The 142,821-nt window shown below is 40.9% G+C and overlaps 1 protein-coding gene across 1 annotated transcript; it reads right to left on the minus strand.

The window, feature by feature from the left end:
* Positions 1-4,475: 4,475 nt before the first annotated feature.
* COL9A1 (collagen type IX alpha 1 chain) lies at positions 4,476-106,945 on the minus strand. Its single transcript, XM_067543605.1, has 38 exons — positions 106,810-106,945; positions 106,395-106,468; positions 104,959-105,036; positions 104,697-104,829; positions 96,733-97,129; positions 78,892-78,975; positions 78,133-78,153; positions 76,624-76,698; positions 76,129-76,164; positions 75,939-76,001; positions 70,303-70,356; positions 69,652-69,687; positions 61,639-61,662; positions 61,299-61,352; positions 58,906-58,959; positions 55,039-55,071; positions 54,880-54,936; positions 54,273-54,326; positions 52,724-52,777; positions 50,074-50,127; positions 48,317-48,370; positions 43,208-43,261; positions 42,963-43,016; positions 42,782-42,835; positions 42,462-42,515; positions 40,135-40,179; positions 39,235-39,288; positions 39,074-39,127; positions 30,010-30,063; positions 29,136-29,207; positions 25,067-25,102; positions 24,895-24,939; positions 22,828-22,860; positions 18,633-18,779; positions 17,406-17,460; positions 12,152-12,340; positions 6,944-7,021; positions 4,476-5,700 (listed from the first exon to the last, which is right to left on the minus strand). The coding sequence occupies exons 1-38, from the start codon at positions 106,821-106,823 to the stop codon at positions 5,516-5,518; spliced, it is 2,766 nt and encodes a 921-aa protein (XP_067399706.1). The 5' UTR covers positions 106,824-106,945; the 3' UTR covers positions 4,476-5,515.
* Positions 106,946-142,821: the final 35,876 nt, after the last annotated feature.

Here is a 142,821-nt window from a genome sequence, read left to right on the forward strand (position 1 = left end):
AATTGTTCTCGTTAATCTCTGAGCACAGGACAAGAAGCAATGGGCTTAAATTACAGCAAGGATGGTTTAGGTTGGACATTAGGAGAAACTTCCTAAGTGTCAGGGTAGTGAAGTACTGGATCAAATTGCGTAGGGAAGTTGTGGAATCTCCGTCACTGGAGGTTTTTAAGAACAGGTTAGACCAGTGGTTCCCAACCTTTTTGGCTCGAGGGCCACAAATATCGTTTTTACAACCCTGGAGGGTCACCAGTCTATCAGCTCATAAAAAATGTATTGACGTACACACCATTAAGGACTATATATCACTATATATTTAAAAGAAACATTTTGATGCTACTGTGCTCATTTTTACATTCACTATTTTACACCTACAAGTTACTCACAGTATGTCACACGCTCACAGCCAAAGCACTAGTGTAGATGAGTGACTGTCACTACACACTGAAGCACATGGCCTGACAGCTAAGTCACGGGAGGTGGCCTGCTAAGTGCAGGCCAAACTGTAAGGCACTGATTTTTAGAGTCCTGCCCCTCGTCAAGCATGGTAGGTTCTGGCTGCTCCACCAGCCGTGTAACCCCCCCACTGCAGCCAGTTCACCACAGAGGCTGCCTCCTTGCTGATCTCCTGTCCCCCTGGCTGCAGCAGAAAAAGTGCATGTGTCCTGTAGCCCCGTGCATTCCACCTGGGTACCTAGGCAGTGGCTCCCTTCTGCAGCCAGGAGGATGGGAAATCAGTGCTCCCCTCCCTCTGGTTCCAGCAGGGACCCCAGCACCTATGGACCCAGGAGGAGCAATTTGCCGTGCTCCCTGCAACAGCGAGAGGGAGGGGTGCTTTGATTTCTCATCCCTTTGGCTGTAGCAAGGAGCCTGCACCGGTCTTGTAGCCCTGCAGCAACATGCTCCACCTGAGTCCTTAGATGGCGGCTCCCTTCTGCAGCCAGCGGGAGGGGAGTGGTGGGCCATTTTGAAAGACCCCCCGGGCCACTTTTGGTCTCCGGGCCACAGGTTGGGAACCACTGGGTTAGACAGACACCTGTCAGGAAAAATCTCCTTTGTGTGCAGGGAACTGGACTAGATGACTTACTGAGGTCCCTTCTAGTCCTACATATCTGTGATTGTATGATGCTGTGTACGCTTACCAGGAGTACAGTAGAGCTAATTGTGCTATTTATTGTGATGCAATTAGATTACAGGTATGAATGTAGGCTTAAACATATTCCTGATAAGTGATTCCCATTAGTCTTAACTCTCACTATTCTGCCAGATTTGGACTGAAAATCAAAAGTAGGTGATGCCAGCACTTCTTTAGATCTTTTCCTGTTAAGAATCCATGAACTCCCATTGGTTTGGGGTGGTTATAGATTCTAGTTAGCAGTGACTCATATCACTACTTCTTTTCTTTGTTTCCTCTTTCTTCCTTGATATTTCCACTTGATTCATATCATTTTGATTTTATTGTCTATTTTTTGTTTTAGATGCGTCTTTCTTTGAAATTATTTATAAATCCCTTTGATTAATTTGCCAGATCTTTGACAGACTATTACTGCTAAAATCAATTACATACATGCCTCCTTAAAAACGTTTGGTGTATTTACCCATCTTATTAAATGAATGCAACGTTTTTGTTCCTGACTAAGAAAGTATACACATAGATTACATATGGTTGTCATCCATATATGTTATGACCAGTGAGACCTCGATCTGTGTTTCATTTACTTGACTATTCATAGGACTGAGGATTTACTGGTCAGTTTTATTATGCTTTTTGAACTAGAAATTATTTTCCAGGTCAGCTCCAAAATAGAAATTTGGCTGCAAAATCATAAACTAGCCACTTAACTAAAGTTTGCATTGAATTGAACCCAGAATGTCAAATGTGTTAATTGTAATAGTTCCATTTTATTTATTTTTTTAATATATATGTGGTTAAGTTTTCTATCTTGCACTGTTCAGTTCTATTGTGGAATTTTTAGCATTTTAAAACTGTAATAATTATTTAAAAGCAGTTGGATGGTTTTGTCTTTAAAATGTTTCTTTTTCTTTTATTCGTTCTTAATGTTTCTATATTACATTTGGAGAAACAGTTTTCAGTCTATCAGGTTTTTCTTTCCTCATAATAGTTTTACATATTTTATTACATTGATATAGTCCAAATAAAAGAGTGTTGGTGAAACTATAACTTTGTATTCATGTTCTGTTGAATTCACTATGGTCCCTGTTCTTTGAGAAGCCAAGCAATAACAGAAAATTGAAAGTACTCAGCACCCCGCACAGGATTGTACCTTATTTTTAAATTTTTGAATTTTTCAATAAAAGTTGACCTATCTTCGGAAAACACAAGCCAACTGCTGCTTACTAAATAACCCTGCTTTTTGGGTAAACAAAACTAATCACCTTACATTAAAGTGCTGAATTGTATTTCCAAAGACTCAAACTCCCTGGAGCTGATCCTGCACTGTTGACATAGGGGTATTAGAGGAGAGGACTTTAGCTGAGAGGCAGAGTGGTAAAGTGGACAGAGCACTTGGCTGTGATGCAGGAAACTTGGCTTCTATCCTCAGCTCTGTCACTGACCTGCTGTGTGACCTTGGGCAATTCACTTTGTCTAGCTTGTCCATTTAGACTGTAAGCATTTGGAGCAGGGACTCTTTTTGACTGTCAGTGTGTATACAGTGCTTCACCCATGACCTTGGTTGGGTCCTCTAGGTCATACCATAATACTAATAATAAATAATAATTACAGAGGCACCTTAATTATAGTGGAGTGGTTGGTTTTTTTTAAAGCTTGGTTATATATGATGAATACGATGTATTCATCCAAAATTGCAACATTTTACTGAGTACTGAATGAATTTTCTGAACCGTGTACAATTAAATCTGTTAGAATAATTTTCTTAAACGGGTCCTTTAAGAAACTCAGCATTCAATGTCAGACCTTTTTGCTCCGAAAACTAAAACAAATTAGGATTAATTGACTTTTTTCCCAATATTCTTCATTACTGGACGTTTCTCCTTCAGCAGAGGCTGAATGATTCTCTGGCAGAGAATCTCAAAGCATCTGCTCTCTCTCTCTCCTATTGTTCTCAGTGGGACTAAGGCCACTGGCTGCCCTTATCAAAGATGGGTGCTGCAGGAGACTGGATGGGGATGCAAGAGGCAGGTGCAGTTTGGGGAATAGTATGAAGAGAATATGGAAGACAAGAGGGAGGGGGAAAACGGGAGTGTACATTGGCTACTTGATAGTATTATGGTAATTTCACAGTTAACTCCTCCTTTAAGGTCTTAACATCTTTTAAAAGGTAAGATATTGCATCATGTATTTCAAAATCTGCGAGAGGAAGGACAGCTGAACCTTCCATTGTTTTGTTTTGTTTTTTACATCCTTACAGATTCCCATTCCTGGCCCCATGTAACTGTTGGAATTTATAGGAATAGGTGAGCCACCACAGATATGTTCATAAGTACCACCACACACACAGAGAATACAGGCTGTGGACCTACTTGGAGACATGAACCAATTTTGTGTACTTTTTTCTCTTGTCCTCATTTTCTTCCTATAGGTACATCCTGTAACTGCCATATCACCATTGTAACATCATGATCTAGTGCAACAGCCACGAAAACAACAGAGTCCTGTAGCACCTTAAAGACTAACAAATTTCAGCGGGCATAAGCTTTCATGGGCTGCAACCCACTTCATCAGATGAGGTGCTACAGGACTCCCGTTATTTTTGCTGTATACAGACTAACACGGCTACCACCCTGGAATAAAACTAGAGAGTTCCTCTCCTGTTCGGATCTGCTTCAACCACTGCAGAGGGTAATATTTTCATAGTTAGTCAATACGTTTCAAGTTAAGCACATGCTTCAGAGCTCTACTGGATTTGGCATCACATCCTCTTGGTATGTGCCTGAATCAAGACGTAACTGACTTTCCTGGAGGAGGAAAGGAGTTCTGGTTATCATACTTCTGGTAGATGTTAATTTCATTACTGCCCCTTAGAGGAATTACTCAGAAATATGTTGAGATTTAAAGTACAGTCTCATGAAGTGAAAGTGTTTCAAGTACATGTTATTTCAGGATTTCTCTACTCTTTCTCTTCACCCCCTGCCCCACACCACACACACTGATCTCGAATGTATTTTCTGGGCAAAACTTATAGCTTAGTTGACAGATTTTCCTTCCTCCCACCCTCCCCTCATTTTTATTTCCTGTCATAAAAATATGAAGAATTTTGAGCAGAAGCAAAAAAGTGAATGACTGGAAGACATTAAGATTTGTGGTAACTGTACCCAAGTTTAAATTTTAAAATTATTTGGAAACCAATGGCAACGGGAAAATAAATATTAAATCAGGACAGTTTTATTTCTATCTCGAGAAAGAACGCTTTAGAGAAGTTATATACTCCAAAACACACAAATTTTAATTTACACAGTAGAGAGAAACAAAAATATCCACATTGCATATTTTTCTCTAGCAATGAAGTTGTGATAGAAAAGGGAAACAGGGATGTCTCAATGGGATAGACTCTAACTGAACTATTTCTTTTAACTGTAGCATATAAGACCATTCATACAAAAACATGCAAGGGGTTAAGAAATATCATTTATTTCTTCCTTTTGTACAACCAGAGATGTCACTTTAGACCTTTAAAATAAATAATTTCAGCTATAAAACTCATTTATTTCTGGATATTAAAATTCCCTTCACAGTGGCTTCTTGCCTTCTTAGTTTGATTTCACATAGAGGGACCTGAGATGAAGCAGACTTCATACAAAATAGTGACTCAACACAGATTGGAGAGGAAAAGGAAAACCAGCACTGTATAGAGATTATTCCACATGACATACTCATGATAACCCAGTGATCACACATTTACAGAGATTTACTGTATACAAAGTATTCAGTGTGGCATGTTTTTACAGGAAAGGTCTGGCAGCCAAGTTTGTACAATTGAAATCACAGAGATTGGAGACACACTTAGTATACATTGCACAACACATACATGTGGTGAAATGAATGTAGGTGAGGTGATCTGATCAGTTCAATTCAGCTCCATGGAATTTATTTTACAAATGTATCCCCAAAAAAAAAAAAAAAGTAACAGCTACAACTGAGGTAAACCAACCATTCCATCTTTTGTATTTAGTTGATGCCCTAAGACACAGTACATCACTGTACATCACATGGGAGGGAAAAGAAGAGGGGGAAGATGTGACTCGGAGACGTCTTTTATATTAAAAATAAATTGTTTAAGACCACTACCTTGTATCTCCGAGAGGAAAAGAAAGCCAAAGAGCCTTGCCTGCGTAGTTTTGTAAGCACCATCATTCTAAATTCGATTGCCTTTTTTGTAAGAATGTACAAACAGTGTGTTAAAGTTTGTCCTTTTGAAGCCTTGCATGATAGGTTTCTCCTCCTTGTTTGGTATGTTTGTCCTCCTTTTTTTTATTGTCAGCTGTATGTGCAGAGAGTAAACTGATACTAATATTTCACAGCACTTGCATTGCACCTTCATGGCCCTTTCACGTTCTTACCAGCTCTCTGTCCAGCTTGCACTGTGCAAGATGATGGTTCACAATACCCCGGAGGACCAGCAGGACCTGGAGGACCAGGAACTCCAGGCTGACCAGCCACTCCTGGTGGGCCTCGTTCACCATCACGTCCTTCCCTTCCATAGCTTGATTTGCCTGGTTCACCTGGAAGAGTGGACATATATGTAAACAGCAGCACTACATGGCAGGTACAAAATATACATAAACATAGGGATTGTTGTTTTATTTAAAGTTTGGTTCTATTCTTAAAAGTAACTGAGAAAATGTAGGGATCCATGTTTACTGTCTGTGAGTTCCATATAAAATGTGCTTTATTTACAAGTTAAAAGATGTTTCTCTATCAGCCATCCCTGCAATCTCAACCTGGGTTTGGCTGGGTTCTCACATATTACCAGCAATAACGTTTCTGTAGGACAAATTCTCCCCACAGTTACCTATGTGCAGCTCCACTGCCATCAACAGGGTTGCACAATGTAAATGATTGGAACCTAGTGCACAAGAAGAATAGAATCCAAGCTGTTAGCTCTCTAAATCTAACAGGAATAAAAAGTACTAACATTTTATTTTTGTCCTAAAGTCAAATGTGACTCTCAATACACACAGGAGCAGATCTGTTGCACAGTAAGGTATATTTTTAAGTATTTCTCCATAAATTGTCAATGAATTGATGAAATAATAAGCAATTTCTGTAAGTTTCTTCCAGTGGTACACTTCTATTATATAAATTGAGGGTTTCAGACGTCCCAAACATCTATGTTTGCTAATAAGTGGAACTATTGTCCTTGCTGCACAGAAAAGGACATTCAGTAGCTTATTTCCAAACATATACACAGAAGTGTGCTGGAGAGAGAACTTGTTATACTGAAAAAGAATGTACATCTTCATTTAACCACTAGAGGGAAGTTGTGTTACATTTATGAGCACGAATCTGGGGTCTGGAATTCTATGACACAACATGGTAATTAATTACTACAAAAGTAAAGGAGAACTGAACTAAAATTGCAAACAGAGACGATGAGAACTCCACTGTTGCTGATGTTTTTTGGGGTTGTCATTATGAGCTCTGCATAGTTGACATTTTTTTGATTTACACACACTAGTCCCAATCCCGACCCCATTGAAATCAATGAGAGTTTTGTCATTGACTTTAATGGTAACAGGATCGGGCCTGCTTCTCTTATATGATGCTTATAATTCTTCTTCATGACAGTATAACTGTTTATATACAATATAAACATACAGACATACACCTGATCCCTAAACAAATGTCTGCCTTTGAATTTTTTCAAAATAATGTCAGTTCCTCCCCTCATCTTCCCCCATATATATATATATATATATATATATATATTCCCCTTATCACCTCTGTACACCCCTGAATAGTTACCTGGAAGACCTGTTGTTCCAGGTAAGCCTTTGGGTCCTCTGCCTGGAAATCCTCTCTCCCCCTTTTCACCAGCTTCACCTGAGGTAAATTAGTGAAATATTATTCACAGTCTGTGCAGAGCAGAGTTTTCTACCTCAAAGAGTTTAACCATCAGGGCAAATTGACTCTTTGGGAAGAGGAGTTTAGCAGAGAACTCAGTTGGTGAGGGACATAGCAAGTATGAATGATGGCCTGACTTACATTCTTTGTAGAGAAACAAGATGGATGAGATAATATCTTTATTTGACTAGCTTCTGCTGGTGAAAGAGACAAGCTTCCGAACTACACAGAACTCTTCTTCAAGTCTGTGTATCTCAAAAGCTTGTCTCTTTCACCCAGAGTTGCTGGTCCAATAAAAAATATTATCTCACCCACATTGCCTCTTTAATATCTGGGACCAACTCGGCTACAGCAACACTGTATACAACAGTGAAGTACATTTTTGTAAAAATTCAATGTGGATTCAGGATACTTCTGTCCATGGGTTACACTGAAGAGCACCCATGTTAAAAAAACATTTCCCCTAAGCTAGCAATTGGTTATCTTATACTTCATACAGTGCCACCCAGTATAACTTGTGAGAACCTAGTCCAAAACAAAACATGAAACACAAAACAGGCAAGCCATTTTGGGGGGAGAGGAGGCTGAAGTAGCTGGTGAAGGGGTCTTGTTAGGCTACATGAACTGGTCTACAACGTGCAATAGTTCTCAGGTGCTGGAACCTGAGTTGGTTAGAAGTGCATGGCTGCTTTGAATGCCATAACTCCACATTCTAGGGCAGGGGAAAATGAAGCCCTGTTGCACTTATTAGAATGTTCTATGACATCCAAATTGGGTTTTATTACACTGAAAAAATAAGGCATGCAGAAAAGGAGTTTCTTCTCTTGATATCTAGAAATTGCAATCATGGTACATTAGGATTATATACTGTAGAAAAGATGGAAGCTCAGTTAGATTTTCCTTTTGTAGAGTCACGGTGTTTCTTCAAAATCTATTTTATACACTGCTCCGAACAAACAAGAGGGAGCTTTAAAATTTGTGCTACTTTGGCCATCTGGATTAAATGCTCTTCATCTCATATAAAGTGTCTGTAGATTCCTTCATTCTCTTTTGAAGAGACCTATGCAATCCCTTGGCATTCTACAATAGATAGAAAGTTAACAGTTTAACCCTGGAATATAAATCTAATATTGTCTGCGAAAGTTTAGAATAAAACTAGAGTGGTTGCTTTTCTTGAATTGCATGATCTTAAACAGCCAGTACGGTGAGTTTCACTGAATAGCCAATTATCATTTAGTTAGAAATGGCACAGAAGAAATTTCTTGGGAATTCATTTGAGCTGACACTGTTGAGATGGCACAGATGTTAAAGTAACTATTGAGGAAGCTGAAAGTGTGCTGCTATCTCTAAATTTCAGAGAAGACTATAGCTGCCTGGTCAACTTGGAGATTAACCTTGTCCTCGTAATTACAGAAGCAGCGATGTCAAGTTACCCATATATTTTTTAGTACTCCTAAGTACTGCAATCTTTGAAATAATGTCTACTGCCTCTCCTCTTTTCACTAAACTCCTTAACAGCCACCCCCTCGAACAGCCACCCATTCTAATTATTTTCCTCCAGTTTTCTTTCTGACTTTCTACGTAGCTTTCTATTGAATTTCCATTTTTGGCCTCCTTCACTCCATCAAGGTTGCTCTCACTAGCAACCTCCTCCCTCAGACCCAATCTTCTCAACCCTGCTGCCCTTTACACAGCTGATCACTTCCCCTCAAACACTCTCCTTCTAGATTTCCACTGTACTGTGCTCTCACCTATTCTTTTAGCATGCTCTTCCATGGCTCCATAGTACTTGGTGACCTAATTTCTTTTCTCTTTTAACTTTCTTTCTGGGTGACCTCCTTCAATCCCATGGGTTCACCTCTCTGCAAATAGCTCCCAAATATACCTTCATGCTCCTCATTTTCCCCCCTGCATTCAGGACCACATCTTTGTATGTCTCTATAACCTCTCTGTCAGCACTGTGCATTCAGATGGTAACACTGATTTTCAGAGCAGGGACCTGTTATTTGTTTGGCACACCATGTAGAACACCATGTACCGTTTTGGCACTTTATTAATAATAATAAAATAATTACTATCACTATCACATTCAGAGTTGTGCTGTGTATTTAGTTCAAATCAGTAGCATGTAATTTTTCCTCAAAACAGTTTTTTTCCTTGACAGCAGTTAAAAATGGTTTCCATCTTTCAAATCCAACTAGCAAGATCAGAAGCACTTAGTATCTATCTAAGGTGTTTCTTATCATCTTCGTGTCTAGGTCCCAATGTTGATACAGACTGAAATGTCTCATATAATTCCCCTGAACAAATAAAACATCAAAATGTTTCTGCAATTCCAGTTGTTTAGGTTGAAATGAAGCCTCTGCAGCAGCTTTCCCTGCATTTATGTCACTTTCCTACCCTAATTCTCATGCATTTAAGAGTGGGGAAAAATTACCTGACTGTTACATGCAAAGAAACCTTTCTATAAGAGTTGATCCTAGTACAATTACTGACAAATGTTCATAATTTCAGGTGATGGCTGTTTTACAGCCTAAAAACACTCTTTACCACAAAAACTCTTGCATGGCGTAAGGCATGTAGTAACACAAAGGTATTTAGAAATGCACCAACAAATTTACCAGAGGGTAACATGGAAGCATGGCATTATGGGAAGTTTCTTTTTCTAGTTTCTGTTTTTTATTTATTGTTTGTGCTTAAACTTTTCTTTCTTGTATTTTATAAGTATATTTTTAGCCAGGTAAAGAGTTTTCAGTATGTGAACCTTTGTGCCTCTATTTTTTTTTCTGCTTTCTAAGAAGAAAATGTTGGTGAGACTATGTTATAGATTCATAGATTTCTAGGCCAGAAGAGACCACTGTGATCATCTTGTCTGACCTCCTGCATAACACAGACCATAGAATTTCCTGAAAATAATTCCTAGAGCAATTCCTACATTAATGTAACAACAGATCTCTAGCACCACTGTAATTACAGTTTGTGTTTTCCTTGTATACTGTACCTCTCATCACGGTTTGTGATTTAGCTTTTGACAAAACTAACCATCTAATCCTGTTATCCAGCAGGTTTTGCAAGGGAACAGAATTTTTAAAAGGAAACTTTTGCTATTCTCATTCAAGAAAGAGCAAGAAAACCACTGCTGGCTGGAAACAGAAATAAATACTTCACTTTTGCAGAAAATTCTCCCAACTCATCCTTTGAAGGCAAAAACCCTGTCAGTCAGGAACAAAAAAATATTAATTTAGATTAAATAAAGTTTTTAATACATTGGATAAACGAATTCTTTAACCCAGATTTCACATTTTCAAAGGATGAGTAGATTTTGCAATGTACAATGCAATGGTGCAGAATGTAGAATTTGATTATTATAGCAAAATAATAAGATTTGTCTGTCAGTGGTAAACAGAGATCTGATAGGTTTAATGAGAGGCTGATAAAACTGTAAAGTTTAATGAATAAGTGATGTTTGTTGATGAAACATGGCTGGTTTTACATTCAGAGGGAGTATTAGCAACGAAAGAGCACCATCTGTGTGAGCTGCAGGATGAACATATTGGAAGCATGGTAAAAAATAAGCAGATGTAAAGTAACTAGGTAAATAAGAGAGAGAAGACTGTAAGGCCTTGCTTTCGCTAGGAAAGGAAGATGTATTTTCCTGCTAGGTCTCCCTTCCAGTGTTTATCTCAACTTGCTAACGTGTGAAAACTCCAAGTTGCCTTGTCCACTCTGGGATTTTACCATGTACTAGCTACCACTGGTGTGGACACACCCTGAGTGGGGAGGAAGAGAGTAAAGGGGTGGGAGAAGGGGTCTTGTGAAATGTTCTAGGAGGCAGGACTCTGCCATTTATTCATTATGTCCCCAATTCAGAAGTCCATCCCTAATCAGCTCAGCAGTTAAGCATGTGGTTAATTGAAAGTACATTGTTTGGTGATTGGCTGACTATGGTTGGATTTAAGACTGAATGCTTTGCTGAACTGAGGTCAGGTCTACACTTACCTGGAAATTCAGTGGCAGTCGACAGGAGTTACGCAAGCTACTCAAAGTAGCTTGTGTAACTCCCGCCAACTTCATAACTCCTCTTCTATGCGTCGTCGTCACTGTGCTGTGCCAACGGGAAATGTGTTCCCGTCAACGCAGTGCTATGCCACTTGGGGGGGGGGGAGGGGGGGGGTTTAATGCATCAATTTCTGGATCTATTGAGTGGGTCTTCACTGACCACTCAGTCGATTCGGGGAGATCGATCTGACGGCATCGAATTTGCCACCATCAGTGAAGACATACCCTGAGGCTTATGTGACCTTAGGTGAGTCATTTAGGGCCAGAGTTTTAAAGGTATTCAGGTGCATAGTGACTCCAGAACCACCTAGGCACCGGGTGTCAGGTGCCTTGATGCTTTGGAAAATCCCATTAGGCACCTAAATACCTTTTAAAATTTGGCCCTCAGTCTCTCAGCTCTTCATCTTTTTATGCCTCAGAAGGCACATCCACATTGCAAAAAAAAAACCAACAACAACAAACAATACCAGCAGCAGCCCGGGTCTACAGCCTGGGAGTCGCATTACAGCACTAAAAATAGTAGTGAGATGTTCCACTGAGGCTCTGAAATGCAGCGAGGAGAGTGGATCTTACAGCCTGAGCTCTAGCCCAAGCGGGAACATCTTCACTGCCACCTCCTGAACCCCATGAGCCAGAGTCTGTAGACCTTGGCTCGGAGACTTGCTACCACAGGGGGGCTTTTTTGCAGTATAGACGTACCCTGAGATACTAGAACTAAAGGCTTGGCAGGTTAGTCAGGAGGAACAGTCTGGCCTTGTTGTTATATATGTTGAAGTAAATAATAAGAAAAGAAAAATTAGATTTAAATTCAGACGTTTTGCTGGCAGAGAAAGAAGGTTACAGCATAAATCCTAAAATCAAAGTACTCAAAGCTCTGCGACCTGGACAACTCGTGAGGCCGTTCTCAGTATTGATTAAATTAGTTCCTTGTAATGCTCAACCTCACTTCAGTGACTTGATTTGATTCCATATAATAAGTAATCCACTTTACTGAAAAGCAGGCAGCATTTATGCTCTACAAATTAAAAAAAGGATTACAGTTTCTCTTACCTTTTGGACCTTTAAAACCAATTTCACCAGGAGGACCTTTAAGGCCTGGCAGGCCACGGGGGCCAATCTGTCCTGGAAAGCCATTTTCTCCAGGAGTTCCAGGAGCACCTGGTGGTCCAGGTCGACCTGGGAGACCTGTAGCACCAGATTCAGGCCTCCTAAGGCTAGCTGCTAGCTGAGCTAGTTGTTCTGTAATAGAGAAACAGGAAGGGAGAAATTAACAGACAAGACCCTAAATTAGTTGAGAAATAAGTGGCTTTCCCAAGAGTGTAAAGAGTATTTTGTATTTGCTTGTCATTAAAGGATAGCTGGCACACAGCAAATAATGCACATGGCAGCTGTTGGAGAAGGCTCACATGACATCACATGTTTCTATGGGACATTTTCCATAAGCCGTGATACACTTGAGTCAGTGCTTCAATAGCAAGCTGCTTACTATATACACACCCTACAAAGTAGTAAATTGTTCTTTTTGAATCCCACATCCAATACATTTTATGGCTGTGAGAATCTAAAATGATCTAAATAAATTATATACACATCATAAAATGTCTATATGTAAATTTAATAAAATAGAAAATAATAGTCTTCATCCAATGTGGTGTGCATTTTGTGCCTCCTTAAAGAGTGTGTGTGTTTGTGTCTCAATTTTACTATAGTTAATATTAGGCTCTGGCCTGAAAAGGAGGGTCATATAAAGAATATCAAAATAAAGATGAAATATATCAGCCTATAGATAACTCTAAATCAAGACATGGCACATCAGGTCCTAAACTCACATTTTCAGGGAAAATATATTCAAATTTGCATTTAACTTGCCATGACCATGTGCACACATTTGATATGTCATTGTGCATGAATTTTTCTGCATGTTTCAAACTCTTTCTTGTCTCATTAAAGTCAATGGCAACCCTCCTATTGATTGTTATAGCAGTAGGATCAACTCCTCAATGTTCATAAGAACAGCCATACTGGATCAGACCAATGGTCCATCTAGCCCAGTATCCCGTCTTCCCTCTGAAGCACCAATGCCAGGTGGCTCAGAGGGAATGAACAGAACAGGTAATCATCAAGTGATCCATCCCGACACCCATTCCTTAGAATGGCCTCCACAGACCACACACTCTTCCTCCTTTTCTTTCAAGCCACTGCCCTGTCCATTCTAGTGGCAGTGATCCCCTTTTCAGACTTCAGCTCTCTTCTTCCTACCCAATGCTGTTCCATCCAGAGATCCTCACCTACATTTAACACAGCCATTCCCCTAGGCATAGTCAGGCCCAATTTTGTGCCAGACCATCTGCTTCTTGGCTAAACACACTCTTCTCAACAGGAAAGGAACAGAGAGCTCCTGGAGTGTGTAAGCACACGATTCCAATGGTGACAGGAAGGTACTACCATTGGGGGAACCTGGGCACAGCTGCATAGAAGGTAGGATATTATATGTAGATGAGAGAAACATTTGGATGGGGAAAGAGGGAGCGTGAAGAGTTGGGCTCCAGGTAGTTGTCTTTAAGCAAGGGGGGCTTCAGGAGCAAGGGAGTTTGGATATTTTTATATGAACATTTGTAAGGTTTGGGTGTTGTTTGGAGGGGTCTGAATGGACACAATGAGACAATAAAGATTTTTTCCAAACCGTTTTATTCATCTGTAGCTGTGATGCCTGCAAATATATTCTTCAAGTTATATAGCTGATTTCATTATAAGCCTCTTCCACAGCCCTGTATTTCCTACCTTTCAAGAGAACATCTTTTTATAAAAGGCCCTTTAACACTAGTAATAGACAGATCAAAATCTTTTTTTCCTGGAGCAGTCAAATTTGAAGTGAAATAATGTTCGCCCTGTTAGGCAGTTTCAAAAAAAGCGACTCTTGAGAATTTTCAAATGAAATAACAAAGAACAATGTCATCCTAGTAAACTCTAGTATTACAATAGCCTAGTATCCCAAAGGGCATCTTCAATGGCAGACATTTAAAAATCTCAATTGTGCTTCAAGGACAATATAAATGTTTAATCTCAAACCCCATACAACACCACAATATTGAAAAGGTTCCCTGCATATGTTTATGAAAAGCATCAAATAAATACAGTTAGAGGCCCATGATTTTCACTTTGACATGTCACTTAATCCTACCAAGGCCCCTCACATCTCTCTACCTACCTACCCCCCCCACACACACACACGAGTTACCATCAGATTTTTAGGCATAGTGGCTGACGTGATTTAAGATCAAGCATAGTTTACTTTTTTTTATAAAAATACTTTCCACTCCCCAGTTACTATAGTAATAGCACGGACCTGCAGGTAACTCTTTGTGCACAAAAGCACTGGCAATTCTATGGGCTGCAAAGGACTGTTCGATAGGTAAGAGCTGTTAATTTGTTCTGTAATATTGGGTGGGATTCTCTCTCTCAGGTTCTCAAGAAGAAAGGGCTCTCTCTGGATCCATCTCCCTATTCTGTACAAAAGTAGGAAGACCCAGACACCCCCTTGGTACACTGTGGATCCTGAAACCATGACAGGGAAGGCTGGGGCATAGGCAGGAGTTAGTATGAGGGGATGAACATTGTCCCCTCACCAGATGTTAGGAGGGTATGCAAAAAATACAGTCTTTGGGGCAGCGGTAGCAGATGGTCTATGCAGTTGGCTACAGTGATCCTCTCCTACGATCTGGCTGCTTAAATAGCTATCTGGGGATTCCCATTGTGTAAGTTGGATCTGCAGGACCTGTAGAGCCAGCATAGTATTAGCCACCCCTCTTCACCACCTCTAGTATGGGTGGGAGTTGGGGTGGGGAAATGGCATGTCTGAAGGGAGAGTGTCTGAAGCACTGCCTTGCTCTGGCTATCCTTGGCTGATGGAACAGTTCCATGGGGCTGTGGGAAACCAGGAGCAAGTCAGAGCAGCTCTGAGGCTGCTCTTACGCTGGGAGCTGGGCCAGCTTCTAGCCAGACCCAGAATCAATGGAGTGTAAAGGTGGCTTAAAGCTGCCTTTCGTCCCCACCCCCACATTTTGTTCATGCACTGTTAAATCTAGTCCACAATGATGTTTTTTCAGACCACAGTTTAATCCAGTCTCCAATTTAATGGCTACTCTATAATTACCAAATAGATAGAGATGCAAATTCCTGACATATAAATACGCTTGGCAGAATTTGGTTTTTTTTTAATAAACTTTCATGGATAATATCACAGTGTATTTTAAAGCATTTTTTCTATTTTTATCAATTTAAATGTTCACAATTCTGCAAATTATGGGTTATAAGAACTTTTTTATCTATTTAAATTTTCACATTTCCAGGAAATTGTGGAGGGGTCCGTTGCACTAATGTCGATGGAATATATAGGCCAAAGATGTTAACATAATTTAGTTACTGTCTAACATTAAACAACGTAAACAAGGTTCGAGGTTTGGAACACGGAAACTTTAGCTTGCTTAGTATTGTGGAAAACATGCCATTTTTAACCTTTTTTAAAAAAAAAAAGATACAAAGAAGAAGAAAAAACAGTTAAAGCGTTTAAAATGTAAAAGTATTAAGTAAGGCTTTTATTTTCCCTTTAGCTGGAAGGAGTTTTTAGAAGGAAAACCCCCCTTGTTTGACAGTCTCTTAGATGGTATCCAAGATGCCAATAACTAGTTTTTTGGGTCAAAGAGAAGAAATTTGTTGAGATGAGCTGGAGCTGTTGCTGCTGCTGCTGTTAAAATGTGATTTTCTTTTATTCTAGGTGATGTTTGGGATTTAGCTGGAGCCTGTAGAGGTGGTGATGTTATTTGGGTTCCTTTTTTTGGCTCAGTTTGGGTAGGACATTTTTCAGGATTAGGATGACAAAGGCCTAGGGTCCTAGGAAATGGGAGGGTGGCAGCCATGATGATGAAGCTTGCTTCAGTAGCCTCCATCTGTTTTTCCATATTTTCACCCGAAAATCTCTTTTTTTAAGGCCCCGAAAAGGCAGTGATGGGTAGAACAGCCTATCCCCTCATTTTGTCTGCAAATTAGGCCTAATATATAACCCACCGGTTTCTTAAATTTCTGGTTTTATATTTTTTGTTATTACCATGTATGATTTTAACATAGTCTTTGAACCATATTAGCAGGCCCTTTTATTTAAACTAATTTACTCTGTCTTCTTTTCATACCTTTTTTTCTTTAACATTTGTTGTTATAGCATATTGTTATTGTAACATTTTATGAACTTTTACAGTTGAGCTTACAATTAGGGTAAATTTTTAGGTCCAATTATTACAGCAGGTCAGATAATTATTTAATAATAGATGGTGAGATTCAAAAAGTTTTATAACCATTAAAAAGCACACTGTCAGCATCACATTCAAATATACCGAGTTAATATCCTTAAATCAAACTCCAAAAAGTTCTCAAGCAGCATTTTTCTAACTTTGCCTATCTGTAAATTGTGATTATTAGCAGTAGAAATATTTTTTGGTGGTTTGTGGGTCTACAGTGAAATTGACACTTACTGATAAACATATAATCCTTCCAAGTCTACCTATAAATGCAAACTCTCCTATCAGTGGAGGCAGCAATCAGCTTGATGTAAATGCCTAGACAGGCAGAGTTATACCAGAGAACTCCACAGGGCTGGATGTGTCTGAGTGAGGGGGCTCTACAAATATATTTTTAAATTATTTTGGACACACTGAGCCTATCTGGCATTTGTTTTGTTTTTAAATGAACAAGTGGCCCAATACAGCTCTGTGCCCGGCTGGATTTAGCCCAAAATTATTTGCATGAAAACAGTCTCTTGATAAAGCCCAAATTCTTCCTTCATCTACTCCCTGCATAGGTCAATGTCACCTCTTTTCTTCCCTTTGCATTTTCTTCCTGGCAGTAATTCCCAATTCCTGCCTTCTTATGGGCTTTACTCCCACTCCTCTCTTATTCTTTCTGCTAAAATGATCAGCAATCAAATGCGGACATTTAAAATGTCACCATCAGGTTTTGATGGCACACTCCCTTAAAACGAATTAAATAGAAGCTATTGTTCAAGGTTCTCTGTGGACTCAGGACAGCAACACTATGAGTTAAACTTGCTTCACTTTGGAAAGTTATCTTTGCAACCAGAAGGCCCAGAAACTTACCTTTTTTTAAAAAAAGCCATAGCCTAGATTCTGCAGAATCTCAATATGTCAAATGGATCACACTAATATATCAAGGAGGCTGGATCCAACCAGCAGACTAGGTGTTTGACACCCCTGCTTTAAGTGCACAAGAAAGATTAAACATTGCAATTATTTACCTTGCATGACTCTCATGCAGACCTGTTTAATGTGCTGATCCGTTGGCTCTCTACCCTGCGTTAAAAATATTTAATAGTAGTTAATATACAGTAGTTATTTATAAAATGAGAATGATGCAGTTAGGATTCTGGCTGGCTGATGATAAAAGTTCCAGTCCTTCAACCTTACACATGTGACTAGTTCCACTGAAGTCAATGAGAGTATCAGTGTAAGGACTACTTTTGTGATCTTGATGCACGCGCTCACCACAGGGAAGTATGCAGTATAGGAATATGAATAGCACAAGTCAGGCTGCAGACTGAGGACCATAGATTCCAAATATTCAGTTATGTGACATTACTACATTGTAGCTAACTGTCACACAAATCATAGAATCATAGAAATATAGTGCTGGAAGGGACCTTGAGAAGTCATAAAGTCCATTCCCTGCACTGAGGCAGAACCAGATAAACCTAGACCATCCCTGACTGGTGTCTGTCCAATTTAAAAACCTCCAATGATGGGAGTGCCATAATCTCCCTGAGAAGCCTGTTCCAGAAATTAACTATCCTTATGTTTAGAAAGTTTTCCTAATATCTAACCTAAATCTACATTGCTTCAGATTAAGCCCATTACTTCTTGTTTTACCATCAGTGGACATGGAGAACAACTGACCACAGTCCTCTTTATAATAACCCTTCACATATTTGAAGACTTATCAGATCCTCCCACCCTCAGTCCTCTTTTCTCAAAATGAAACATGCCCAGTTTGTTTTAACCTTTTTTCACGGGTCAGGTTTTCTAAATCTTATAGTTTTTGTTGCTTTCTTTTGGCCTCTCTCCAATTTGTCCACATCTTTCTTAAATGTGGCACCCAGAATTGGACACGACGCTCCAGCTGACACAGCCTTACCAGTGCCAAGTAGATCAAAACAATTATCTTCCCCATCTTACATATGACACTCCTGTTAATACACCTCAGAATGGTGTTAGTCTTTTCCACACTGCATCACACTGTTGACTCACATTCAATTTGTGATCCACTACAATCCCCAGATCCTTTTCAGCAGCACTACCACCTACAACAGGATAATGTATTTCAGAACGTGCGGTGGTGATGGTCACCTGGGCTCCAGCTCATGGACCCAACCCACCAGCAGCAAACACACCTCTGCTATAACTACATACCTTGTTGTCTGGAGTTGTTGAGAGACAGAAAAATCTATACAAGAAAAAATAGCACTTACAGCTGGACCCTGGCTGCCAGGCAGACCCGGAGCACCTTGTTCACCCTGCATACCACGAGGTCCAGGTGAGCCTCGTAGCCCTTCTATGCCAGGCAGTCCACGACTTCCTTCAGGTCCACGGAGGCCAGGCTCACCAGGGTTACCAACCTAAAAATGAGAGACAGTGATGTCGAATGATGGCATTTTTGCAATACAAGCCAGGCACTATGTTTCTGCAGTAACAGATATGCTGTGTGCAGTGCATACATTTTCACATTGTTTACTATGAAAGATGATAAAGTGAATTCGGTAGGCTATTGTTTGATGCTTTGCTTTTGTTGAAGAAAAATATACTTTCTGTTATCACGGGAATAATGTGAGGGAAGGGTTGCATTAAAATCCAGAGTAAAGGAAGACTTGGTTTCTGGATTATAAACCGTATATTACCCATATCAGCCCACATTGCTTTAAGAGCCTGCACAGGCAAGTGGAAACTCTCCGGGTGAAATCCTGGCCCCACTGAAGTCAATGGTAAAACTCGTTTTGACCCCAATAGGATTGGGATTTTACCTCAGGTGTTTAAACTCTCATATAATTATTTTCTGATTCTTCCTTCACAGATCTTGGGTGGATCTTCAGAGACAAGGGGCTTATGCATGGAGACATTAGACCACATTGTCACTTGTTTCCCCCAACGTCCTGCCTCCAATGGACCCTTTCACCTGCCCCTGTCCCTAGAATGGCAGAAAGGAGGTAAGCATTGTAACTTACTGCAGGCTTTCTCTGCGGTAAGTGGCACCACATTCCCCCATAGGAAGGAAAATCCTACAGAGAGCTCTCGTCCCTTCCTACTCTGTGGACCCCCAAGGAGTTTCTGCAGTATCAGGGAAGGAAGGGGAGTGTACCATGGTATTGGCATTGCCCCTTCTGTGGCAGCCAAGCTCATATCTGTGAGTACAGGCTACTCTGTTATGGTCCTGGGAAATCCACATGTAAGGACAAAAGATTCCAACCGCACAGAAAGACAAGTAATGAATGGGCTTTTTAGAAGGGGAGAGTCCAGACATCCAGGAAGTCGTTCTCTTTGTGCCAGGGCAGAGCCTACTGAAGTAAGCCTACACAGTGTTCTGAGGACCTCAGCATTTTCATCTGGGGGAGCTAACATTTCCCACGACAATGCAGCCCACAAATTGATTGGAAAGAGATACTTGTACGAAAAGCCCTTTAACGCCACTTGACAGGCCACAGCTATGTCACCTCCACAATATTATATAAACAATCTGAGTCCCTGAAGCAGAACTAATTTTTTTATTAAGCCTTTGCACAAATCCCATAATATTAAATATTTAAAAGTAGCCAAAGAACCAAAAAGGCTAGAAACTAAGACAGCTTTAAGCATCCCATTTTGTGTTCTATAAATACAAATACTAGATATGCTGAAGAAAGGTAATAAAAGTGCATTTGAACTGCAGCCTCATGACCATAAGGAAGAAGCTTTACTGCAATAATTTTGCTTTTCAAAGAAACAGAAATTAAGCAGTCGGTGTTAATGGCCACAGCTCTTTTCACTCACTGAATGAAAGTTGCAAGGATCTTTGCTGTCAAATAAAAACTGCATTTGTTTAATAATAAAGTCTGGTTTCGCAAGGCTGTCAGGAATCTCGTATTCTTCCATCTCAGCCACCCGAGCTGCAGCAAGGCCGCAGGCATGTGCCTGAAATTTTGTCTTCTGCTCACATGGGGCTGCTGTGGTGTCTGCTGGTCAAGCAGCCAAGTGCTTCCTGACTTGTTGCTCCCCTTGCTGTTCAGAGCCAGAAGAGGAGGTAGTGGCAGCACAGGGACAAGGTGAGGGACCCAACACTGGCTCCTGCATCCTCCTGCAGCTGCAACAGCCTCCCCATCACATTGCTCCAGCTAACCCCGCCTAAGCACCCACCAACCCAGCTACCCCAGACAACCTCTCTGCGTGTGTGGTCTCAGAGATTAGTCAGCATCCATTATGTATACATATAAGACATTTCTTGACACACAACTTTTAAAAGTATATTCATATTCAAATTTCAGGCCAAGTTCTGTCCTAATTTGTCCATGTGCAATCCCACTGGAAGAGGGGCCCCAGAAGCTATCCCTAGTAACAAGGCCACTGACTTCCCCAACATTGCCTGACTCCCTCTCTCTTCCAGATGCCTAATATTCCTCTAGAGACAAACATGTCCTGACCGTCTTCCACCCATCAACCCCTGCAGACCCATTGCCTCGTAACTGCAACAGTGTAAGTATGTACTGTCAGTTAATATGAAATTCTGCATAAATGTGATATTCTGTGACAACATGAAACTGGTGAAAAGTTTTGATCGATTTTTCTCTAGTGAAGTAAATATGAATATGCAGGCTCAAGTTTTGCAAACACTTACACATTTGCTAAACGGAACACACCTGAACCAATGGGACTGCTCATATGCTCAGAGGTAAGCATGTGTGTTTGCAGTATCAGGGCCTCCAACCCTGATCGTAAAATTTGCTGTGCATAGTCATCCCATTGAGTCCACCCAGAGCACCACGCAGATCAGGCCGAGGAGTTCAAGATGACTGATTTTTTGTTTTGTTGACCTCACATGGGTTCAGCTTGGGCACAGAGCTCTGCCTTGCATACACGTTGCAGGAGCAGGGCCTTAGGTTTGGTCTATATTTTGAAGTTTTACTGACATAGCTATGTTCGTTTGGAGTGGGGAAAATCACTCCCTTAGCAAGGCCAGCTAAAGCCCTAGTGTAGATGCACCAGCAAAAAAGTCTTTAGTGTGGGGAACTGGAATAAGCTACACCAGGAAAAGCACTCTTTTGTCAGAATAAGTTGTGTCTCCACCAGGGGCATTGCCGGTATATCTGTACTGCAGTATGGAATAGCTATATAGTCAAACCCTTTCTAGTGGAGTGCAGGCCTTCGACTATACACGCTTCAGGTCAAGGACTGTCTCTTACTCATGTGAGAGTAAGCAATCAGCACAGTGGGGCCCTGACCTGATTGGGGCCTCTGGGTGCTACTGCAAACAAACAATCAATCAATAAATTAAATAAATAACCAAGAACTTTAGGCATCTACAAATCTATCAAAAGCAGGGAACTTCCCAACTCAAGGGGATGCCCACATTTTGCAACTTAATCATGTGTGATCTCTGTTAAGCCCACAAGATGGAGCTATCTTAAAGGCTACTGGACTCACACAAAGGAAAAACAGGATGTCTGTTTTAACGTTTATTACACAAACGACCCCCTAACCATCCTGAAGATTCTGCATCGCCCCAATCTCTCTTTCTCCCCACATCTGACCAATTGCCAAGTTTATCTGTCCACTGTGGTACCACTCACTAGGATGATCAGTCTAGGGCCACAGTAAGGGAAGATAGTGATTTTAGGCAGCAGCCCTTAGAAGATTTACGTTTCATTTATTCCATGAAAGCCCCGGCTTAGTGATGTACAAATTCAAGCACTTGCTCAAAGGCTTTTTCAGGCTCACGATTCCACCTTCCATTAAGGATGCTGGCAAAGCTTTTCTTTACCGCATTCATCCTCAGCTCTTCATAGTAAAAACAGTTATTGTCACAGACCAATCCCTCAGCTACAGTAATACTCCCAACCTTTGATAATCCAGAAATAAAGAATCAAGATGAAACCTCCAATTATTTTTCCTCCATGGTACATAAGGTGCTCCTGCTAGGCTTTCACATCAGCTCGCCATCTTTATTTCAGAATAAGGTAGTACATGGGATTGGTATGAGAAATAATTCTGCTTTCGGAGACATTATCACCCTATAGTCAGAACTTTCATAGAAGAAAGACTATCCACTGTCTGCATGACAACACATTGTCAGTCCATTTATACAGTATCTCTACAGAATATGCACTCCTGTTCTGTCAAACTTCAGCAGGAAAAGGCAATTCACTCTCCAAACTGACATAGCCACAAGTCGTATCCTAATTGCAAATAAAACTACCATGTTATTTTATGGGTTTTAATTTGCAAGATCAGAATTCCTGTTCAAAAGGAGTTAGTTTGCATATTAGAGTCATCCAGAATTTAAAAATAAAAAATGAGTGTGGAATCTCATTTCCTTAAACTGCGGTTCTTGAAGAGCTCTGTTTCTTAACAATCAGAAAACAGCCCACGTGATTTATGATACCTTTGATTTTCTATAACAGTGTAGTTCATCATACTTACTGATCCCTTTGGGCCTAGCAATCCCATATCACCCTAAACAAAAAGTAAGACAAATTATGTCAGAATAGGATATTCATATTCGATTACAAATGCAGTATACTTGATATGTTTTCCTCAATATTTAAAAAATAATTGTTCTGTTAACAGCTAAGGAATTTGCTTAGATACACAAAATGACACATATAAACCAAGCAAAAGAATTGAAAGTAATTTGTATTAATACATTTATTTGTGAAGAAAACAGATTTCAGTTTTTCCATTAGTATTGCCATTTCAAAAAGACATTTTGCACCATATTATCAAATATGTTTACATTCTTTATTCATAATACATATTTCAAAATGACAAGGCAAAGTCCCCTAATGTCCCAATGTTGAGTAATAGTCTATAGTAATTAGAGTTGGACAGAAAAATTGATGAAACTTTCTTTTCTAATCAGAATTTGCTGATGTGCTAAAACCAGAATGTTCTGCAGGACCACACCAGTTTCAGCAAAATTCCCCCAGAAGCCAGGCAGGTTTCAAAACCTGCCTGTTTTTCCTGCCACCTTGCCACCAACCTGACAAGCAGATGGGGAGACAAAAGCCTGGAAACCCTGTTGCAACTTCCCAGGTCCTCAGCAGCCCAGGTTTCCCAGCTTTGGAGCAGTCTGCCTGAAGGTATCTATACTGGAACTGGAGGTGTCATTTCCAGATTGGGTAGACATATCTGTGCTAGGTTTGACTGAGCTAGCATGCTAAAAATAGCAATGTAGCTGCAGCTGAATGGGCAGAGGGATAAGCTAGCCTCCCTGAATGTGTACCTAGGGTTTCAGAAGGGACTGTATTTGGGACAGCGAGTCCACTCTGCCACACAGGCAGCTGTGGCTATACTGATATTTTTAGTGCTCTAACTTGATCAAAGCTATCTAGGTATGTTTATCCAAGCTGGAAATTACACCTCCAGTTCCAATGTAAATATATACTAAGAATCAGAGCTTCCAGGGCTTCCAGCATCCTCAGCTCCGGAGCAGCCCACCAGGACGAATGCTCCAAAACCAGGGCTCTCAGTCGAGTTGGGCAGAGAACGGTAATTCTATTTCATGAGGAATTTTGAAATTTATGGGCTCTGTTTCAAATCATAACAAAACCAAATTTTGAAATCTCAAAATCCTCTGTGAAACAGAATTACTGTCTTCCACTCTGCTCACATAACTATATTGATGCATAGATTTATTTTATCATAGCACCATGGAGATATTTCTCTAAAAGCAGTTGCTCTCCCAGTCCTTGAGTAGCAGGTTTCCAAGGGCTGGGAATGGACATTTATTATCGCTACTATAGTTATAATTATAGTTGCAATACATACTCTCTCTATATATATGCAATATATACTATAATTATAGTTGCAATTATAACAATGTAGTAACTATTTTTACAAATAAATGTCCCTACTGTCATATTTTTGTGTTTGGTATAGAACACGCCATGTCATCACTTTAGAAACCGACTCTCAAAATTTTGCTTCATAGGAACCACTCTTGCGGAAGAGCAAACCCCCTGGAGCCACATTTTAACTTTTAAAACTTTTAATTGCTGACATAAGAGTAATCAAATGTCATACTTTAGGATGGAAGTTGACCTTCGGAGGAGTTAGGAATGAATTTTCCTTTCCAATATATAGCATTGCACAATTGGTTAGTATATTGTTTTACAAGTAGAAGGGTTTATCTTCTTTGAAGCATCAAGAATTGGCCATTGCCAGAAGCAGCATATTGAACCTGATGGACCAGTGTGCTGATGTTTCATGTATACATATATTATTAAAACCAAAAGCAAGGCTTTTCATGTTTCAGAGGAACCAGAGGATTTCAAAACAGACATAGTGGTGCAGCAGGTCTCACAAGATACTGCAAAACTCTGCAGAGTAACCAATGCATCCAATCTACTTTTGCAGTGATGACATTACATGATAACACTGAGATTTGGTTTCCAATGACAAAAACAGTTTCTACAACCATTAAAACAAAAACGTTAGTATTCATATAAAGAACATCTTAAAATAGATTAAATGAAAATAATATCTTACAAGATCACCCCTTTCTCCTGGTTCTCCTTCTCCTCCAGCAGGACCCTGTATCAAAACAAAACACCTGCTGTAAGAGTCTTATACTCCTTAAAATTTAAATGATTCTAGTGAGGACAGTGATTGATATCATGAATGGAAATGCACCATTTGTGATTAGTATTAGAAGACTTACTTGTTCACCTTTAGGCCCTGGCTCACCAACCAAACCCTAAATGTAAAATAAAAAACAAAATATTTTAGAACCTAAAAATCACTGAATGTAAAGAGGGATTTTATACTTCACTCTGACCAGAACTAAGAGGTTGTTTTCTTGAACCAGCATTTCTGGAACTTAAAACAGTTGTTTTTCCCCTTTCTTCATTTTTTAATTTCTTTCATTAAAAGTATTCCTAAATATATTTGGATTTAGATTCTTGTTGCATTGTTGCAACACCACTGTAGAACAACTCAGGAGCTTTTTTGGTGTACTTATAAGTCAGATTCACTCAGACGTAAAGATTAGATGCGAGTCCTGTTCTTCTGATGGCTCCTACAGGGAAGGATAGTGATAAGGACAGGGAGAGGAAGGTCGGCACTAGTAAATCATTGCATTCAATTAGATCAAATGTCACAGAGGGCTAGTTCTGAAATTTTCCAAACTCCTTTGTCGATCTCTAGATACACTTGTTCGGAATATTTATACTTGTGGAACTGGAAAGATCAAGCACTTGGCCACAGGAAACAGAGCATTTCACTCTAGTTCAGATTCAGCGCAGGATGGGAGAGACCAAAAACTACAATGATGTAATGGCTGTTTATTGAGGCTCTGTAAAATCGTTAGAGATATTTCTATGAGCTTCAATGAGCTTTGGATCAGGCCCCATATTGGTTATCTATGTCCAATTCTAAGTGGAAAGGTGTTCATAAAACCAACACCATCATCACAAAGGACTTTACCTGCCACTCTTGATGTCAGTCGCAGCAGAAAGCCCAAGGCATGAATGGACATGGAGAGTGAAATACTCTCACACTCAGAAGTGGTCCCTTCATGTAAAGGCTGCGGCACACTGATAAGCCATGATAGGAGAAATTTGCATAATTGCTGCTTCCCATGCTGTGCATGTTCTATGGATACAGAGAGGATTTAATTGCTGCTGCTGCCAATCTGGCACAAGACATTCATTTTAAAGAAATTAAAGGAAGTGAGAGTTGTTTCAATAAAACAGAATCTTTCTATTTTGTTTAGTGAACACAAATGTAGACATGATAAAAAACTATTTACTGTATCCTATTTCCCATCATGGGACATTTTGCAGAGCTGCATCCCTGCCGAGAGGAATTGTGAGGCAAAAAAGAAAGAAGGTTATAAAGTTCCAGAATTAGACTAAATTATATTCAGTGCTTCCTACCACCTAATGTTGATGCACAGGAACCATGTGCTGCATTTTTATAAAACCATAGTGAAAATGCTTTTATACTATGTAGTTAAGACAATAGAGCACATGTGAGCATTGACATGGAAAACATAACACACTGTCACATGATGTAGGCCAGATGTGGCTTTCAAGCCAGAGCCTTGCGAACAACTTCCCCACACAGGAGCAGCACTGGCTTCTCTGCCTTTGTGCCTTGACACCAATCTATTAGGGCAGAGTAGATTGCGCTCCCACAGTGCACTGGCCTCACTTTGCAAACTGGTGACCAGATGGATGCGAAAAAAAAAAAAAAAAAGCTATTAGATACATACTTTCTTTAGCCCTTATAAATATATGTTTGGTGCTACTGATATCATAAGCATTTCCTGTTTCTACATTCAAGAAGAGCTACAGTTGCACAATGAAGTTAAGTGGAGAAAACAGGAGTTAAAAAAAATAGAGAGTATAATATTTTCCTCTCTTTAACATCAGAGGGCCATTGTAACTCCTCTGGGATGTGGACACAGGAGCAGCTTGTGATTTCTGCAGCATCATGGACTCAAACTTTTCTGTAAGTTTGTAAAATGAAAATCCCAGATCCTATAATATACATCATTGAACCTCTGTTGAAAGGCACAGAAAAAACGTGGTTATGAAATGCTCCCCAAAGCTTGCCCCGTTAATTTTCCCATTTACTCTCATAAAAAGGTATCACAACTGGCAGCCGAACATTTTATATTGTTTTTATTTCGATTTTCATTTACTGTTCAGCTGAACAATGGAATTTTCAACAGAGATGGATAAAATGGGAAGTGATTTTCATTTTGCAGAACTTTATCTGTCAGATTTTGGACTGGCAAAAAATAAATTGTAATTAAGGTAATCTGAGTCTGTTTTATTTGGGCCACAGTGGTTTCAATTTGGAGAGCATGGTAGAGGGCACTTTAAATATTGTAAAGGGTTCTTGTTTTGACCCATTTCCAATTACCCGCTTATACGTTTTTGTAAAAAAATCTGTTGTGTTGGCTAGAACTTAAATTTGGAAATAAAGTAACAACTAAATAACAATGCCCCATTCAAAGATGGGCAACAGAAGAGCCATAGAAAACCAGACCAAAAGATGGTGAATCAGAAATAGTGTGAGACATGAGAGCTGGGACTGCTAAATATGAGAGATCCACCAAAGTGCTACCACACTATTATAGGAGTGCTCTATATTTACATAAATATATATATAAATAGAATAGGTGCCAGTAGATGGTGATCAAAATATGTGGTTTAATTCCTGGATTTGGAAGAATTGTTAAAATGCATTGTCATGCATTGCAAATGGCCTTGTCTGGTCTGTACATCAGCTCTTAACACACGTACCATTGGGGTTTTGATTCAAGTAAGGTTGGGTACATTGTATGCAAAGCACATCCAGTCCCTAGGAAATCAGAAAGGGAGGTGGGGGACACAGATGATTTTGCATCAATCTGGAGTGACCCCACTGGCTAAGCCTGAGACTGGTGTTGATAGGCTCCAGAGGTAGCTATTTCCAAATCTTCTAGAACTGCAGGGTGGGATAGATCAGTGGAAGTGGCCTCTATGGGGTGAAAAGGGAAATAAACCATATTTTTAGTTTATATTATAGGAGTCTCACAAAATAGGGAAACTAAAAAGAAACAATGGGCTGAATTAATTCCTAGTATAACTCGATTTATTTTAAGGGAGTTACACTAGGAATGAGTTTGGCCGTATGCTTAAAAAAAAGCAAATGTAGAACTATTATCAGAAATCACTTATATAAATTGAAGTCTCCGGGATATATGCTCAGAAATTATAAAAGACACTTTGATCTCCTAAAAAGAGGAACTTGCAGATTGCTGTCTGGTGACATTGACAAGAGTGTGCATACCTGAAGTCAACATTCTGAAAACCACACAGAAATATACTAGCTTTATAGTAATACAGAGAGGACAGATGTTTAATGGTGGCCCTTAATAATTTGTCAATTTTCCTAGATAACTAACTTAAAAACTTACCACTAAGCAGTGCTTAATTTGTGTGAAGGCTTGCCAGGACTGAGCCCCGGCACCTCTAGGCTGGGCAGTTCATAGCCCTAGCACCTCTGGGCTTGCTGGATCAGTTATGAAAAGAAAAAAAAAGGGCCTGAGCCCCAGCACCAAACTGAGCACTGCCACTAAGGTTTCTGGGGGCAAGCACAGGGAGCATAAACCACAACCCCTACATAGCCTCTGTCCATCACAAATCTTGGCTCTCTATGTCCTTCCCTGAATGACTGGAGAAAAAGAGTATAGGAATCCATTGTTATTCAGTGACATTCATCCAGCAGGGCAGGAAATTTCCTGCAGATGAGGAGGAATTCTGAGGCTTCAGGGGACCAATTTTTCCCTACAAAATACTGTCTGAGATACTTGTATCTTGTAAATGTCTGTGTGTAGATAGCCTCAGAAGTTGCAGCAGTCACTATATTTTATAGTATGTACAGAATACATAGAAACACTGCGGATCGTAGGTTAACATTTTCAGTGACTTCCCATTTTCAAGAGTGCTTAAGTCAGTGATTTTCCAAGGGACTTAGGTTTCTAAGGGACCTAAGCACTTTTGAAAATTTTATTTGTAACCTTATTTATTTACAGGTTGGTAGATTCTTATATGCCTCAGTTAACTATAGGACACTTATAGCACCACCACTTCTAAGCAGCTTTAATTGAACTTGGTTTGAAACAAGAAATTATGAGAAGTTTATCATAATAATGAATGAGTGATGTTAGAAAAAAATGTATTCTTTCCTGCTATCATGTTGCCATTCTTTACGGTGCATTCATGCACACATCTTACCCTGTCACCTTTGCCGCCAGGCAGGCCTGGAGGACCTGGCAATCCTGGAAGTCCTAGGTCCCCTTCAGGGCCCTGTGAAAACAAACCAAGGATAGAAACTCCCAGTGTTGTTTCTAGAGTGAACCCAATGGATAACTGTAACCAAGGGGCAGATTCTGGCCCCCTTACACACATTGAGCAGGATCTTATTCCCAGAGTAGTCCCAGCTCATGCAGTAGGGGAATACCCAATGTGAATAAAGGTGGAAGAATCTAAACAGTACTTTTGAGGATCTTATTATTGACAAACAGAAATAGCAGCACTTATTGGACTTTCCCCTCCAGCCCCTGTGCTAAATTGCTTAGTTTTTAAAAAAATAATTCCTGTGATTTATCACCCCTATGGCTTATACATTCCTCTTTAACAGCAGGCTCTTTCAGTTCATACCTCTCCAACTGTGCTTCTAACTATTACTGTGTAAATATTGTTTGAGTGGTAGTAAAAGAGGGCATTCATGATCTGTCCCATTCATTAGTTCTAGGTGGCTGCTAGCAGAAAGGTGGTCTTTCACTACTCCTGCTTCTTGAATATGCATAGCGTGCACACAAGCTTACAGCATTAGCTTCTCACAAAACAAAGAACCTTTACGCTTTTTCTTTCTTGCCACTTCTTACAAATACAATATACTCTCAACACATTTTCATATGCTTTAAAAATTGCATCTTGTGATTTTACTACAGACACAAAATACTGAAAAGGAAACTTATCAAGCATCCTTTCCATCATACATCTTCAACTCCCTGTGTAAATGAATAGGTAAGTGAAGATTCTTTTGGATGCCATAAATTCCTGGAAAATAAATATAATATGATGAGAATCGAAATATGCTGCTTACCAGTTTCCCTGGTGGACCTGGAGGCCCGGCAGGACCCGGCTCACCTCTGCTACCCTTTTAGGAAACAGAAGGGCATTATTACCATCTTGAATATTTATTTTCTAATGAATTGTAAATGAATGACCTTTTTTCCCCCTCAGTCTTGATTCAATTACTGTTTATCAGTAGGCTCTAATTAAGGCTCATGTATGTTAATGCAAACAAATGCAAGATTCATACAATTAAAAAGCTTTTAAAAGTAGTTTAAAAATCACTATATGTCTGTGTCATGGCATACACTATGTTAATTAACATTACATTCCTGGACATTTCTCAGAATTTCCCAATACAGACAAAAATATACTTTATTTTACAATTACAATTTTTCCAACTATTTAATAATATTTCGGGACAGTCTGTGAATCATTAACTCACACCAGTAAGTCATTCTTCACAGGAGTGATCCCCTCTGTAGGACTACTTCAGTGAATAACAGCTCACCACTAGCCCCACTTCAGAAATGATCACTTCATCACATCCAAGATAGCCCTTAAGATCGTGCTTAACTTTAGGCATGTGACTTTTTAATCTCATCAATGGAACTTATGTGCATGCAAAAATGTGGTCATGAGGCCCATTGTAAGTTTGCCTATCAGAATCTGACTTTTAACTATTAGCCTAAAAGTACTTTAAAATCTCACCCGCCCTTACAGTGGACACCTCCAGAGCCAAATGTGAAAATTTCATGGGAGAGTCCTGGTCAATAGCAGATTCAATGAGGTAACAAAGACCATGAATTTTATGGGGAAAAAAACCCTGAAAATTGTGGGGTTTGTCATGGAAGTCATGACATACACATATCTTTAATTATGCTTAAATCTCACATCTTTACTTTAGGACATGTATACATATTATATTTTTTAGACATCACACACATGTTGAGGGTTTCACACCAGTACTCTCTCTTTAAAAGATATGCTATGGGTGAATTTCAAAATTTGAGGAAATTTCCAAAGTGCCTAAATCCCATTTTCAAAAGGGATTTAGGGCCAGATTTTAAAAGATATTTCAATGGGAGTTGGGTACTTAGGTGCTTCTGAAAATCCCACTTAGGTGCTTAGCTTCATCATTAGGCACTTAATTATCTTTACAAATCTGGCCCTTAGGAGTCTGTCTCATTGAAAGTCAAGGGAACTTAGGCTCCTAAATCACCCAGGCCCAGACTTTTAAACGTATTTAGGCATTGCAGTGCTCAGTGTTGCAACGCTTAACTGATTTAGGAGCCTAATCTCACTTTCTAAAAGCATTTAGACACTTGGGAGCCTAAATCCCAGTGACTGTCCTAAGTGCCTAAATCCCTTTAGGTGAGAATTAGGATCCTAAATCAGTTAGGCATTGCAATGCTGAGCACCATAACACCTAAAAACCTTTTAAAATCTGGGCTTTAGGGACTTTTGAAATTTGTACCATATACAATTTAAGGAGAATATTTGCTATAAAATCATGATGCAGCATTTAACAAGACTATAAATGTATTTACTTATTTACTAATGAAAAGTTATCAGTTGTAAAGACAGGTTATTTTAATCTGTTGTGTGTGGCTCTAAAAGACCTGGCTGAGGGTGGATCTAATTACTCCAATATGGCATACAGTAGATAATTTCAACTCTAGTTACTATTTCAGAATGAAAAGGCAATTGTGACATAAGTGGATAAAAATGGAATGAAAAGAGACATGAAAAACTCATTTTACACAATATGTCATAAACGGATGGATTGGCTTCTCAGACAAGGTTAGAAAGACTGAACTCTCATATTTTCAAGAAATAATGAGGTATCCTGGAGAGATCAGAGAATTTAGAAAGATTTTTTTCCAGTCAGTTCCTCGACAAAGTTCCTATGGTATTAAAACCATTATTTTTTTAAAAAAGCATTGCTGCATAATTTGTGAAAGAATTTTCATAGTAACAGTCTGACCCTCATCCTATGACCCAGAAAACTCAGTAATCTTCTGTAAATCCTACATTTAACTACACTAATTCTGTATTACACTTCTAATCAGGATTGTCAAACACTTGTTCTAGATTTCAAGTTCAAGAAAGAAGATTTAATTTTAACTAAGATCCATTTTAAAACCATTTATATTTGGATATGTGATAAAGACCATTTCAGAATGACATGCAAGTAAAAGAAGTGTCCTTTCAACAGTTATTTGACAAAAAATAACTATTTGTGAATTGAATCATGCAGGTTCTGGTTGTGTGGTACTAAATTTGCAACTTTTCCTCAACTGCCAGTATTTTTTCAATGTTTCCCTAGTATGTTTCAATGTTTCCTGAGTGATCAGTGAAGACACGCTCAGTCGATCCAGCAGTTGATGCTGTTAATCCACCCCTGCAAGTGGCATAGTGCTGTGTCAATAGGAACGCGGTTCCCGTCGGCACACTGCAGTGATGATAGTGCGCAGAAGAGAAGCACAGCAGTCGACGGGAGTTACGCAAGTTTTCTGCATAGTTTGCATAACTCCCGTCGACTGCCGCCCAATCGCCGGGGTAAGTGTAGACCAAGCCTCAGGCAAAATTCTTCTATTTCAGTGGTTTACTGGGCTTCCATAGATTTTATAGTCATGCTCTTGTTAGTCTGTTTGCTAAGCTAAGCTACACAAAAACTGGCAGCCTCTCCCCATCTACCAGCAAAGATTTTATAGCAAAGCTTAATGATATCTCACATTGATAAGTATTTATTTTTACAACATTTATTATGCTGCATTTTTTAGTATGCTAAGAAGCAATGTAATAAATAATGAAAACTACAATTGAAAAAAATAAGTGAACAACGTATTCTTGTGAATCAGTCATTTTCAAACCCAGTCATCACCATGATTAGCAACTGCTTTTTGTAACTGCAAAGTAACTGACATTATGGCTACATCTATTTCTGGAGATGTGGGTGTGATTCCCAGCTCATGTAGACAAACTTGCGATAGATCTCCTCATGCTAGTGCACTAAAAATAGTAGTGTAGCCATGATAACATGGGCAGTGGAGAGCATGGCACAGCTAGCTTCCCAGAGTATTGACTCATGGACTCAGATGGGTTTGTATATGGGGCAGCAAGCCCGTGCTACGTCTCCCCATGCTATTGCAGCTATACTACTATTTTTAGTGTGTTAGCTCAATGAGGGCTCGCACAGGTATCTCCATGTGAGCTGGGAATCATGCCCCTCCCTCCAAGTGCAGATGTAGCCTTAATTTATTATATATATCAATATTTTTCATCCTAACTCTCAGAGGGGTAAATTTTAATGTGTGATCAGAGCTTTAGCTATGTTAAACTCAGTGGGACTCCTGGCCAAATCTTTAAGCACTGCACTAAAAATGTACTGCCAAATGGATGCTGTTACCTGCTGGAATAAGCACTTACAGTACACAGTGCCTTTTATGTGATGTTCTAAAAGTAACTTCCACACATTAATGGCCAAATTGGGTTGACCCTCTTGGGTGCCCAAAAGTGTGAGAAAGAGAATGGAGTGGGCAAGGTGCCTCCCTCACCTGTGCCCTGCTTTAGGCACAGCCACAATGTGGTTGGGAAGCACAGTCTGTGCTGCTTCCCAGCACCACTGTGGTGTTAGTTATCTAGAAAGGAGTCAGGAAGGGTACACTCTCCCAGGGCAATGCAGCTGCCATGCTAGTGTGCAGAGATCTAGCCCCAGTGTACTTTCAGATCCTCCGATAAAAGCCACCATTCATTGTGGGCTGGATCCTCAGATGCACCTGAGCAGAGAAGGACATTTGGTGGCTATGCAAGGGGCAAGTCATCTGTCCCAGTAATGCAAAACGGCTGGTAGGGTAGGCAAGGACCCAGCCCTGTTAGTATTTACTACTCCAGCACATAATAAACACACGTTGGGGTAAATTTTAGTGCAATGCAAATATTTTTGCCATGAGCCAGACAGAGTTCCTCCTGAGGACAGTCTGTAGCATGGCTCCTCCACCATTCCTCCAGCCCACATGCCACCATCTAGCCTGAATTAAGTGAGACCACCAGCAAAACTTTAAAAACTTAAAAACCTTTAAAAAAAAAAAAATCTAACTTTTTCAAATGGCTTAATATCAGTTTCAGACTGTCAGACAGGATGATTATACCTGAATATGTCACATTCTCTACCAGTGCCACACTAAAAATTATTTACAGAATGTATGGGGTCAAGAATGCAAATAGCTATGAAAATAGTCTTTGCGGTAAATCAAAGATAAAGAAAATTATTGAGCTAAAAAATACTGTATACACTAAACATTTTTTTAAAACAGCCAATATACAAAAGCTAATAAGCATACACATATCAAGGGTATTTACTGAACTTACTATTAAATCTTTGGAACTGTACATTAAATTCTTAAAACCCCAAAGCTATTTAACAAATTGAGAACTATACAAATTGTTTACCTACTAGAAAAGCTGAGAAGAAAGCAAAAGGAACAAGTATCTGGTATAAATTCACCATGAAAAATTAAATGCTGTTAAATCTTAATAAATGTGTGGGGAAGAAAAATAGCAGATAATTAATTGAGGGAGCACAGTCAACCGCGCTGATTAGGCTTGACACTTTGAAGTTTAATAATTATTTCTTTTGGGCTACTTGCCACAATGATCAGTTCAAAAAAGGATTTAAACCACAAATGAGTTCTGTCATTATTTAGAATGATGATGCAAATATACTGTTAACTGACAAAACAATTACAATGGAAAGGAAGATATGTTTGATTTGGAAGTTAGAAGATGCAAGTTCCACGGTACTCTTGTTACCAATGTAAGCATATCATTTTCCTGTTTTATTAAATGAAGGTTGAATATTTCATTAAAAAATACATAAATTAAATCAGGCTTTTTCTCAGCTGCCCAGTTCAATTTTCTAATTAAAATTAGATAGATGATTATATTTTCTCAAGTGTTTATTTTCCTAGACAGAAAATCTTCAGTAGTCAAACCAGATAAGATTGTTTGATCTATTCTAACAAACAGATAGAAGTATTTTGTCTGTTGTTGGAATAGAATATGTAATCTAATTATCTTCATTTTGAATAATTAAAACCTTCTCTGGAAAAGTAGCGTAAATGTTTTAAGTTATTGGATATGACAGTTTTGGTTTCTGAGCACTGGGTAACAATATTCTTCCATGGATTTTAATAACAAAAATATCCTATATATATATAGCATCTGACATCCCAAAGGATCCCAAACTGATATGCTAACCATACACGGGTGTTATTTCTCCACCACTGAAATGCACTTGCCAGTGACAGAAATGCAGCTATTATTTAATAGTGCCCAGAAGCAGCAATAGGGCTTGAAAACTCACTTGCCAGCAGAAATGGGAATTTTCCGTTGGTAAGTGCCTCCTGCAGGCTACTTGGGTAAAAGAGGCAGGCTGAGAATATTGTTAATAATATAGAAAAAAATCACATGCTTAAATTTGTCTCACTCCCCCTCTCCATATCAAGTTACACTACAGAGGAGCACAAGAGGAGCGCTAGCCTTCTTGGCTCTGTCATTCCAACCTTGCCCTTCATTGATTACTAGCCTTGTCGTCGCTCCACACACTGAAGCAGAGGACAGAGGTAACACAACCCTTTTGCTCCCCTTCCTTTCAACCCATGAGAAGATAAAGTCAGTGGCTTCCTAGATCTCTCGCTTCCTTGGACCTATTAAGAAAAAGATCTTGATAGCAATGACTCCTTGGTGGCTCCTCCTCTTCTCAATCAGGAGGAAAAGGGAAGAACTCCAGGCCCCTCCTGACTCTTGCCACTGAACCCTCCATAGGAAGATGGGGCTAGGGGTTGGAAAGAGTGGTGCATGGAACAAGGACTTAATATGCGTAGAGGGCCTTTGACAGTTGAAGGAAACTGGAGAGGACAGAAAGGGAGGGAATGATCAGTGGGAGGATGGAAAGTGTAGTCTTGAGGGAGGGAAAAGTTAGAAGAGAGTAAGGAAGAGATTGAAGTAAGTGGTAAAGAGAGGGAAACCAAAGACAAGGAAAAAATAATTCATTGAAGAGCAACCATGGGATCTTTGATGAATGTATGTGGTTGGTCATGAACAGAGCTGGTCAAAATTTTTCAATTTTTCCAAAACTGATTACATTTTAAAATATGAAAATTTTGTAAAGAGTTTTCCTTTAAATGGTCCCCTATTTTTGACCAATTATAGAAACAAGTCAAAATATTGCAAATTTCTAATTCTGAAATTTTGATTTAAAAATCAAACTATATACTGAAAAACATTGTGAAATGTTCCTGGTTTTTGTCAAGATGTTCTAATCAAACGATGGCCTCTCCAAAAGCACACTGTTCCATAACACCACAGCCAGGCAATGGCTCATAGATAGGGGTCAACTTAAATCATGAAGAAATCGCACGTTTTTTGTGGGTTGGTCACAGCATAAATAGCAAAGTTCATGGTTGGGTTCACACAGTATATATTCCATGCCACCCTTACTTCTGTGCTGCTGCTGGCAGCGCTGCCTTTAGAGCTGGGCACTTAACCAGCAGTCACCACTCTCCAGCCAGCCAGCTCTGAAGACAGCACAGAAGTAAGGATGACAATACTGTGACTCTCCCCCGCAATACAATAGACTGTTTCACCACCCAGAAACATTTTCCTAACTACTCAGTGGGTACTTGCTATTATGGTTTAGGGAAGATTGAACTGGAACATGAAGCAACTCTGTGATAAAGTGACAGTTTTATTTTGTCGGTAAAATGTGGATTAAATGTGATGCCTGGCCCAGCTCTCTGCCTGCTCTTGCTCTTTGGACATGTGGTCACAAATCAGGGATTTTGGACAACTCCTGGAGAGAGAGGTTCCAAAGTAGACATATGAGAGTGCACAAAACCCTTGATTTACCCACCAGTGGTAAATGCACACATAAAAATAGTTCAAACACTATGGAAATCAGACCTTATTACAGCAAGTAGAGTACTCCTTACAGGGCATGTTTTATTTAGGGGCCAGCTTCTAGGTTCATGTCCAGCTGTTCTGAATGCTGCCACCATATGATGCAATGACTAAGAATATCACTTAACATGGGACTTTTATAAGACTTTAGGCTAAGGCTAGTCTTTCTCTTTGTACTCCCCTTCCCACTAGAGGATCAATTCTGTTGGAGAACAGATATCTCTAAACCTTCAGCAGGACTAGTCCTACTTCCATCATATGCAGAAGCCACACAGCAGCTATTTCTTCCTGCCACAGGCTGCAGATGTGTCAGTTATTTAAGGAATAACTCCACCTGTTACACACAGAGTAAGAGAGTACAGACAGCTCAAGGGTACTACACCTATGGGGCACCTTCTACTCCCCTTGCATGCCAGTGCAGAGGTGGAAGTATGAGGCAAGCTGTCCTTGAGGAGCAGGGGCAGAGCAGTCCCCGCATTCCTGAGAGCAGGGACTATATGCCCGGCATGAGTGCTGGCTACACAGGGAGTACAGGGAATGCTATTTGCTCCTGCCCCACAACTGCACACACAAGTAAGGATCAGGCAGAATCCTGCCCAAAACAAAGGGAGTCTCAACTATCTGCCCTAGACTGAACATAGATTCCTCTCTTCTCTAGCTATCATTGAAACCTGTCTGTGAAAAAGACTTGGACTTCCTGCCCTGATTTCCCACCCTGGTTTTTCAGTCAGCCAGCAGGAAGCTGTGGCAGCCATTCACAGAATGTCTTCCTCAGTAGAATTATACCAAATATTTTTAGTAGTTTCATCAGAAGGAGGTTTATAAATTTGGGGGAATAAAAGACTATGGCTAAAAAACAGATTATGATTACTTAAATCTGTGTGAGGTCCTGTGTATATTTCTATTACCCTATTAATGATCACACTTACAATCTGTCACTCCATTTTTGTGGACTTGAAGTCACCCTTTTCTAGATTTTTTTGGCCATACTGCTCACATGTTTACAGAAACTGTTGCATTACTGGATAATGAAACAAAATGAGGGGAACAGGTTCCAAATATCTTGCTGATCTCTGCAGTGGCAAACAGAAAAATCATTGTATTTAATCTGCATCGATTGTTTCCGTCTGACTTCAGGGTTGCTAATAATTAACCCAGCATGTCAACTCCTGTTTCTCTGGACTGCTGATTTCATAAACTCATACTTGCATTTTATAGGATTAACAGCATAGTTCAGCAGATTATCTTGCATTATCAATGTAGAGAGAGGTACTTTGTTCTGATCTAATTATAAACTTTATGTATCTTACAAGTATTCTGGAGGTCAATGTCAGGAGAATGGTTCAGAAAAAAAAAATTCCATTCCATCCAAACTAATGCTTCCAACGAACCCAAGCTTTTGTGAGTATGGCTATGGCAAGTTTAATGTTAAGGTTTTGTGTCACAACCTGTCCCGCCCCCTCCACTCGTGAGTAATATATGTAGTAAAAGCATTAGAAATGGACCCAAGCCACAAAATTCACATTTTTACCACTCCAAAGTTCAGAGGTGTATGCAAGGCATTGGCTTTTTGTGCATGTGATTATCTCTTTTTCTAATAGCTGGTCCTGTAAAGAATATGAGTATGCTCTTTACTGATAGCTAATGCAGTTACTTCTTTAGCTTAAGTGGTGAAGATTGTGTTGCTGGTGTTGAAGGTCTTGGGTTTGGTTCCCACTCTTGACCATGGGAGTCTGTACATGTGTGTCCATGGGTCCTTCTATTTGGATCTGGGGATTCTGCTCAGCACATTAGGAAAACAGGGACTAGCTGCAAAAGGAGGATCCATATTTTGATTTCAAACTCGCCGCCCCCACCATCACCCCACAAAAAATAAATTGGGGAATGTTTGTGTCTATGGTTTTGTTTTTGGTCCAGCTGAAATCTGTGTATACTGTAAGCATGAGCACAGGTGGTTTCTTTCTGTAAATTGATGCGCATCCACTTGACTAAGGAGTTAGAGCTCTTAGTGTTTTTCTTAAGTAACGGACACGTGATAAATAGTATTTACACCACATGGCTGGGTTCATCTCCCAAGACCTGAGACATTACAGTTCCAAATATATACAGTAGGAAACAAGTCAAGTACTTACAGGTGGACCCCTTGATCCTATTGGTCCCTCTACCCCCTGTGGTCCTTGTTCGCCCTGTTTTCATGACAATAAGAACAGAGCAAGTTTGAAAATCAACTCTTGGCATAAAATAGGAATATTCTAGTGAAAGACTCAGGGAAAAAAAAGAAAAGTGTTCTTACAGGTTTACCAGAATTTCCCATCAAACCTGGTCTTCCAGGGGCACCTGCATTACCCTATTAGACAGAACAGTGAAAAAGTTAGCCAGGCCAGGCTACCATACCAGTTCAAGAGAATTAAAAAAATTAACAAGCAACGAAATCAAACCACCTGTTTTTGCTCTTCCTCTTTATTCCCCACCTAATTCCCCTCCATCCAGTTCCTCTAAGTTCTTCCCTTATTTTTGTACAGCAATCAAACACACTGATGGGACTCCAATTGCAGTGGATGCATGGAAGCCCACCATATATTTACATTGAACCCAATCCAAACTTCCCATCTCATCTCTCTTTTGAGTTCCTCAAACAAATATCTGTTGGTCTGAAATTTTCCATGCTTTGGTTCAGACCATATGTGAATATTTGTGGAAAGTTTGAGCAGAATTGGAACAGCCATTTTCAGTTATTTGAATTATTAGAATTGAAAGCTCTTGTCATTTTGTCCATTTAATGGAGCTGCATATAACTATTCTTATTAATGTATCTAATCCTTTTTTGAAGTGTACCATGCTATTTGTATCAATTATATCCTCTAGCGGTGAATTCCACAGAATTACTATACGCTGCATTTAAAAAAAAACAACCACCCAAACATTTTCTTTTAAGCGTTTGGAATCAACAAAACCTTCTTTCATCTTTTATGCAAGATCAATACTATTGTCACAGTGAAAGAATGACCAACCACTAATTAAGTTTTTGTTCACTTATCTGCCACGTATCTTTTTTTTATGTCAACGGCTATCCTTCATTTAACCACAACGGCAAGTGAACAAAATTTCACTGGCTCGTTTAGAATTTGATAAGCACAAAATCCAGTGTTAGAGGAAAGGAAGTATTCAAAATAGATTATTTAAAATATTTTACCTTTGGGCCAGAAACACCTTGTGCACCTGGGGAGCCAGGAAAACCCTAAAAGAAACAACATTTTAAACATCATTTATGTGCTGTTACGGAGTCTGGAAAGCACCTTTCTAGTGCCTTTCACCTAAAGATCTTGATGCACTTTCCAAACAGCAATGGATAAAGCCTGATTCCCCTCTGAAGTAGGTTAGTATTATCATCCCCACTCTTATCTTATGCTCAGACTTCAAGATCTCCACTCTTGTTTACACTCCACATTCCCTTGTATACAAGTGTTCACAGCAAATGTTCTCTTTTGCTACATTTTTTCCTAACTATAAGCAGGACCAACTTTAGAATGTAAGTTTACATCAAACAATATTTTAACTCAGTTCCTTCAATATCTTCTCTGAGTATCTGCTCCTGCAGCAGAATGTTTTGAAAAAGTTTGTGTTGGGCTTTTAACACTGGACACTGGTTTCACACAAACAATCAATCACTGTGGGAGGAGTAACTGTAACCAGTCAGGAAGTAGTCTTTACCCTGGCATTGCAAAAGTAAAGGAAACAAGGTTTTTTAATTTGGGAACATTATGCACTATCCATATTCAACATAGTCAAAAATTTAAATCTATAAACTACAAGATTAAATATAAAAATGTAAATACCAGTGTGGCATATATCTCAGTCACTGTGACCGATCCACATGAATTAAGAACAGCATTATGTATTTTAACAGCAGAGTAGTGCTATGCCTTTTATGTCTGTAATTTATGATAGGTTACATTTGTTCTTAATCACTTATATTGTTTGAATGAAATGAAACCCTCATAGACTCGGAAAGGACCAATATGATAATCTAGTCTGACCTCCTGCACAATGCAGGCCACAGAACTTCACCCACCCACTCCTGTAATAAACCTCTAACCTATGACTGAGTTATTAAAGTCCTCAAATCATGGTTTAAAGACTTTAAGGTACAGAGATTCCACCAGCAAGTGAGCCGTGCCCCATACTACAGAGGAAGGCAAAAAACATAATACCCAAGTGTGGAGAGCTCCATAATGGGATATCTGGAAATTGTCCCATCACACTCGTTTTATGACAGTGAGGGATTTGTATCCGATCCCCCACATCCCTTCCAGTTGGGACATTTTGGGACAGGAGAAAACATGGAGCACTCCAGCAATCACAGACTGGGAGAATAGCCGCAGGGGATTGTTCCATCTCGGGTACATTTGTCCAGCCTTAGGCTGCTCTAACTTGCATTGTGGACCACTGTGGCCTCCAGCCAGTCCCAAGATTAGAAGAGGTAGAAAGCCATCTTTCACTACCCCACCTCCTCAGCTGCCCCAAACACAAGCAGCACAGCTGAGGACTCAGTGTTGATAAAGATAAAATCACATCCTGATACATAGCTATCAGGATCTATACACAGTGCTGTAACTCAAACAATTCTCCCCTCAAAGAACTACAGCAATGCCTCCTACACATCAGAATGACCACAAACCTCACCTCCTACAGCATGAAATGTAAAACCCACACTCAAATAAATAAATACAAGAAATCCTGGGTGCTTATATTCAAATTTATAAGGCACTCAAGATGGGATTCAGAAAGATATTTAGGCATCTAACTCTCTTGATTTCAGTCTGTGATGAGCAAGTATATAAACCTAGATAGATAGTTGGATAGAATTATAGAGAGATAATTAGCAAAAAGAATTGAATAAAGAATAAATATTGATAGGAAAAATTAAGAAAGCATTCTACTGATTTGTAAACTAATTACTTTATACTTCAAGCTAAACCACACTCATAACTTCAAGCTAAACCACTACTATTAGACAAGGTCTAGTAAACTTCTAGAAACTTCTGCAAAATTAAAAATTTCTTGGGCCACAGCCTCAGATCTTCCCGCAGTGTGCAAAGCGAAAGGTGATGTGTAAAACTCATTCTGCTCTGGTCCTGGTGTCTATGTCTTCTACTATGTGCTCTGTTAGAGTAGCCTGAGGGCTGTTATTTATGCCTGCCTGCAACTTCCACAAGGCATTGAACCCCTAGCCCAGAAGTCCCAGTAACTGTTGCATGCTGGCCACACCCTTTTTTAGTAACCTATTTCCCCATTATGCTGACAGCTAGGAGGCTGTTTTGCATGCAAGCCCCTATTTTGGCTATACACTTTAGGATCACCCTTGCACTGGAGTTATCCTCCTTAGGCCATTCACTCAGCTCTTCCACCCAAAGTATGCCAGCAATGAAGCACAAAGCAGGCACAAGGGCATCTGAGGAACTGGTCACCTCTTCGTTTTATAGCTAAATGACTTTCACACTTAAAGCACCAGATACCTACTGGCAGTCCTTGAAGTCCTGCATCACCTGGAGCACCAAGTTTTCCTGGTTCACCCTGAAAAAAAATGGATATACGTAAATTATACAAAATCGTTAATTAAATAAGTGAAAAACCTTTATTTCTAGAAGGCAGAAACAGCGTGTTTTTAGACATTTAGGCTGAGGAAGCTTACTACGTATTGCCATAGTTCACAAACCAAAAGCAGTAGCACAAATGAAAAACATACAAAATATACAGGTGAATGGAGCTACCACAATTAGAACAATGTGTATCAAGTGACATGTAAACTGAGATAGCCAGACAGGATAAAATTAGCCTACCTTAGCTCCGGGCATTCCAGGGATCCCTTCCCGGCCATCAACCCCTGGTAAGCCCTTGAAACAAAGATAGCATATTGTTATAAAGAATGCTCTTTGCTTGTCTTAATGCTGTTCCCCAGCACTTGCAGTGTAAAGGATTATGATAGCGAGCAAATTTTTAAAATAAATGAGATATACATACAGCCTCTCCTTTGGGCCCAGGAAGACCAGTTATTCCTCTAATACCTTGAGGACCCTAAAATATATAAATATACATACATACAAAATATATAAATATACATATTGAACTGACAGATGCAAGAAGCATCAATACATGCTTATTCATGGATGTGTTAGGTAAGTTACCTTCAGCACACATAACGTGATATATAATATTATTGCTAAATGTTTACGTGCAAATATGACTGGAAACTCATTTGAACTCACCCTGTCTCCCTTCGGACCTGTCTCTCCCCGTAGACCTCTTTGTCCCTGGTCTCCCTGCAGGAAATATTTTCATTTAGCAACAAAGTCAGAATACAATTGGCCATATTGATTAAATGAAATCAAGTAAAACTTCAAAGGTGAAATTCACTCAAGTGCAGACAGACTGTGCTTGGCCCTATGCAACACTTGGGCCCCAAATGAAGAGTTTAGGTGGATCTTAAGTGGTACATAGGGACCTTTGTGAGCCCCCTCAAACTGATGAATTTCATTGTAATGGCTCAGTTTCTTGGGAACCTTAAACTTGCAGTGAAACCAATTAGCATTTGGGTCCATAAAGATGCAAGATCTAGCACCCAAATAATAAGCACCATTGCCTTTTACATGTCATTTTATTTTCACATTTACCCATACTCAGTTTAGGCTGCACTGTCACTCTATAAAGAACTAAAAAGTAAGTCAGTGGAACCCTCTTAAAAGGAAATAATTTCACTATGGGAAGGAAAGAGATCTAAATTCCCTGTATGCTGGTGTCCATGCTGACTAGTCCATTTAGGCAATTATAAGTAGATATATAGTTTACTCAAACCTGAAAATAAACTAAATGATACTTCCCTTACCCTTATTTGATCAAAACATCACTTCAGGCCTTCAGGTACTTATGCTCAGAAGGTGAGTAAATCTGTGATTTTTCTGTGAAAGAGGAACTAATTCTAAATTAAATCTGTTTAATTTACATTGATATTGATTAGCCTTTGCAGTTTATTATAGTGACTGGCCCTGATTTTTGGCCAAAAGCAAAGGACCCAAAAGCAAGGGAGGGCAGAAAAGTGAATGTAAGCCACTTCTGCATTCCCTGGGTCCCAGAACTTTCAGGGACATGGTTTGGTCCCAGGTTTAAATCCACAATTTACTAAGAGTTGTGAGTTGCATTTGTGGGCAGAAATTATAGTGCACATCACATATATAAATTGCTGTAAATTCTGCACAGCACTTCATAAACATATAGTAAGAGACGTTTTGCCCTTATAGGCACCATCATACCTTAACTACAGCATCAGTACTGTAATCCTATGATATTAATAGTAGTAACTGTTTATAGTGCAGGTCTGCTCTGAAATGTGATTATGAAAATGTCATTGTGGAGCTCCACATTAATGTATCTAAACAAATTTGCTCAGTTTAAATGCAAAAAGAAGGGTGTGTTTTGTTTTTGTATTCCCAACTGCAAGAGCTGCAAATTCCACATGGGATTTGAAAGTCTAGATAGATACCTTCCTTTCTGTGTATCACTGCCAGTAACAAAGAATCTACAAAGACTAAGTTACACTCCTCATTTACACCTGTGCAATCCCACAGGTCTCAGAGGGTTGCAAAGATATAGCTGAGAGCATAATGGGCTAGATCCACACATTTTAAGCACTTAAATCCAAAATTTAAATAGTAAAACCCTTGCTCAGCTGCTGCCTGAACTTGTAGGTTTAAATGCCACAGGTGTCTACGTTTCCACTGGTAAAGTCCCCGAGGTGCCTAAATTTCTGCCAGTGGGCATATGCACAGCCACCTAAATCCTGACAAACAGCACCTAGTTCATGCCTAAGACTTGGTCTTCAAACTAGTTCCAGAGGGGTAGCCGGGTTAGTCTGTATACAGCAAAAACAACGAGAGTCCTGTAGCACTTTAAAGACTAACAAATTTCTGCAGGCATAAGCTTTTCATGGGCTGCAACCAACTTCGTCAGATGGGTGCAGCCCATGAAAGCTTATGCCTGCAGAAATTTGTTAGTCTTTAAAGTACTACAGGACTGTTGTTTCTTCAAACTAGGCATTCCCTCGCCTGTCTCACCTGCTTGGCCTGATCTGGTAGATGCTCTTAGAGCAAACTTCCCCAGCTGAGCCATGCACAAAACACCAGAGGAGATGATGCCACTGCTCCCTATCATACAGCCCAGAAGTTAGAGCACTTGCCCAGGATCTGTCCCCCCTCTACCTGATTTCTACTTGGTATAAAATATTTAAATATTCACTTGGCCACAGAGAAGCTAAAAATGATTCTATGCTCAGTGGTTAGTGCACTCACATGGGAGATCTGGGTCCAGTCTCTGATCCAATAAGTGTTTAAGTATTTTACACAAAGTGGACCTGGGTCTCCACATCCTGGGTGAGTGCTCTAACCACAGGGATAAAGGGTATCTGGGGTGATAAAATGAGACACACACTCCTCTTCAGTTTTTGTAAGAAAGAACTTTGAGGGACAGGATTTAGATATCACCATTCTCTTTGGCATCTTTTTTGGCTAGTTTAGGCAGTTCCCCTCTCAGCTGGCTGGCTTTTGTGAATCCCTTTCTTAGGCACCTAACTCTTCCCAGGCCTTGTATAAGCAGCCTGAGCACTGAACTTAGGGCTGAAGATTCCACTAGGTGGCAAGGTGCCTAAACGCTAGGCATTGTAAATTAAGCCCAGGTCCCCTTTGTGGGTCTGTTCCAATGAGGGGATAATGGTGTGCAAAAAGGAAAGAACCCAACTTGACTTTCAGAACCCAAGGGGCGCTTACAGACTTGGCACTGAGAAATGAACATCTTTTTACTACGTGCCTGTTCTGCTGTTATCATGTTACACCATTACTAAGATTAAGATTTTGTCACAGTTATTTTTAGTAAAAGTCACGGACAGGTCACAGGGCAATACACAAAAATTAATGGAAGCTGTGACCTGTCTGTAACTTCTACTAAAAATAATCAGGGGGGGCCTGACCAAATGCCTCAGGGGGGAGGATGAGAGCCCTACCCTCCCCCGGCAGGAGGGACAGGCTGTAGCAATCATGGCGAGGAGCTCAAGGGAGCACTGTGACTCCCAGCTCTTGGGTCCCCTGTGGTAGAGCGGGGTTCCAACATCCACTCCGGCCATGGCTGACGTCTCTGGGGTCCACCGCTGAAGCTTGAGGCTGTGGCTCCACATCACCAGCAGCCCAAGGCAGGTCAGGGCTGCAGGATCCCTGATGGAGGCTGGGAGCTGCAGGGGGCCCCAACCACTCACAGCAGCTTGGAGTTCCAGAGTCCCCACCCCGCCGTCCCAGCTCAAGGCTGCGGGGTCAGAGCCAGGGGGTCCTACTGCCTGCTGTGGCTTGGGGCTCCAGGGTCCGTCTGCCACCCACCACAATGGATGGTAGCAAGGTGCTCCTTTCGTGGTGGATGGCAGTGGGGTATCCCCACCACCTGCAGCGACTTGGGGCTCTGGGGTCCCTTCACCACCACCCCAGCTCATGGCTGCGGGGCCGCTTGTCGTGGCTGCGGGTTCCCTGCTGCCCTGCCACAGCTCCGGGACCTCTGCCGCCTATGGTGGCTGAGAGCTCCAGAGTTCCTGCAGCCCCCAGAAGCTGAAGAGGATGATTTCACAAAGGTCTCTGGAAGTCACAGAATCCGTGACTTTCGTGACAAAATCTATCCTTAACCATTACCATCAATAGCAACATTATCAGACTCAAAATGCCTGAAAAAATGGATACAATACACATCACCTGTATTAAGGTGCTTAATTATAACAATTTCTCTGATATTTCAAAATACACTGTGCCCTTTTGTTATGACATCTAAAACATCCAAACTGCTTTCCCCACCAAAACAAATATTGTTAGAACAGGGTTAAAGTGCTCTTGTTTAAATGGAAACTTTTAACTTCTATTGGACTCCAAAATGATTTGTTTATCCACATGTATGAAGGGGGAGAGTCACTGTGATTTTCATCATTCAACTGAATAATGCAGAGAGAAGCTTTTCTGTTTTGTTTTTAAAACAAGTGACTTTTGTGTCTCCTAAACATAAAAGTGTGTGCAGCTGTGTTATGATAATAAGCAGTAATAGATTCTAAGCTATATATGGAGTGCCCAATTTAAAAAAAAATGTTTTTTCTTTACATATGCCATTTTAAGAACATAAATTGTTACACCAGTTATAAATTGCTGCTGGCCCATCTAGTCTGGTATCAGTTACAGGAAATCATCTATTCTTGAAGCTTTAGAGAAAGAAGAAATGCTCAGACACACATATATATAGGCTTATTGTTATATCATGGGCTGAGGAGAGAATTACTTGTACACATTATCGTTTGTACAGAATCTGATTATGCCCATAAGCATGAGAGAAGAAGAATGAGAGAGAAGCTGACAAACAACACTAATAATGGCTCCCTTATGCCCTGGCTAGCCCAGCTTGGGGGATCCTGAGGTCTTCCCACAGCCTACTCTGACTTACACCAGTTAGAGCCATCCCCTAGGGACCATAGGCCAGCTGGGGATACCCAGAACAGTGTGATTCAGCTACTCCTTCTCCCCACCCCGGGGAGCCAGGGGCTGCATGGAGGGAGATGTAGCAGGTGGATATGTTGGCTTTATGTCAGTAAGGGACTTGTAGGTGCTTTCCACTCCATTTGCCACTCAAACAGTGCAAAGGGCCTGCTCTAATGTAATGACTGTGGCCCCTTGACCTTGGTGAAATAATATGTTTAGCCCTGAAGCTGAACAGATTAAAGACCACTGCTGTAGAGAACGTAGGAGATGGAAAGACTTCAGCCTCGCCAGAACTCCTTCTCAACTTGGCAAAACACTAACCACTACAGATAGAGCAGTGTCAATTGTGGTTGTTGACGAATTAGCTAAGGTTAGCTCCAGGAGCCCTTAAAGGCCAGCTGCCCCTGCTTTCTAGCTAATGTAAGTGGCTATTTAATACTTATGAAAATAAGTAAACCTTTTAAAATCATAACTAAATTCAGTGGTCCAAATTCTTCCTTCATTTGCACTGATATCAGTGGAATTATACTGAATTTACAATGATCTAATGAGACTAGACTTTTGCCCTTTGGTCTTGATTTTTCCACAGACCAACTGTACTCTGTACCAGATATATCAGGGAAAATCCTCACCTTCATAGCTGTAAGGCAAAGATACCTTAAGTCACTTATTACCTCCTCTCTGTTTAGCAGAACCTTCAATTTGTTTCCACACATACTGCGGGAAAACCCTCTTGCCAAAGCGGACGTCCCCCTGCTTTATTTCTATATGCTTTCTTATAAGTCAGTAGCACTTTGAAAGATCTCGCTGACAAAAAACTCTACTTACGGATCCACCAGGGAGCCCTCGTGGTCCAGGGTCACCATCCAGGCCACGAGCACCCTACAAAATAAAGACAGAAGGGCTGATACCTAACACTTATTGAGCACCTACATATCCCACTTACTTCAATAGGAATTGCAGGTGCCCTGCGCCTCTCTGAATATGGCTCTGGGTTATTATAATAAATACAAACAGTTTTGACAAAGGGGCTTTTTAATCTTTCTAAACTCTAGTTTGCCATGTAGGGAGTTATATAATTAATTCCACGCAATTATTATATATGGAATTATGTCATTCCTCTATCAAAATGTACTAGATGGTGATGAATTAAACCACTTCAAACTATTTCAGAATAATTTGTGGTTGTTTTTAACTTCTTTCCTGTATTACACAAAATCATGCTGTACATAGATAGCATAATGGACTGACACCAAAATGTGAATTGCAATTGAATAATTCAAAACAACTGATTTTTATATAGTGTCGCATAAAACTGTCTTAAAAATGCTTTATAGAGAGAATCAATTATACACCAAAGTAAAAAGAAATATCTTCAGGAAAGATTTAGAAAGAATAAGGAATGTGTGTCTCAGAGAGAGGCAGTGAGTATTTCACACAGATGGGGCAGGAAATGTAAGTGGACAAATAACTGTGGAGGGTGAAGGGGATAGCGGGGATAAATGGCTGGAGTCGCAGAATGAGAAAGAGGCAAAAGTCAGTCACTAAAGTTTCAGAGGAAGGGCTAGTCATGAAGATTTTGAAAATCCGAAGGGCAGTTTGATTTGGTTTCAGAGATGAATAGGAGATCAGTGACGATGACTTAGAATGAGATGGTTCCTCTTCCTGGATTGAGAGAGTATTATGGTCACTGCATTCTGGTTTATGTGAAAATCAGGAATACAATAAAACATGGAAATGCAATAGTTTGGGAATTGATTAATGAATGGATAATGATTCAGCAAGAAAATAATGAATTCTGGTAACATATCGGTGGTGGTAATTAGCAGACAAGCAGACAGAGATGTGAAAGGCTGGGTGGAGAATGGATATCAATAGTTGTGAATAGGCATTGTATGTTGTCAACACTGAGAGAAACCGGGCCTTTGCATCAGGGAATAAAGTTCAGAAGGTTGTGAGCTTTGCTTTCCATACCTTCCACTAAATACTGAGACTGAATTTACACCATTCTGTTCAGTGACTGGCTATCAGCACGGAGTTAATGGAAGTGATCCATGTACCAAGGCAAGCAAGTGAAAACAGGAGACAGGAGAATTAGAAAGGTTGAGAAGGACACAATCACGGAAAGGAATAGTCAGTAAAACGTTTGTTTTATTTTAAAAGGTTATGGCCAGTGTAAATTAATATCACAACTAAGCTTGATGCCTTGCTAACAGGACCATGTTTTATTACCCTGAAAGACCAAGGTGATATGCTAAACTACTGCAGATCTTGGGGAGAGGGAGAGAGTGGTAGGAAACTGCAGAGAGTAAGTCCACTTCAATAAAATTTGTTGATGTTCTAAAGGCATTTATTCAGAAAGGATAGGGCTGGCTGTCCTCCTGACCAGAAGTATAATGTTACAACTGCTGGAGCTCACATGGTAGGAGAGGGAAAGTGCAGGCATAGCAAAGGAGGGTATCAAAAGTTTACGTAAGGCTAAACCCAGAAAGCACCCACTGCATAGTGACCCATGGTTTAAAAAGTTACATGTAGTGGCCCGTCTCCAAATACCAGCTGCATTATATTTTACTGCTAATACTTACTTTGTTCCCTTTGGCTCCCATTATACCAGTTATGCCTCTCAAACCTTGAATCCCCTGGAAATGAAAATTAAGAAGTATATTGTGACAATTCAGACCATACTGCTATTTTCTTATCAGAACTGTGGTAGTTTTCAAATAGTAACTTCTTAAGGTACTACATATTTTCTTTGTCGTTATTTCACAGCTTTCCTTATATATATAAAAAAGAGCCAAATGCTTCTGCATTAAAATATTTAATTCATATGGTAATTTGAAAACTTTACAATTAATAAAGGATCAAATTAGAAAACAGGTAGCTCATAGACTCATAGAAGATTAGAGTTGGAAGGGACCTCAGGTGGTCATCTAGTCCAACCCCCTGCTCAAAGCAGGACTAACCTCAGCTAAATCATCCCAGCCAGGGCTTTGTCAAGCCTCATCTTAAAAACCTCTAAAGATGGAGATTCCACCACCTCCCTAGGTAACACATTCCAGGGCTTCGCCACCCTTCTAGTGGAAAACTTTTTCCTAATATCCAACCTAGACCTCCCCCACTAGCTCAGTCTAGAGAAACTGTCAGATTGATCAAAACTGCACTGAACCTCAAACCCAACAATGTTTTAGGGACAGAAAAACACTCGTCGTTCTGTAGACCACAAAGTTTAAGTAAACCTCTGAAAAAATCTGAGTGAGAGGAACTGGGTCTAAGGCTTTTATTTCCAAGCCCTGGTCTACACTTACCTGGAGATTCGGTGGCAGTAGACAGGAGTTACGTAAACTATGCTGAGTAGCTTGCGTAACTCCTGTCGACTGCTGTGCTTCCCTTCTGCATGCCGTCTTCACGGCACTGCGTCGACAGGAACTGTGTTCCCGTCAACGCAGCACTACACTACTTGAGCGGGTGGTTTTACTCAGTCGACTTCCTGATCAATTGAGCGGGTCTACACTGACCACTCAGTCGATCCAGAAAGATCGATCTGGCGGTGGCAACTTTGCCCCCATCAGTATAGACATACCCCAAGAAACCTTACAGACTATTTCAGTCCTTATAGTGTATCCTATAAACTTACCCCTCAGGCCAGGCATATCCCTTTTTAGGCTGACATCACTTTCTCAACCTCTTGAACCCTGGATTATAGCGGACAGCACTTTAAGATATTGTGATTTTGAAGAGCTGTTAGTTAGGCCACCTACTGATGGTGCTGTGGAGTTAAATGAGGAATGCAATGTGGTGTTTCCCGATGAATGCACCATAGGAGAAACCTGTCTGGCTGGGGTCACTACAAGTGTGTTAAATGACTAGACCTGGCTGAGGATGAACACTACAAGCCCCTTCAGGAACAGAAAATGCATCTTTTAGTACTGTGATCTCAGGCAACTACTTTAACTATAGCAGGGAGATTTTATCACTCTCAAGGACAAGAAGGGATTATATTCTTTGTTCCATGCAGTCTCCTGTGTTTCTGTAAACCCTAATCAGGTTTATGTTTGTCTGGACCTCCATGATGTAGGACTTGAAAGTCATGCCCATGAAGGTTAGCTCAGCCTACTGAATGATTTCATTCCCTCCCAGATTGCACTAGTTGAATCTCCAGTCAAACCTGGATACAGTAAGTATTATAGAACTCTTTTCAGTCCCAGAAAAATTTAAGTCCTCACCATCTACGCTTCTTTCTCCTGACATTCTCACCAGGAAATAACAAACTAAGCAAACTCTGACAAAGGGAGTAAGCATGCCATGATTAAGGCCTAGCTCTGTTGTTGGGAGCAACTCCCTTGCTTCTTCCCATTCCCTAGTGCCTGTCCGAGCTATGGGAACTGGAGGGAGGGCTGATCATAGTGGAACCAGCTAAAGAAGAACAAACAGGAACAGGGAAATTAGGGATCTTGGAAGAGGCACAATGAATGTGACCAAAGCAGTTTGTCACAGTCTGCCCTGTAGTGGTGGCCACTAAATTCCCAGTTCTGCAAAGTCTAAGGATACATCTACACTGCAAAAAAAGACCTATAGCAGCAAGTCTCAGAGTTCTACAGACTTGGCGACACACTGCCATGCTAAAAATAGCCATGTTGACGTTCCCTCTCGGGCTGGAGCTCGGCCTCTGAAACATGGTGAGGAGCACGGTTCTCAGAGTCTGATCTCCAGCCCAATCAAGAATGTCTAGGTGGCTATTTTTTGCACAATAGCACAAACCCAAATCTATAGACCTGGTCTCTGAGACTCACTGCTGCAGGGTTGTGTTATTTTGGTTTTGTTTTGTTTTTGTCAGTGTAGATGTTGTACCATAAGTCTCAAAGTTAAGCACACGGGTATGTCTTTGCAGGTTCAGGGTCCATGTCACCAAAATCATACATAATAAGGCCAGAAAAGCCCAGTTCAGTCATCTACTTTTCCCCCTGTGGTTTAAAAACTAATACAAGACTGATCACACTAATTATTTACAATGTGAAAGCATTACAAAAACCAAGCACTGACAGTAGAAAAGGGCATGCACAGCTTTAAATATTACTATGCACAATTTTAAATATTTTTACCTTTATTCACAATCAGTGTGATAATGTTATTAAAAGGTAGATGTATATTATTTCATATCAAATTGCTTACAAAAAAGAAAATAGATATGGTGAAATGAAACAAATTGATAGTGCTATTCAAAAGAAAATACTTTACTGGAGGGCCTTGAGCTCCGACTTCACCTATGACTCCCTGGTCGCCTTCCTCACCCTGGAAAAATAAAAGAGAGAAAGCTGAAGCAAATCCATACCCGAAATGGAAAAACACTATCATCATAAGAGTTACCATTTCTTACTTACTGATCCCTGTCAACATGCTCTGCATTGAAGGAAACCCAGCATAAGACATTCTCTACCCCAAAGAGCTTACACTTTACATTAGACAGATAGTAAATTCAGACACACAATACACTAACGCATTAAATGAAAGGGCAATTACAACACAATTCAACTCTCTCTGTATTTAAAAAATGCAGATTTCTTTCTTTGCTGAATTATTGTTTATAGGCTTCATGGAAGAAATGTGTTTTAAGAAGAAGATTAATGACGATAAGTAAGGTCATTTGACTTAAAAGCAGTAAGAATATTTTTAATTTAGGCTGAATCATTCCATTTTTCTCACAGTTAGTATTCCCAAGTTTGTTCATTCAGATTTTAAAAACTGTAATGAGGTTTATGTTGGAGTCTGAAACCTGGATGTGTATGCTGATAGCCTCACATATAATCCAGCATTATCCTTCAGTGTTGTTATTATTAAACCAAATACTGTGCCTTTATTAATCCAGACATCTTCCTGGTGACCAGGTGACACCCACCCTTATGCTGTTGTAGAGCACAGCTACAATTTTCAGGCTGATTTGCAAGAGGCTGTTTCTGAGGCACAACAAGGATTTGGCAACTCTTATAGCTCAAGCATTCTGAAAAGGGTAAGGGGACTATTTCTAAGAAGTCAATATTCTTTTCATTGTATATATGGATAGGGAGCAGAGGTTTATTGCACAAATTTTGTTCCTTATTTTTTAAGGTAATTTAGCTTTTGAAAGGTGCTAGATTGTCTGCCAGGGAAAGAGAAATCCTCTGTAGAGCAAAAAGTTACAGCATGGGCCAAGGTAGTACAAGGTTCCCTAAATTTCCTCACAAGAACTCAACAAATCCATTCCAGATGAATTATGTTTTCAGGTGAGAATGTAATTCAGTCTTCAAGCAAATTCAGTCCTTGCCCCTTTCCTTCATCTCTGGTGTGGTTTCGCTCTTTCCTCTTCTCTCTTTCCTCCCCATGTCGCCATCTCATTTTCCCTTTGGTCTCTCCCTGTTCAGTTGTGCCACCCTATGCATTCTTGTCTCCTACAGACTCTCTGCACTGAATTCCCAGTTTTTTAACATTAATAAATACCAGTTTTATTTTGCAGCTAGTTCAATAATAATGATTCTAATGGTCAAAATGAAAAGTGAGGATGCCAATTTCTCTGTGATGATGAATGCAGAATGGGGGGATGACTTAGCAGATAATATGCTGACTGTGACCCAAGTGCCATATAGGAAGTGAACTCTCAGCCCTTTTTGGCAGGCAGAACAATCAATAACTTTGATGGATTGGAAAAAGATGACTCTTTTTGAAGAAGAGGCTAAACTGGCAGTTATTTTGCCACCAATCATTGCCTTTCCATTAAAAATACTGCTAGCCCATTAAAATACTGTTATCTTACCTTATGGCCTTGTTTTCCTGGTTCACCAGCCTCTCCTTTTACTCCTTTGTGACCCTAAAATAAATTAACAAAAAAAAAAGTGCAGACAATGTATTTAGAATTTGAGATATCCAGCCTTCCAACATAGACTACCTCCCACTCTCCAGGTGTACCTTCTGTAACACCTCCTCAACTCTGTATACACCTAGACACACTGGGACATGGGCTGTGGTGCCACCTTCAGAAAAACCTAATCCCAGATCCAGTAAATCACTGTCTCCAACATTGCACTAATAATTCCCTCACAGGGCTAGTATTCCCAGAAATCATTCAAAAGAACATACAAGAAACTAGAGTAAATGTGACTCAAGGAGGTGCTTGTTTCAATTTGACATGCTGAGGCCTTCTATAAAATCAAAAGGCTTGTAGGAATACCTAGCATGTCTGAGGCTTTGGGACTACAGATGCTTTGGAAAGTGATCTGAGCAATATTTTGGCACTATGTTTTCTGGACAATATAATGGGAGACCTAAAGGCCAGCAAGTGCCCACCCCATCAATGGTTCAGCATGGCAGTCTGCATAACTATAGTGATAAAGCAATTAGTTTAAGTACATCAATTCTCTTACCTTCATTCCTATTAGGCCAGCGTGTCCAGGACGACCAGGGGCACAAGCAGTGGGACACTGAAAAAGTACCCACACATTGAGTTAGCATGGATAAGAAATTTTAAAAGGTATATTGTGATTTAAGATTGTATTTTTCAAAAAGATAAATAAATATCTTACCAGTGGATCTCCTTCACGCAGCCCAATTGTTCCCTACATTTGATTAAAAGGTTCAAAGTTAGAAAGAGAACAAGAAGGAAAAAATGACCTTGTCTCATACAACAAAAACTACACCTGACTCACTGGACCATGCAGCGTAGAAAAGCAGAAGATATAGAGATGCCAAATTATCTCTGGGGCTGAAATCCTGAAAGTGCACTCAACCACAGCGTATGTCTACAAAGCAATTAAACACCTGTGGCAGGCCCATGTCAGCTGACTCAGGCTCGTGGGGCTGTAAAATTGTAGTGCAGATGTTCGGGCTTGGGCTGGAGCCTGACCTCTGGGACCATGCAAGGGGACAAGGTCCCAGAAGCCGGCCTCCAGCCTGAGCCCAAAGTCCCACAAACCCAGACCCCATGAGCCCAGTTCAGCTGACACAGGCTAGCTGCGAGTGTTTAATTGCTGTGTAGACCTACCCAAAGCGAGCTTTATTTAATTGCCATAAATTGAAGGACTCTGTGTGCAATATTCTGCCCTCCATCTTGGATTTGCTTTTCTGAAAAGCAAAATCCCCTCTTTGCTTTTGAAGCATCACAGATTTCTTTTAAGTACTGAAAGCCATACTTGAGAATTAGACTAAAGTAATACAATACATATTTTTGTATAAATTCACATTAAAAAAAATCACATATGAATTCAGTATATCCTGAAAACATACCATGTTTTTCTTTTAAATATCAGTATTTTAAATATCAGACAAGGCTTAATTCTGTAGAGAAAAAAAATCCCTCTCACAGCAGAAGTGATAGACTCATGAATTGTTTATCAGCCATTGGAATTGCAAGTTAGAGATTTGAGTATAAAAGGGATGCAGTCAATGGAAGGAAAATTAGTTTCTTAGGAAATGGACTGGCCTCTTGGGAAAAGGAGAGGATCATGGAGTCTACTGAGGGAAGACAGGAGAATATATTAGGAAGAAAAGTAACCATATGTTAGCAAGACTAGGTTCATGGAAAGATCTGGCAGTCTGTTATGGAGAGGAGTGCCTTCTATTTGCGCAAGGAAGCACCAGGGAGACTCTTAGGGCACTAATGGACCTCCTGAAAGTGCAAGCACAAGTATTTGGGAAAAGTTGAGGGAGTCTTTGGGAACATAATGACCTTAACTGGGATGGGAGTGGTGCATGGCAGTAGTATGAGGGAAATGGAATCTTCAGTGTAAGTAGAGAAGGAGCAGCAGAGCCTGGTATAGTTTGTTGCCTTTAATTTATTTCCTGGGTATTTTTCTCAGTTTTAGCATTCATATTTTCTACAATGGCAACTTCAAATTTTTTAGCAATTTTCATGGAAAATGAGATATGGCTCCAAGAAAACAGCATCCCTGTATTGCCGTGAGGACTGTCTAGCAAAGGAATAATAGATCAGCCTTTTATAGAGAAACTCAGATGATGCTCACATTTCCTAGACACCTGATATGTCATTCCCCAGCATGTGCTGTGTCTGCCAGACAATCAGCTGTCAATTCCACCACTCACAAATAACCATACTCCAAAGGTAAGTGCATTATACAGATCCCTCCTCTCAAAAGGCGCACACAGGAGAGACACAGAAACAGTACTTGGAAACATTTGACTCTCTGACTAGAGGTATACTTGACTACAGGGACAAATTAAGAATCTGCCTATCCTTATAGCTCTAGTCCCAATCCTACACTGTGGCCCCATGCCCCACTTGAGTGGTAGTGGAAGGTGAACCACCCTCCCAAAGGCAGGTAAGTGGGAGAAGGGGCCAACTTCCTTGTGCAAACAGCAGGGGTAACAGCAAGGAAGCCCCCAGTACTCAACCCAGCAGGAAGGTGTGTCTGCTTGCATTGATGGGCTAGGCGCAATGCACACTTCTCCTCCAGACACACAGAATCTTCTGCTTGAGTGGTGTTGGTGGGACCCACCAGAGCACTAGGCCTAAGAGTTAACACTTCCCTGAGATGGAAAGGATAGTTCATCTCTCTCAGAGTTATTGTTTTAGGCTGTCTACAGACTCAGGCAGACATCACTGCAGCCATTACACTAGGTTCACATTCCCAAACTTTTCTTTGCAACCCTGAGGGCTAGAAACTTACTTTTTTAAAATGAAAGCTGAGATTCTGATGTCATCATATGACTCTAAGAGCTAAGCCTGTAGAAATGGGCTTTTTAGTGCCTATGCCTGAATCCAGTCCTGAAGTCCTTACTCAGTCTTTTGACTTCAGTGGAAGTTTTGCATGAGCAGGAACAGAAGGACGGTGATACTAGGTCAGACCAACAGTCCATCGAGCCCAATATCCTGTCTTCTGACAGTGGTCAATGCCAGGAGCTTCAGAGGGAATGAACAGAACTGTCATCAAGTGATCCATCCCATCGTCCACTCCCAGCTTCTGGCAAAAAAAGGCTAGGGACGCTCAGAGCATGACATTGCATCCCTGACCATCCTGGCTAATGGTCACTGATGGACCTATCCACCATGAATTTATCTAGTTCTTTTTTGAACCCTGTTATAGTTCTGGCCTTCACAACATCCCATGGCACCGAGTTCCACGGGTTGACTGTGTATTGTGGGAAGAAGTACTCCTTTTTTTTTGTTTTAAACCTATTAATTTAATTGACTGACCCCTGTTGCTTATGCTATGTGAAAGAGTAAATAATACTTCCATATCACCCATGATTTTATAGACCTCTGTCATATCCCTTGTTAGTCATCTCTTTTCCAAGCTGAAAAGTCTGTCTTTTTAATCTCTCCTCATACAGAATCTGTTCCATTCCCCTGATCACTTTTGCTGCCTTTCTCTGTACCTTTTCCAATTCTAATATATCTTTTTTGAGATGGGGTGGCCAGCTCTGCACACAGTATTCAAGATACGGGCGTACCATGGATTTATAAAGAGGTAATACGATATTTTCTGTCTTATTATCTATCCCTTTCCTAATGATTCTCAACATTCTGTTAGCTTTTTTGACTGCCGCTGTACACTGAGTGGATGTTTTCAGAGAACAATCCGCAATGACCCCAAGATCTCTTTTTTGAGTAGTATCAGCTAATTTAGACTCCATCATTTTCTATGTATAATTGGAATTATGTTTTCCAATGTGCATTACTTTGCATTTATCAAAATTGAATTTTATCTGCCATTTGTTGCCCAGTCAAACAGTTTTGTGAGATCCCTTTGTAACTCTTCACAGTCTGCTTTGGACTTAACTATCTTGAGGAGTTTTATATCATCTGCAAATTTTGCCACTTCACTGTTTACCCTTTTTTCCATGTCACTTATGAATATGTTGAACAGCACTGGTTCCATTATAGATCTGTGGGGGACATCGCTATTTGCCTTTCTTCATTTTGAAAACTGACCATTTATTCCTAACCCTTTGTTCCCTATCTTTTAACCTGTTACTGATCCATGAGAGGACATCCCCTCTTATTTCATGACTGCTTACTTTTGCTTAAGAGCCTTTGGTGAGGGACCTGTCAAAGGCTTTCTGAAACTTTAAGTACACTGTATACACTGGATCACCCTTGTCCACAGGTTTGTTGACCCCCTCAAAGAATTCTAATAGATTGGTAAGGCATAATTTCCCTTTAAAAAAGCCATGTTGACGCTTCCCCAACAAATCATGTTCATCTATGTGTCTGATAATTCTGTTCTTTACTATAGTTTCAACCAATTTTTGCCTGGTACTGAAGTTAGGCTTACTGGCCTGTAATTGCCAGGATTGGCTCTAGCCTTTTTCAAAATTCAGCATCACATTAGCTCTCCTCCAGCCATCTGGTACAGAAGCTGATTTAAATGATAGGTTACACAGGGACACAACATTTACCCAAACATTAGCATATATTAAGCATAATCACTTACTCTGGGCCCTGGGGGCCCTGGTGGGCCTGGAGGACCTCTCTTTCCAGCATCACCCTAAATATTTTAGAATACATTTAATTAATTCATGGCAATGATCTACAAAACTGCTATATATCCAGGCCTGCAGCAGCTAAAGGTGAGGAAACCACAAAAGGACAGGCTAAGTAACCAATCTTAGAAAAATAAAGCTCAAATTTCAAGAATACTGTTCTGGTTGTGGAGTGCAAGGAATAAGAATAACTCGAGATGGGTGAGAGATTGTATTTGCTTGTGTCATATGCTTAAAGTTATCCTAAGAGTGTGGAGTAATCCTCAAACAACATGTGACTTATTTTTACTATTTAAGCATATAGATACTATGATTACAGGTATGATAGAAAATCCTAAAATAAATAGATGCATTACTTGAGGAATCTTCTCGAATAACACCAGTACTTTATTTACTTCATACAGCATGCCAGTATCATTGGTACTAATGTAATAGGCAGTGAAAGGATATCACATGACATCTGCTATGAAATGGCCATTTTCAGTGCTATAGACCACAACAGAAATTTCATTTAAACTCTAAAGCATTTCATTTTGTTTGATAGAATTCTATGGAATAACAGGTGAAATAATACTGTCAAGTACAGTAGTATGCAAGATGTTTGGGGGGCAATATATTACTATGTCCCTTTACTTGTGGAATTCTCTGTCGTTCCATCTCATGCATGGCATACATCTCTGTTAAATTATGACTATAGTGAGAAAAGCGATTGTGTAAACCAGACACTCTCTTATTTGCTCTGTGTGTGTATTCAAGGCATATCTGCTTTAAGGACAAGGGCTTAATCCTGTACTGTGAAGCCAATGGGAACTTTTCAATCATCTTTATTGGGAGCAGGAGCAGGCCCCAAACCAAGATTTTACTACTGTTGTCATTGGAGACAGTACTGTAAGAAATCTAGATCCTATTCTGCCTCACGTGCCATCCACAAAATTGTCAGCTAAAGACTGAATAAAGAACCTTCATCACTGGAAAGGATATACAAGTCAGAAAGAATACAATTAGATATTTGAAGCCCAAGCTGAAAATTATTATGTTTTGATTGACAGTGTTGTGGTAGCCATGTTGGTCCCATGATATGAGTGATACAAGGTAGGTGAGGTAATATATATTTTTGGACCAACTTCTGTTGATGAAAGGTACAAGCTTTCGAGCTATACGGAGCTCTTCTTCAGCTGGTTTGCTTCAATAAAAATATTAAAATCTATTTCTTATTTTCTTTCACAACCAAAACTATGGTTTTACGTCTTATTTCAAATATGAAGCAAAAATAAGACAACTTGCTGATTCTGTCCTTACTAATATTTGCCTGGTATCCACCAATGTGAAAAAGTGATTCACAGATCAGAGTAGCTAGGTGAACAGTGTGGCAAATAAGCTATTCCACAAAAAGGGGTAAAGTACTTTACTCCATCACCCCCCTGCCACTCCTGATCAAATGAAGGAATTATGATTCTGAGATATAAATTATTTTCTGGTCTACCTACGAATGCACCACCTCTGATTCAGGGAAGAGTGTAACCCATAATGTCTCTACAGAGCTCTGAAGACGTAAAGTATAAGTGCTAAGTATCAGGAGACTACAGAGATTGCTCCATCCTCATGGCTCTGTGAATGAATGGGATGTACCTAAATGGTACAAACTAGCCCTTAATCTCGCTCTGAGTTCTGCTTCTGAAAATGGGGCTAATAATCGTTTCTGACTTCACAGAGGTGTCCAGAGAATAAATGAATTAATAAGGTTTCTGAGGTGCTCAGATACTCTGGAGATCAGTGCCATAAAAAGGCTATAATTAAAGAGAAAAAAATCCTCAATCAGGGCAGGGTTGGTTGATATACAGTAAATTGGGCCACACTGAATGATGAGGATAAAAAGAAATATTGAACAACTGCCTTATTCACTAACATGAGACAGGGGTTCTGGGGAAAAACAGTGTGTGATGATGTAATAAAAGATTATCATAATGTATACACACTAGGGCCAAAGTTAACATTCTACAGGCAACCTTAACTTTGCCATTTCCTAACTTTTTAGTGACCCCCTTTGCATCTTTAGCATTCTTTAATGCACAAGGTTTTTGTGTGGAATACTGTATGAAACACTTCATTCTATTATTACAGATGGCCATATCCTTGTGCTATTATTGTTTATTTCTGACGAGATTTCCCCCAACTTGCTCCTCCCACAGCAGGAAAAAAAATCAAATGAAATACTTATGTATGTTTTTGTGTTCTCATATACTAAACCATGTTTGGATGGTATAATAATTATATTTCTTTCTACACAATGTCTTCCAGCCAGCGAGAAAATGCATATTACTGGCAAACATAATGCAGTACTCACAGATGGACCAACACGACCTATTTCACCAGGAAGTCCTGCTATTCCAGGGGAACCCTACAATAACCAAGTAAGAGAAAGAAATATGTATACATTATTTACAATCATCTGTATGAGATATATCCTAGTATATAAGCAAATATGTCCCCAAAGCAACAAGGGACAAATTATGCCCTCAGAAATGCTTATGCACATCTAAAGGCCTAAAATGTTAGCTGTAAAAATGATATATATGAATAGATACAGAACATTAGGGCCAAAATTATTAATCTGTCTTTTCATTTTATTACGTTGATTTGTTATGCAATCACACAGTATTTGGATTGTATAAAATGATACTTACTGGTGGTCCAAGAAGCCCCTTACCCTGAAAGAAGAAAAATTTGGTTAGCAAATATTTACGTTTTCTGACATTTAATCTTGTTGGATGCCAAGAGTAGGAACATGTAAGGTGACAAATTAATGCAATTCCTTCAATAACTGAAGAGTATAATATTCCTTTACTATCATGACATTTGATATAACTAGACATTTTGGCAATTGTAACTGATATTCACCAATTAGTATAAAGGTTATCATAAGATACTTAATATCAGCAGGTAATTAAAATAATTTTGTTTTACTAACCCAATCCACAATTCAAAAATATATGCACTGGCAAAGGAATGAAAAAACTAATGCTAATAGGTTTAACTACTTATCAAGCATTGAGACCTATGCCAAAAGATACACCTTGATGGCACGTGAATGGTCATTTCCTTCTCCATGGGTAGTAGTTAATAATAAATTAGAGAAAGATTTCAATTGTTTCAAGGCCTTCTTAAGTCTCTAAAGCCATTAAACCACTGCTTCTTGTTGAGCAGGAGAAGCAAGGAGCTGCTCCTGTTTACATTTACTATTCATGTTGTTCTTGATTATTTTACTCAGATATGTCCCAGTAACAAATGCTGTTTTTCCTGTTAGGTACAATAAATACCCCATAGCAAGTTTCAGCCCCAATCCTGCTAACGGTGTAAGCATATGCTTAACTTTATTCAGATAATTAGTGCCAATGAAGTCATTGGGACAGCTCAGATGCAAAGTTACACACATGCCTAAGTGTTTGCAAGATCGGGGACTGTATTAGGAAATAAACCACCTGGGTTGGGTGGTGTTTAGAAGCCACAGTATATTGTGCACTAACTGTAATTTCCAGAGAAACTTTAAAAGAACTTGTATAATGAGTGAAGAATTTCAAACATATTGATAACCTAATACAATTTCATTTTACTTTTTTAATGAAAAAGTAGTTTTCTTCCTTGCCTAGACCTCTTTTCTTTCTCTCTGCTGTTATTTAACTGTAGAACTGCATAATTTAACTCTTACATGTTTTAACTCAGTTTATTTGAAAGATGTTACATGATAAATATAACATACACTGTGGTGCAGTGTTGGACACTGGGGGATGCCTGATTATTTTGTGTTTGGATGAAATGTCCCCTCCACATATATCTCCTAGTCACATGCTGACAGCACATATCCTGCAGTCAGGTCCTATATCATAATATATATCACCCTCCAGAGAAAAGAAATCACTTACCTGAAGATTTTGTGGATTATCTTTAAAAGTTTCATTTTACCATTTTATGGCTAGGCAATAATTCTAAGAATAGGGAATAATTGGTCATACCTATTATACCTGATCTAATGGTAAAAAGATAAAAGGAAACTTTTTAAGGCCACCCACTGTATGTTATTTAAATAATTGTGCCTCTAGATCAAAATTTTAGGTGCAATACTGTAACTAGCCTTAGCTCAACATGTGCCTATTATCTAAGGTTACTTTTGAAACTGCCTCTGAATGCTGGGTAGTAGGTGCCAGGCTGTTCAGTGAAATCATGCTTCTATTGCTGCCTACAGGATCGGACGATCCAACTTAGGGCACTGTCCCCATATGGATCCTTCATTTCAAAGGTCTACCTTTTATGAATGGTGCATAGAATTGAGACGAATGGTATGTATTTTATACTGATTCATGTTCTGCTTTTTCTAAATGAGGCAGTGCCTTACTTGCCACAATGGCAGAGCCTCTGAAATAGATCCCTCACTAATTCACTGACCTTTGTTGTAGAATGGAAAGGTTTCTGGCCTTTTGGCTTTTGTGTTTTGCTTCACCTCTCACTTTAAACAGGAACTGAATATTGGAAATACCAGTCAGTGTCCAAAGAGCAAAATGGAGTTGGCTTAACTCAACTGAAGTCAGGCCAGATTTACACCACTCTCACTGTGATCAAAATCTTATCCAATGTCTTCTCAGCACAGATGGTGCCTGGTAGAAGTTAATGGTTTGAGAGGTTTAATCAGGAGAATTTTCAACAGATGCTAAGAACATGAACTCCAATACATACACAAAACGTTGTGACAAACATGACACCAGTGGGTGAAGTTCACCGAGTTTTAGAAATAATATGAAAAAATGCTAAACGTTTAGGGTGAGATTTTTAAAAGCACCTAAGTGACTTAGAAGCATAACTCCCATTGACTTTCAATGGCAAGAATGCTCCTATGTCACTTAGATGTCTCCAAAAATTCCACTCTTTGTATAACAAAATTGTATAATATATTTATAACCAAGTAATCAGGATATTTTACCAAATATTTGCCTTGTGCAGTGAATGCACAATACAGGGAATCTTGTCTTAAATAACTACCCAAACCGCCTTGTTTAGAAGAGGTGGTCTTTAATTAATGATTGTACAAAACTGCACTGGAACCTGGAGGATACTTTGAAATGGTTGTTTGAGACAGGAAATGTCTATTGGAGTTGGTTCTTATGGTAGATTTCACTGTATGTGATAAAAAATGTATTACATTTGAATAGAAAACATGAGTTTTTTTCATGTCTTTTAATATTGACTAATTACTACAGAATGGTATCTATTTTACTGAACAACATCAGGTAGCAAAATCTAATTTGTGATTAGGAATTGTATACAAACATTCAAATTTCCACTATTTCAGTTTCTTATTTGACATTGTATGTTGTGATGTACAATATATTTTTCTTAGAGTTCTGTTACAAGTAGCATCTGCATATCATAACTTGCATATCCTGCTTAAACTTGTTTTTCTTCCTCTGTAAATATGAGCAAACAGATTTCACAGATCTGTAAGAAATGAAAGTGATACTTTGACTTCATCTAAAATATCATCCTTTTTGAAACCCAGAGTCTCAGATCCTCTTTGAGATCTTCAGCTAGAGTTCACCAACCAACAAAGAGGAGGCAGGTAAGGGGAGTAAAAATGAAATAGGATCATGCAACAGAACCAGCAAAGTAGGCTACAGGCTGTGGAACTATAAGAGTAAAAAAAAACAAACCACTGGTCCACTGGATAGAGCATTTGAACATGTTTTGGAAATATAAAGAGGGGATGGTGTGACGTACCCAACAGGGTGAGGGAATGTTGGGGGGATTTAAAAGGCTCAGAGGAATAATAATAAAGTAAGGGGACATTACAATTTAATGCCACTTTTTAAAGAGAGCTTTGGAAGGAACTAGGAAAATAAGTGTTCCATATTTAAAACAAAAGCCAGATAATTTTCAGAGCAGAAATTAACCTGTAGCCATGCTGCTTGAAATGTCTATCACATTTGCCTGTATATAGTCACAATGCAACAGGTACTAGAGCATAAAAACATAGGCAAACTATAATACATCTCCAAATGGCTGTAAACTATGGAACATTCCACTATTACAAATTAATAATTATAATTGTATTTCAGAATATATCTCACAGCTTCATTTTATTTAAAAATATTTTAGTCTGCTGAATTGATGTGATAATTGGCATTTTCCCCAACTTCTGATTTCTAGAGCAACAGAAGCCTGGGTATTAAAAAAATAATGGTAAGTGGTTTGGATCTGTTGCTTAAAGCTTATTAAAACATTTAACAAAGTAAAGTGACTGCTGCTCCTGTAAAATGGAAATATTTTTATAGTTACAGGCTAAATATGTCCCAAACAGTCTCTGATGGCTTTAATCAATTGTAAATATAAAAAATTAGAGTTAAAATGTTGTATGACAAGCAAATCCTCTTAAAATCTGCAACTGCTACAAAATGCATCTCTGACATATTGTAGATTTGAAAGGCCTTATATATGCACTGAAGCTGGTAGCCTCATCTTCCTAGACCTGAACCAGAGTAGAGAAATCAGTCAGTTTGGTTATGTGGTTATCTGAAGTATTACACTAATTTTGTGGAAGTGGCTCTTGAAAGGAGGGCACAAAAGAGAAGAACAGAAGATGAAAGAATAAAAAGGACTAAAGAGATGGGGGGGGAAACATTAGAAGAAAAAATGGAAAAGAGAGAAGAAGAGTCAGAAGAGGTGAGAGAAACAGAAAGGAAAGATGGGTATGAAAGAGTGAAAAGTTCATGCGCTTAAAATTTCTATTGGGACCAATCCTGCAGTCCCAACTTGGATAAAACTCCCATGGAAAGGTCGTAAAAAGCAGTGGCAATGAACAGTTGTAACCAAGGTTTTTGATTTTATGGCATTTCAAGAGTTTTAAGCTACCGTTTTTGTGAGAAAATAAGTCTGTGGCTGAGTACCTGGGGTCTACTCTGCTCACCAAAGGCCACTGGCTGAATCCAGTACAGAAAACCAGCTCATAAAGACAAATGCATCCAGATTTTCATCTAACCACGGCAACCAATATGCCTTTTTTGTAGCATGTTCATTCTACTTCTGGTAACTGATATCTAACACAACCCCAGTGTTTCAGAAGGCTGAAATATGAAACAAGGTCAGTACATGTTTCTCAAAATGTTCATGCAGGTGAGAATTAGAGGCCCTACTTACTCCCTGGTTTATAGTTTAGGTTCCATTGGTCGGGGGGAAATCAATTTAATCTCACTAAAGTCAAGATCATTAGTATTAGCTATTTTTGGAGATTTTCAGTGATTTCCCCTATTCTCCCTAGCATTCAGTTCCATTCACTCAGCGTGAAGCTTGCATGAATATAATTCCCCAGAGAGGTTTATTCTGAGCAGTACTCTTTCTATCTTGATTTGTCTCTCTCATGCTAATAACCATGGTGCCAGATCACCAACACCCAAACACCAAAAGTTCTCCAAACACTGTCCCTTCCTAAAATCTGAGGCTCAAGAGTCACATTTACTAAATGGATGGGCAATTTGCTATATCCTGTTTTACCTACCCACAATGAAATGATACCTGCTGAGATACTACTGAAAAGTAGTATCCTTTCTGGCCAGAGGCAGTTCCTTTGACTGAATAATTACTAATATTTCTGATCTAGGTCACAACTTTATATACATCATCTGCCACCCCACATTTCAACATTAGTGATCTGTTTACCAACCACACTACCATACATGTTCTACTAGGCATACGCAGTATAGCTTGGAATGCAGTAAAAAAAAATCAAGCACTACCAAGGCACAGTGAAATGTAACACTAGCACCTAGAAAGTTCCAGGTCAAATGAAGGCCATTGAACTGCAGAAGAGTGACTCATATCCTCATGATACTCTGGTAACATCAATTTATCACTTTTACAGCCCCCAAATATGGTTTCTAAGTCACTGTCTTCCCACAGGAGACACAATGTTTATGCATGTGAAAAACCTGTGTTCTGTACAAACCTGTCAAGGACCAGCTGAGCTCTTATAAGCCAAATAAATTCCACTCCTAATGGAGGTGACACTAATCATGGCATGTTGAACAACTGAGGCTTCCTTTATAGAGGTGCATTCTTGATGTTTTTCCACAGTAGCACCTCCACTTCCAAAGGCAGGGCAATCCTTTTTAGACATTTCTGACATCCACCGTTCCAACAGGCTCTCCTGTTATTCTGTCTTGGAGCCAACATTCTCTGCAGGTTCCCTATGGATGTACTTAAAATATTTTATACTTTCCCTGAGTTTCACATCTTCTCAAGGCATGCAGCCCAGCTTCCATTACTATGTACTGTAGGTTGAAATAATTCCATTAATGCATCTTTCAATTTTCCATAATCACTTTTCACCTCAAGTGGTAAATCTCTTCATACACATTTCTTTCTGAACCTCTGAGTAACAGAACTGGCAAACCAAAGCTGTCTCCTTCATCCTATCTATTTAGATTTGCAGCTAATTCAAACCACTGTCGTATACAATCATTTCACCAGCTACTTCGCTGAATAACTGGCAAATCTTCCCCCTACATCTCCCCCTTCCCCCCCCCCCCCAAAAAAAACCAAAAAACCAGTCCTTTCAATCTCCTCAGTAGCCCTTTCAGTTTTGCTATTTCTGTAATTTACAGTTAGTTTGCTTATGGATACACAGACCCCACTAGCTGTCAGAAGTTTGTTCTCTAATTGTCCTAGGTTTCAGATTTTCAGCTAAGGAACATGTAGCCTTGAAAAATAAAGGAATATATCCACATGGAATGATGTACGGCAAATTTAAACATTTTTAAAATGTAACCTCTTCAGGATAAGGAATACGTTTTCTGTTATGCCTAGACATTTTGAGTGATTCCGTATATAAATAAGAGTAAATATTAATGGGTCACAGTTAAAAATGTAAATACACAGTCAAGGTTAGAGTTCTGGATCAAGATGGAGTAGATCATGCCTGATATTCAGTACCAACAATTCCAGTCCGAGTTTTAGGGAAGAATCAATCCTAATTTCCTGAAGTCATATATCAAAACATGATACCCTCCAGTTGTTTCAGTTCCCAGTTACTTAAGGGTTTCCTTTACAATTTCAGTTTCTCTGTGTCTAGAATCATCCAGTTCTCCAGTTCTGAACTCGGCACGTCTTCTCAGCTTCCAAACCTCTCTGAATTCAAAGCTGAAGTTTCCTTTGAAACCCTCTTCGCTCATTATGCTCAGGGCTGGATTAACACAGGGGCTTTAGGGGCAGCAGCCCAGGGCCTCGGGCTAAGGGGGGAGCGAATCGGGGCCACCACTCCGACTCCGCGCTTTGGGGGGACCGCGCTCACTGGCTGCCGGCGACCGAGAGCTCCCGCGGTCCGAGGAGCAAGCTCCTCCCGGCTTCTCCGCCTCCGCCCTGGGCGCGGGGACCGTGGCCACGCAGGGGCCAGGCAGCCAAAGGCGGGGCTCTGGGGCAGAGCCCGTCAAGCTCGGCCCCCGCCACTGGGCGGCTAAGGCGCATCTGCCCCGTCACTCCCGCTCCCCGGGACCCCGCTGCACCCCCAGCAGCGGAGAGAGGAAGAGCGGGAAACGGGTCGTGGAACACCTCCCCCACCCCCGCAGGGCGCTGCCGCCAATGGGGCAGAAATGCCACTGGGCCCCGCGCTTCCACATCCCCAAGTGCGCGAGCCCAGCGGATTGGCCCCGGGCCCCTCTACGGACGGCCCTGGCCGCCGATCCCACTCGCGGGGCAGCCGGTTGCGGAACCTTCCCTGCCTGGAGCCGGGGCAGGGCACTGCCTCTGGCAGGCAGCGCGGGGCGCGCCTGTATGGAACAGCCCGGCAGGGCAGTAGCAACACAACGCCGCGGGGCGGAAGGACAGCTGGGGGAAAGCCCGGGGGATCCCCTGTGACCCGAGCAGGGGGCGGGCACGGGGGCTCCTGGGGAGGGGGCAGCCCAGAAAAGGGGAGGGGAGGGGGACACAACTGCTCTTTGCATGGGGCAGCGCCGGGGAAGGGGGCAGTGCAGAGCACAGGAGAACTTCTTGGGAATGGGGGGGGGGGGGGGGAGATGATGTTTTAAATCCCTGTTTCTCAAGTGTGGTGTGGTGGCCCCACAAAATCTAATAGCCTCTGGCCCACAGGAGAGTTAATCTGGCCCTGATTATGCTGTGTGTCTTTCTCCAGCAAACTGCACAGAAAAAGCTCTCTCATGCACTCATACTTCAGTCAGACCAGCTTTTAAACTTATGTAGAGATAAGGAGCTGGAAACATGAACCTTTTTAAACTAATATACCCATGTAAGTCATGGGCTTCCCTTTCTGGGGGCTCTTTTGCACTTCCACAAAACAGATAGAAATTGTTAGAAAATACTATCAAAAACTTTGATCCAGTCACAGAAATACTCCTTCTCTTTACAGCATGAAGATAAATCCGTTATTCTGAATGAGCTCTTTGTAATGGGGTTGTAAAAAAGTCAATTCCATCTACTAGACACTCCATTTTCTGAAGAATGTGCCTTAAATGCCTTTGAATAACTGAATCTGTACCATATCAATGCAAAAATAAAAGTGCTAGTTCATGTGTTACTCTACTACCACAGAGTTTCTTGAGAACTAAATTCAAAGATTTTCTTGTTTTCCATCATGCCATCTAGTAATTAAAATAATTTACATCAATATTTTAAGTCTATACTATAATAAGTACATGACTTACTGGAAGTCCACGGCCTCCAGGCAATCCAGGTTCACCCTGCAAATAATAAAAATATAATTATTTTTCAAGTTATAATACCATACTTAGTATTGTATACAACATGTAGGAAGATACAGTTCTTGTCCCTTGAAGACTACAAACTAAGGGACAGTTTCTGCAACCCTTCCTCGCCTTGACTAGCACTTAATCAAGCAGTCCTATTGACTTCAGCAGAACTACATATAAGGGAGATAACTACTTAGAAAAGGATATGGAATCAGACCATAAATATTAGAGCTTTGATTTGTTTTTTGAAGAGAACATTTTGGTTGCTCTGTATTTGTGTCCTTATGTTGAAAGTTCCTGCATTTGAATTGTTGATTAACTGAGGTTTTGCAACTACAGTTCTAGCTATGTATGGTGATAACAGCTGTTATAGGGCCCAATCATGCAAAGGGCTGACCAACCTCTGGGAGATGCTGTGTGCTTTCAACTCCTAATGAAGTCAATGGGAGTTGAGGGCACTCAGTGTCTCAGAAGGAGGGTCCAACTGGATCAGGATTCTGCTCCACACTAATTAGAAAAGACTGTAGAGTCTCATTACCCTCAACAAGTCTATAAATATGCCTGTGAAAAATGCATCCAAGACTTAATAACTGACTTTATTCTTACCTTTTGTCCTTGGGGTCCAGCTGGGCCAAGCGATCCATCTGGGCCTGTCAGTCCCTTGTGAAAAAAAATGTCACAAATTAATGTAACTCACGTTTTTGTTAACCACAACAGAAAACTCTGTAAAATATAAAACACTGTGATATTGTCTTACAATGCAAATAATTTAGATACAGCGATGGAGCTGAGTTACAAAATTCTAATCCATATCCAAACTCTGCCAAAGATGAGAGTTTGAGGCTATTATCATCACCTGCGATATATTGCCTTCAATAATAATTTTGTCTAAATTTCAGTTAGTAAGAAGAGGTGACCTCAGATTACTTTAATTTCTCCAAATCAAAGACATTTTCTAAATTGCTAGATAGATAAACTTTTGTGATTTATGATAAAAATGTCAAATTTTTATGTTTGTCCTGCATAATCAGTTGTCCATAAGGAAAACGAACTAATTTCAGGACTGCATCTCAAAAGGCTACTTGAATGTTTGAAATCAGGTAAAAAAGACAATGAACTTTTGGTGATCTCTGAAGGAAAGGCCCCAACTTTCCCTCCATATTCAGCTCAATGTGAATATGGATATTAATAGTCAGTCAGTCCCCTAAAAGCCTCTATTACATTAGATTTATACCCACACAAATACTGTTCATATGCTGTATATATTATCCATACGTATAAGGGATATTTTGACTTTAAAGCATTGTCAGGAGTCATTGACTTCAATTATAGTTACACACAGGCATCCAAATAGATTATTGTTGATAGTATTAAAAATGTACCCTAGGAGGTACAATTGTTTTGGACCAAATACTAGCCCTTTGTAGGTAATAAGGCACATGGCACCCATTTACTTGCTACATATGCCAGCTGACCAGTCAAGAAAATAGGCCTAGAGAGTTGGGAAAGGGGAAAAGGCGCCACATCTGCTCTATGAAAGAAGGGAGATGATGCAAATGACTTCCCCAAACCACTCCTCAGAGCAGCCCTCTGCATATACTCCTCACTCTTCTCCTTCCCAAAACAAGTTCTGTACAAACCTTGCAACACAGTAAAAAAATCAATCACTACCAAGGCACACTGGAATGCATCACTAGCAGCTAGATAGTCCAAGGTCAAATGAAGGCCATTAAACTGCAAAACAGTTACCCTAACCCCATGATACTCGGGTAACCTCCATTTATCACCCACCAGCTGAGGAGGTTACTGTTGAGGGAGATAGGATAGGGAGCAGGGCTCAATGGTATGTGATAGCACTCTGAGAAAGGATCTCTTCCCTTGCTACTTCTGATTGCAATGAGAAAGGACAGGAATTCTTTGGTCGATGACCCCCTTTTCCCCAGACTAGCAACTCTACTGAGGCCACGTCAGCCATGACATCATTCTGTAGGCCACACTAATCCATTTAGTGTCCCTGACTGTCACTCAGCCAATGAGGAACTGACCCCCATACCACACTGAAACATTGGAGTAGGCCTCCCCTCTGTTATCCCCTCCAGCTTCCTAATGTTCACACATGGCAATCAGGGAAGGCAGAATCATAAACTCAGCCTCTGGGGAATGCTATGTGGCTGCCTCAATCTAAATGAAATAGCCAGGCAGATTCTGCACTGAGACTATCGCCTGAATTACAGAGCTATGTGGCTGACACAGGTTGGGCCATGATTTGGCCCTTGAGCCATGCTTGCCTCCCTGACTAAAAATAGCAATGATAATATTATAACTAGGAGTTCAGGAAGGATTAATTTGTTCTCAAAGTTTTAATCATTTTATGTGGCTTAATAATTCAAGAAATCTATCACAAAAACTTTGCTTTTATGTTTGTCCAATATTTTCCTTTTTGTGAGTTTCTAATAATTCAGTATGTGACCCAAAAAGCTTTTTTTCCCCTGCTAATTTACTTTCTGCAGCTTACATGGTCATTATGGACAATTACTGTGCAGTATTTTTTGTTCAGTTTATTATAACTGGCAGTAGAATAATTTTTAAAAGAAAAACAAGATTAGAGAAATCAGAACTGGCCCAGCACTTTAAGGATGAAGTAGGACAGTATTAATGAAAAACCCAGATATATGGTATTTTTAATTCCATGACAGTTCCATGCACAATGAACATATAAAGTCCAATTTGTGTAGTCTTCAACTGTAAACATATTTACATTTTACTATTTTTTCAGTCACTCAATAAGACTGGAGTATATGCAAGAGCAAGAGGGCATCAAAAGCACCTAAAGAAGAACAGCTTCCATATGGAAAGAGATTAAAAAGACTGGGACTGTTCCCCTTAGAAAAATGATGACTAGTAGAGGCAGGGGAGGGGGGGAGACATGATAGAGGTCTATAAAATCATGAATGGTGTGGAGAAAGTGAATAAGAAAGTGTTATTTACCTCTTCACATAACATGAAAACCAAGGGTCACCCAGTGAAATTAATAGGCAGCACGTTTCTAACAAACATAAGGAAGTATTTCTGCACACAACACACAGTCAACCTGTGGAACTTGTTGCCAGGGGATGTTGTGAAGGCCAAAAGTATAATTGGGTTCAAAACAGAGCTATGTAAGTTCATGGAGGATTGGTCCTTCAATATCTAGTAGCCAAGATGGTCAGGAACACAATCCTGTGCTCTGCATGTTTCTAGCCTCTGTTTGCTGGGACTGAATGACAGAGGATGGATCACTTGATAATTGCCCTATTCTGTTCATTGCTTCTGAAGCATCTGGCACTACCCACTGTCAGAAAACAGGATGCTGGGCAAGATGGACCATTGGTCTGACACAGTATGGCCGTTCTTATTTTATAACACAGGAGTTCAAGAAAATGATGTGGTTTAGGTGACTGAATTGTTTTGAAAGGAAAACAAAGAATCCAGAAATTGAGTCTTGGCAGGAATGTAAAGGAGAAAAAGATTTTCAGATATTTGGTTTTATATTTGGTCTTTGCTGGTTGTTTTTCAGTTTGCACAGAGAGGGGACAACTCAGTGAAGTCAATTTGGAATACTAAAAGTAATGTGAGTTTTGGAATGATCAAGTCCCTATTCAATTATGGATTTGGGATCTTAACCAGTTTTTTAATAGGAGTTTTTAGTTCATTTTTGCAGAAGACCTTTACAAAAAAAACCCAATCAACTTTCGACATGTTTCATTTTCAAGAGAATTTTAGCACCTCCATAAAACACATGTAGTTTAAATGATCTCTCCACCACTTAAATTGTTGAGTCAGGTCTTAATACTACACATTATTTTTCTGTCAATTTTTATATAAGATACACATTAATGTGCTAAATCCTTGCCTAAGACATAAGCACCAATATGATTACTCCATTGTAGCAAAGAACTACAATAATAAGTTTCCCCAGATGTATGAATAAGATAGTGCCAGTATATTTTTACAAGGGATTTGTCTTAGCTTCCCTTAGATTCCCTTGAACCTTAGTTCTTTAGGCCTTTGTATTATTCCCCATAGAGAAACAAAGTCACAAGGGCAGTAACAGTCATTGGAGTGGGTTGAAATCCTCCTTGCTTCAGAATAACATATATTCAAGTCTCTATTTCTCTTGAGAATCTGTTTCTCTTGGGATCACAGTTAAAGTCTGTCCACAAGCTTCAGTACAGTTAAGTATAATCATTGCTTTATCACAGTTCCATCTAGCTAGCTGTCTCAAATTTGGATGGCCTAAATGTGATATAACAATAGTTTTCTTGCACTTACAAGGTCATGTATTGTTATTGAGGAATAAAAGTTCCATTTTGGGGAAATGTTTATATAATATAAAATGAGAGGAATGTGTTAAGCAACACTAATAAAGACCATCAATCAACTGCTTGCGTATTTAAATGAATTCATATTACATTTTGTTTTTCTAAAATTATATTAAGATGACTAAAATATTTATTTGAAAAAACTTGCAGAATCAGTCTCTTCCTTCATTTACATTGTAAAAAATGAATCTCATTGTTTCCATAGGGCACTTAAAAGCATGTAACAATTTTGTAACTATATGTTACAACATGGCCCTTCACATTATACACTACATTAGAATTCTATCTTAAATTAATGAGAAACTAGTGTTATTTACTTCTTATACTATGTGTGTTCATAGTCCATGGTTATCATTTAAGGCGTAACATTTTAAGATTAGATTAGTGCTTTACGTGCCAGTATAAAGCTTCATAACCAGAAAATATTGAAAAATATGTTATATACATTTTTCTCCAGTTCATCTTGGAGGGTGGAAGATTTAAAAATATCCATTCCTGACTGAGCTCATAGTATGTGACATATTGTTAAATTCATGCATGAGCTTTCAATCTGCTGTGATTTATTTCACAATCCACTGCTATTCTAATATATTAAGAAGTTTGCTCTTCAGTAGTAAATTCCAGATTTCAAAAACCAAACAAAAGACCAGTTTGTTTCATGGAGCATGACTCAAAACAACACTTGATTTCCAGAGTTTTGGATCACATTTTAAACTTATTCCTTCACATGCTACTATGTTTCTTGCATGAGTAATGTTTAGGCTGAGGCTCTCTCACACAGATATTTTCCTTTTCTTCATGCTTGTCTCAAAGTTCTCTAAGAGGTAGTTTCTCTGTTAGTGCCACCAATTGCCCTCATAGTCTTGTATGGGAAAAGTGACTGCGATGCTTCCACAGGCAGTGCAAAGTCAATCTGTGGCTGGTTCCTCAGTCGTGGTGGTGGTTCCTTGCTTATTTCAAGAGCCAGGTCTCACTCTTCCCTGTTGGCCATTAGGGGAAATTCAAAGCATCTCTCTGCCTTCCTTTGTTGTTCTCCTTTTCTCATCCCAGAGCAGGGCAGAGCTGAGTCCCTGGGCTGCTCCCAGAACCCCTGCTGCAAGCAGGACCCAGGGAGAAGCCAGTGTAAGATGATGCTTGGCAGGGCCTGCTGCTGAGACCCGGTTCATCTTGTTTGGCTTTCATTTGCCTGCAAATGCCTCTGGCCTGGCTCCTATCAGTTGGTTCCCTAACCCTGGTCCTGGACTCCTCAAGTGGCGTGGAGGGCAACTTGCACGCCCTGGTTTACAAAAGCATCCCGTGCTGGACCTAGGGCCGGGCAGGAGAGGGCACCCTTCTCTGCTGCAGCCACCTGGCCCACACACAGCACGTGCACTGCAGTTGCTTAGCTCCTCCTCTTCCCTTTCCCTTGTGGCCGGCAGCCGGGTCTGTACGGAGATGAAGTGGATGTGCACAGCCACATACACAGGGGACTTTCACCTGGGCCTTCCCAATAGCTTTTGTTTCCCTCTGACAGTGTCTCCTCTCTGCCACAGCTTAGTTCCACCCCCCCACCCTCCACCCGAGAGCAAGGGGGGGGGACTAAGAACTACTGCTCTGTAATGCCAAACAATCCTTGCTCTGTTCTCACCCGAGGAAAGGCTGGAATCATCAGTCCAGATGTGCCCAGCCTCTCTAACCACCTTCATCCCAGCCCTGGGTGTGTCAGAGACAGCCTTTCAAATGGCAGCAAGATCCTTCACTCACATACACACTGCGGGCCATCTGGGCTATGATTAAACTGGAGATTTTAGAATGAGGTCACCTCGCTACAGAAATAGTCTAGAAGAACTAATTATTTTTCTAAAAAGAAAAAAAAAGACAGAGAAAGTAAAGTCTACTCACATCAGCGCCTGGCTCTCCTGGTGTTCCGGGGGCACCTGGTTTACCTGGATCACCATCCGGACCCTTCAGGATTCAAATGGACAAACAGCATACTTTAGAGTGAGAAGCAAGTAGAGCTGAGAAGATCCGATAAAAAGATTGGGATTGATCCTGTTGCAAGATCGAATGCAAAGCAATGCAAATCACTTACCGGAGGACCTGGGGGGCCATTAGGACCTCTGTCTCCCTAACAGGATGTAAAAGGGAAATGGTTCAGTCAGCAGCCTTTAGAGTTACTAATAAACCCATGTGCAAAATGTTAATTGAATAGATTAGCAGGAATGATCCCTAATTGATTTCTATTGTATAATCCCATATGGTTCCTAAATACCTGCTATATGCCATCAAAAAAAATCCTATAAAATTCCTTTCAGATTATCAAGAATAATCCCATATGATTCCTATCACATATTGTAATAAATAATCCCATATCATCCTTTTTACAGACTACCAGGATGCCTCCTCCAGTTACTGTTTCGGATGATGCTGAACAATAATCCCTATGCAGGTTATTAAGGACACCAGAGAGTGCTGCCAAATTCGAATGATCCCAAAAGCTAAATACTAATAGTAAGAATAATTCAGTGGTGTGCAAGAGGCATTCCTAGCTTCCTGCTGTGGTGATTCATGCGTAGGAGACACTTACATCTATGCCATCGATGCCAGGAACTCCTGGTGGCCCTGGTGGACCTGGGGGGCCTTGTGGACCCGGTGGGCCTCTCTGACAAGGAATAAAACAAAGAGAAATTAGACAATGGGCAGATTGCAGAAAACCTGTAGCAAATTGGGGTAGGGAGTGTGGGGATGAGGGAGTGTGGGAATGAGGAGACCAATCAGCCCATAGGGAAAGAACTCCAAAAGACTTCTAAGTGGGCTACTCAATCACCAGGGCCCTTAGTTGAGCATACAGTTGTTCACTTGAATCTGATTATTAAAGTAACTGTAATATTTGACCCACCGAACAGCGTTCCCCCTTGTTTAGTGACTGCCAAAATATCCATTGCAATCTGAACCAGGATTACAAATTGTCAAAAACTCCCACCGTCCTCACTATTGTCATTCACCTACTGCACAAGTACAGGTATGCTAGTGTGTATTTCACTGTGTAACTGTACAGTACAATCTCGGCTTTGCAGAGCAAAAGATTTGGGGATAATATTTGCATCAGAAATTCACTAGCCCAGCACTTGAAAAATCAACATAAAAACAGTGAAGGAAAAATAATAATGTTCTTTTTGAATAAAGCTTTGAAATTCATCACACCTATTCTAACAAGACCATTCAGCCTAAACAAAAAAGACTTTTCTTAAGAGTTTGTGTTAAGGAAAAATAAATACAGCCCTTCACTGCTATTACTAACGTATTCACTGCAATAACATTTTCCCTTATAGAAAACTCCTGTTACCTGTCCTCACAAGTGCATTAAAATCTATAACCCTGGTTATAATTAGCCTTCTCCAAAGGCTGGCCTCCTGAGAGGGGTGTTAGCAGGCAGTGCATACAGATGAGACGCAAAGAAACGCATTCTTCAAAAGAATGTATATAAATCTCGAGTTCTATAACATACTGCACTGTTTTCTTTATTACTGAACTCCAAATGCCAGGAAAAGCAAACCTCACAATAGAGGCTTTGTGAGTGAAACCATAAGCCCCTACAGGAGGAGGTGATGCACTCAGCCTGCAGGATCTGCCAGAGTCTGAAATCTCTAGTCCCATTCAGGCAGCCCTAGCTATAGCCCCTGGCCTTTCTGCTCTTTTTCCAACATTACTGACACTTTGGAAACATTGCTTTCCTGGAGCAATCTCTCAAATTCTTCTGAAATTGAGGATATTCTTACTTGCTGTTTAAACCCTGCCATACCACTGCTCATTGGCACGTTGCACAGAAAGATTCTGTTCAAAGCAATTGCAACCATTGCATCTACATCTCTTTGCTTAACTTATCTTTTCCACTTTAGAAATGCTAATGTGATTTCAGTTTTAAAAAATACAGTTACAGCTATCTTTGCTGGGATAAAACATCCCAGCCATGAGACAGTTGGATTTGGAAAGGCGTCGGACAGATCCCAGACAGGAGATTGTCCTTAGCTTCCCAGGGACTTTGTATAGACCCTTGCCTTTTGCACTGAGCAGGTTTCCTTTCCTTAAAACTTACCTCCGCAGTGGTCTGGTTTATCTGCAATGAATAAGAAATGTATAATAAAAGTCAGGAACAACTTACTTGAGCCAGGCAAAGGCACATAATTTGTAGAAAAACCCCTAGGAGTAAGGGTCCCCTGCCCCGAACAGTGCTAGCCATGGTCACTTCTCTGCTGAGGAGCAATGCTTTCCACTCTGTTGCTCTTGATGGATTTTAGGACCCGCAGGACAAACAATTCCTCCCCACCCCCCAAGTGACTCCACTAGCAGCAGCAGAAAGGTAAGCCCTGCTACAGGCATCAGTTTCTTCTGTTTATTAATGGCCTTAGAGGAGGGTAATGGGGATTGGAGGAAATCTGAATGCTAGAAAGGAGGGTATTGAATGACACGAGCTCCTTTAACCCTTTGCCCTGCTGCTGCTCTGATCATGGTCCTCAACAGCAATCTTAACTTTATTAACTTTCTGTGAGAAAAGCAAAGCAAAGCAAAGCTAGGCTGTGGTACTTGCAAAGAGCCCCTCTTCTTACAGAGGCCCAAGCTTTAAAATGTCTTTCTCTGCCTTAGGTAGTTTGGTAAGAAAGCAAGAGAAGGGTTACAACCATGAGTCTGTCTTGAAAGGCACCAAATCCCAGACACATAAGTTAAAAATAGACATCTATAACCATACGAAAAATGAGGATACTGATAACTGCCAGCAACCCAGAGGAAAAGGTTGAAGATGCAGACCCCATGATAGTATGAACATTAGGAATGTAAGGCTGAGCAAGCCCCTTACCCATCTCCTGGCTGGAAGTTCATTGCAACTTTCTCTTTGTGGTCGCAGAGGGTCGCAGTGAATCAGCATCCACTGGATTTCAAACTAGTGAAGGGAATAAAATGTGATTAATTTATTTCAGATGTTTACACTTGCCAGGGTTTAAATAACAAGAATGCTCGGATAAGCCATCTCTGGGTTTTAAAAGGTGTGTAGTGGAAAACAGGAGATATGATTATACTCAATGGGATATATAACACATGGTTCCTGGAACATTAAGCATACCCAGCAGCTGCTCAACAACTGAATGGCATCAGGTACTAGAGCTTACTTGTTTAGAACAGATCAGCTAGTTACCTTCAGCTCTTCCCTTGCTTTAGTGTCTGTTTGTATATTTAGAAAGGGGCATAAAATCTGTTGTAGGAATTAAGGGAAAAGGAAGTCTACAGTTGGTCATGTCCAAGGACAAGTGTTCTTTCATGTTTATATTATGCTGTGGAAGTTGTTTTATTAATGAACACACATTCACAAAATGATTTCCTTAGCATTAGACCGTGTTGTGGATAAAGAATGACAGGTCTGATGATGAATGCAAGATTTGAAGGTCTAAATAAGTGGAATTCTAGTGACCTGAATCATATGTACACTAGAAACATTCTGGGAGGGCTGATATACCTTTGCGAGATTTCACATCTTCTTCAATATTTTCACACTAGCTCTGTAAAATAACCCCAAAATAAAACCACCCGTTTGCCTCCAAGAAACTAACAACTGATCCTTTACATGTCTGAACAGATGAGGAAAGTGGACTTTAGAAACCCTCTGCTGGAAATGACAGTGTGAACAGATTAAATAAATAGCATTAGAAGTATGTCCTGTGGTATATAATGTACCATATGGTACATTAAATGCAGGTGCATCCATGTAAATTATATTATTACATATACATATTTCTTTTTGTGAGATCTTAGATCATTCTCCCATCTCATTTTATGTGATCTTTCTGGTCATGAAGCTAATGAATGGTCTAACCCATGTTTTCTCAGATTGGAGGCTGCAAACAGGTAAAGAGGATCACAACCATCCTCTCTTTTTTATGACTAGACGGAATGGGGTGGAAGAAGCATGAAGTTTTTTTCTGTTGTAAAATGTAGTCATAGTATGCAAAAGGTGGAGCTCTCGCCTTCCTGAGAACCTCAAGGAAGAAGTATGAGTCTTCAGGACTTTCATTTCCTGGTTTGGCTCCTATTTCTTACTGCTGATTGATGTAACATGTTCTCTTCATCCCTGCCACTGTTTAATGCCTCAAGACTTCTTGGTCTTCTTTTCTGCTCCCTTTGGGACACCTCATTGTTCTCTTCAATCCTGGGCATAATTTCTATGCAGATAGGACCCAGCCTACATCTCCCTTGACTCATTCTTAAATTTCTCCATTCCTATCTAGTTTCTTATGTGGACTTCCTCATTTCCATGTTACTCCATATACTGTAGTTCATAATGGTTCAGAGATTGAAGTCCTTTACAATCACCACAGATCACATCTATGTCATGAAGTTTGCCAATTGCCACTTACAGAAAATTGCTAGAATTCTGCATTACTTTGACTCTGCCTTTACTGAAATTCTTGCAATCATCTTTATTGTTCTCTATATTTACTCTGCAGATTTCAGAGTTTTCAGAATGCAGTGGCTAGACTGCTCTCTTTCTCAAAGGTGTTACGCTATAGTCCCCAATCTCTGTCACATTCACTGGCATTTTATGTATCTCTAAATCTAATTTAAAATCTCCCCTCTTGGTTTTCAAAATTCTCCACAGACTTGATCCATCCTACCTCCCTTACTCCACTTTCTTCCTAACTAGCTTGTTCTATTTCCTGCTCATGACACTCCACATTTCAGAGGTGCTCTCTCACTTGTTCTGCATTATTTATTTGTCTCTCCTTCCCCATTTGTGAGTCACTTATTTACTTCCCTTCTCCAACAATCTTTTTGGAACCTTCCTGCTTGCTTTAACCAAAGCCAATTGCATTGGTACATAATTGCATGACGTAAGTTATAGTTAAACATTAGTAAGGCTATAACACAAAATAATAAAAATAAGACATTCAGCATTCACATTTACACTTTTTGACTGTGATTTCAATGTATCCCAAAACAGAGTAAGGGAAATCTTGATTCTAGGCATCAAGAGATTAACCAATCTTGATATTCCAAAGAGTTTCCTTTTTTGATATCATATATGTAGCTGGTAACGCCGCCTGACATTTTTCTTTATAAGATCTTGTTTTTAATAGCTTTGTCAAACTAACTATTTGGGTAGAAATTTGGATAGGAGCAGAGGGGAGTATGGCAGGAACTGGGGTGCATGGGTGTGTATAGGTGCAGGGAGGGAGAGGTCAGAAGTTATGGCTTAGGATGAGTTGGATAGGAGTATGGGGAGCAGGAGCTGGGAAGATTTGGGGGGCAGATAGAAGCAAAGAAGGAGGGGAGAAGAAGCTGAGGGGTTGGGTGCATGGTTGTATAAAAGAAAAGGGGGAAAGGGCAGGAACCAATGGGCAGGTGGTTGAACAGGAGGAAAGGGAACACGAACAGGCTGGGGTAGATGGGGCAGAAGATTCTATAACTACTATAGGACATTCCACTCGAGAACCTGGAACTGAACCCAGGCATCCTGAGTGTCTAAAAACCCCTGCTGTCAGCAAATAGCTGTGAAACCTGCTAGCAAAGTGTGTTTCTCAGCCTCTCTCTAGTGGATGGTCCACATAGAAGATAGAGTAAATGGTGGCAACGGTAAGCTATTAGATCAAGTGGTAGAAATCTGTGCTATGGTTCTATAGGTCTGAACCCTGATGATGACCCAAGTTGGTTCTGAGTGTTGGAACTTTGTTTTATTTTACAATTAAAAAAAAAACCATTAAAAAACTACATTAAATGAATGTTAAGGCTGGAAAGCCAAAACACTCAAAAGTTGGTAAATGCCAGAATTAAGGGTTACCTTATACAAGATTCATTTGGGCCCTTGTGTGCATGCATGATAATACAGTCTTTAAGTACATGATCACGTGCTATTTTTTTCCCCACGGGATCCCTGCCTCATTTAGTGCACAAGACAGACAGGACTTTTGGAATGATTCATGGTTGTGTACTGAAGGAGACTATTGTCTGTAGAACCCTTGCCTCACTTATTGCAGAAATTGGAAAGTGTGTAGTGAATGAGACAGAGGATTTTAGGAAGAGAAAGAATAGTCTTTTAAATTAAAGGCAGCTGAGTGTTATTCTGAAGAATTGGATTATGTCCCTGCCTCTGCCACAAAGTTCTTATATGCAATGCTGGACAAGTCACCTAAACCAAAATTTTCACATTTGGCCACTAATTGTGTGTTCTTTTTCTAGATGCCCAGCGTGGAGGACAGATGTACAGAAGTGTTGAGCACATACAGTTCCAACGGAAGTCAATGGCAGCTGTGCTTTGAACATATAAAGTGCTAAATAATGCTAAACACTCTAAAAAAATCAGGCCCTCAGTATCTCAGTTGGACATCCAAAATTGGCAGATACTTGACAATTTTGATCTTAATCGCTCTGTGTTTCAGTTTCCCAGCTCTGACATGGGGATAATAATAGCACCTAATCTCACAGAGTTGTAGTGAAGATACATTCATTAATTTTTGTGAAGAACTCAAATACTATGGTGAGAGCACCACAAAAATGCAGATGAGGAAATTAATATATCTATATATAGATAAAGCGAGAGAGACTTAGTACAGAGTTTGGATGGTATACATTAAACAAAAACACTGAATAACTAATAACTGAATGAGGCAGGGGTTCTGTGGGAAAAATAGTAAATGATCATGTAATTCAAGACTATATCATAATGGAGACTCCCAAAGGCAATGGGAGAAGGAGATACAAATTAAGGCAACCTTGCACTGGCAAGGCACTGGGAACCTTAATTCTGGCATTTCCTAACTTTTGAATACTTGACTTTGCAGCCTTAATGTTCTTTTTGGATGGAATGTATAAATAGGGTTATATAGGCTGTTTCAGTTTTTTAAAATGAAAAAAAGAAAAGCTTAATATGAGTGAATCGCTGTTCAAAGCTGCAGCTGGTTTGGAGCCTATTAAAGAAAAGAGAGTTTTTAGAGAGCAGCTGCAGCCTAGCCCTGCTTCCTGGTCTCTTCCCACATAACCAAGCTGCCATAACCAAATTGACCATGGATTATATTCTGATGAACAGGTAAAGATGACATGAAGGGTGTCACTGTTTCCCTTGCATCAAATAAATGTTTTGAGAGTGTTTTGCATACAAATGAGGATACTTTGTCATACTTTCTTCCCCTACATACCAGCACAAAGACTTATTAAGGGTGAAATGCAGAACTGAGGTACTTAGCAAAGAACATGGAGATGTCAGAACTAATGTAAACTAAGCCTGGTAAAATAGTTTTTCTCATTTCACTATTTTCTTGTGTTTTTTAGCAGTGGATAATGGAGTTATATGTGAAAGAGCCATGGTGATAAATACATTTTAAAAACTGAAAATAAGGGGTCAATCCTGCAAGCCTTACTCATGTGAATAGTCCTTATTCATGCAAGCAACCCCATTAATGTCAAGGGGATTACATACCTGAAAAAAAAATTGCATAAAGTTGCATACAAAATTAATTACGGTTAGCTAAAGATTCATGTATGAATCATTCTATCTATCGAATATTATACTTGAAGCAAATGCAGTATATGCTGTGTGATTTTACCATAAAAATTTTACTGTGTTTTATATATATATGTATATATTCACATACACACACACACAAAACAAATCTTGTCACTCTCATCTTTACTATAATTGATTTAGAATATCTAATTTCATATGCCTGTATTATAGAATTATGGGTATGTGATGAAAATGATTTAACTGGCCCTAATGTCAGCGGATTAATTCATCAAGCCCAGGGTCTGCTTCAACCCATTCATTTCTCAATTCTTTTGTAGCCATATGCAAAGCAGAACATTTTACAATGCCTAGGTATTATAGTGATTGGGGTCTTATAAATGCAATAATTTAGTGGCTTTAGGAATTACAGGGTTAATAGATTAACATCCATTTTCCAAGACTGCTAGGGAAGTTACTTTATTATTTATTTTTACCCAAATAGCAAATATATATAACTTGGGCTAGTTCTATTTATCTGTACATGGTCTCATCCCCTAAGCTATCTGGAAATACCCATAAATGCCAACTGTTTTGCAAAACATTAACAAACCAAAAATGCTAGTGTTTTATCTGTGCTATGCAAAAACTGAGGTAGATTAAGCATTGATGGGATCAAAATGGGGCCTGAGATTCCAAGGTAGCATTTCCTGTACAACAGCACGAGAACTGATTCTCATTGAAACATTTAGCTGTATAATATGCTTTAAGAAAATGTGTTCCACTGCATTTAGAATAAATCTAAAACATTTTCTATAATCTGTTGAACTACTTGTTCAGTGAATTGACTTGTGGGTGCCAGGCCTCATTGGTTTTATTGCCATCTAGTGGGTGATTCAAAAGGTAATACAGCTGTAAAAATACAATTCAGCAGATCTGTATTGAGATCCTCTCATTCTGTATTGATGCTCCTCTAATTTAAAAATCACTGATTTTACATCAGTGTACAAGACCTGTGAAGCAGCCCCCTAGGGTTCTTTCATGAATTCTTTGATACCTATCCTAAACTGTGGTATTTTTAATGTGAGTTACATAAGGACAATTTTCATGAGAGTAACGGTATAATCCTACAATACAATCTTCCATGTAGTTTACAGAAAATCAGTGTTTTGTATTGGGGTGTTTTAGCTGGACACTCAGAATGTGTGAGAAGGGAGTATCTTGGGAGGAAAATACATGCTAAATATCAGGGGGAAAAATTAGAAAAAGGAAATTACCAGCACAAATGAGCAAAATAAATTGAGAGTTTTCAGAAACGTGAGTGGCTCAATTAGAGTAATCACAGAATGAAGTTAAGGCCAGATTCTCACCATATGCACCTGGGGCTCCCAGTATAGTCAATGGCAGCCTTAGTAATTGGAACTTATACCAAACCAAACTCTTGTAAATGGTGTCCTTACATTAAGAAGGGGATTTATATATTAGAAGGGTTCATTTTGTCCACTATTCAACTGTTCTTCCACAATGTATTTGATGTATTAAGCATGCATAAGCATTCTTTTAACAATTAGGGGTAAAATCCTGGCCCCACTTAAATTGATGGCAAAGCTCCTATTGACTTAAGTGGAGTTAGGATTTCACTGTAGGTATGTTCTGTGTTCCAATTTCTTTTACCCTGTGTTAATTGCATTCATACAAGAGAAATATTACTCTCCGTTAAGTTTTAGTTCTTTGGGTGAAGTTTAGCTAATGGGATTGTCCTATAATGGAAACAATCTGGGAAAAAATATATTCTACAAGTGTTAGAAACACTGATAAAGGTCCCAGCTCAGATGGCCCTGCCTTTGGATATGCTGACTTTTAAGGCCTGAGAATTCATAATATTCTGGAGGAAACGTGGAAGCAAGACGCTCTTTAACTGAGCCCCTTTCTCAGGAGATTAGAACAGATCTTTGCTAGGATAATGGCAATGGAATAAGTGCTTACACTCCCAAATTCCTGCTCTCAGAAAATGCAGATGGAGGGGTCTGTATGCAACTAAAGTGTATAAAAAAGCTGAAGAGGATCCCATGGTAGGAAGGGCAGGTAACTTAGATGGGACCTGTCAGATTACCAATTTGTTATGTTCATATTGATTATTAGGGTTTCCAGCTGAGCATGGGACCACCTAGCACAGGGGTGGCCAAACATACTGACCCCCCAAAAATTCCCCTCCCTGTTGGGCAGAATCCTCTAGCCCCACCACCCTACTGCAGGGCAGAAGCTCCAAGCTCCCCACCCCAGTCTGGTAGGTGGAGAATGCTGGGGTTTGGAGGGCATAGAGGGCTCCATGAGCCACACTTTAACTGGAAAAGAGCCACATGCGGCTCACGAGCCACAGTTTGGCCACCCCTGACCTAGCGCCACTTGCCTAGTGAGCAAAAGAGGCACAGCTGAATCACAGTTGGCTTGCAGCAGAATCACCTGATTGATCAGACTACCTGAGCAGATCAGCAGACCTGCTCTTAAGAACAGCAGCAGCAATAGTGCTGGCAGCTCAAAACCCATAGCTCTGTTAGTGCCTGCTTATTCCCAGCTCTACTGACCCTCAGCTGTGATTGCTGACTTCAGCTCTGGCCTCTGACTCTGGTTCTTACCCCTTGGTGTGACAGAGGTTGGTCCTGGCAGGAGTCACCAGAATCAGAAACCTCCTGGACTAGGACCAGGGGGACAGGGTAGATCCCCAGGTGCTGGCTAAGCGCATGGGGTTCTCCCCCCTTCAAACTCCCTGGTGCATACTCCAGAAGGTGAGGGCAGTGTTGCCTCCTGCTGCTTGGGTTTACCTCGAGTAGGTCCTGCGAGAGGGCACTCCCTGCACACACCTCAATCCTAGCCCTCTGGATCTTTTCATTGGACCCCAGCCCTGCGAGCCCCCTCCTCCCCCCCCGGCCATCCCTCCCCCACACACCAAGCTGGCAGTGAGATTTGTAGCCAGTCCATTTCCAAACCGCACTGAAGGACCATCTGTACATGCTTGTACTCCACACCCTTCATTTCCTCGCCCTCGTGTCCCACCGCACCCAGATACCAAATGGTGGGACCTGATACCCCCTGTAGTAGGCGAGGACCCCAGGTGGGCCAGTATCTATTCCACCTTGACCCCACGGCCTGCCGGGGACATCAGTTGGCAGCTCCTTCATGGAACGGTGAGCATGGGCATGTACTTGGCATGGTTCACGCATCACCCTGACACCTGTCCTTTCTGCAGAGTGAGGGAGACCTTTGCACATATCTATTTCAAGTGCCCCAGGTTGCAGCCCCTGTTCTAGCTCCTTCTGGCTGTACTTTTCCCCACACCTGTTCCTTTACGTGCACCCCATCCATAGCTCCACAAAGTCACAGGACTTCCTTGTCAACCTCCTCCTCACTTTGGCCAAGGTAGCCAACACCAAGGAGAGGAAGTTGACCAAGGAGGTGCTCTGCAATTTGGGGCCTCCTTCTGTTCCTCTGTTCGATTACATCTCCAAACAGAGTTCCTCTGGGCCATGTCTGCTGACTCCTTGGTTGCCTTCAAGGAACAGTGAGGCACTGTCTGGAGTTCTCTGCTTGGTGTCCTATTCAGGTTTCCTCCATTTAGCTCTTTGATCTCCACATCTGTCCTTGTTTTTTAATTCATTGTCCCCCATAATTAGTTGAGTCTGGTCTAATTGCTCCTCCCCTGAGGCTGGGGGAAGGGGCTTTTAGCTGTGGGCAAGCACAAGCAGTGCAGAAACCTGCCCACATCTTTGTACTCAAATAGTACTGGTGCCCTAAATAAATGGGGAATGGAGTCAGCTGAGTGAGCCTACAGGGACTGGGCTAACAAGGAGCAGCTGTGAGGCTTGTTAGACAGGTCCTACAAAAGCTCACAGCAAGGCTTCCACAAGGCTGCCTAGAGGCTTACTGAAGGACAAAGTGGGAGTAGTAGCCAGAAGAGGCAAGTAGTTAGACTGAAGGGGAGAAACCTCAGGTGGAGAAGACTGTCTGGCCCCTGACTTGGGACTGTACCTGTAAATAGTTGGTGGTGGGAAGACAAGCATGTAAATAAAGAGCAGTAAGGGAAGCACAAAGCTGCAGCTGTATGTGGTTTGTGGGCAAAGAAGCCCGGAGCAGCAAGAGGGAAGCATGGACCCTTTATGGGGTTTTACTGATAAACTGCAGAATTCCAAACTTAGATTCTTTCAATATGATTCTGCTTCTTCAAGGCTCCACTTTAGCACAGCACAGCAATTGCATGTGTTAGCTGACCTTCTATGCAGGAGCTCCACCCTTTGAACTTCAGAATACACAGCATGAACACTAGGCAGAAAAAAGTGTAGGTAGCATCTCTTAGAACACCAATACTGTTGGCCATAGCACACTACATTGAAGCAATTTTCCTATGTGAGCTATGGAACAAATCCACCCCTGTGCACTACATGCTGATAAAGTCTGGCTCTTAGATATTACATGCCATTTAACTAGTTAACCTATTTAAACATATGAATTAAATATGATTGCAGCTTGAGGGTCAGCTTCTGCAAGAGGCAAGTGCCTACAGTGATGTGCTGTGCATCCTCCATTCACTGAAATCAAGTGGAGCGATGGGAGCTTAACATCAGACACTTAATCACTATTTAATTGAAGTTTTATTATTGTTTTCAGTAACAGGAATAAGGTTGTAGCTAAACTATGATAAAACACTGATTTATATAACTGATATAATTATAACTAGAAGGCTGAGACCTCGATCCTCAAAGAGAAATCTTTGGGTGTTAGTTGATTAAATACCTTTGGGTCCAGATTCTCAGTTGGTATAAATTAGAGTAGTATCACTGCAGTCAGTGGAACTACACCAGTTTTACAACAGCTGAGAATCTGGGATAGAGAATTTAGCCTCTTAACAGTAGGGCTAATGGATTTTTTTTATATACCACAAACAATTGGCAAGACCTATTTTCAAGAAGGTCTTTTTTCAGTTTTCCAACTATAGTGTACTCTGTATTGTTTAGCTTCTATAATGGATTACTTGGTTTGCCCTTACATAAAAAAGAATGATAGAATACAATTGTAAAGCCACAAACTTTTAGCCTCTGACAAACACCAGAAATCTTGGGCATAAATCTTTTTAAAGGCTCAAAGGCCAACATAATTTTCTAACAGAGCTATACCAATAACTCTACTAAGCAATTATAGTGACAACAAACAAAAAATTTGTCTTAAAATAACATTTTTATAGTACACCCCTCAGAAACCAAACTATGCTATAGGCTAAACAGAGCTATAGTAAAATATTGGAAAAGGAGACTAGGAAACAACTTATTTATTTTAAAAATTATACCACTCTAAGTAATATAGTCCAACAACACATTGAAATGTGCCTTTGACTCCCTAACTAACAAAGAATGATTAGGTTTTTACATAAGAAACAGCATGGTAAATTAGAGTGAAATTATTAGACCCTCCTCCTCTTTCTCCAGAAATTGCTTTCTTTCTTTCCTCAGTTTAAAGAGAGAGCAAAAAAGACAGGGAGAAACATACCCTAGTGCAAGATAAATGAACCTTTTAGGGTTAGTAATCCATCAAATTGGGTATTTTCTGTGTCGTTTTTTCAGGATATATTGTTTTCATAGCTTTTAAGACTAGAAGGGACTTTTATGATGATCTAATCTGACCTCCTGCATAACACAGGCCATAGAATTTTACCAAGTACTTCCTGTACTAGCCCATAAATTCAGATTTAGCTAGACCTTATCTTTTAGAAAGACATCCAGACTTGATTTATAAACTTCATGTGATGGTGAATCCACCTCATATCTTGGTAATTTTGTTCCAATGGTTAATTACCCTCTCTGTTAAAAATGTGTGCCTTATTGCTAGTTTTCAAGGCCCGTCTTGTGCCAAGCACTGAATTCTTTCAAACTTATGCCTTGGTTTTGATTGAGTCTTCTCACAAAAACAATAAGTTTGACAACAAAAATATCTTAAGGTAATTTGATGCATTATAAACATAACTTGATTCAATTTTGTTGGAATAAAGAGCTACAACTTAATTTTAAAACTACATTAGTCTGTATTTTTTTAAACCCCTAATTTGATCACAAATAATTTCCATACCTTATGTCATTGTTTTCGTCTCCCAGGCAGAAAAGTTGGATCTTTGTTCCCTGAGATAAGGACACTAGAAAAGTCAGCTTTTTACACCTTTGCATATCTTGTAATCACCTGTAACTAAGAAAACACCCTTGGAGCTATGCCAGTTTACACCATCTGAGATCTTCCTCCCTATTCCTTTGTAAAGGATCACAAAGAAATTAATGTAGTAGTGCCAACTACAAATGTTCAAAACTCATGAGTCAGGCTCCAAAAAAATCATGAGAAAGATAATGAGGTTTGTTTTTTTAAATAACAAGTTTGGGGTTCTCCCTATTTACCTTCTGTTTTTGAGCTCTTAGGGTGTGCTCAGGTCATATTTTTAAGTTTTCTCCATAATCATGAGGGTTAAAAAAAAAAATTTCCCCAAAAAAATTGAAAGCTGAGATTCTCATGAAATCACTTGTGTCCAGGAGCTGGGGCTTTAAGTAAGACATCAAATATAGTCAGATTATCTAAAATTGTGAGTTGGCAATATTATGAAAGGCAAATGATCCCTTTTCAATACTAGCCCAGTCCTAGATTTTCTTAAATGACTTGCATCAAATTTAACTTCAGTGGGGTCTGAATTCATGATGGGCACAAGACCTTGGACAATCCAAAGGGAAAAGGCCAGTTCTGGCCCAAATCATTTATTCGTGAGCTCCCTGTGCAATGCTGTGGCCAAACAGACTACTGCATTCCTCAAATGTATAATCAGGGGACTCTTGAGTAGAAGCAGGGAGGTTATATTACCTCTGTATTTGGCAATGGGGCAACTGCTGTTTGAAGTATGTCCAATTCTGGTGTCCATAATTCAAGAAGGATGTTGATAAATTGGAGAGGGTTCATAAAATAGCCATGATGACGATAAAGGATTTGAAGACATGCTTTACCATGTAGACTCAATAAGCTCAGTCTACTTAGCTTAACAAAGAGAAAGTTAAGAGGTGACTTGAACACAATTTCTAAGTACCGACATGGGGAACAAAAGTTTGATAATGGGCTCTTCAATCTAGAAGACAAAGGTATAACAAGAACCAATGTCTGGAAGTTGTAGCTAGGCAAATTCAGACTTGAAATAAGGCAAAAATGTTAACAGTGAGGGTTAATAATGACGAACAATTTGCTAAAGGTTGTGGTTGATTCTCTGAGGGCATGTCTATACTGACGGTGGCAAATTCGCCGCTGCCAGATCGATTTTTCTGGATCGATTGAGCGGTCAGTATAGACCTGATCAATCAATCAGAAAGTCGACTGAGTAAAACCACCCCCTCAAGAAGCGCAGCACAGTGTAGACAGTGCGCAGAAGGGAAGCAGAGCAGTCAACGTGAGTTACGCAAACTACTCTGCATAGTTTGCGTAACTCCTGTCGACTGCCGCCGAATCGCGAGGTAAGTGCAGACCAGGGCTCACTGGCAATTTTTAAATTTAGTGGCTATTTTTCTAAAAAAGATGTGCTTTAGTTCAAATAGGAATTAATTCAAGGAAGTTCTATGGCCTGTGTTATGCAGGAGGTCAGACTAGATAATCACAGTGGATCCACTCTGGCTTTGAAAGCTATGAATTCTCTATGGAAAGGATACTGCACTCTTTGCACACCCAAAACTATCATTGAATAACCGAGATTTGGTGGGGTAACTCACAACTGGAGCACTGTCATGGATGGCTATAAACTGTTCAGGAAGGACAGGCAAGGGGCAAAAGGGTGGAAGAGTTGCACTGTATGTAAGAGAGCACTATGTTTGCTTTGAGCTCCAGTATGAAACTGGAGATAAGCCACTTGAGAGACTGCATTAAGCTTAGAAGCAAGAACAATAAGGGTGAAGTCATGGTGGGTGTCTGTTCTAGACCACCAGAAAAAGAGGACGAGGTAGATGTGGCTTTCTTCAGTCAACTAGGGAAAGTATTGAGTTCACAGGATCTGGTTCTCATGGGGGACTTCAATCATCCTGACATCTGCTGGAAGAGCAATACAGCAGAGCACAGACAATCCAGGAAGCTTTTGGAGAGTGTTGCGGACAACTTCCTGGTGCAAATGCTGGAGCAACCAACTAGGGGCCGTGCTCCTCTTGACCTGCTGCTCACAAACAGGGAAGATTTGGTAGGGGAAGTAGAAGTGGGTGGCAACCTAGGCAGCAGTGACCATGAGATGGTATAGTTCAGGATCCTGACAAAAGGAAGAAAGGAGAACAGCAGGATTTGGACCATGGACTTCAGAAAAGCAGATTTTGACTCCCTCAGGGAGCTGATGGGCAGGATCCTCTGGGAAGCTAATATGAGAGGGAAAGGAATACAAGAGGGCTGGCTGTATTTTAAATAAACCTTATTGAGGGCGCAGGAACAAACCATCCCGATGTGCAGAAAGAATAGCAAATATGGTAGGCACCCTTCTTGGCTTAACAAAGAAGGCTTTGGTGAGCTTAAACACAAAAAGAAGCTTACAAGAAGTGGAAGCTTGGTCAGATGACAAGGGAGGATTATAAAAATACTGCTCGAACATGCAGGAATGAAATCAGGAAGGCCAAAGTGCAATTGGAGTTGCAGCTAGCAAGGGACGTGAGAGGGAACAAGAAGGCTTTCTGCAGGTATGTTACCAACAAGAGGAAGATTAGGGAAAGTGTAGGCCATTTACAGAATGGGGGAGGCAACCTAGTGACAGAGGATATGGAGAAAGCTGAGGTACTCAATGCCTTTTTTGCCTTGGTCTTCACAGATAAGGTCAGCTCCCAGACTACTGCACTGGGCAGCACAGAATGGGGAGGAGATGAACATCCCTCAGTGCTCAAAGAATAGATTCAGGACTATTTAGAAAGATTGGACATACACAAGTCCATGGGGCCAGATGCAATGCATCCGAGGGTACTGAGGGAGTTGGATGATGCGATTTCAGAGCCATTGGCTATTATCTTTGAAAGCTCACGGCAATTGGGGGAGGTCCCTGATGATTGGAAAAAAGCAAATATAATGCCCATCTTCAAGAAATGGAAGAGAAAAGATCCAGAGAACTACAGACTGGTCAGCCTCACCTCAATCCCTGGAAAAATCATGGAGCAGGTCCTCAAGGAATCCATTTTAAGGCACTTGGAAGAGAAGAAGGTGATCAGGCACAGTCAAAACAGATTCACCAAGAGCAAATCATGCCTGACCAACCTGTTAGCCTTCTATGAAGAGGTGACTGACTTTGTGGATGTGGGGAAAGCAATGGACATGATATACCTTGACTTTAGCAAAGCTTTTGATACAGTCTCCCACAGTATTCTTATCAGCAAGTTAAAGACATGGGTTGGATGAATGGACTGTAAAATGAATAGATTGCTGGCTAGATCATCGGGCTCAACAGGTAGTGATCAATGGCTTGATGTCTAGCTGGCAGCTGGTCACAAGCGGAGTGCCCCAGGGGTCAGTCCTGGAGCCAGTTTTGTTCAACATCTTCATTAATAATCTGGAGGATGTGGTAGATTGCACCCTCAGCACGTTTTCAGATAACACTAAACTAGGGGGAGTGGTAGATACCCTAGAAGGTAGGATAGGATACAGAGTGATCTAGACAAATTGGAGTATTGGGCTAAAAGAAATCTGAGGTTCAACAAGTGCAGAGTCCTGCATTTAGGATGGAAGAATCCCATGCACAGCTACAGACTGGGGACCAACAGGCTAGGCAGAAGTTCTGCAGAAAGGACCTGGGGGTTACAGTGGATAAAAAGCTGGATATGAGTCAGCAGTGTGCCCTGGTTGCCAAGAAAGCTAATAGCATATTGGGCTGCATTAGTAGGAGCATTGCCAGCAGATCGAGGAAAGTGATTATTCCCCGTTATTCGGCATTGGTGAGGCCGCATTTGGAGTATTGTGTCCAATTTTGGGCCCCCACTACAAAAAGGATGTGAAGAAGTTGGAGAGAGTCCAGCGGAGAGCAACAAAAATGATTAGGGGGCTGGAGCACAAGACTTATGAGGAAAGGCTGAGGGAACTAGGCTTGTTTAGTCTGCAAAAGAGAAAAATGAGGGGGGATTTGATAGCAGCCTTTAACTACCTGAAAGGGGGTTCCAGGGAGGATGGAGCTAGGCTGTTCTCAGTGGTGGCAGATGGCAGAACAAGGAGCAATTGTCTCAAGTTGCAGTGGGGGAGGTCTAGGTTGGATATTAGGAAAATGTTTTTTGGGAAGGAGGGTGGAGAAGAACTGGAATGGGTTACCTAGGCAGGTGGTGGAATCTACATTTTTAGAGGTTTTTAAGCTGCAGCTTGACAAAGCCCTGGCAGGGATGATTTAGCTGAGGTTAGTCCTGCTTTGAGCAGGAGGTTGGACTAGATGACCTTCTGAGGTCCCTTCCACCTCTAATCTTCTATGATTCTATGACTTCAAATATATTTATTTCAATGGGAATTTTACGCACAGTGGTGCCAATTTGGACAGGTTAGAGAGGGAGCAACCCCTGCCCAGATTTTTGTACTTGATCCAAGTTCCACACGGCATGGAGTTGGTGGGCATGGCCCAACCACTTCTGATTAGTGGTCTCTTATTAAATTTGTATGGATGCTTCTAGAGTGGTCTGGAGCACTACACTGGCTGCATGGTCTCAAAGCCATTGAAATTTGATGTGTCCGTGCCTTGATACAGACAAAGGCGTGGCCAGCCCACATTTCAGTGAGTGGTGTTGCGACCTGATGCACAGGTCAATGCCACTCAAATTTGGGAGTGCTTAGGCCAAATGGTGTTGCAACCTGGCACACAAAGAACCTGTTCCTCTATGATGGAGTGCAGGGGAGTCAGCTGAGAACTCCACACCTGCTGGCACCAGCTTATACACTGTGCAGGTACAAGAAAGGAGAGACTCCCTTGTGAAACTGATGCTGCAATTATGTTCGTTCATTCTTTTACATTTTCACTAGCATACATTAGGACATCAGCTAACAACTATCATATATTTAGCAGTTTCCCCTTACAATACTTGAAATAACTTTATAAGCATTACTTACTGCAACCCACTAAGGGCAAAGTGTTCCCAGAATTACATCCTGCACCATAGAGTTCAATGGGATTGCAAAATGGGAGAAGATTTGCCATGATGTGTAAGAAGGTTAGACACTAAAAACTATCCTAGATGCAATATAACATTTGTGGCAGATATGCTGTTGTCTTGAAAGCATGTGCATAAAGTATATTATTTGCACAACACATCCATCAAACATTGCTTAGATCAGGCAGCAAGATAACAAGAGTCAAGATAAGAATATGCAACGTTCATGTAGCTGATCTTTAAATTGACTCCTCAATTCCACCATTAAACTTTTAAACAATTTTTCAGAGATTACCATTGCTTTTAACAGAATTAATTTGGTTTGTCAGCTGCTGATGCTTTCCAATCTGCAGCCATATCAACATGTTGAAAGGTCATCTACAGGTATCTGACAGCCTGTGGCCTAAACTGCTGTTTTTCAAATAAAACTAACTTCATTTCAGTAAATGTAATGCACTTTTAATATAAATATAAAGATGATGGGGCCATCTAAGTACCTGGATAGTTTAAAAGATAAAAGTGCTTCAGGTTTCATAGATTGGAGCACATTGAGAGCATTTCTTATGCTGCAAGATACATTCCCCTTAATGTTTACGCACTGCTAAGTATTATATAGCAGTGTTTGGTGCAATTGCATGAAATATCATCATACAGTTTAATGCAAGATGATCACATCTTAAGTCAGTTTGTGCATATGTTCTCATTTCAGTTAGAGCCTGGTCCAAATCTTCAATGGAGTGAAGTAGAAATTGGTTACACTGCATTACTGGATTTCTTTTTTGTAGTTCAACACATTTTGAAATAAATATCCATGAAAGATAATCTTTTTCTTTAGTACCATATATTATTACCATTTACATTATCTATTTCTAACATATTTAAGAGAAATCAGATGCCATTTGAGAGATGAAGAAGATAGCATATTGGATTTTGCAATGCTCTGTGCATATTTTTTCCTCATTTTTAAACTATTTATTTTCATCCTACAGAATCAATCCAAAAATATCCTGCCTTTCTATGCTGCCATGTGGCAACGTTCTTTTACATTATTGGACATAAGGTGCATTATAACTAATTTGCTGAGAAAACACTGTCACATGTGTCTACAAACCAGATTGAAGATGTGACAGCTACAAATTGTTTTCTATCCATCACAAATGATAGATACCTCATTTTCCCCTATATGCTTCACACTAATCATATCTTATATCTGAAATAAAATAATCTAACAGTAATAAAACTGAGAATCTTAAATCCAGTTTTCATTGCAGAGGAGGAAGAAACACATTTGAAATTCACCATGTGCTACCTTCAATGATACTTTCACCTTAAGAGCAACTGTACTTGTATTGTGGTGACATAAGGAGGAGGGCTGGAGTGACTGGTCTATTATTAAGGGTTCCAAATAATTTACTCTATGAAGCAAACACCTGCCCAGCCACACACATTCCATGTGAAGAAACAAGGGTTATTTATCTTGACAGCGTTTCCATTTATAAAAGCCAAGGAGTAACATTTTTCTTTCAGCTATATCCGTGCAACCCTATTGATTATGGAATAATTTTCAGGTTTAGCAGAGAGCTGAATTTCTCACAGGAAGTAATGAATATCTTAATTTTGGTAAATGTATTAACTATAATAGTGCTGAATATGCTAACCGTGTTCAATGGTAGTTTATTAGGTTGTAACTATTTTTGGCATTGTACAGTAAGGTGAATTGCAAATACTAAATCTTCTGCAAGGCATAATGTTCAAAAACAATAAGTGTATGACACATTTTAGTAACAGATATAGGACAGTGCCTAGTTTTTACTATTTTTTTTAGTACCTGTCCATTTTATTTCCATTTCACTTCCCTTGAACTTCTCTTCTTGCTCATTCAGATTATATGTACAAAGTTTGAAAGGCAGTAACTGTTGCTTATCTCCAATTTCAAAATCTCAGACATATTTCTTGCCATTCCCACTGTCAGAAAATATTTGAAGATGTGTTCACCAGAAAAATGTTACAAAAGAGAAGGTTTTTTGGCACTTTTTCTGTAATATAAGATTTTGAAACTTACCGGAACTGAAGTTTGAGGATTATTCATAAGTTTTCCCAGCAGAGCAAAGCCATCAACGTTGATTTTGCCCCTGGGCTTTATCTTTAAGGATTCTATCATAATGCAGTCAATAAAAAGAGTGACGTTGCTCTTTTCCACACTGATCATAACTTTGTGCCATTGGGAATCAAACAAAAAAGGCAAATGTGAAAAGGTTGCAGTCTGGTGACTTCCATCCTGCCCTTTATAAGAAAACTCAAGAGCCTTTGCTTGACTATTAAGCTTCACTCCAACTTGTTCTTTTCCTGAAGAATCCTGGACCTGCCAAATGCTCCAGGTTTTCTGAAGTGTGCTTCCAGTCATCCGAAATGTAGTTAGAAAGGAATATTCATCAGGCAATCCATTGGGATACAAAAACCTGTATAGAATCAAGTACAGTAGATTGTTTTTTTTTTTAAGGGAGAGTCCTCCAGGACTGTCATCTCCGAGAGAAATAAGAGTCCATCACTCAAAAGAACCATACTACAGTTATTATCTTTCCATCTGAGGCGGACTAGAGGGGAACCCTTTTTGAGCCATTAATGTTGCTCCTTATTTGGCAAAAGGAACGGTGGTTCATCAGTGTGGGCTCTTCCTACATTACATACTGCTCATGCCAAGCTCTTTGCCCATGATAGCTCAAGCAATTAGAGGCCAATACTACGAATTAAATCAAGATCTCCTATACTAGCACTGAACACCTATGGCCTATCAAACTAACCAATCAGTCCTGCTTTTTAAATCTGTGACGTTATAGGGCTCTTTCTAACCAGTGCAAAACAATTTCATTTCTAAAGTTCCAAGATTGTTTTTTCAAACACATTTTGTTGATCTATCCAACAATAACCATTTATTATATATTAGCAGTTGCTTTAGCAGAAGCAGATTATTTGTTTGAAAACTATATAAAAGGTAAGAACTCATGCTTAAAAAGGTATTGTATTCTGTGGTATTCAAATTCTGTGCTACATATATTCAGAGAAAAGATTTACTATTATGAAATAGCTAATACCTCTGTTCATTATCTGCATTATTTTACAATGTACCCTTTGAAATATGCAATTTGGAAACACAGGACAGTCTAATGTTTCTTGCAACATTGCAATCTAAAATAACTGAAGTGTGCTTCTCTCTAGAAAGCTTTGTCATTGCATCTCACCAGATAGGACATGTTTAAAGATCATGCTATTTAAACTTGCTACAGATACTCATATTATACTCAAACTTTTTGATGAGGTAGATTTTTTTTTAATCTGTCCACATTTAAAAAATCTTATAAAAAGAGAAATATGTTGCAATAAACCTGATGAGGCATGGGGACATGTCAGGCTATACTGTCAGGACAACGCACAAAAACAATTTCCAGAGAACAAGTAGGTTACCCAAAGAAGCAATCTGCTTTGACTTCGTAGTGCTTACTGACCCTTCACTAATGGCAATTCAGCCACTAGTCTATGCAGAAAAATGAGAAAATAATCTTAAAATAAGTTATTTATCCTAGAGCACAATTGAGTAAATATAATAAACTAGCGCTTCCCGATTAAAAGCTGCACTATAAACAGTGGCGCTTTTCAGTGCCTCAGATTATGCAGTCACATTCCACTATGGGGCTCCAAAGCACCAGCAGGAAGGAACGTGACTAGATTGGCAGGCCATGGAGGAGTATCTAGGTATAGTCTCCACCTAAAATGTTAACTTAATACTGCCACTGCTGCTTCTCCTGTGAACCTCATGCCTGCTACTGCACTGCCTGGGTAGCAGGAAGGGATTGTGTGTTGGGAGGAGGAACATATGAGGTGAGATTTGCCATAGCATAAACTTTACTCCTGTACTTCTGATAGGTACAAAATAAGGGGATGTACCTTCACCTATATGGTATGTCTGTGCAGAATACGATATACCTGTATTTACTGGGGAAAATGCACATATGTAACTGGAGATGTACCTGTATCTGGATATACCTGTAGAGTGGGAGTTGAAACTGAGTATGGAGATGTTCATGTGTATGTGCCTTGCAGAATAAGATTTTGCTTAAATCTTATTGTTCGGGGCGGGGAGGGGGGCGCGGAGAGGAGTTTGGTTTGGTTTGATTTTTATGTTGCCAGCTCTAACACAAAACATCAAAATCTGTTTAGTTCATCTCTCCTCCTAACGCCTCTCTGTTGCTTCCTTTCTTTACAAATAGTGACAAATCCACTATCCTCCCTGTCACTTAGCCTCATAGCCTCAGAGTTGTCTTCATAGCCTCACACACATTAAGGCTTCATAGCCCCACACACATTAAGGCTCTCACCCAGGGCATGAGCCTATTCAATGGGACACTTTCACAGCCTTCCGTGGACTTTTCTCTATAATCTCTTAAATGTATACTTCTCTCTATCCCTACTGCTAAATCCTTAGTTCATGCATTGGGCATTTCTCTCCAACTATTGCAACCCTCATCTCTTTGGCCTCCTTGCATCTAACCTATCCTTACCACTTGTCTATCCAAGATATTGCCACCAGATCATCTTTCTCCCCTGCTACTGTGATCGCATCAGCACACTCTTGACATCTATTAATTGGCTTCTTCTCTCTTTTTCTGTATCAAGTTCAATCATCCCATGAGAACTCATATGCCATTCAGCTACAGTGAATGGGATCTCTGAGGAAGGTGGGGACAGAATCTGGCCACGGTGGAAATGAGAGAATCTCAGACAGCCCCTCCTCTGCCTTTAGATATTAAAATAAAGAAATATTGTAACTTTTGGAAGCTGGCTAGAAAGAAGGGAAATTCTTGTCTAATCAGATTTATGGTTTCCTTTAACAGAAAACAAAATTAATAGAAATATTTATGTAACAGTCATGGAAAAAGAACATCTTAACATGAACTTCGCTAAATATTCACACTCATCAACTCTGCTGCCCCGCTATCAGAAAACCTGAGAACTGCATTGTCACAGAGGAGCTGCTAAACTTGGCAGAACCCAAAACAAGAAATATTTAGAGAAGATTACCTATTTTCATGCATGTTTTATATGCATAACTCTACTGAAAGTTGACAGACAGATTCACATCTCAGTTATACTAAATGCAAAGTAATTCCACAGGCTCGCTGACATCAGTGTATGAGAGTACAGAATTTGGCCCACACTATGCCAAGTGCCACAGTGACTAAGGCAAAATTAGAAACTGGTAAAAATATATTAACACTTTAAACAAAATATTTGCAGCTAATTCTTTCTTCATCTCCCTTCAAAGTCCTGAGCCCCTTGTTCTGTGTTTCCCCTATGACCGGAGATGGTTACACAAGCACTTAAAGCAAGAAACTGCACTTCTATATGTGCTTCTGATATCACTAATGTATGGAGGAGGGATCAAGAAATTCTGGATTTAGAACTTGGCAGAGGAGTGAAAGAAAAGCTAACTTACAAATATATGTTAAGCATAATGGGCAAAATTCTGATTTGACCTACCCCCCTCCTCTACATTGTGCTGTGAGGGATGTATGTCAGAGCAGAAGTTCAAACTTTATGTATTTATAATTCTTAACTCTACATATTAGGGCCTAATCCTGCTTTCCATGTGTACCCAAAAATACTACTAACAGTTATGAGTGTTCAAGGAATGCAGGATCAGGCTGATATTTTGTTACTGATCTGAGTTCATAAACAGTTTTTAAATGTGGTTTTCTTTCTGTAAACTCTTTTGCAGTTCATCTTTAGCAAACTTTTATTAACATAACCACTTTTAAAAAAATGTTTCAGTAGCGCATGAGAGTTATTTAACCCAAAACTCAAGTGCACAGCAGAAAGATTCCTTTAATTGTTTAGAACCAGTTTCTGCCACCCTTATTGATTTTGAATAGTACCTTCCTCCTTGACTAGTTCCATTGATTTCAGTGGGACTGCTGTTGGTGCAAGGCACTAATCACATTGTGTAAAGGTGGCAGAAAGTGGCCATTCAGAAGGTTAATTTATTCTTGCTTTTGACTTGAAGTAATATAAATCTGTGTCTTTTAAGATCTGTTTCCTTAGCTGGGTTCTATTGCCCTTTAACATGACATATCCATAAATAAATTATGCCTTGTGGGTACGTTGCTGCTTTTTCTCCCTTCCATTACAGTGTGACATCAGTATCAGTGGTATGGTTGCACACAGGTTTCATACTCAAGATAAAAAGAAAAGGCCGTAGAAGACCATTCATGACCTGGGCCACAGCAGCAGGACCGTCAAGGTGTCCTCTCAAGAGCCCTCCTTCACAGACAAATGTTATTCCCTGTCTTTGAAGGGAGTTAACAGTGAAAGCCGTTTCTGTGAGTCCTCTGCAGGTAATACAAATCTCTATATAGAAATTAATACAGTTCCTTTTGTTGCCTTATACCTTGTTACTGTCATTTAGTCGGCATTTCACCTATTAGAGTGCACTAGATGCCTGTAAATAAACATGGTACTATTCACACTAAAAAAAATTTATAGCACTTTGGTTTCTACCCTAGTCAAAACTTAATCTGAAAGTCCAGGTCTGCAGTTTACAGAATCATTGTATTTGGGTACTGGGACAACACTCTCAGTGTAATTCCAATGTTCAGTATTTGTGGGTGCACTTTGGGGACACAGAATGATAGTCTGTTAATACAGCGTATTAGAGCGGTCAGACCTCATGCCTGCTTAACATGCCATAAACTCTGTGCTAGTATGATTTTTTTCCCCCCAAAAGCCTGCATATTAAAAAAAAAAAATCTCATCACTCAATTCCAACATAAAGGGATGTTCCTTTTATAGTGCAACTTGCTAATAACATATACTTTTACCAGTTACTAGGGATGAATTGAGAAGTGACAGATTCATCGTATTGGGCTTGAGTCTGGGTTGCATGTGTAGAGTGAGCATCACAGCTGCAGTTCCATGGGCAATTCTGTATTAAGTGACACCACCAATTCTCCAGTAGATTTTACACCAGAAATGAACAAGGGTTGATAGAAACTCATTTGGGTTATGGGGAAAGTTAAAATCAGATCTTGCAAACAACCACACACATGCACCCTGGTTCATTCTTTTGTCTCTGCAGCATCCCTGAAATATGAACCTAGAAAACTTGGCAAGTACTTTAAGGATAAAAAGGAGCTGGGCTATAAATTAACAGGCTTTAAAGGAAAATAAGGCACCAGCAGTCCCTAAGGCAAATGCTGAATAAATGTGCAGAAGAATGCCCCTCTAATAAAGCCTTCCCTGTTGGCCTGCAAAATGACCATTGGTCATTCCTGACAAACATTGGCTGAATATTGAGGCAGACCCTATCAGCTAATAATATGCTTGGCTGCTTTGTCACTCCTTCCCTCCCCATCTGTGCCCTGCACAGGTCCTCAGATTCCCACATCTAGGAAAATGTGTTCTGTGACAAGTGATCCTCCCTGTTAAATAAGGCAAACATTGCATGCAAACAATCCATGGTTGACATGCTAAAGGGCAGCACAGGGATGGCAGCATGAAGATGGACATCAGCAGAAGAGCAGACACAGAGGTGGTTAATGAGAGGGCTCCCCATCTGTCTGCTTTGCCCATGTCATTAGGGATGCCTCATGGTTGCTGTGTTTTATGCCAGCCACTTTCCCCAAGCACCAGCCACTTACTCCGAGCTGGAGAGCAAGTGCAGTGTAGATTGATCCTAATCACTTCACTCTTTTGACTTAACTATGCTCTTCTGAAGTTCAGGCTTTGGTTCACATGGCCAGCAGCATAACTACAATTATGATTTGCATCGGGGTGAATAACCTAAGAGATGCTGAGTGCAACTTATCAGCTGCGTCTGCCTACAACTAGCATAGTGCAGTACAGAGTCAAGCCCATGGAGACCACTAAATTTATGGAGGCTGTATACAAAATTCTGTTTCAGCATCTGTGTAAGTGAACAGCACTGCTGTAACTCGTTAGAGCCACGAGGTGGCATGGAGTTCAATCATTACCTAACAATGCTAGTGTGGTTCCTTTCAATCCAAAACCAGATGGATTATTAGAGGAAAAGGAGTGTGCAGGAGAACACACACTTCCTTCATCTAAACTGTAATGGGTTGGCTGCTGTTTCAAAGATTCATATTAAAATATTACATATGAATAAGTGATAGTGTGGGGTAGTCTAAGGGTTTATTAGAAGGACTTTGGGATGTCTCCATTAGTAAGAGTGAAAAAGCCCAAGTTATGCAGGTCACAGCATAAAAATTTCAGTCTCATTTGGAGTGGCATGCGTAGCTCATTCATTACTTGAATGCTCTTGAGTAATTCAGCCAACCAAAATTCGTGCCAATAACCCATAAACCACATCTGACCATCATGTGTTCTGCCTATACCACCTATTTCACAGAAAAACTATTAGAGAAATATTTTGGAGAGTTTAAGAATTTTTACTTGGACTACACGTTCCCTTACGGCTTGACTCCATGGCAGTGTTCGCTTAAGTTAGCTACACTGGAGTTAGTCGCGCCAGAGTGAAAGTGGCCACTGTGCAAAAGAACACTTGTGTTGCACTGGGTGATTGCATTAGCAGCACAGAGTAGTTGCATTCACACTTCACTACTAGCTCAAGTGTCAGTTGCACTCAAGCTTCAACCCAGGCCCCAGGAGGCCAACTAAGTGGAGCTTAACACACCACCTAACTTAAGTTAGAGATTTTGTATGTGGACAGGAGTCAGGTGAGGGGCAACACTCAAGTTATAGCATGAACTAACAGTGCAGTGAAGACAGGTTCTCAGTTAGCATATGTTCCAATAAAACACCTCTATGAATGATCTAAAATAGCTTTTTTGTAAATAAAAATTACAGTTTTGAAATCTGATATCTCAGGCTATTAATACCAAGCCTAGAAACAAGAACTGTGTATCACATTGAAAAACTGGGAATCTCCTCCCTTTTACTGGCCGTAAGCTCCCATTTCTATTATGGTCATAAAATATTAGGGACCAGTTTCCAGCTGCTTTGTGTTACTGCAGTAATGCAAAGCAACCGTAAACCGAGTTTAACCAGACAGCTAAACTGGATTCTAGTTTTAGTCTACTAGTTAAGGATGTGCTGGGGGCAGAAAGGCATGTGAGAGGACCAGCTGAGGCAGAGCAGCAGCACTTTGCTCTCCAGTGGTCCCCAGCTAAATAATGGTCTATTGAAGGGCATCATCAGCCATGATAAGTGAAGCTGTTCTAACTTACATCAGGAACTGAACCAGCCCCAGTTTCTCCCAAGTTTGGGTAAGGCATCTTTAACCTCATATCCCCTCTGGTCCTGTGCTAACCAGAGCACCCCTGGAACCAAAGGTCAGGCCTATAAAGTGCAAATAGAAGTAGATCCCAAAATACAGTCTCCTATAGCAATCTGTCTGTGATGGGAGTGGGGAGAGGTTTTCAACTTTTCTGAGTCACGTGACTGACACTGAACTGGGAGCATATGTGGACTCTCTTCCCAAAGGACTAAAATAAACCACAATATAATCCATCACCCGCCTCCCTACTGTCCCCTTGTGACCATCACACCACCAAGAAGATCCCCTCTCTTCCTCCTCCCTGCAGAACCATCCACCCCCTCTTCCTGTGAGGCATCCCCACTGAAAGGATCTTCTCTCTGCCCCCACTTTCCACTATGCTCCCCATGTCTTTCCTCATAGCCCTCTGCAGCTACTGGCATCAGTTCCTGGAGGCGACACCCTTTCTAGCAGGAAAATTTCAGCCCCCCTCAGCAGCACTACTGGTAGAGGAAGGAAGTGGGAGAGCTCCCTCTGGTTGTTACTGCCTGGTCAATCTAATCTAGTGACATCAACCCAAAACAAAAAATGGGGGTAGCCCAACACTGGATACGTTGTATCCATTCCAAGAGTTTTGCCGACTCCAGCTAAGGAACTAGTTGTTTAGGGATGGGAGTCAAGCTTTCAGGGGGACAATATGCTAAAACAGTCTTTTAAAGTAAAACAGCTGAATGTGTTACCTCGTTGGGAGCCTGAAGTCTACATTTGTGCCTAATTTGTAAGCCACTTGTAAAGCTGTGGAGCCCACCACTCTCTGGATGATTCCTCGGGAGGCAGCTTTGTCTAGCTGGAACTGAGAAATCAGGTCGTAACCTAAAAGAACAAACATGCACAGCTAGAAATTGTCTTTATTTTTAAGTGAGCATAGAAGAATTACAGAACTGAGTGTAACCTGATTACAACTTCGAAACAGCAGCGTTTTCCTGCAAAGTTTTTACTTGCCTGGCAAGTCATCTTCTCCGGTCCTGACTGGTGGGCAGAGGTCAGTTTTTTGGTTAGAGCTGAAGGTGACTGGGAACCCTGCAAAGAAGAGCAAACATATCATTCTGCTCCATCACAAGATGGAAATTGCATTGCTATATGAATTTAGTAAAGTAATATAAGAATAAGGGCCATATACTGGCTTCACTGAAGGCAGATAGATAAATGAGCGTCTGCTTTTAGAAGTCTCCAAATTTAACAGTATCATTTGACTGATTTGCTTTTACATTTTTTTTGCTTGTCTTAAATTAGAAAAAGGTTATAATTCTCTCTCCTTCAGCACTGTTTGTGAATTGCAGCTGTACCAGCATAAATAAGCTTGCAGTATATGAAAGCTTGGTTCAGAACCTTTGGTGGGTTAGGCAAGCCTTTAAAAAATGCTACTTAACTCAACCTACTGCCTCCCTAACTCAAAACAAACTTCACAGTAGCTGAAGTGGCTGTTGAGAAGACAAGCTATTGGCATTCCCTCTTTGATATTTCAGGTGTTCCCACCCACATCCTTGCCATGTTTGATCAAATAAGGCCTAGTTAAGCATAGGGTTGGGGCCAAAGAGACTTGTAGGTTCTCTTTATTGACATGAACAAGAGTGTAAAAGAAATATTCTTGGGAAACCAAATAAATGTCTCACTTTCTAAATACTGTCTATTTAAAAGTATTGCTGTGAGCATTGGAAAAAAAAAAACCCAACAACCCAGTCCCCCTATCTTAAAGAAGGAAAAAGGAAAAATCAACATTTGCTGGAAAGTGTTTAAGAGCGCTACGCAAGCCTACCATCAAGTCAAGCTGGAAAATATTACTAAAGTTTGGATGGGGAAGAAAGGTGCATGCAAGTTGGAAGGAGATACCTTCCCAGCCTACAGAGAGCTTCTTGTCTGCTGAAAGAACTCAACCATAACTGTGGGTTTCCTTTTCACAACATAGATGTAAAGAAAAACTTCAGGCTGACATTTTACACCTTAGAAATAGCCTTATTCTATATTTTTGAAACAGATATGTGACTGACATCCAGTCATTTATGATTTATGCTCAGCTAATACAGTGGATCCAGTTTGTTGCCACATCTTTAGAACCTTTAACTAGAGGTGCAGAAGGATTTTTAACTGCATCCAGTGGTTAGTATCTATTTCCAGATTGTGATCCTTACCTAGAACCATCAGACAATCACAGGAAGAAGTAAAGTGTAAAACCTAAATGGTAGATTTAAAATACCAATCTGGGTACTCTCTCTAAATTCTCCCTGTTGCTTTCATTCTCTCACACACATTTATTTAGTTCTAAATGTTTAAGTGATGTCTAGCTAATGAGGGGTTTCAGTTATGACTAAGCACAGAGTAACTGTTTTGATTATCAAAATCCCAGTGAAATGAAACACAGATAAAGGATAGACCCTTACTTGTTTGCTGTTGGACATTGGCGGACATCAGAGACCACAGAAAACTACACATGTACAAGAAAATGGGAACTTGCCTGTGAACAGAAAGAAAACTCAAACATGAATTTACAGCTCCTGCTATATCATGTGATCAATTTCCAGCTCATGGTCAGGCATATTAAATAAATACATACATAACTTAGGGTTTGCTAACAGTTGGCAAGCAAACCCCTTTAGAGTTAAGCTTTTTGTCTTTATCAGTGCTACACAATGTGTCTATGATGTTATCCCAGTTTCCATTTCTTACATATAAAACTGTCATTAAAAAAAAATAGGGAAGACAGCAAACAAAAACAGTTTGAAATGCTATCAATTAATCACTTATTCTGTCATCTGTTAATTACTGATCACTTACAAGTGCCACTTGCTCTCTTACCAGTTGTTCTTCATTTTCTCTGCTGGTTTTCTTCAGCTCTATCATGTGAATATTTGGGATGTATATTTATGTTTTCTGATCTCCTGCAGTTAATCCCATCAAATAATGTATGAATGAGTGCAGACTCAGCTGTTTCTGCCCTTACAAGGCTTCAGAAGGAAATGAGGCTCAGGCTGCTGAGGATGCTTTAAACCTACAGAGGGAAGGAGGTGGGGGCTGGACAGCTTGTGTGTCCTGCTGGGGTCTGAGGGCGGCTCTCAAGAACTAGCTGGGATATAAAAAGGCAGTGAGAGTGGAGGAGAGGCTGCTGTTCATGCCAGCTTTGGCGTCGCGATGTGGCTAGGAAACATGAGTTAGACAATGCCACCCAGTGAGTGGTAGGGTCTGCTGGGTGGAGGAAGCCAATGAAAAAGAAATGTGTTAAGGCATCTTGAAGAAACAGGTGGCCTTATAATGGTGTATATATTTTGACAATTCTGGGAACTGTGATAAGGTTGAACTCCCCGTAGCCCTGGAAAGAAGAGCCTTTCATTTCTCATGGACTTCCTCACTAAACTGTCCCAGCTAGACCCTAGTCGGTAGGACAAAGGATTGTTCTGAACAGAAGCAGTCGTTTTTAAATTGGTTTAATTGCTTAAACCTGAACCTTGCCAAAGTATACACATTACATAGTTAAAGAGACTGCAGTTCCTCAGTCCTCACGGATGAGCAGTCTTTTCTAGAGACCATTTATTTTATATGTTTTCAGACACACAATCATTTGCTCATATGGCTGCAGAGAATGAGAGAGACTAAAGCTTATATGCATTGAAAGGCTGTGTCAAAGAGCACAAGCAGTTAGAAGACTGATATTTACTGCTGATCAACAGTTAGAATTTGGTATGGAAATGTAGGGTCAGACTGGGCCAGTGTATGGCAGAACAGCGTACTGGCATGTCTATCAAAGTGTGAGCTTGAGATTCTCAGTTTTCATTTTTTAAAAAGCATGTCTCTAGTTATTGTGGATTCAAATAAAAACTAAAAAAAATGAATGGAGTATAACCAATGCAGTGACGTCTGCCTGAGTCTGCAGAAAGTCTGAAGCAATAGCTCTGAAAGTTATGAACTGCCCCATTCATCTCAGTGAGGTGCAACTCAGATGTCCAGTAATGATCATTTAAATCAGTGGTTCTCAAACTTTTTAAATGGAGCCTCCCCTGGACTTTTGTCTAACAAGCACACCCCCTTTCCCTGAATCATACCCCTCTTTCCCCCTTCTAAAAGGGGAGGCCCTTTTAGAAAAAAACAGGGGGGCACTTTCTGTGCTGTAGGTCCTGGTTTTTTTTCCTGAAAGGAGAGGTTTGGGGGAAGGGGAGGGATGATTGTTAGGAGGGCACATCCCACCCCCCTTTCAGGAATAAAAAGGCCCTACAGCACAGGAAGCGCCCCCCTAACAATCGTACCCCCCTCCCCAAACCCCCTTTTCAGAAAAAAAACAGGGCCTACAGCCCAGGAAGTGGGGAGCGCAGCAGCAAGCAGCAACATGGGGAGCAGCGGCAGTGGGGAACAGTGAGCACCAGCAATAGCGCAGGAAGTGGAGGCAGCGGCTGCCGGTTGCCGGCTGCTTCCGTCTCCAGGGAGCGTAAAGCTGGACTGGCGTCGTCCCCTGCTCTGCGCCCCCACCCCATGATCCATCTCGCGCCCCCCGCTTTGAGAACCACCGATTTAAATGGTAATGTTAACTATTTCATTCCTCATGTAAGTGAGAGTCACATATGTACACAATTTACTGTGAGTGATGGCTCATTTTGATGTCCCAAATGGGTGGCCTTTGGAAAATACCACTGCTTATTTTGTTTTCTCCAGTCAAGAGGAAACCAGGCCCAAGGAGCCAGGCAGAGTCTGTGGGCATATTCAAACCCCAGTGAGGCACAGCCAAGCTCAAGGAGCTCAGAGGATCTCAGGAAACACACATGATCACATTCTGAGGATCTGTACACTCTACTGTGAGTGGTGCTTAATTTGGGCCATTTACATGGATGGAGTTTATTTTGTGGGAGGAACTCAGAAGTGAACTGTCACCTTTTCCCACCCCTAGTCCAAGCCCTTCAGCAGGCATACATGCTGAAAGAAAAACAGGAGAAATACCCTAAATGACCTGGGCTTGGAGACCTGTCCTCTGTTCCATTGCATACACAAACTCTTATCATCTGAAAAACTCTTTAAAAGGTGTCAGTCAGTTTGTGGTGATTTGATAAGTCTTCATTACAAACCAAAACACACAACCTGGATGTACTTCCTGATTAATTTAATATGATAATACTTCGCACTTTTCATCTTCAATGTGCTTTGCAAGCATTAACTACTTAGCTTCACTATACCTCTATGACCCAGTAAGTATGATCCCAATTTTACACATGTATAAATTGAGGCAGAGAGAATACAAGTCCTCCCCAAGGTCACAGAGGCAGTCAATGTCAAGTTAGTACTAGAAGTTCCTGGTGCATGGACTCTGCTCAGGTCATTTAACATCTACCTCTGTCTCTTTGTATATTAGGTAAACATAGATTTTTCAGAAGAATCCCAGTATTCAGTGAGGGCCTATTGCTCAGGCATTCGCCAGTACAGTAATTATATTAAAAAATTAGTCAGTCAGCTTGCAGATTCCCTTACTGAATCACAAGTCAAAGAATAACTTGTGCACATGAATTTTCAAAATATTTCCAAATATTTTCAGTTAGATTTTCACGTCTGCCTGGATCTTTACCTTATTTACCTTGCTGCCCCCATTTCCTTCTGCGGTGTATTATTTGAGAAATTCACAGACACAGCAAAACATCAGTTCAGATGAGTTAAAAACATGTTCTTATAAATCCCAAAAGAGTGGGAAAATAATAAAATATTTCAAACATATTTAAATTAATTTTGAGACAGACTCATGTTTTCTGATCACAAATTATAATTCTTATGAGCAGGGCCCTGTGTACTCTCTGACATAATGGAACTGAATTCCATGGTAGCAACCCCTAAAAGTTGCAGCAACACTCATTTATTTTACCATCATGAATTACTCTTTGAGTGAAATCCTGGCTTCACTGAAGTCAATGGCAAAACTCCTACTAACTTCAATGGGGTCAGGATTTCACCCACAATTCCTGTCCCCCCACAGTCCCCACAAATGTACACACAACTATGACTCATAGTTGCAAATGCTCACTGAGGTAAGGTTAGTGTATGATTATTTCTGACAGTGGTTATTTTTGATGATGGATTTACTGCAACCCTTTCTAGGAGGCCTATTTCCACTCCCTAGATCTTGCCTGTCGCATAGTTGTCTTGGTGGCCTGGCTCCTTTCCTCACTATTCCCCTGAGACACTGGGGAGAAGGGAAGCTTTGTAACCAGCTTCTGTGGGTCATGTATCCACCTCACTATGCCTCAGCTGCTGCACTGTTCTCCAGGCAGCTCAGTTGGCTCCCCACAATACCAGGCTGCCAGTTGGCTCTCTGACCCTCTGCTGCCTGGCTCCAGGGAACAGTGTAGGAAAGATGCACCTCCCTCCTTGTAAGGAAAGCTGGAGAGCAAAAGGCAGCTTCAGACAGGTCCCAGAAGAACAGAGAGACAGACAATAAAATGCTAGGTGCTTGGTTGCAGAAAACCATGGGGGAAAAAATCTGATTTCTGTGGTATCTTGGGCAAAAGCCAGATTCCACAGATGAAGCCCTCATAGAGATAAATAAGGAAGTTCAGACTTCTCATACCTGTTGCTTCATATCTGTTCCTCTGCAGATTCAGGTAGGCATGTGTGATATACACTCATTCATGTTTTCAATGCTATCTTCACAGCCGGAAGGATAGACACACATATCTGTATTGCAATGAAAGCAGAGATTCAGATGCACAATTCCTCAACAAGGTGTAAACCCAGGACCAAATTCCATGGCCACAGAATCACAGAACACAGGGCCCTGCCTATAATTTATAAAAGTATATATTTTTGTTTGTAAGATCCATCAGGTATTAAAAACAATTCTGTTAATATTTAAAACTTTATTTTATTTTATTTAAACTTTTTTAAAACTATTTTATCCCTTATAAGCAACATAAAGTATCTAAAATAATTTTTTCCAGTTGATGTATTTTCTAACTACTTAATATGAATAACATAAAGATAAAATATTGTAAAGCATGATTTGTAAGATATGCAGTCATTCATATTGAGAAAAAGGACCAGATTCTGTTCTCATTTACACCTGTGTAAATCAGAAATAACTTTATTGTCATCAATATACTTACACTCAACATGGAAGTATTATGATCAGAAATTCACTTAGGTGAAACTAAGGATAGGGAAAATGTGCAAATAAGTTTCAGGGAAATTTTGCTAAAATTAATTTTGTCCTCTTAATTTGTTTCTCAATGATTTTACCGTTATGTCACTGCTGGCTGTATGCTCCTGTGTAATGTGCCTGGTTTTTGATGTCTCTCCATGTGTTCATTTGGAGCTGAATGGACGCAACAGCAATTAGCTGTTTAGACATCTCTCTGTTTTCCACTGTAAGCTTTTCCTTTTCATGTGACTTCAGTCTGGCAGGTCTTTTAGCTGAAAGTCATATAGGTGATAATTGGGAGTAGAATATTATTCTCAGTTATTCTGTTTTCTCTGTCACTGGTTCCTTGAGTTGCTTGAACAATTTTTTTTTTTTTTAGCGTTCAGTTGAAGTATAGGCATGTACAAACAAAGAAGGGACACCTTTCTGCATGGACAGTGAAACCAATGTGGTAATGAGATTTAAAGGAATGCATAGATGTAATCTCATGGTGTCAGTTTGACTTTTCTACATTATGTATTTATAACCAGGCACTCCATTGTACCAACAGTAGAGGCTGAGATAGCATTTATGTACACAAAATAAGGGCCAGAATCAGCAATAGTCTTCATAATGCTCCTGCCACTGATGTTCCTTCACTTCATTCTCCTTTGCTGTAGTCAAAAGGGGGTTGCATTTCCACAACTTGGACAGCTAGAATTATAGGAAGAGAGAGCTTGGGGAACAAGCCCATCTGGCCTTATTTGAGGAAGTGTATGACCTTGGGTATGTTAGGGTCAAGTTGTATAATAACTCCAAGAAAGAAAATTTATCTCGCTCTGCTTACATTATATAAATAAACCTATAAATAATATGCATCTATTGGCAACTTGATTAATGACCCTGATCCTGTACTGAGCTCTCTGCAAGCAGTCCACTGGACACTGGCAAAGCCATGTGGACTTCAATGAGCGTGGAGGGGTCCACCAGCATCGAACTTAGCGCAGAATTATTTTAGATATTATTAATTATTATTATTATTAATTATTATTATAGGCAGTACTCCAAGGTTTCCTAATATTTTCCATTATAAAACCCTCTTTTCAGTTACTTATAACTTTTTGCCAAACTTTAACCGTTCGGGGTAAAATTTTTCCTGCTGGGCCTGTGCCTCCAGCTCAGTTTTTTGTTTGTATTTGTTTAAGTTTCAGCTAAACCAGTTCAGCCACTTCAGAAACTGAGGTCAAGGAAAAATGTTATTTTACCCACATTAAAAATTCTTACATTGGTTTCATCATGAACTCTAGAGCCTCTGTGCTCTGAAGCAGGGACTTGAAGTTTAAAAGGGGGATCATCCCAATGGCAGGAATGCGCTTCTTCCAATCACCATGAAAATCCATCCTAAACCAGCCCAGTTATAAACCTCTGAAAAAAATCACAGTTTGCACGTGGTCTGTATAGGCTTGTAAGAGACTCGCAGCACTAGATTCTACATGCACGGAGCATGCTCCATCCCCTCATCACTCCTACAAGCTGACTAGACTGAGCATATTCTATTTGAGGACTGGGATGGAGTAGAACCTTTCCTGTAATCAGTCCTGCTGGCTGTCAGGGACTGAGAGCAGGACTCTTTCTTATGCTCTCAGTGATCCACCTGAAGTGGGGAAGAACACAAGGCATGCTGGGATAGATAGGGTTTTATGGGGTGGCTGGACCCTTACATCAAGCAGGTTCAGGGCCCTTGTGATAGCACAGGTGCTCCCAGTTTTGCCAATTAAGAGGTGGGGTCAGTACCAGGGGCTATAAAGAGTCAGGCTGCCTGCAAGGAGCGGGCAGTAGCAACAAGAAATAGTTCTCTGGGAGTTGCTGCTGAAGTCCCCTGGGAGGGAAGGCAGTGGGAAAGCCCTGGGAGGCAGTGCTCAGCTAAAAGAGCAAGGGTGAATTCTGCAGTAAACCCTAAAGCATGAAGGACAGATAGACAAAGGGAAAAACCGTTTGGAGCTGTGGCTCAGGGGAGCCGAGGAATTTTTTTTTTTTGTGCCAGTGTTTGGAAAATAAAACTGTGCCTGGAAAGAGAATCTGGGTGTAGCAGTGAATCTTTTGTGAGCTGAGGACAAGCCAACACATTACACAGGGGCAGACTGGGGGAGACAAGAGCAGAGGGGGACATGGATAGGTTGGGGAGGTAGGAGCAGAACTAGACAGGGACAGAATGAGACACGTTGTGGGGAGACACTCTAGGGGGTAGGGGCAACAGGAGGAGATGGATCAGAAAGGTATGTTACCATTAAAGCACACTCATTTTCAGAACTTGGAATTGTTCCGAGTCCCAACATTCCTTTGCTGTCAGCAAATAGCTATGAAACCCACTGGTAAAATGTGTCTCATTCCCCTCTAGTGGCTTTTCCATGTGGAGGATAATAGACTACTGCTGTTACCAGTTACCCATTAACTCAAGTGGCAGAGGTCTGTGCTAAGAACCTAAATCTTCTAACACTAATGATGGATCATGTGGGTATCAATATGGTTCTACATGATGGAATTTCTGGGTGTACTATTTGTAACCTTTGCGCCCACCCATGCTAAAGGCCCCTCCCCCAGCCTAAGGGGAGGAGTCACGGAGCCCGGAATACAACTGATTAGGGAGACAACTAAGGAAAAAAACCAGGAAGGAGCATGGGGCTCACAGCTTTAAACAAAGGGAGCCAGAAATGAACACCGAGCAGAGAACCCTGGACAGTGCGCACTATCCCTGGAAGGTGTCAAGGGAGCCAGCGGGCGCTGCCTAGAGGAACTCTGCCTGGATGCGTGAGTTCACGAGGGAACAGCAGTAGGCCCCACAGTCACAGAGCACCCACCCCTGCCAACCTCCTCTCCCTGTTCTTGTAGATGGCCATTTTGGCCAGGGCTAGGAGGAGGTTGATGAGGAGGTCCTGCGACTTTGTGGGGCCACAGATGGGGTGGGCGTGGATGAACAGGTGTGCTGAGAAGTGCAGCCAGAACCTCAGCAGGAGGTTCTGGAGGAGCCAGAACAGGAGCTGCAGCCTGGCGCACTCGAGATAAGTGTGTGCCAGGGTCTCCCTCATGACGCAATAGGAGCAGGTGTCAGGGTGAGGGGTGAACCACGCCAAGAACACGCCCTTGCTCACAGCTCCATGAAGGAGCCACCAACAGATGTCCCTGGCAGGCCGGGGGGTCAAGGTGGAGTACAGACTGGCCCACCAGGGATCCTCGCCCTCCGCAGCTGGCAACAGGTCCTGCCATTTGGTGTCAGGGCAGGACACAAGGACAAGGAAGTGAAGGATGTGCAGCATGAGCATGCCACGGTCAGGGCAGGCTGCAAACGGAGAGCAGATTCTCCCAGTACAGGTGGGTGGCACTGAAGCCAGACTTCCCAACCAGCCACAAACTGCACTTCTGAATCCCCACAGAAGCCAGTATACAAATGCACACAGCCCCCTTTACTGCATTTCATCCTCTGGCTCCCAGTCAGCCACTAGGCCAGTAAAGAGACCAGTTATATAAACTCTATGCTCTTTACTAAATAGGTTCGCTCTGACTCCAAGGGGTCAGCCATACTACCAATTCAATAAAAGTTTGGATCTTACCTAAAATACCATGCTGCCAGCCAATCCTTTAATATCTAAAACTAAGGTTTATTGTAAAAAGAAAGAAAGAAACCATAAGAGAAATGTAAAAGGATTAGAGCAATCAGATACATAAAAATGATTGAAAGTCCATATACATCAGGTTTCTAGAAGAATTGTGGAGTTGCAAGCTTGTATAGTTCCTCTGGTGTGCACCCAATCTCTGGGTGGGTCTCAGTCCTTTGTTTCACAGCTTCAGTTCAGTTGTAGATGAGCTGATCCAGAGGTAAGTTGGTACCTGAAGCTGAGTCCTGGCGGAAGACTGTTGACTGAAGACAAAATGGATTCCCAAGGCCTCTACCTTATATACCCTCTGGCCCTGGCCATGCAGTTTGTAGAGTTTTACAGGAACTAAAATGGAGTCCAGAGCCACACGGGCCAGTCCTGGTGCCTCATCAGGTGTATCTCCGGCTTCTCCCCCTGGGCCCCTAACACCTGGGGATATCTTAATGGGCCATTAAGCAGGCTATTGTTCTGCAGCCATCCTGTCTGAGTCGTTATTCAGACAGCACCATTTGAAATACAGACATATCAAACATATCTATAACTTCTATTTTACATATCACACATGAACATAAGTATTATCTTACTTAACATATTACAACCTTTCTAACAGTTCCTGACATGGCATACCTCACATGAATTATTATGATTTTGACATTTTGATGTTAACCCATATGTTAAATGCCGCCGCCCCCCCCAAATCTAACCAGCATGACATGGACTACCTGCACTATAAAGGAGTCTCTGCAGGGCCTGGAGGCGGAAGGTGTGGACCTGGCTGCGGAGGCAGCACAGGCCCTGCCCTCCTTCCTCCAGGGGAGACTCAAAATCCCTGCAGAGACCCAGTGCAGTCCTGGCCAAAGAACTCCAGTATTGACCATTGGCGGTGGGCCAGGAATCTTGGGGGTGGGACCAGGGTGTTGAGCAGGTGCCAGAGCATGGACAGGACTAGCTGGTAGAGCACCAGTTTCCTCCCCCTGAAGGGAAAGGCACCGGAGCAGTCCCATCCATCTCGCAGCCGCTCAGACACCCTGCCCACCAAATCTTGCCAGTTCTCCGGCGGGGAGGGATGGGTGGCAGAGAGATAAATGCCCACATAGAGCAGTGGACCCGTGCTCCACCGGATGGCTTGAAGCGTGGGTGGGAGGGAGCTCGCCAGCCACCCGGCCCCTACTATCAGGCCAGACCCAGTTGACTCTTGACCCAGTTGACACGGGTGGAGGAGGCTGCCGAGTAGATGGCCAGGCAGGCTTCCAACCGCACCAGGTCGTCCGGGTCCTAGACCGTGAGGAGTAAATCGTTGGCGTACGCTGACAGGACCAGCTTCAGCTCTGGCTCATGGAGCACCAACCCCGTCAGCCTCTGGCGGAGGAGACAGAGGAAGGGCTCGATGGCCAGAGCGTACAGCTGACCTGACAGCGGACAGCTTTGGCGAACTCTTCGCTAAAAGCTGACCGGTTCGGTCAGGGTCCAGTTGAGCTTGACCAGGCACTCCGTGGAGGTGTACAGCACCTGGAGAAAACCCACGAAACGGGGCCCGAAGCCGAACACCTGCAGGGTGCCCAGGAGATTATCCATGGTCCATCCTGTCGAACGGCTTCTCCTGGACCAGGGACAGGAGGCCGAATGACAGACCATCCCTACACCGAAGCTCCAAGAGGTCCCAGACCAGGTAGAGATTATCAAAGATGGTACGGCCCAGGACGATGTAGGTCTGGTCGGGCTGGACCACATTCTGCAACATAGACCCGAGCCTCAGCGAGGTGGCCTTGGCCACGATTTTATAGTCCGTGCCGAGGAGCAAGACGGGGTGCCAGTTTCAAAGTTCATGGAGGTCCCCCTTCTTGGGCAGCAGGGCGAGCACGGCCTGCTTGCACGAGAGGGGGAGCTCTCTGCTGGCCTCAGTCTCTGCCCAGATGGTGACTAGGTCCAGGCCTAGGACATCCCAGAATGCATGGTAGAGCTCCACGGTCAGCCCGTCCATGCCCGAGAGTCAGAGGCAGCTCCAGCCGGTTCCGGTCGCCCGCGCTAACTGTGGGAATTTTGTTCCAGAGCACCCTGTGGGCAGTGGCTTCAGTCAGATCTGGGGAGAAGAGGGTAGCGTAGAAGGCCCTGGCTTTTCCGCACATCTCCGCCGGATCCAGGAGGGGGGTGCCGTCCTCTGCCAGAAGTCAGGTGATGTGCTTCTGGGCCCCCCCTCTGTTTCTCCAGGGCGTAGAAGAAGTGGGAGCCATGATCCATCTCCCAAAGGAGACAGATGTGGGATCGAATGAAGGCACCCCGAACCCGAAGAGCTTTGAAGGCCTGGAGCTCCTCCTGCTTCTCCTGGCATGCTCCACAGAGGGAGGGTCCTCGGGACTGGCAGCCACATGCCTCTCCAGCTCTAAGACCTCCCGCTTCAGCTGCCCTATCCCTACATCCCTTCGCCAGATGGGCCTCTGAGCGTAGTCGTGGCAGAAATGCTGGACGTGCACCTTCCCCACATCCCACCAGCCCCGCACCAAGGGAAAGGCATGCCTCTGCCCCCGCTAGGCCAGCCAGAACTCCCGGAAGGATGCCACAAAGCCCATGTCTTCCAGCGCCCTGTTATTAAAGTGTCAGTAGGCTGGCCCCAGCTTCTCCGCAGTGAGAGAGGCCGCCACAGTCACCAGGTGGCGATCTGAGAATCTGAGGGGGGCAACCACTCCTCCCCACTAGGCTGAGAGCAGGGGAGGAGGGTACCAGCACAAGGGAATAAGGGGAGGCCAAACCAGGCAGGGAGACAGGGGCGATGCACTCACCAGCCCTCAGTGGAACACCGGCTGCTCTGGCTGCATGGGGGGCAGGGCTAAACCAATGTAGGGGGGTGTGGTGTGGGGGGTCAACTAAAAGGGGGGACAACTAAAGGGGGGGCCATGAGCACTGGGGGGGGGCAGTAGCACAGGGGCCAGGGGGGCGGGGCAGCAGGGAAACAGCTGTGGGCAGGGGAGGGGAATGGAGCAGGGCTGGGAAGGCTCAGGGGAACTTCCAAGGCCGGGCGGGGCAGGGAACAAACTAACACAGGGGCTGTGGGAGTGCAAACAAACCGACCTGGAGGCCAAACCAGGGAGGGCGGGGCAAACAAACCAGCACACAGACAAATTGACAAAAAAACCAACAAACAAAACCACCAGGGGGCTGGTCAGCAGGGGCAGCTACAGGGAAGGGGGGGCAGAGGCACCCACAGGCGATTAGGGTGAAGGGAGAGGCAGCAGCAGGGAAGGGGCACTCGCAGCAGTAGCAAGGAGCCAGCCAGAAAGGCCCTTCTACAGGTGGTGGTGGTGGTGGTAGCAGAGGTGGTGGAGGGGCCACTCGCTCCCTCCCTGCCCGCCGGGGAGGGCAGGAGGGTCCCAGGCCAGAAGGGCCCCAGGCCAGAGGGACCCCGACACAGCTACAGCTGCAGCAGCAAGGGGTGTGTGCAGGAGAGTGGAGCTCTGCAGCTCCCTGTAGCAAGGCGCTGTGGCTTTCCTCAGAACCTGGGAATGAGGATAAGCTGCAACACCCTGCAAAAACCCCCTACTGGGGAGATCAAGGCCCCCCGCAAACCAAACTCCCTGGGAGCAGAGCATACACACAGTTATACACTATACACTATACTGACAACAGCACTTTTTTGTTGGTATTTAGTTCAGGTAACTGGTATAAGCTACACCAGCAAAAGCATGTCTACACTAGGAGGATTTGCAGGTATGGCTATAATGGTATATAGAATAGGCTTGAATAAAACCATGATTAGTGAGTTCTCCCTTCTGTCCAATAGGTGGAGTTTTACAATCAATGTTCAGTTTTTCAGTTTTTCTATTAGTTATTTAGACACTGTCTTGGTTTTTACCTTGTATATCAGTTAAACATTATGTAAATTTATGTATTGCATGGATTACTAGATAGGCTCCACAGTACATAAAGATGGAAAGGGCTCTGGAGAGTCACAACAGTGACCCAAAGACAGTTCAGAAAGGTGCAGAATTATTATTGTCTCTATCAGAGCAAAGGGAATTGGCTCTGACTATATCAAGAATGAAATTCTATTCTTTAAAAATAAATTAAAACATATTAATCACTCTAAGATCATGTACAAAAATCATAGGTGACCCGTTTATGGAGAACTTTGCTGCAAAGATGTAGGAAAACTTCATTCTTCCAAATATTGTTATTTAACTTTTAAAATTATTTCTCAGTAATTCTCAATGTATTTCTTATTCCATAAACAGAAAATGTGGGGTGCCTCAGGTGACCAAAGTAATACATAAGCGCCATTCTCCTCTCTATTTCTGCAAGCAGAGGGCAGCCAAGACACACAGGTCTGCCTGGGTTGATATAAAATTGGGGGAGGTGGCTCTATGGCATGCTCCTTTCTCTCCCTTGATGCAGAAATCCTCAGCAGGGAGACCACAGAGATCCAGAATTGCAGTTGAGGAGTGAGTGAGGTGGCTATTTCCAAATGGATTCTTCTCATGCTGTAGAGGAAGGGGAAATGAAAGGTCTGGTCAGAGGAGCCCCTGAAGCACTGTTCCTGCAAGTCCTGGGCTGCGCAATAGCTGTAGGGAGTAGGAAAGAGAAACAGGCATTAAGTGAGTAAGTGAAAGGTCTTCCTACAGATTCCCTTTGCTCCTGGTGTCTCTCATGATATCTGCATGGATCTTGGGGAAATCTGTGGGCTTAGGGAGTGAAACCACTAACTTCTTTCATGAAGGAAAGGAGGGGACACATACTAAAACCATTACAGAAAAATTCTAAGTCAGTTGTCTGTGTTTCTGATGTGGTAGAATGGCATCCTATAAATTCCCATCACTGTTCGCTAGAGCCTGATCCTATGAAGTACTGAGCACCTTCAAATCCCACTGAAGAGCATGGGAATTAGCACTCGGCATCTTATGGGTTAGGATCCCAAAGATCTGTTAGTCCTGCTGACTTACTACTTTTTAAAATGATTAATTTTGTTCCAGAACCTTTTCTTCTGACACCTCAATCTCTGAGTACACCTCATCTTTATTACTAGAAAAGAGCAGCTCCATAGTGTCTCCCCGACAACTCCCACAATGAAGACTAATTTAAGGGGGTTGTGTGATTGTCATGGTGGGGTGAGCTCCCAGTCACCCCTTCCTTGATTTCCAGCAGGATTTGCAGCAGAGCCCTCCAGTTAAACACTATATCTCTGACTATAGGAGAGCAGTGGACAGGTGATAATAGAGTGGAAGGGGCAGGAACAGAAAAGATCAGGCTGAGGGCCTCTCCTCCCTGCCACCCACTGGACCCACAATGTCAGCATTCTGAAGGTGGGTGTGAGGCCCACAGTGAGAGAGGCTGTGGCTAGGATGAACACAGTGAAAAGCTATGGCTTCACCTGTTTCCCTCCTCCCCCTTGCTGAATTCCCTGCTCTCCTCATTTGCTTTGAAGCTAAAAAGAGAAGTGAACAGGTGGCCCACACCCCTACGTCCACTCCTTCTCTCCCCCCGCCCCGCCCCCCCGGAGGACTACAGGAGCACAAGAGGTGGGGAGTGAGGGCTGTCTCTTCCCCTCCTGAACTCCTCCTGGGACAATTAGCACCCCTGCCCACACAAATCTGATCCTGTGTGAATGCAGATGCCAGTGTCTGCATGGCTCTGGATCAGGACATCCTGGCTGAAGAGCAGGAGGTTCTTGGCTCATCTACCGAACACCGGGACAGGTGTGGTGCAGAGTGGAGAAGCCTAGTCAGCTCTGCAACTGCCCAGCACCTCAAACTTCTCCTGGTCCCAGAAAACTTCATTGACAGCTAGGCCCCATGCAAGCATCAACTGGCCTCTCTGCCCCAGCTTAACCCAGGCTTGCCTCTGGGTCTGCAGGGATTGCCCCTCTCCACAAGCCAGGCAGCCCCCAGGCTCCCTGCATTCAAATCCCTTCTCTGAACCCAGCTGCCTCCCCTTCCACCTGCCCCTGGCATTCAAATATGATCTGCAATAATACAATAATATGCAGTGTAAATGATTTGCTGTGTTAGACTTTTGGTCATTGCCTGTCCACAATAAGTTGAGGCCCACCCAGACTTTCACTCCTAGCTAGACCACTGCAAAAAACACAAAAAAGGGAAGGAGGGCAAAAGAAAAGAGGATAATATACAAGCTAAGAAGCTGGAGTCGGAAGAAGACTTAGCAGCAACGGGGATAGCTAAGAAAATAGTGGAACAGATTACTGCCAATTTAACTATGGTTCTGGAAACCCATTTCAGAATGCCTGAAGAAAAATTAAATGATGAACTAGACAAAATTAACAGTCAAACTAGTAGTAGCTATTACAGACATGGGTGCTAGAATTACTAGCATTGAGGAGGACATGCAGTCAGGAGGAGAGGCTTGTAGCCCTGACATCTCAAATCAAAATATTAACTGGAAGATTTGGAAAATAGGGGCCACAAGGAAAAAATATTAGGATTCTAGGTCTGCCAAAATTGATCGATGGTAATGTGTCATCCTGCAAGGTACAGGCTGGACTGTTGAACTGTAGTGTCCCCTTAAATCTCCACCCCAGGGTACCTCTTACGCTGCTTTGTTAGTGAAAAGCAGCCTCTCCAGGCTCTGCTCACACACAGCCATTAGCATGTAGAATCATTCCCAGCAAAGTTACATGCACGCACTCCCATCCGGGTAACACCTGCAAATTCCCCAGCCCCATCCTTGCACCCTAGAAATGTGCATTTTGTACCATTCAGTAGCCCAGTGGACGGTACAAGCTCATAAATTAGTTTGTCATACCAACATAGGGTAAGGAATATACATCAGCCCCATTGACCTGAGTAGAGATTTCCTATACACTTCAACTAAAACACACTGGTTTAGATAAAACCAGTTTATTTACTAGAGAAAGCTTGACCAGTTCAGTGATGGGTCTTTGTCTTTCAAATGATCATGAGTAGAGATGGGGGAGGAGTAAATATGTAAATAACTGCAAAAGAGCGGAATGTGATAATTCACACATAAATTTTGGTTGTAATACTAACCAAGTAGTGCAAGTTCTGTACTTTTTAGTTTACAGAATGCATGTTTCTGCATCTCTACATAATAAAATACATATTACCCCAGATACCTGTATGAAATGCAGAACACCCGGGCCCTCGTTCATACACTAGATATGGCACTACTAGATGGTAAAAAGGTTTTGTAAAACCATCCTGAAAGAAAGGGAAAAAAATTAGACATAGAACTCGGACAGGACGTAAAGACGTGTATTGGCTTATTAAAAAGATTCAAACCAGGAATAAGGAAGCTGTTACTATTCTTGATCTTTTAGGTGGGAAAAATCTTACATGTCTCAAGACAATGTATCTACACTTTTATTGTTAATGACCAAAATATGAATAAATAAAATATTTTCCAAATAAAAAATTATTCAAAGAAATCATTTCAAAAGTATTGAGAAAAAATTGCAGTTCTGAGAGGGTAGTTATGAGGCCTAACTGAGTGTAATTATGTAGGTTTTACATTATTCACTGAAATGTCTATTAACTTCATTTATCAATAGTTTTTCCAAAATGCATAAATAGTTTTTCAAATGCATAAAAAAAATTTTAATTAAAGGTTAATTCAGCCATATAAATTAGATTGCAAGGTAAACAATCTGTCGAGTAGAGGGTTAGCCATTTAAACAAGACACAATTAAGTGTCCTAGAAGTGACCAAATTTATCTTAATATGTTTTTCGCAAGTTGGTAGCAATAACTGTAGTGAAGAATGAAAGAGCCATTCCATTTCAAACCCACCACATTTTTCAGCAATTCATAACTTTTTCTGATATGTTCCATTTGGCTGAATTTTCTTGTAGATGGCCTCAGTTTAAAAAAAAATCAATATTATTTTTGTAAAATTATGAACTAAATCAACTCAGCCATTTTTGTGTGTTGTAAGTGTGTTGGGGACCCTCTGCAAGTGGTAACCAAGGCTTGAGGAAGTGTGACTGATGTGTGGCTGGCAGGCTGTATCTGTACAAAAGCACTCAGGGTCTGACCTCCATGGTGGCAGGCTGTTTGCAAGCAGCCCAGTGGGAGCTACAGTAGCAAAGTATCCTGAGGCACCCAGGTTTGCAGGATGGGTGACACAGCTCCCCTCTCCCCCCACTGGTCTGGCTACATTCTGGAATGTCATAGTTGTGACCTGTCCCGTGCCCAGGGTAGCCACCTGAAAATGCCAAGGTCAGGGCAGGCTGTAAAAGGAGAGCAGATTTTCCCAACAGTGGTGGGTGACACTGAAGTCAGGCTTCCCAACCAGCCACAAACTGTGCTTCTGAATCCCCACAGAAGCCAGTATACAAATACACACAGCCCCCTTTACTGCATTTCAGCTTCTGGCTCCCAAATCAGCACTGGGTCCAGTAAAGAGACCAGTTATTTAAACTCTGTGCTCTTTACTAAAAAGGTTTCCTCTGACCCCAAGGGGTCAGCCACAGTACCAGTTCAATATAAGTTAGGATTTTACCCAAAATACCACACTGCCAGCCAATCCTTTAGTATCTAAAACTAAAGGTTTATTGTAAAAAGAAAGAAAGAAACCATAAGAGAAATGTTAAAGGGTCAAAGCAAATCAGATACATACAAATGATTGAAAGTCCATATACATCCAGTCTTTGGGAGAATTGTGGAGTTGCAAGCTTGTACAGTTCCTCTGGTATACATCCAACACCTGGATGGGTCTAAGTCCTTCGTTTCAGTTGCAAAATGAATAGATGCAGGGGTAGGTGTGTGTCTGCAGCTGGACAGGAACAAAGACAAAATGGTTTCTGTAGCTTGGCCTTATATACCCTCTGGCCCTGGCCATGCAGTCTTGTGGAGTATTACAAGAACTAAAATGGAGTCCAGAGTCACATGGGCCAATCCTGGTAACTCTTCAGGTATGCCTTTAGTTTCTTCCTGGGCCCCTTGCATCCGTGAGTGTCTTAATGGGCCATCAAGCAGGTCCTGCCACCATCCTATCTGCGGTGTTGCCCAGGCAGCACAATTTGAAATACAGATATCTCAAATATATCTATAACTTCCATTTCACCTATTACACATGAACATAAGTATTATCATCTGACTTAGCATATAATAACCTGTCTAACAGTACCTGACATGGCATATCTCATGTGAATTATGATTTTGACACACTGATGTCAAACAATATAACAAATGCTCTCCCCTGCATCTACCCAGCATGACAATAGTGTTACTTTATATTTGGCAATACTGAAACACATTGTTTGCTTGAGCCCAGTTTACCAACCAATCCAGCTCACTCTGTATCCGTGACCTATCGTTGGCATTATTTCATAGAATCAAAGAAGTGTAGGGTTAGAAAGGACCTCAAGAGATCTTCTAGTCCAGTCCCCCTCCCCCGTGTAGGCAGGATTAAGTATGCCTAGCCCATCCTTGAAAAGTATTTGTGTAACTTGTTCTTAAAAACTTCCAATGACAGAGATTGCACAACCTTCCTAAATAACCTTAACAGTGCTTATCATTAAAGAGATTTTCCTGCTATCTAACCTGCAGCTCCCTTGCTACAGACTAAGCCAATTGCTTCTTGTTCTATCATTGGTGGATATGGAGAACAATTAATCACTGTCTTCTTTACAAATGCTTTTTACATATTTGAAGACTGTGATCATGTCCCCCTCCCAGCCTTCTCTTAGACTAAACATGCCCAGTTCCTTCAACTTTTCCTCATAAGTCACGTTTTCCAAACCAATTCTCATTTCTGTTGCTCTCCTCTTGACTCTCCAATTTGTTCACATCTTTCTTAAGGTGTGGTGCCCAAAACTGCACACAGTACTCCAGCTGAGGTCTCACAAGTGCTGACTAGAGCAGAACAATTATCTCCTATATTTTACACAACATGATGTTAATACATCCTGGAATGACATTTGCCTTTTTCACAGAAGTATCACACTCTTGATTCATACTCATATTCATCACACTGTTGACTCATAACGGTAATCCACTATAACTTCAATATATCCTTTTCTGCTATATTGCTGCCTAACCAGTTATTCCCTGTTTAGTATTTGTGCATTTGATTTTTCCTTCCTAAGTGTAGTTCTTTGCACTTGTCCTTATTGAGTTTCATTGTATTAATTTCAGACCACTTCTCCAAGTTATCAGATCTTTCTGGATTCTAATCCTGTTCTCCAAAGTACTTGCAATCCCACCTAGTTTGGTGTCATCTGTAGATTTTTTGTAAGCCAAGCCATCGTCCTACTCATTAATGAACCTATTGAAGAGTACTGGACCCAGGACAGCCCCCTGTGAGATACCACTTGATATGTCCTCCCAGTTTGACAGTGAGCCATTTACCACTTTTCCACTCTTTTTGTGTCATCTGCAAACTTTATCAGTTATGATTTTATGTTTTCTTCCGGGTCATTGATAAAAATTTTAAATAGCATAGAACCATGTAATAATTAAAGCTAATGTGGTACACCCTCTGGTCCGATGTGTGGGTTTTAGCATCAAATATCTCATATCCTCATTTTTTGTTATTTATATTTACAGTTGTGCGGAAAATGTGGTAGGCCCTGTACAGATGTGGAAAAGCCCTGAAGTATCAGAGAAGCAACACATAGGAATCTTTCTCACAATTCAGTATAAGAAAATATTGTGGGTAGAAATTTGTGTCTCATAACAAAGAGGCCCAGAAAATACTGCAAGTAATGGAGGCAAGAAAACACTGTGCCATATGAAGATTCTAAATGCTATACTCTGGCATGTGGTTAGAAGTGGTAAAAGGGCATTAGAATTAGGTGTCCTGCAGTAAATTATAGACTATCTATATAGACCACTAGTCTGTAGAAAGTAATCTCATAATATTAAATTTAGGGTTATTTGGGTGTTGGATTACATACTTGATGGAATAATACTTTGATAAGAGAAGGGTGTCTGAAACAGTGGTCCAGATTTTATTACCAAATTAACATGCATTAAACTATACTCAGGAAATGAAGGCATCCAATGGATGGTGACCGAACACTGGTTTGTAATGGAAGTCTGTTCAAAGTCTAGTTGTTCTTAATTAAAATAAGTTTGGATATCTGAATTCAAATCAGAGGGCAGGTGTTTACCAGATTTATAGCTCATTTTTTAACTTAAAAAAAATTCTAAAGACTATACAGAAATACCTGATCCAGGGGATTTTTTTTTTATTACTCTGTGGAAGTATTGCTAGAACTGGAAACAGGACATCCAGGACTACATTATGACTTTAGACTACAGATCCCAGTAGGCAACGTGCATTCTACAGAGATACACAATGCCTTGTGGAGTGCATGAAGAATACCACCATCCTTTGACAGCATGTGCTTACCCCTGCACAGAAAAAACTAATGGTATGGAGATTGAGCAGCTCTCTCATTCTTAGATGCGAGTCCTTCAGGACAGGATAATTATATATTTTATAGCTTTGCACAAGTCTATTAGGGGCTTCACAGAAACCACATAAAAGGCAGCTCTCTGTCCCAGAAAACTTAGGACGAGATTTTCAAGAGACAGGTGATTTTGAATGTCAACCTGAGACACCTTAAAGAGGGCTGATTTTGAGAAGGTGATATTTAAATTAAGTGAATGTGGAGATTTGGTGAAGTGTGAATAGTAGCATGGAAGAAGGACAGAAGTTTGCAAGAGAAGAAAATTGAAGGGCTGTCAAGGCTTGCATCACTGAGAGTAGAAGGCAGCGAGGACAACACAAAAGGAGAGGTCAGAAACATGGGCAGGACTGAGTCCTAGAGAGTCTTGAAAGCAAGGAGAAGATTTAACTTATTTAGTTCAATTGGGAGCCAGTTAGGCAACTGAAAGAGGCAGCGATATTGTCAAAGCAATGGGGAATGCAGACAGTTTTGGCAGCAGCATACTGGATGGACAGGAGGAGAGTGACTATAGTATAAAAACGCTATGAAAAGGAGATAGAAGCAGTAGAAATATAAGGTGATCAGAGCATAGAAAAACAATTTGGCTGTGGGATAAAAAGGACATTTAAAAAAAATGTTGTGGAGAAAGTAGCAACAAGATTTTGTCACAGCCAAAATGTGTAGGGAGAAGGAGAGGGAGGAATGACGATAATCCCCAGGTTATGGCTCTGGGTGAGAGAATAGTGATGTTGTCAACCATTGCAGAGAATGGAGGGTTGGAAGAAAAGATTATGAGCTCAGTTTGGACCATCTCAAGATTAAGATGATGGTGAGCCATCCATGGTGAAGTATTGGAGAAATAGTAAGAGATGTGAAATTTGAAGAACAAAATGTTGAATAGAATGTATATTTGAGAATCAATGGCTTAGAGAAGAGTGCCATGCAGCAGATGAGGTCACTCAAGGATAGAGTGTAAAAGCGACAGGAGGCAAGAAAGGTGCACTGGGGGAATCCAACAGAGGGGAAGCGGTGAGGAAGAGATTGACCAAAAGAGACACTGAAAGAGCATCCAAAGAGGTAGGAGGAGACCCAAGAGAAGGGAAATTCATGGAAGCTACTGGAGGATAGCACATGAAGGAGCAGAGAGTGCTCTAGAATATCAAAGACAACAGGCCTCGGGGGATGAAGATGGAATGCCTGCCTTGAGATTTAACCAGGAACCTGTGCATTGTAAGGAAACCTACACTGCGTCTGCTGCACTTGTTTTGTCAAAAAATGGGAATTTCAGTTTCTGGTTACGTCAATCTGATATTTTTCACAATTGACTAACTTTTAAAGAATTCAGATAAACAGTTAAGTTCTAATCTCTTTACCATCCAGGGTTAAGGATGAAACAAATATAGACATGGAGCTCCAAATTCTACTTTGTTACACGGAAGTTGGTCCTGAGTAACTCCAGCGAAGCCAATGGATGTTCTCCAGATTAACAGAGGTAAAACCAAGACAGGAATTTGGGTAAGAAGCATATATTTCAAAATATTACATTGGCAATGAGCAAGTAAACATCATGAGTAAATAATGGAATCTCTTAGTGTGTGTGTGTTATGTATGCTTCCCGTCACAGTGCACATGAAAAAATTGCTAGAGGAAGAGACACTATAGACAATCAGGTTTAACTTAAGTAATGATACTGGGTCTGGACATTACCTATTCAATGAAGCTACGGAAGTGTCTAGAGTATTGCAGTGTGAGAGAAGCATATGTCTAGTCAACATTCCTTATTGAAGGCAGGAATATTTTAGGATTTGCAGACAGTGATGAAGTCTCAGTGGAAAAACTCACATTTTCTTTATTACAGGTCATATCACACTTCATTTTTAGTCATTATTATTATTAAAGCAGACAACAGTGATTGTTATATGAGTGTCTTGCAGCTGTACAGTTTGCAAACTCCTAAGACCACCATTTATCTAAGATAAAAATTTAATTTTCTAATTGTTCTCATTACTATGATTCAGTCCATTATTTGCTCTCATTATACAATATGCTAAGGCAAACAGCTTCAGAGACTTTGTTTCCAGAGAAAACAGATTGCTTAAACAAAATCACCCCAGAAAGAATAGGGGTATTGTCTCATCTCAATGCACTTAAATGCATTGCACTCAATTAAATGCATGCACTCAATGCACTTCCTATTAGAATGGATGAGTGTTTATTCATTAAAGCTATAGAAATAAATAGAATTACTATGCAGAAGCACTAAGAGGAAAAGACGGCTCTTAGTGTTTAAAAATAGCGTTTTATGACAGTTCGTTAAATGGGATTTTCTTCATTTCACTAGCAACATCTTTACATAACGTTGCTGAAGCAATTCACCATGTTCCCCCTTGTGCATGTGGGCAGGTAGTGGGTGGGAAATGGATGGAGCATTGGCTCCATCTCCTAATATATTGACCAGTGTGGCAGTATTGGGATATTGAGGGGACCAACTACTATATGTCAAGTATAGGGGTAGTGAACATAAATTTCCCCTTGGAACATGGGGAAACCATGAGGCACATTGTGACAGTGGTGAAGGCCCTATGTTCTGCGTAGAATAGAGAGATGTAAGTCAAGTCAATTGTTCTTGTTGCTCTTCTCTGAACCGCCTTTAATTCTGCAATAATTTTTTTATATGGGATGACCAGCACTGTGCTCAGGACAGCAAATGAGGCTGCACCATTGATTTATATTGTTCTAGAATCTCAGAAATGTAGGAGTGGAAGGGACCTTGAGAGGTAATCAAGTCCAGTCTCCTGCACTGAGGCAGGACCAAAAGTAAACCTAGACTGTCCCTGACAGGTGTGTTTTCCCTTCTGTTTTTAAAATCTTCCAATGACAGGTCTCCCTTTGTAGCCTATTCCAGAACTTAATTACCTTTATAGTTAGAAAGCTTTTCCTACTATCTAACCTAAATCTCCCTTGCTGCAGATTAAGTCCATTATTTTGTGTCCTACATCAGTGGACATGGAGAACAATTGACCGCTGTCCTTTTTAGAATGACGCTTAACATATTTGAAGACTCTTATGAGGTGCCCGCTCAGTCTCCTTTTCTCAAGACTAAATGTGCCCAGTTCTTTTAAATCTTTCCTCATCATTCTAGTTTTCTAAATTTTGTATCATTTTTGTTCCTCTTTGAACTTTCTCCATTTTGTCCACATCTTTCCCAAAGTGTGGCACCCAGAATTTGACACAGTACTCCAGATGAGGCCTTACCAGTGCTGAGTAGAGTGGGACAATTACCTCCCATGTTTTACATATGACCCTCTGTTCATACACCCCAGAATACTAGCCTTTTTTTGTAACTTTTTTTGTATATTGTTGACTCATATTTAACTTGTGATCTATTATAATCCTCAGATCCTTTTCAGTAGTACTACCATCTAGCCACTTATTCCCAATTTTGTAGTTGTGCATTTGATTTTTCCTTCCTAAGTGGAGTACTTGGCATATGTCTTTATTGAATTTCATCTTGTTGATTTCAGACCAATTTGACCATTTGTCAATTTTGAATTCTAATGCTGTCCTCCAAAGTGTTTGCAATCCCTCCCAGCTAGGTCTCATAAAATTTGCATATAAGCACACAGTCCACTCCATTATCCAAGTCATTAATAAAAATATTGAATAGTACCATCCGCTGGGACCTCATCCATCCTCCATGAGTTCTTGAAGATAATTGCTAAGAGTTCTGAGATTGCTTCGGCTAATACCTTAAGCACCCTCAGATAAATTTCATCAGGCCCTGCCAACTTGAATACATCTAACTTCTCTAAATATTTTTAACCTGTTCTTTCCCTGTTTTGGCTTACATTCTTCCCCCTTTTTGTTAATATTAGTTGAGTATCTGGTCATTTTCTAGTGAAGATTGAATCAAAATAGGCATTAAATAACCAGTCTTCTTAATATCATCAGTTATTAGCTCTCCTTCACACTAAGTAGAGGACCTACACTTTCCTTTGTCTTTCTCTTGCTCTTAATGTATTTAAAGATCCTCTTATTACTACCTTTTTATGTCCCTTCCTAGGTGTAACTCATTTTGTGCCTTAGCCTTTGATTTTGTCCCTACATGTTTGTGCTATTCCTTTGTACTCATTCCAATTCATTCATGGTTCCACTTTTTGTGGGATTCCTTTTTTTTTCTTTTTTTTTTTAAATTGCAGGTCATTAAAGAGCTCCTAATGGAGCCATATTGACCTCTTATTGTTCTTCTTATCTTTCCTTTACATCAGGATAGTTGGCAGTTATGCATTTACTATTATCTCCTGGAGACACTGCCTCCTCTACTGAAATCCTTTATTCCTTAGATATTTTTCCCCTGGGATCTCCCCTACTGGTTCTGTTTGAGTTTGTTTTAAAGTCTTCTTTTTTATGTCCAGTGTCCTTATTCTTCTGCTTTCACTCTTCCTTTCCATAGAATCATGAAGTCTATCTCTCATTATCACTTTCACCCAAATTGCCTTCCACCTTCAGATTCATAACCAATTCCTCCTTGTTGGTTAGAATTAAATCTAAAATGGCTGTTCCCCTGGTTACTTTCTCCAATTTCTGAAACAAAATGTTGTCTCCACTACAGTCAAATAAGTTATTTCAAAGTATGTGTTTTCCCATATTACTTTTCCAACTGATGTCTGGGTATTTAAAGTCCCGTCGTCCTCCTTCCCCCCCCCCCCCAATAACTATCAGGTCTTGAGTTCTGGATATTTCTGTTATTTGTTCTAGAAATGCCTCATCCACCTCCATGTCCTGATTTGATGGTCTGTCGTAGACCCCTACTATGACGTCACCCCTAATTCTTTCCCCATTTTATCTTTCCCCAGAGACTCTCAATTGGTATGCCTCTGACATCCTTCTGGACATCAGAACAAGAATATATATTCTTGATATATAATGCAACATCACCTCCTTTTTCCCCAGCCCCCCCACCTGTACTTTCTGAACAAGTTATACCCCTGTATACCAATATTCCATCATGAAATTTATCCCATCAAATCTCTGATGCCACTTAAGTCATAATTTAGCTTATGTACTAATACTTAAGGCTTAGTTCTTCCCATTTATTCCCCATACTCCTTGCATTTGTGTAGACATCTATGGGTACATCTACCCAGAATACTCCTTTTGGCAGTGTTAAGAGTACATACACTGCACACCCTCTTGCATGGATGGCATGGATAGCAGTGTAGACAGTAAGGCACTGCTAACACGAGTAGCATAAAGGCCCTTCTGAACTGAGCATATACCCTACACAGCTCTCTACATTCCTAAGCAATGCCTCCCCTGTCTACACTGCTGTTTTTAGCAGTGTAGTATCCTGCTGCTCCCCACTGCTGGAGTCTTTCCCCAGAAAAACTTTGGCAGTGGGAGGTAGTGGGGAAAAGACTTTGGTAGCTTTCTGCTTCTGGAACCTTTCTCTGCTGCAGGGACACTTTCTCTCTGGCAATAGGGAAAGGCTCTAACATCTCCGCACAGCCAGAGCCTTTCAATGTGGCTAGGAAAGGCTCAGCATCAAAGAAATGCCAGACCCTTTCCCTGCTGTCTCCCCACCCCCACTGCCAGAGCCTTTCATTAATGCATGTAGCTACACACCGCTGTGTGGACACATCTTGCTTTTTACTGTGGTGTGTAGCTACCCTGCCACCACCAGGGGTGCAGTGTAGACATACCTTAAGATGCTGAGCAGACTCCCCCACTGATTCTTCTTGTGGGTCCTCTGACTCTATTGTAATTTTCTATGTCCTTCCCACAACATCTAGCCCTTCTTTATGCTTATGTGTGGGCTTTTGTCACCTGTCCCCTAGTATAAAGTCCTCTTCACTAGATTGGTGAGTCAGTGCATAAAGACACTTTCCCTTTTTGGTAGGTGGACTCCATCTCTTCCCAGAAGACCTTCCTGGAACAGCGTCCCATGGTTGAGGAAGCTGAAACCACCCCATCAACACTATGCACAGCCATGCCTTCATCTCCAGGCACGTGTATCCCTGCCTGGGCTCTTACCTTTAACTGGGAGGATGGACAAGAACTCAACTTGTGCCCCCAACACCTTCATCATCACACACACAGCCTTGTAGTCATCACTGATCTGCTCAGGTCATACCTAGCAGTATCATTAGTGCACAGATGGATGAGCAGTGTGAGCTAGCAGGGACTGATGACCCTCAGCAACTTTTCCACAACTTTGGACATGGCAGGTTGACAGAGGGATGCATCCAACTGCCTCAGAAGGGAGTCCCCAACCAACAATGCCCAATACTTTGTCCTTTTGGGTGAGGTGGCTGTGAGCCTCCCAGCTTTGGAGACAGGTGGGGTCTGTTCCTCCATTCCTGTTGCCGGTACAGTATACTGGTGGTTCTTGACCGTGATGGATGGGGGACATGCATGAAGGGTAAAGCACTGTCTACTGCCCGAGGTAGCCAGCAGCCAGTCTCCTCCCCATTGAGCAACTGGTTCTCCTTCCTCCTCTGGTAACTCTGTAGATGACTAGCATCCTCTGTCCCAAATGTTTCCAAGTGCATCTGGTTGATGAAGTAATCGTGCTCCCAGATGCTAGGCAGATGAGCCACCTCCTCCTGCATCTATCTTACCTACTTCCTGAGGCACTCCACGAACAGAAAACTCACCCACCAGGCGGTTCCTCCTCCTCAGCAGGGACATGCAGGCCGCATTCCCAGCAAGTCAATACCAGGGCCTGGATGGAAGCCTCTAGGGTCAGGATGCCTGTCTTGCATAGGAAGAGCTAGCAGTTGTGGTGGTGACATGCTGTTTTCGTCCCATTGTGGGCTCTTCCCAATAGAGTACCTGCAAGGAAAGGAAAACAAAACAAAAACAATCCTGCCTTCCTCTGCTGGTGAACTCAGAGGGCTAACTCTCTCTTAATCTCTCAGATCCACTGTTCTCACTTCAAAGAGCCCTTGAAAGAACCCTCGCAGATATCAGGCACTAACTGTAGGGCAACCTGGCCCAGACAATCAGCAACCAAGCTTAGATTTCAAAACACTGCTGCCAGCTCAGAGTCCTACCAAACTCAATTGCAAGTTCCCAGCAAAGAAAGTGCTCCTTTTTTTGCCCCCCCAAATTTAATCAATAGCAATAAGACACAAGTGTCCCAGAGATACTCACCAGTTGGATAGCTCCCTTAGTCTCCCAGGTACCTTTCTCTCACCAGTCATGATAGATTTTGGGTAAAACCTCATTGAAGCTGGTGGGTGAGACAGTTGCCCTTTATTCAGGACAAATGTAAGAAGCAATTAAGCTCTCTTTTGGAGTAAGGAGGCTAAAATCATAGGACCTACAAGCAAAACAGAGGCTACAAGCAAGGCTGGTCAGAAACTGAGCTATGTGGGTGTAAGGTTTTTTTCTGGGTATTACTTGCTGGAGATATGTATGTGTGGGCTCAGAAACAGACAGAAGGAGCTAGGGAACAGGAAGAGAGAAGGAGCCAAAAAAGCCAAGCAGACAGCAGAGAAGGACTGGAACCAAGAATCTGATAGACAGGGAGCACTGGGGCAAAGTACTGGCTGGAAAACAGGGTTGCAACAATGAGCAAAGAAACTATCTCCTGTTTGAGTCCTACTGTATTCTGGGAAATAGAACATTGTAAACATTCTTTGTAAATAAATACCATTATATCAAAGACATACCTGACTCTATCATCAGTTTCTCCTCCCATCCAAAACAACCCATGAGACTCCAAATATTGGCTAACCACTCAGGCCAAAAGGGCAACAATAATAAAGTTATGTGTTTTTCTGTATTATTCTCCAACCCCTTCCTTATGCATAATAAAGTCTTGTTTGCTTCTTTTACCTAAGCTGCACATTGAGCAAAAGTCTTCATCCATTCACAATGAAGCTCAAGTTCCTTACCTGTGTTAATAAAAAAAGGATGTGTCTGTGTAATTACAGTCTCTATTGTAATATACACACAGAAATGGGTATGCAGACTGCATGCAACCTTAACTTTAGCATTTCCTGGTATTGAGTGTTTAATCAGGTAAACATAATGTTTTCTGAATTTATATTTTGATTCAATACTCAGATGAATGTGGTGGTTGAGTATAAGCCATTCTGAGTTCACGCTACATGTTAGAATTTATGTGGTGTTATATTATTCTCTGGTAGTTTTGACACAAGAAGGCCAAAAAAAAATCTATATTTCATCTTATCTGCAATAAACTGACATCCTTTTTTCTGCTAACAAAAAATTATGAAATTAAAAAAAAAAAAGCAAGCTTAGTTAAGTCTAGTAGTTCAAACTTAAAAAAAAAAAAGCAAGAGTTTGCACATAACATAACTGTCATGCAGTCTTTGGTCTCAGTTTTAATTTCCTACACTAGCTTTTCATAGGTATAAGCCTATTTTCATTCAAGTTAGTGGGAGGTTTGCTATGGATTACAGTATAAGCATGGTTGGACAATTTTTAATTATTTCCATTTTCTTTTAATTTTTTTATGAAAATGAACTCGGTGTAGCCAAACGTTTCAGAAGTGCTGGCTAAGTAGTCTAGATATTATTCTGGGCTCATGCACATAAACACACCATATATGGCAGCTCCAACTACTGCCTCAAAATATATTTTCTGCAAAACAAAGCATGAAAATTAAACAGTGGCCTTTGACACCGTGTGTTATGATGCACAAAACATCATGGGGAATAAGGCAAAGGCACATAATTAAAGGTTATATGATCTGATAATATCACCTCACGGTTGCTGTGCCTTTAAATATCCATCATTATGCAATGGAAAGACAAGCTCAGACACAACATTAACTATAGCATTACGTGACATCCTACAGTTTTGTGTTATGAAAAGGACAAATTATAAGGATGCAATTAATCATAGAGAGGAACACTGTCGAACGCCTCCTGCGGTCCATAGATGGAGAACTGGAACATATATATTCATGTTCAGTTTGAGGACCCTTCTAAGCTATTGGCTCTGTGTCTATGAAGTGACTCATCCTACATCAGACTGTGGGTGGAGACAGTGTCCAGACAATGGAAAAATAACTCAAGCATAATTGAAATGATTTCCAAACTAATCTAAACTGTAGTGGCATCAATCAAGCCTGAGCTATTGCTCTTCCAATAATTCTAATATGGGAGAGCAGTAGCCTTTCTCACTCCTTAGCATATTTATACATTTGGCTTTATTGTGAAATATTTTAATAGGTTTTTATTTAATCTTAGGTAGTCATCCAAAACACCTTTCAGAATCCACAACAGATCTCTGACTATTGCTTTACGACATTGATACGTTAGATGGGTTTTGGACTGTGACATCTCCAAAATTTTGCAAAAATATTTTGCACAAATTTGATGAGCCCCGATGTCCTTATTGTCTGTGCACAGGCCATCAGAGCTAATGTTAATTTTTGGAATTTCTTGAATAATCTGCAAACCTATATAGTTACTATGGTAACCACTGCACCTCAGGATGCACATATAAAACCTCTATGAGGGAAAATATACATAGAATGTTACCTGTTTTCAGATCACCCATTAATATCGAATCGAAAACACTATAAATCCGCAGGAAGTCAGTGTTTACACCTTGCTGCAATAGAGCATAGTCACAATTCACCAACAACAATGCATTTGAAATTGTATTGATTAATTGACCTACTACATAAGTGGAAGAAAAACACATCTTATTAATGGCAGCTTGGATGGCACAATAAAACTTAGCAATATTTTCATGAAAATTTATCAGCTCATGTATAAATATCACTTTGTCCACTCTTACTATGGTGAGCATGGTAATGAAAAAGACTCATAATATTTTTACTTTTACTGGGGGGGAAATGTTTGCCCCAGGCTAACAGGCAGTTGCAATATTGAAATGCTGTCTCAGTTATAAATGCCTCAATTTTTATTATTCTACTCTGAAAAGCTATTTTATCAACTGAAATAAGAAATGCACATTAATGCATTGGTCATAAATATGCACAACTTTATTTTATGTATTGTACATATTGGAAGAACAGACTACTGACAAGCAAGGAGAGACCAACAGACCGAGAAGAAGAGAGCTATAACACCAGCCAATTGAAATACCCTACTAGATTAGATTACCATGTACTTATTACAATGTGGGCCAAATTCATCCTTTCAGTAACTCCAATGTCTTCTGTGGATTTGGCTGCATGCATGTGCCCAAGTAAGGTATAATGAGAAAAAGGAATGTGTATATGTAGAGAGAAAGACAGAGCTTTTCTAAAATGAGTAAGCACTGATTCCTGGGGCATCATTAGTATCACAATTTTGTGTGTGCTTAAATTTTGGTGTATGTGTTTGTACCTCGTGATCAGCTCTCGTTTCTGCTTTTTGCTTTTTTTGGTCTTGTATTTGTATTCATCCAGTTCATTATATAAAACTGGTAGCTGACAGCATGTGTATCGCACAAGTGTGGCAAGTGGCCCAAGTAATCCTTCATCTGTGTAGTCTTCTCATGCAATCAATGAAATTGTGCATGCAAATTAGTTGTAGAGCAAGGGTGGTGATTTGCTGAAATACCTCTGGCATAACAATTGTCTAAGACTCTCTGCATGGCATAGATCCATGCCCTACTGTAGCTGTATACCGCATGGATGTCATTTATAAAGCCAAAATGGCTGAGAACTTAAAAATTGGATAATAATAGACCATGAATTGCACTGATAATTGAATCTGGTGATATTCTGAACAAAAAGAGCTGTAAACCATCCTTGTAGCTGTTTTCATCACTTCACACTAACTCAACAGACATTCTCTAGGCTTCACAGTGATACAGAGTGACAATCCTGGAATCTTGTTATATGGATACATTTAAAAAAAATACAAAAATGGAAAAAACAAAAAGAGTAAGCCTAACAGATATGAAAGTCACAAAGCCTACTGTACGTTTCCAAGGTTTCAGCTCAATTGGTTATAGCCCACGTTGTTTGTAAGTTACTTATTTTGCCCTTTACCATTTTTGTGAAATGTGGCAGTGTGGTATAGTGAGCTGAATGGAACAGAGGAACTCCTGAGTTTTAATCCTGGTAGTGATGCTTTCTGTCTGTTTTGGGGTACTTCACTTAACTTCTCTGTTCAACTTTTGCATTCAGATTGGAGGCTTATTCTATGTAGCACCTCTCAGGGGAGTTGTGAGGGAGTGTACAAACCCCACACTGGGCAACAAGGGGTTAAGTAATTACTTTGAGGCCAGCTAGCCCCACCGTGCCACACCTGCAGTAAATGCTCCATCTGGTGGAGGAATTAAAAGACAAGGAAACAGCATATTTGGGGCCGACCTAGAAGAGAGCAGACCTGTGACTCCTACAACATAGAACAGAGGGAAGGCCAAAATCTCTAAGATAACTGCCCCAAAAGGAAGGAAGTATCCACCCCACAAACAATCATAAACAGTCCCCAGCATATGGACCTTGGACATTGGTAATCCCTTTTTACCTTTCTTGATTTGGAATACCCAGCAAGGAAAAGCCTTGGACTGAGGTGGCCCGGGTTGGGGGGAATGATGAGAGGAAGTAGCCCAGGGAGGGCCACCTTAAGCAGTCTCGGTTGCCAGACCACTGGTAGCCCCAAAGGGCCCTGGGTTAAAGCCAGGTGGAGTGTGAGGGCCCAGGCTCCCCTACCAACAACCCTCCTGCTGGTCACAGATCATAGCCCTGTCCGCTACGCCAAGCTTCCTGACCAACCTCCAAGTGAGGATCATTACAAATGTAAAGCACTAAATAATGTTTAAAATTATTATCTATGTAAATGAAAAGGCCTGAACTGAAAAGAAGAAAAAAACTTCAACCTTCTATAAGCTCTAATAAAGTGAAGCACTGATCATCATCTGTTATAGAACACCTTCAATGGAATATTGAAACTGTTTTGACTGCCTTAAAGTTGAAGAGCAAAAGTTATTAAAATATGGAAAACTTATGTTTGGTTAAAATTTTTAGCATTTTACTTTTGACACACATTAGTGTCTGATTGAAAATTGGACTCATTGTTCTGAGAGAATCTGGTATAGAGCTGTATTTATATAGTCATTTTCCAGTCTATTGGCTAAATGCTGGTAGCTGATAATGTGGGAAAGAATGAAAACAGAACACAACATCACAAAATTCATCAATCTCTTCCTTGTAACTAAAACTTCGTAGTTCCACTCTGGGCTCTAGACTTAGAGATATGGAATAGAGGGTTAAGACATGCTGAGGTTAGGCACTGTGTGTGCTTGTTTAAAGATTAGGCTCAACGACTATGAGAAAGTCATTTGCCAGATCAGATACTATGTGCCCAATGATGTTGTAAGCCAGTAACCCATTTGAAAAAAAAATGACACTGCATAAAGTCCTTTAAAAATTATTAATATTCTTAGGCCTAGAAACTTGGCACAATAAGAATTATGTTAGAATTCTTTGATATTAGCAAACCAGTGAAAAAAGGTTACTTAGTAAGATTTTTGACAACCTCTCAAAAGCCCAGTATAACAATAACATTATGTAGTGCTGTATCAATGTTCATCCAAGGCTCTAGAAGTACAGTATTTTACAAGCATTAACAAAACCACAGATTAAAACCCTGTAAGGTAGGTAAATATTATCTTCATTTTACAGATTAGTAACTTGATGTATGGAGAAATTAACTGATTTGGAAGTTCACACAGCAAGTCAATAGAAAGCCAGGAATTAGAACCCAGAAGTCCTGACAACTTGTATTAAGAAAGTCATTCACATGTTCATAGAAATGTTATGGAAACAGTGTCTGAAAGACAAAAGTAGCATTAGCAACTGGAGGAGGATTCTGGCTGAAATATCCAGCCAGACTGCTGTGATCATGTGGTGAGAAAAGTCTTTTTGCTTTAAGTTTATTGAGCTTGTTAAAGTAGGTATTAATTTGCACTTTACCTTTTATCACTTAATAAACAATTCTGACCTTTATGCCTCGTTACTTATAATCACTTAAAATCTATCTTTCTGTAGCTAATAAACTTCTTTTATTGTTTTATCTAAACCAGTGTGTGTTTAGACTGAAGTGTCTATAATCTCCATTTGAGATAACAGGGTTTATGCATCTCATATTCTGTTAATGAAATGATGGACTTTCTATGAACTTGTATTGTCCAGAAGGGTACGGTGCAATACAAGACAACATTTCTGAGACAAATCTGGCACTGAGAATATGCTAGTGTCCTTCTACAATATAATTCAGGAGCGACTGGTTAGAGCTCCCATACATTCAGCTGAGAGTAATTTTTTGCATGCTAGATGCTGTTTGTGAATTGGCCAGGAGTGACTATTCTCACAGCAAAGCAGGATAACAGACACCCCAGGTTGGAGAATTGAGGGGACACAGCTGTTCAACGATCTGGCTTGTACCCTGGGGAATGTCACAGTGAGGTAGGAGCAGGAAGCACATGCAGTTGTTTTTTTTCCCCCCCCAATCAATACCAGTTTAATAGCAGGGTTAGCTTTGCTTTTAAAGGCTTTGATAGTACTTCTCTTAATGGCATGAGTTTATTTTTTGCAAATTCATTTTGGAAAAGTATAGGGGGAAAAGATGTCAATGGAAAGAACTGTTTTGTGCCATATTGACTACAACTGCTCTACTGGATACTTTTTGCTGAAATGAAAGTTGTTTCCTCCAAGTGGATTCAATCTTTTTTTTTTTTTTTTTTTTTTTTTTTTGCCAAGAGTTACATTGCTGCCAATATTGAGCTGAATTTTATCACATTTTTTATATCTAATGTCTTTGTAATGAATGTAAGTCAACACATAAATATTTTGTATTGTTCAGTTGAACCCTCTTATAGTGAAGTCAATTTTTTTACAATGAAAAATGTCACGAGATAGATTTTTCTCAATAACTAGAATTGCAATTTGTACTTCACAGTGCATTTAAATGATCTTGGACTTTTAGGCTACTTTATTGTAAAACAGGGATGATCTTGAACCAAAACTTCAGATCTGAACATCCCAAATTTAGGGGATGGTTGAAAGCTGGATTGGAACTTGTGGCTTGGGAGCACCTCTGCTCCAAGTTCACTATATAAACTTTCCACTGAGATTTTCTTCATCCCTCCCCCAGCAAGAGGGGTGGGAGCTGGGTTTGCATCATCAGAAGCAACACGGGGGTGGGGTGAGGCCCAGAGTATGAACTTGGACATTGTCAAAAGTGCCCCAAGTGTGGATTTTACTTCCCGTACACAAATTTGGAACAGGAGGCCCCATGTGGCACCTTCACTGCGCTAGCTATGTGAGGTGGGCGAGGAAGAACAAGTTGCTCTAAGGAGCACAGAGACTCCCTCCAATTCCTCAGGTAGGAGCTCTTGCACAAAGGAGTCCAAAGAATGTCCAGCAATGATATCATCAGATTCTGCTATCTTCTATGTTGATTCCAGATATTCTTCTCTCTTCGCCCCCCCCCCACTAATCTGTCAATCATTCCAACTTCCTCCATCCTCACTCCCCCTGCCCTCCATCCCTCCTCTCGCCCTTTTCTTCTCCCAACATTAATTACACCCTTCTTCCTGTTTTCCCATTAACAAATTCTCTCTCTCCAGCATCACTCCCCATAATAAGTACTAGATTCCTCTTCCCAAAACAAAAAAACAGGCAGAATTAACATGACATCTTCCACCCATTGACTGATTGCCTGGCTTGTATGCTGTATCTCTTGCCCTCATCCTTCTTTTAGCTTGTCTGCCTAGGTTGTAAGCTTTTTGGGGCAGGAACAATCGGTTGTTTTGTGTTTGTACAGCACCAAACACAATGGGGTCCCAGTTCTGACTGGGATCTGTTATATTAATTTAGATGGACTAAATGGAACCAAAGTGTTAACATAACCTAGTCATGGTCCAACATTAAACAGTGTTAAACAAAGTTCAGGGTTTGGTATTCATAGACCTCAGCCTCCATGGCAAACATACCATTAAAAATCCTTTTAACCTTTTATTAAAGATAAAGAAAAGAAGGAAAAACAGTTAAGCATTTGAAATTTAAAGTATTAAATAAGGATTTCATTTTAACATTTCTTGTTCCCTTTTCCTTTCTCTCTTTAGCCGGAGAGAGATTTACAAGGAAAAAAGCCCTTGTTTGACAGTCACTTAGATGGTAATAACTGCCCTTTTGGGGAAGTGAGAAGAGGTTAGTTGAAATGGGCTGGTACCATTGATGCTGCTGCTGCTGTTAAAGTCCGACCTTGTTTCATCCCATGTGGTATTTGGGATTCAGCTGGAGCTGGTAGAGGTGACAATGTTATCTGGGTCCCTTTCTCTAGCTTGGTCTGGTCAGGACATCTCTCAGGATTAGGATGATAAAGGCCTGGGGTCCCAGGAGATGGTGGGGGGTGGCAGCCATAATGGGGAAGCTTGCTCCAGTAGCTTCTGTCTGGTCTTCTCTTTTTCCCCCCACCCAAGTGTCTTCCTTTAAGGACCAAAAAGGGAGTGGTGCGTAGAATAGTGCATCCCCTTATTACTTGTCCACCACGTAGGCCTAATATCTGACACACCAATGTTGGTTCATTAATTTCCGGTCCTCTGTTTTTTCCAAACATGATTTGAACACAGTGCTTGAGGTATATCAGTAGGCCTTTTTGTTTAGACTAATTGTCTGTCCCTTTCATATCTTTTCACATCAACATTTATTATAATAGGTTATTGTGACATCTTATGAACTTTCATATATTTTTTACAGAAGAGCTCACAATTAGAGTAAATTTGTAGGCCCAACTATCACACCAGATCTTGTTCTGAAAGAAGGGGTCTAAAAGGGCCAGTGTCCTAAAATACCCTCCCTCCCAAAGCCAGAGTGAGGGGTCTTGACCCTGACGTTATTTAACTACGTGCTCAGGCGATGAACAAACACGCAGTCAGGGGTTCCTTCTTCGAAAACAACCAGTGACAATTTATTAAGGTGACAACAAAACGAAAACACAGGGGTCAGAACTTATGTGGGGCTGAACCCCAGGACCCAAACCTTAATAAAAGCAACCCTTGGTGATTCCCCCAAGATCTCTCTCTCTCTCCCTCACGGTTATTTCTTCACCTCCTGGCGTTGATGTTATCGATCTGATCTCTGTCTACTTCTCTTCCTTGATGGTAACCTCTTCTTCTCCTCCTGGTCCAATGATTCCTACCCAAGTACCTATAAACCACAGTTGGAACTATCCTCCCTCCACACTGTCTCTCAGATGGACAGCCCCAACTGCCGGTCACACAGGCCTTATATAACCTTACAGGGGCTTCCCATACCCAATAACAAGACGGGGATTTCCCGCCGTACTGGGTTTTGCACCCGGCACTCTACTTGTGCACACGGTACGCTGGTGTTTTGCGCACGGCACCTCAGAGATGATCCTGGCCTCTGATAGGTCAGCCTGATGTTACTAGGCAGATTAAGCCAACTGCCTGACCTGACCTTTTGACCCAAGGCTCCTGAGTGACAGGGGCCCATCTCAATGTTAACAATAGGGATGCGTTTCCCTATAACTATATACAGTATGATGGTTACTAAGGGGAGAACAGAGGGGGCACAGAGCCATACCCTTACAATTTCTAGCACTACTGTACCAATATTAGTAATAATAATACTAGTAAGTAGTATCTAGGTAGGTTAATTTAATAAAGTGTGACCATTTTTCAATAGTAATACCAACAAAGCAAGGCCAAGAGTTTAGAAGCTGCATGAATACTTGCTGAAAAATATCC

Source organism: Emydura macquarii, unplaced genomic scaffold (genome assembly GCF_026122565.2).
Source record: "Emydura macquarii macquarii isolate MOO-44397 ecotype Brisbane River unplaced genomic scaffold, CSIRO-AGI_Emac_v2 contig_924, whole genome shotgun sequence".
NCBI classification, from domain to species: domain Eukaryota; kingdom Metazoa; phylum Chordata; order Testudines; family Chelidae; genus Emydura; species Emydura macquarii.

Coding starts and splice junctions, on each gene's coding strand:
- COL9A1 (XM_067543605.1), bottom strand. Junction 29,208..30,009: donor CAGGTCCACCAGGGAAACTG/GTAAGCAGCATA, acceptor TTGTTTTCACAG/GGCCCTGAAGGGGACCTAGG. Junction 5,701..6,943: donor TGGAACAACAGGTCTTCCAG/GTAACTATTCAG, acceptor CCACTCTTCCAG/GTGAACCAGGCAAATCAAGC.